This window comes from Leopardus geoffroyi, chromosome D1 (genome assembly GCF_018350155.1).
Source record: "Leopardus geoffroyi isolate Oge1 chromosome D1, O.geoffroyi_Oge1_pat1.0, whole genome shotgun sequence".
NCBI lineage: Eukaryota > Metazoa > Chordata > Mammalia > Carnivora > Felidae > Leopardus > Leopardus geoffroyi.
In genome coordinates, this window is record NC_059329.1 from 4,158,936 (window position 1) to 4,303,114 (window position 144,179).

The 144,179-nt window shown below is 38.2% G+C and overlaps 1 protein-coding gene across 3 annotated transcripts; it reads left to right on the forward strand.

Annotated features, from left to right (window-relative positions):
• The first annotated feature begins 5,401 nt into the window (after positions 1-5,401).
• On the forward strand, positions 5,402-110,309 carry LOC123600589 (guanylate cyclase soluble subunit alpha-2-like). 3 transcript variants are annotated; one of them, XM_045482645.1, is made up of 5 exons: positions 5,402-5,513; positions 72,677-72,831; positions 89,872-90,088; positions 91,467-91,517; positions 95,483-95,511. In XM_045482645.1, exons 1-3 carry the CDS (start codon positions 5,451-5,453, stop codon positions 89,915-89,917), a joined length of 264 nt encoding a protein of 87 aa, XP_045338601.1. In that variant the 5' UTR covers positions 5,402-5,450; the 3' UTR covers positions 89,918-90,088; positions 91,467-91,517; positions 95,483-95,511. The 3 variants fall into 3 exon arrangements, 2 of the variants coding, with proteins under 2 accessions (XP_045338601.1, XP_045338602.1); XR_006713665.1 differs by lacking the exon at positions 91,467-91,517; XM_045482646.1 differs by lacking the exons at positions 91,467-91,517; positions 95,483-95,511 and adding an exon at positions 110,243-110,309.
• The last annotated feature ends 33,870 nt before the right edge of the window (positions 110,310-144,179 follow it).

Here is a 144,179-nt window from a genome sequence, read left to right on the forward strand (position 1 = left end):
AACGTGATCTCTTCAGGGACTTTGTTGAGTGTGGAGTTAGAGACCATGGATGCTCAGGTTGGCAGGGCCTTCTCCACCTGAATTCCAAGTTGGGGTGAATGCAGCGGCACTTGGGTGAGGGCACAAGTTTCATCAACCAAAATATACTCACATTGTGGGACCTCGCCTTTTGAGCCAACCCCCACCTAACACTTAAGAGCTCCAATGCAGATTTGCTAAGGTTTATACCAATTAGGGATGAAAGTGTTCAGACATCCCAGGACAGGCTACAAGTTCAGGGTCTTCTTTTGGACAAATTCTTAACTGCAGAAACAAGGCGATCATTAAAGAGTATGATGAGGTCATATCTTCTGGACAGGTGTCATTTCTTTCCATTTAAAACATAGGATCAGCACTGTTTGCCCCCCCCCCCCACCCCGTCCTTCATCTACAGGAGCAGGACATCACCTATAGCTTCTTCACCTTCATCACTGCCTCAGACCACAGCCTCCCAGAATCTGACAAAACAATTGTTATTACTAATGGGGAACTATAGCCCAGTTCGTACAGGAGTAACTACCCTGTGAAGGGAAATCAGACCACATTCAGCAGGGCAGTCCATGGGGATACTCAAGCTCTTTGGGTACTCATGTGGTTAACGCCTGCCTTTGGAAATTGTTCTCGCCCAAGATTACCTGCCATCAGTTGTCGGACCTCTGTTTGGCCAACTGTGGTGTTGTGCATGTGCTGGTCTCTGTGCTCCATCAGTGCTGTCGTCATCATTAATGTAGCTTTTGTGGACATGGCCATCATCTGTCTAAGCCAAGGAAATGATACTAAAGACAGCACTGCCTTCATCTCCATTGCTTGAATCTTTGTGTCAAGGCCTTCCCTCCTGCTTCTGATGTAGGTACTTAAGAGCCATATTGGAAGAGGATTATTGTATCTTCAAGCCCCACAACCACAAGAACAATGAAAAGCTAGGTTCATGTTTAATGTCTGGCAAGTTTCTCATCTTCCAGTGGATAACGCCATGGCCCCAAGACCTGTGCTTGGCCATCAACACCTGAATTTTCATCTTTGACCAGGAGCCCATGTCACCCACCCTGCTGAGTATCTGGAAAAACAGGGACATAAACAGTGGAGAGCTGCTGAACTTGTATGAGGTAAAGGATAAAAGTAAGGGACCTCTAAATCTACCCAAATCCAAAACTTTCCAGTAGCTTTTTTGCTACTTATAAGTCTTCATGAAGGCCTGTGCCATGCTCTACCTTTTCTAGTCAGTCTTTTGGATAATCTGTGTTCAGAGCACCAGCAACCCCATTTTTTGGTTTCTAGGTGACAGGGACCTTCAGAACCACCTGTGGACTCAGGCTCCCTACCAACCACTGGAAACCTCTTCCACCTCCCTTCCTTTCATTGTCACTCAGGAACCATACCTGATGTCAGAGAGGTGATTAGGCTGGCAGGTGTGGCTCTATCCTCTCAACAAGGGTGAATAGGGTGTCCTTTCTGGGAATCACGTGTTCTTAGCCACAGTCAATGAGCTCATGCAGAGTGTGGCATGTTTCTCAGCCCCCTTTTGCCTACCTGATCATGACCAGGTGACAAAGTGCTCTGTGAGATTCCAGGAGAGAAAAGACATATTCATTTGTAGACTTCATCTGCCTCCAACTCTTTCCAACATCTCTCTTCTCCTTTCTGTGTCTCTCTCAACTTTTCTCTCCTCTTTCTGTTTTTAATGACTTGAGGAACCAAAACCAGAAAGCAAAAAACTAGAAAGCAGACTTTTCAATTTGCTTCTCCTCTCAATCATACCTAGAAAGAGAGAGGGAGGTTGTCCAGTAAAATAGGCTGCCAGAGATCTCTGACCCTCTATTTTTATGCTTCCCTCACCCCGACTCCACAAGCTTTCTTTTACAAGTCCTAGAAAGTTCAAAAGAAGACAGACCAAGGATTGTGGGATTGAAGGTGGGTGTGAGTCCATGGGACAGGGATTATTCATTGCCCTGTTACACATAGTATTCTCTTAGGCTACTCTTAGGCTATTATCACCACCACTACTCTTCCCCATGACACACACAGAATCCTTTGTCCTTACAGTGCCCAAATTTCCAAGAAACCTTGTAGATATTTCTTGAGCTTTAGCCTGGAGGGGATGGAGAAGAATGTTACAGGAATGAGATTCTATTAGGAGCTAAAATAAACTCTTAAATTATTTCTTTAAAACCAAAATAACATAAATAAAAAGTAAGAGTGCACAACTCTGAGGAGTTTATCTATACCTCATTTATTTTTGGGATAATGTGAGGGTTTTTACTATCAAGGGTTGAACAGATGATATACCGAGATGGGTAAATTGTTTTAGTTTGATAAAAGCATCTATAATAATATGTGAGGCAACAGTCATACATAATATTTTTGGTGCAGAAGCCTCTTCTTCTATGTTCACAAAAGGATTTAAGCAGTCTTTTCCATCTCCACGACCAACTTAGCCATCTTTATTCTTATCTAGTATCATTCAAGAACAGGTTGGAGATACCAAAAATAAATGAAATGCACTACTTTAGGTAGTGTTTGTTGTATTTAAAATTGTATGTAAAAAACAGCGAAGCAATTGTAAAGGAATTCAGAACATAGTCAACTTTTCAGGCAGTTTTTTTTTTAGAAAGTTTATAGTTTCCACTTGTTTATCTGGTTTAACTCAAGGAAACATCCTTAGGAGCAAATGTAATTGATATATAATGTTTTCCCTTTTTCTGCTCCCTGTGAAGCAAAATTGACTAATGTTTTTGGAGGGAACCCATTAAAATTTGCATATAGACTTAATTCTGCTAAACTTGCGTAGATCAGAATTAGATGAAGGGAGAGAAGAATAGAACTTCATGGAAAGATGTACGACTAAGGTGGTAGCCTTTCGACCAGGATGTTCAGGTTAAGATGCTGAATATATCTGTGAGGAAAGAAAAAAACATCTTACAGATTTATTACCTGCAGTTTCCAGACATCTAAGTATTTGAAAACTTTAAGCTATTACCTATTCGTTCATGTGCATACAAGTGCTACTCACCAAATATTTCTGACTCATGTCTGGGCAGAAGGGTGGTTGAATTTTCCCATCACCTTTGCACTGATCGTGGTCATGCGACTTGTTTTGGTGGATGAATCTTGAGAAGCTCTATATGTCACATCAGGGACAAAGCTGTAATGGCTAGTGCACAGTTTGTCAGAACCTCTTTATCTCTGCCATGGCAATCAGGACCAGGTGGGGAGGTTCTATTAGCCTTTGTCCTAGAGTAGAGAGACACAGCACATGTTTCTCCCCTCTACTCCAATCCCCTAACCCACATGAATTTGTAACATGAATCAAAAACAAGCCTTTGTTATTTTGGGGCATTCAGATTTTGAAGTTGTATTGTTATTGCAACATAATCTAGCCTAGCATAGATGAAATCTTTTAGATTTTTTCTACATGTTGGGTGTTTATGAATAATTGTGAGAATTGCACATCTTTATACAGACCATTGTTTTTTGATGTCCATTTTTTGCCTAGTTTTTTTCAGTTTATTTATTAATTTATTTTGAGAGAGAGAGCACGAGCAAGAGGGGGCAGGGAGGGAGGGAGAGGGAGAGACAGACAGAATCCCAAGCAGGCTCATTGCCATTAGCTCCAAGCCCAACACAGGGCTCAAACTCATGAATGGTGAGATCATGACCTCAACCAAAATCAAGAGTCAGACACTTAACCAACTGAGCCACCCAGGCGTCCCTTGCCTAATTCTTGATCCTATTGTTTCTGACAGGTAAACTGATTTCAAATATTTGGAAACTAAATACTATAAAAGTTTACATGATCAGGTGTAGATTTTCATGTGAATTTGTTATATTGTGTACACATTTATCTTGCACTTTCTTAGAATTCTGTGTCATAGCTATTGGCAACTGATTGGTCCATATCCATACTACATTACACACTGCTAAAAGAAAAAAGTACAACATATAACTAATCTGTATTCTTACGGTACAAATTCTAGGAATACACATTTAGTGGAACTCAATCAACTTTAGCTGAAAAGATAATGACGATGACGGCTGATGAAGAAGAGGATAGGGATTTCAAGGAGAGATAATGCTTCAGGAACATGCATGTTCACAGTTCACTATAAAGCAATTCAGTTTGTACAAATAATTTACTGCCTATGTGTTCTGATATCTGAAAATCAGAATTTAGTTTCAAAGTTCATGGCTCACAACATGTGGTATATACATAAAATGGAATATTACTCGGCTATAAAAAAGCATGAAATCTTGCCATTTGCAATGATATGGTTGGAGCTAGGGGGTATAATGCTAAGCAAAGTCAGTCAGAGAAAGACAAATACCATATGATTTCACTCATGTGGGATTTAAGAAACAAACAAGTAAGCCAAGGGGAAAAAGAGAGAGAGGCAAACCAAGAAACATACTCTTAACTGCAGAGAATACACTGATGGTTACCAAAGCGGGGGGTGGGTGGGGGGATCGGTGAAATAGGTGACGGGGATGAAGGAGGGCACTTGTGATGAGCACAGGGTGCTGTATGGAAGTGTTGAATGACTATATTGTACACGTGAAACTAATATTACACTGTTTAAGTGAAATTTATATAAAAACTTAAAAAAAGTATATAGAAGTACAAAAGGATGAAATAAATAGGATTAGCAGAGGACATTGTGTTTCCAGGGGGACATGGTAAACTGACACATTTTAGACATTCATTAACTGGATGTCTTTCTCAGTGGGAATTCTTTGGGGAAGTATATTTCAGTCCTTGGAGTAAAACCTCTCCCAACTCACAATGCATTGTCTTTCTTTTCTTACCATATGATTTTATTTCCATATCTCTGGCACAAGAAAACAGGTGAAAATGTTGGACTTCATGATAGGTCAGAGGGTATTGGGAATAATGTTGATGCATATTTTCTGAGAAGATTTTGGTGATCAAGTGATCATTTTGGTGTTCCTCATCTCGTGAGCTTAACTTTTTTCATTATATTCCCTGAATAAGCACCAAAAGAATTTAATGCAGTACATTTTTTAATACTCGATTGTTAGAATGCATTGATGCAGTGAATTTTTTTTGTGGAGGATAATTGTTTTGTGTTCCAGTTGTTCCCAGTTTCAATGATCATCTATGGTGATAACATTGATGAACAGCCCTGGAGTGAGATGTCAGTATTTGACGGTGGCTGTTTACAAACTCTGCTGTGATTACACCCTGTTGTCTAATTTCTTACCTTATTGATATTTTGGTGACATGTTTGCAGCAACATTTGTGATTGCAGATAACTCATCATTTCTCTTCTGGCTCATTATCATATGTTTGCATTTGGTTTGTCTGATTGCTGCAGGTGGAAACAATAGGTGATGCATACTGTGTTGCTGCAGGACTCCATAGAAAGAGCCTCTGCCACGCTAAGCCCATTGCTCTCATGGCCCTGAAGATGATGGAACTTTCAGAAGAGGTGCTGACACCTGATGGAAGACCAATTCAGGTAACCTTCTCTACAATGTGGTTTGAGTAGTAGCATGCCTTTAACTGAAGGGGGCAAGAAATTCCCTTTTGAATTCTACTTACGTGTCCTACAGATTTAGACAAGTAAGGAGGATGAGGCTTAACTAGAAAAAACTCATAGAACACCAGGAAAAGAACAAATGGAATAAGATCCAAAATAGGAAAAGGTGTATGAAAGGCTAATTGCCATGGAGAAAACAAAGAGCTAAAGACGTAGAGGATAGAAACATTCATTGTCAGTTACCAACTCACCAGCACCAAGCAAAGATGATAGTGGGAATCAGGGTCTCAGACATAATCCTCAGAAGAATATGGAGGACCTGAACACTTACTTTGGGTAATGTACAGGTAGGGGTTCCTTATAAAGCCTTAGCACTCAGGGTTACCTGTGCGTGTTTTTATTTATTTTATTATTTTTTTTGTTTTATTTTTAATGTTCATTCATTTTTGAAAGACAGAGACAAAGCACAAGCAGGGGTAGGGTGGAGAGAGAGGGGAACACAGAATCTGAAGCAGGCTCCAGGCTCTGAGCTGTCAGCACAGAGCCCAACACGGGGGCTCAAACTTACAAACTGCGAGATCATGACCTGAGCCGAAGTCGGATGCTCAACCGAATGAGCCACCCAGGCGCCCCCCACCCCGTACGTGTTTTTAATGTGGCACAGCTTGAAGGTTGGAGCCCAATAACTAAGAAAATTTAAAAATGGTAGAAAATGTAGCTCCTGGTATGTTGTACTCTTTTTGGTACTGATGGCTCTCTGCAGTCTAAGGGTTACCTTTAAGAATGGACGAGGTCACCTACCTCTAGTCTTGCCAGGACCCAGTGGATCCCAGAAGTATTGTTATTGTGTCTTCTTAGAAACTAGAAATCATGTATTTGTAGAAGTAACCATGAAGGTAAGACAACCCTTTTATAACAGCTCACCAGCTATGAGTTTAAAATAAATAGAGAGAATGAAAGCCTTAAAATGTACATTCCTAATTCTGGAGTTAGGGCAAATTAGATATTATGAGTGTCCCTTATGACTAAAATTATTAAAATGCTGTGTTAAAAATATTTTTAAAATATTTAACACTCTTTAAGATTTCCAAAAACTATTAAGCACATCACTGAACTATTAGGAAGTCAGCTATGCTCACCACTATACCACCAAAGCGCATCACCGAACTATTAGGAAAGAAAAAATGTGCCAATTATGTTGCATGTGTAGATTGACAAAATTTAAGTGGGGAATTTAAATTAATTGCTTGGTCATGAGAAGCAATAGTAGGAAACTAGGAAACATTACTTCTTTCTGGAGGGAGTCAACTTCAATCCCTCCTTCAAAGAATAGCCATAGTAAAGTACTCTGGGGGCTGAGTGGCTAGTACGGAAAACAAAATAAAACAACTCGTCACTGCCCCCCTGCCAAAAAAAACCCCTAAACCCACAAATTTACACAAGAAATGAAAGTATAATGGGTGAGAACCAGCAGGAGCAATAGATAAGAAAATAGTGAAGTGTTATCTGATAACAAAATTTTCAGAGAGAATCAAAATGACAATGTTTCGTATAATTAAGGAAAGAAAGAAGAAGCTTAAAAATGTGAGGCAGGAACAGTAGGTTTGAAAAAGAACCAGAGAACTCCTAAGTAATCAGCATAATACTTAAGAAAAAAAAAAGGTCAGTGGATGAATTTAAAAGCAGATTAGAGATAGCTGAAGGAAAAATTAGTATACTGAAAGTTAGAACTGAAGAAGTTACCCATAATCAAGTCCAGAGAATTAAAAGATGGAAATATAAATAAGATAATTTAAAATATAAAATATCTGGGAGGAATGGAGGACAGAGTAGGAAAATATATGTTCAGTTGGGGTTTCACATGGAGTTACAGAGGGAATGCAAAACAAGGAATTTTTTTTTCTGGAACAGTAAAAGACATCGATCAGTTCTCAGAGCCAGTAATTCTAAGGGATTCTACGAAGCCAAATCATAGGAATTCAAAACTGAACATGTCTTAATAATTCTGTAGTGTGTCGGAGAAAAGAGGGACTTGATACATGACGGAGGTGAAATTGATCTGTGGGGAAAGAATGGGCTATTCCATCAAAGGTTGGAGGACAACTGTTTATCCATGTGGACAAAAGTATTAAAACTGGATCTCTACTTCACGAAGCTGTACAGAATGTAATTCCACCTGGGTTGAATGTGAAGGGCCCCACTATAAGGTCTTAAATTTATAATTTCGGAGTTTTTAACTCAGCATAAGGAACATTTTTTTTTTTTTTGTAAGCTAGTCAAGTCAAAACTTATCAAATCATACAGGAAAATAAGTGTAAAGTTTTCTACACTGAAGTTAAAACCTTCCTGCTTATCAAATAACACCTAAAAAGAGAAAAAGATAACCACAGACAAGGAGGGTTTTTTGCAACACATTTAACCATTAAAAGTATCTTTGGTTAACCTCACGAGTAACGGGATGACTATATATCGGTAGCACCATCCTGTAGCATTTCTACCTACTAGTTTGGCACAACTTTGAAGCTCTGACACTATCACAGTTGGTGAGGATCTGGAGCAGGGGGAAGTCATACACAGCTGGTGGGAGTACGCCTTCCCAAGTACGGTATATTCTGTGTGCCTTAGTTTGTGCCTTGCCTACATCCCAGCAACCTCGCCCCTAGACGCTTGCTCAGGGAAGAACGTGTTCAGGTGTAGCACAAGTCACAAGATTATTCACAGCAACACCTTGATAAGAGTTTCAAACTGGAAATAACTCAAATAACCATCTAATAGGATTGCCTGTGAAAAAAAATGTATATGTACGTGTGTATGTGTAGACACACACACACACGCGCACACACACACACACGCACACACCATACACTTGGGAAAATGAATGACTTCAGCTACTGACACCAACAAGGGTGAATGTCAAAAACATAATCTTGACCAAAAGAAGCAAGTCAGAAAGGAAGGCTGTAGTCTTATCCCACTTAATTAAGTCTCAAAACTGGGAAAGTGGGAAAAAATATGTTATTTAGAGATAGCTGCATTGCTGGAAAAAGGGTAAAGGAAAAAAAAAGGGAGTGGTTACTACAAATTCAAGATGGTGCTTAACTGCAAGGGAAAGGAAGAAGATGATGGGAAGAGAGAGGAGGCAGGAAGGAAAGTGCGGGTAGGATTGTAGTGCAGAATCACCCATTTTACTACTGTTCTTTGATGTTTACATATATGTTTACATTTGGCATTTTTTTTTTAAATTTTTTTTTCAACGTTTATTTATTTTTGGGACAGAGAGAGACAGAGCATGAACGGGGGAGGGGCAGAGAGAGAGGGAGACACAGAATTGGAAACAGGCTCCAGGCTCTGAGCCATCAGCCCAGAGCCTGACGCGGGGCTCGAACTCACGGAGTGCGAGATCGTGACCTGGCTGAAGTCGGACGCTTAACCGACTGCGCCACCCAGGCGCCCCTACATTTGGCAGTTTTAAAAAGTGGAAAGGGGGCGCCTGGGTGGCGCAGTCGGTTAAGTGTCCGACTTCGGCTCAGGTCACGATCTCGCGGTCCATGAGTTCGAGCCCCGCGTCGGGCTCTGGGCTGATGGCTCAGAGCCTGGGACCTGCTTCCGATTCTGTGTCTCCCTCTCTCTCTGCCTCTCCCCTGTTCATGCTCTGTCTCTCTCTGTCCCAAAAATAAATAAACGTTAAAAAAAAACAGTGGAAAGAGAAAGGGTTTTCTCACCACTCTCATCAGCAATAAAAATAGGAAAGCATGGAGCATTCAAAAAAATAGTTTAAGTCCCCTCAGGACATAATTATCCAGTTATTCAAGTATAGGAATGGCATTTCTACCACGGCCAGGAAAACAAAGTAATGCTGTCTCAGATCTGCTTCAAACTGCAAATATACACAGTCCAGACTGAGTTCCTACAAGTTCTTAAATTTTCAAGACTACTAGCTGGGCAGTCTTATCACTTGGGATTGTTTTTCTATGTTGGATTTTCTTTTATAGGAGATATCATGTTTGTATTGATTCAGCCTTGTCAAAGCAAACTTAAATTACCCTAGAACAAAACCAGGGAATTGTGTTTTACGGTGTGCTCCTCCATATTTTTATTTGTGGTATGTAACATTACTCTGTCTTATGAATCAGATAGTCTTATTAAATCAGAAGAGGAAATGTCTATAAAGATTTAACAAGAATGCAGAAAGAATCATAAAACCACTTAAATAATTTTAGCTTCATTACTTATATTATTTGCGTGGTTTGAGATTGTTTTTGGCATATTAATTTGACTTTGAATTGGCTTCTAAGTTGGTGCCATGGGAACATTTCTAAACTTACTGAAAGAATCTTTTATTAAAAATGCTTGGGTGTGCAGTAGGGTTGATATGTTTTCAGCTGATTGTTTACTTCAAACTATGTAAGTTTAGGATGCTTAAAATTTAAGCTATTAAGTTGCAATAATTGTTCAAAATAAAGTTCCCCCAAACCTCTCATATTTTGAAAAATAAATTGATAATGTTTACATGGTATTATAAGTCAGGTACCTCTCGTTACAGGAAATAGGTACCTGAATTATCAGTTGGAATTGCATGCATGTGACTGGTAGTATCCTTGAATCATTAACTATAAAATTGGCTTGGCGTAAAAAAATTTTAAAGTAACAAAAGAATATAGTATTTCAGTTATTCAGTTCATAATACTCAAGCAAATTATTTTTTATAAATACTCTAATGAGACTGAGAGGCTTGTTCTATACTGTAGCTACAGAGCATTCACAAATATGGTCCATATTTGTGTCCATTTAAATTGGAAATATAGTTCTAAAGTGACTTTATTTAAGCCTGCTTTCATAGAGGGAAGCAAACCATAAAGGACTCTTAACCGTAGACAACAGATTGAGGGTTGATGGAGGGTGGTGGGTGGGGGATGGGCTAGATGGGTGACGGGCACTAAGGAGGGCACTTGTGATAGGTACTGGGTCTTATATGTACGTGACGAATCACTAAATTCTCCTGAAACCAATGCTACACTATATATTAACTAATTAGAATTTAAATAAAAACTTGAAACAAACAAAAGGCTGCTTTTAAAATTAATGATTCTAATTTTTAACATTTTCTCAATATGGTGTTTATTCTCCTGGCTGAACTTGTAGAAATGTCAGCATTATGCTTATTCCACTCCCCCCGTGTAGAGGAAATCTGATTTTCTTACATCTTAAACTTAACTCTTGAAGAAAAGTACTATCAAATTTATATTCTTTGCCCTTTGTTTGAGCTAGCTATATTGTGACTTCACTAGAAAATTGTATGAATTCATGCTGTTCTTTAACCTTGTGACCCTAATCTTACCAAAGTATTTTGAACAGTTTTTAAGGCTGAAAGGCTTTTACTAATAATTTAACCACTGTTTGATTAAAATAGCAAAATATTTATAACTGCTTGTGCTTTATTCCTTAGAAATAAAAATGTGGGTAGGAAAGAGAAGCTGCGTTGATGGACTGGAGAATGTGATTATATAGATTTTAGAAAGACCAGTGGTATTTTCATGATTTCAGGCTTTTGAAGAAGATTGAGTTAGCGTGTCCAAATATCTAAGTTTTACTTCTGGACTTCAGTTTTTAAAAAATATTTGCATTGAATTTCATCATACAGGCACACAAATTCAAATTTGCTTCAATAGTTCAGACAACAGTGCATTTTATATAATGAGGGAATTATACAGAGATTGTGAAAGAGAGTTTAAAAAAAAAACAATGTGTAATCATGTTGTAATACTAACGTGTTTAGCAATCTTAATTGCAAATCAGGGAAATGCCATGAATCTTTTCTAACCGCCTAGTCCAAAGGCAGGAATTTTAACATACAATTTACGTATACTACACCTTGCATGTAATACATTAAATTGTAACTCATGTAAGCTTCGACTGAGTCTTCTAATGAGTTTACAGGATTTTTTGAGATTATGAAATAATTATTCTCCAATTAATTGTTCAATACTTTTTATTTATAAATAATAAATGATGTTGTTACTTTAATATCTGGAGAGATTTGTTCCTTGCAAATATTGTAGTATTAAATTAACCCCATGAGATTACAGCCCAAGATTGTATTTAGGGAAAAGAGGAACTAATTATTTGGTAAATTGATTGTGATTCTTTGGTAAGTGTTTATGTATAAAATTCTAATTTTATTTTTCACCCTGAAGTGTGTATTGTACTTACCAGAAATGTTCTATCTCTAGAACTTAAACCTAAGGACAAAAACCTAAGGGTTCAGAAGAACTACTTGGGCATTATGGGAACTCACTAAGATAGCCCAATTTATTCTCACCTCCTGTGTTTATCCAGTAGACAACGTTCGAAAGTACTTTTAATCTTTTAGGTAATGCAGATAGTTGCAGTTTTGGTAAATTACTGTTTTATTGTAGCAATAATATACAAAGTTACTATTACTGGTGAAATTTATGGCTAAATGTATTTTCTAATACATCACTTTGTATAGTGAATTTATATGGTACTAGAAATGTGTTTCTGTGTCTTTAAAGAATATGTTTAGAGTATATTTTCACTGAGAGTTTACCAGTACAGGAGGTTACAATAGGTTCTCTTTTATACTTTGCTTCTGTTTAATTATTAGAACTTTAAAGTCTGTATATTCTCTTCAGCTCTTCTAACTCACTAATACTCCCCTCAACTGGTTATGAAAATCATTCATTAAACCCGCCCCCTTGATACTTCATGTTGTCAGAGCAGTTTGTAGTTTTTTTAAGTTTCCATTCATCTGACAAAACTTTTCATACTGTTTTTCTTTCCTTGACGGTATCAGCCATCTTTAAACTCTTTGCTCCATAAATACCTTCTCTAGAGCCTCGTGGTCTATGATATTATCTGTGCTTTCACTTAGTTTTTAGTCATGTTACTTGTCTCCTGTGTGCCTAATTCTTGTTACTTTTTGTGTGCTGGAGATTGTGTATGAACAGTTACAGAATCATTCGAGAAGTGGAATGATGTTACCCTCCTGCAGGGAAATTGTATGTGTTCTTCGGGTGGGAGGAATCGCTCGGGGCTCTAGCAATCAGGGTCACATGATTTAATGCCAGGCATCCTTCTCCATGGGGGCCAGTTACTGATTCACCTTGTATTTTTGGTATCACCCTTATACCTGGGGTGTTGGCTCCTAGGGTCTCATCTTAAAAGTATGGAGGGTTTACCAAGGTGTCCCCCTTGGCCATCCTCAGACTTGGGTATTTGTCCCTGTAGTTCTGTAGGTACCGTTAGAGTCCCAAAAGCATTTCTCTAACCTCACTCCCTTCTGAAGTCAGAAGATGCCTGTAGCGGACAAGCACCCTCAGATTTAGTAATGACCTCTCACTGAGCTTCATCTTCGCCCCCTCCCCCCCCCCCCATCTTGGTGTCATACTCTTTTCATTGCCTTGTGAGCTGACCTGCAGAGGGGTATTCAGATTATACAACCTGCTCTTCCTAGAAATAGAAGTTCAAAGTCATGTACATTTTTTATAAGAGTTTTCTTACTAATAATGATTCATCCTCACTAATCTACATTTGTGCCTATTTTCAACCCAAGTCACAGATGATACTATCTGTAAATAGAAAAGGCCAAAACATCCAACTGTGTTTAAACTAGCCACTGCAGAGTAACAATAAATATCTGTTGACGCCCTTGGCAGTGTGCCAGGCAGTCGCCCATCCAAGGACTTGGCATGTGATAGCTCTGCTGAGTCTCACGAACCTAGAAGGGCTCTATTGATATTATTTCAATTTTACAGTTGAAGGCAAGAATAAGAAACATTCGTTAACCTGAGCTCCTAATTGCACTCTATAGGGCTTGTTAAATAGAAGTGTGGTAAATAAACTTCATACTGTCACAATTTTCTTACTGTGTGGTATCTGTTATCTGTTAAGTTAGACTTTTCATGGCTCTAGTCAAGAAAAGTTAAACTACCGTTAGGTGTCCTCTTTAAGAGAATGGAAATAAGTAATCTATTTAAGAATTATTCCATCCAAAACGATTAATTTTTTAAATTATGAAATGAGGGAGATAAGTTCCGTGATGTGTGTGTGGGAGCGAATGGCTGTCATTTCATCCTTATTTTGAAAATCACTTTAGCCACTTTACTTCATTGTTTTTTCTCTGTTGATTGTCTTTTTGGTTATTGTGGATTGTGATGCAGAAGATGTATATTTTAAAATGTTTACATTTTTTCCTAAGATAGTCTTTGGATTTAAACATCGTGTCTTATATTCTAATTCGTTATTTTTGTGTTTTGAGCAAGAAATTTGCTTTAGTCATCGAATTGCACTTCTGGCACGATGCTGCAGTTCTGAGCTGTAATAGAGCACACTTACTACCTTGCAATCCTTCTATAAAATGTTGGCATAATGAATTAATAGACCTTAATATTTATGCTTTGCGCATGTCAATGAGCTAGAATTCCCTTCCTGGTTTGCTTTAGCTTTTGTCTTTAATCATGACTGATTCTCATATAATATAGTTAGACTGATGATCGCCTTTTTCATCTGTGGAAAAAATAGTTTGTCAGGCACACACTTCTGAAAGGGCTGGCCTTATTGAAGAGTTTTGTCATGATATTTGTCAAACAGATTTTCTGAGAAGTCCTTTCGTGAAAGTATTTGCATATTTTTGCTACATGCAAAAAGTAGCAGTAATACGTGTGTGAAAGGAAAAACAAAGCCAAGCAACGAAGGGAAAGTTAAATTGTTTGGGTAGAAACTGTACACGTAAAATACAAAATTGCTTAGCCTGGTTTTGTGTACTGGGTTTTACACTTCCGCATTTTCACAAGAGAAATGCACTTTAGTGGAGACACATTTTAAATGTTTTATAAAGTTATACTGTTAAATCATGTCACGATGGGGTAAACCCTCCTCAAGAAGATATAATCTGTTTCATTTATTTTAGCCTGTCTGAGAGAGGGTCCCTCCCAGGAGTGTTTGTACAATGTCCTAAGAGGAGGCCAGAAATTATATTAGTAAAGGTGCTCCTTTTCGTTTGGTTCTTGGATCATGTGCTTTAGAGTGTGAAGCCTCCAAGCAGTTAGGTAGCTCATATTTTTATCTGAGTTTTATGTAAAGAATAAGAATCTCTGTCTGCCAAGTCTTGCTCCTAAAAAGACATTAAGATGTGATTTTACCAACCTATTGTGAGGGCAGTTAGCCCATTATAGTTTAGAATATGGTCTCTCTGGTGTTGCTGACCAAGAAGGCTTTTCTTTTTTACTGCCAGTTTAACTTGCTCTCTTTTAAAGTTGATTGTGACACGTGCATATGCCAAGGCCGGCAGCTTGAATCTTAGACTACCACCACTGATGTGAAGACAGCCAGATGGAATGATATGCGAGAGAGGAATGTGCTCTCTGCTTGCTAACCGTACTGTTAGGATTCATGTTTTTGATTTGTCGTGCTCTCTTGAAATCTAATATCTAGCGCCAAATAGAAATGTAAAAATCATTTCAAAGTAACTTTATTAGTTTTCCAAAATCACAAAATGTCAAATGACCTCTGAAAAACGACACACGGAAGAAAGTCACATCACCTGTAATTTACCAACCAACCATCACCACATATTAAATTGTGTCGTATATTAGGGCATCTGGGTGGCTCAGTCAGTGAAGTGTCCAACTTGGGCTCAGGTGTTGATCTCACGGTTTGTGAGTTCAAGCCCCACGACGGGCTCTGTGCTGACACCTCACAGCCTGGAGCCCGCTTCAGATTCTGTGTGTCTCTCTCTCTCTCACCCTCCCCCACTCACATCTGTCTCTCTCTCTCAAAAATAAATGTTTAAAAAATTTTTTAAAATAAATAAATTGTGTTTATTATTGAAGGCTTTTTTTCCCTGTGAATATACAAAGACATAGAAATAGAATATACAGACTTGAAGAGTAGATTCTTTTAAAAATTGAGAGGACTTGGGTATTGAGGAGGGCACCTTTTGGGATGAGCACTGGGTGTTGTATGGAAACCAATTTGACAATAAATTTCATATATTAAAAAAAATAAATAAATAAAAAAATAAAAAAAAATTGAGAGGACTTCATTCAATAAAGTGAAATTGTGTGATACTGTGTACTATAGATGTACCTAAATACACTGTGAGGGGCACCTGGGTGGCTCGGTCGGTTAAGCGTCTGACTTCGGCTCAGGTCATGATCTCACGGTCCGTGGGTTCGAGCCCCACATCGGGCTCTGTGCTGACAGCTCGGAGCCTGGAGCCTGTTTCAGATTCTGCGTCTCCCTCTCTCTGTGACCCTCCCCCATACATGCTCTGTCTCTCTCTGTCTCAAAAATAAATGAAGATTAAAAAAAAATAAAAATAAATAAAAAATAAAAAAAATAAATACACTGGTGAGACTTGGTAAGTCCTAGGAGGCATCTCTCATTGTTGAGTTAAGAACAAATGCAACTTTGATTTTGCATTTGAGTTTTCAAGTCACAGAAAGGCAACTCTTTCTGGGTCGCAAATGTGGTAGGAATAATTCAGTGTCATGGGTGCTTTTAAAAGTCTGTTACCCTTTGTGTTGATGTCATGTCAGGCATATGGTAATTGTCTGGGTCACCACTATAATATTCCTTATTTGGAGTGTGGTTTCCTAGCAACTCTTGCTTTTTCCTAATGGCTGAATTGATTTCTGTATATTTGTAATGCTTCTCACAGCATCAGAAATTGTCACCCTGTGTGCAAATGTTACAAGATCAAATTTACATGTAGATTCGCTTCTAAGAAATTATTCTGCTTTCCCACTTGCCTTTAATATGCTCATTCAAAGGTTATACCAACCATAAAAAATAAATTTCATAAAATCTGATGAATGCAGATCACGCTTTTTGGTGAAACATGGTAATTTTGACGACAGTGTCCGAAATAAGTTTGAGTAGTTTCTAGTGGAAGGCCTGCTGAAGTTGAAGAAATTGACTAATTTTGATGGTCAGATGACCAGAGAATCAGCAGGTGGGTACGAATATTGGCCTGGACTCTGCTTTGAATGTGTCAGGGGACAAAAGACTTTCACTCTGGAGGCAATTTGCAGTTTGCTGATTCTGGGTGATCCTTGCTGGAGTATTGCCAGGAGTGACTTTTATTCATGTGTTCAACAAATGGACTTTGAATATTTACCATTTTCTAGACAGGTGGTTAGGCACTCAGGATGTAAGGGTAATTAAACCAGATGTGGCCTTGACCCTCCATGTTGGTCTGGAACCAACACCTATAAGTGACGAACTTAATTATCAAATGGAAAGAGAACAGTGGATTTTTCTCAGTACTGTTTCCATCTTTCTATCAAGTGAGAAATTTGCATTAGGCTTTTGAAAAGACTTGGCAAAGACTTTAAATTCTTCTTGGAATACTCAAGATGTTGCTGTACATTCAGATCTTCATTATTTTGATGTCTTTGTAGATTTTGTCTGTATCTAGGAAAGTGGAGTTGAGAGACATTACAAACCATCTATCCACTGGGCTGGTTTGGTAGTTTATATAGCATCTCATTCAGTCTACACAGCAACCCTATGAAGGGTACAGATGTAGTTTTTATATATTTTAAAGATCAAGAAGTAAAACATCAGGGGTTAAAAAATAAGTGTAAGATCATGGAGAAAATGATATGTATATTGTACGTCTTCTGTATGCCAGACTTTGTGTCGAGTGCTTTATATACTTTATGTCTTTTAATCTTGCTCACTCCTCAAAACCCTGCAGAGTAAATTTAATCTTATTATTTCTATAATCTTATTTTACCTTTAAACAATTGGAGCTTCAGAAGTTTACATAATTTGACCAAGATCATACAGCTAGTCAATTGCAGAACTAAATTTGAACACAGATCTATCTTCTTGAAAAAAAAAAATCTTTGAACTTCTGCTATACCAAACTGGCCAGGACCTCGCCAGAATGTTCAGAGTAGAATTCTATTACCTGATTATTTAATAAGAATTGCCTTTCATTGAACACTTATTATGTGCCCAGCATTATGCTAAAGTGCGTGCATGCTCCCTTTTCCTCTCATCTGTCTGTCCATCTGTCTATACACACATATATGTAATTTATTCACACATATGCTTGTGTCTTATAAGCATGTCTTCATATTGGTGAAATATATGCAGGTATTGAATGTTACCATGTAAGTCCTACAGCAATCATGGACCATGAATAAGGTATCATCCTTATTTACAAATGAAAAAAACAGGACTCAGACAGGTTAAGGGAGTTATTGTCAAATAAGAGTAAGTAGGTAAGTAAGAGTAGATTCCTAATTGGAATTTAAATCTGTTTGACTTCAAAGTCCCTCTCTCTAACCATCTCCCTAACACTGCCTCCACAATATAATTAGAATGTATGATTTCTAATCTTAGGACTAAGCTAATCACTTTAATCTTCCTTGAAAAAGAATGACTGCTTTTCTCTCTTCCTTAAGAAATGTTCAGATGTATCAGCAGTGCAATGACTTGAAGGCATTCTAATTTGAGACAAACCCTAGTGGCTGTAACTGTGCACAAAGATGTGGAAATGAGGATAATTATGTCTGCATTTAATATAGAGAGTTGAAAATTGATGGTTTTCTAAAATTTCACAATCTCTGAAGGAAACGTTAAGTTGGGGATAATACTGAAATATAAACTTCTGTATTATTAGCTTCTTAGGAGAAATAGAAGATGTTATCTCTTCTTTGTGGCAATACAATAATCCCAAACTGGGAAAACAGAGATTTCAAACCACAGCAGAGAATCCAAAAGAAATATTGTTCTTTAAGACATATTGTTTTCCAGAAGGTATCAGTTGATTCTTTTGTATATTAAGTTATCCAAGATCGCTTTTATATTGACAATAAAAAGCCCTGATGGGAAGTAGGAAAATGTAGTAAAGTAGTTTGATCACTCAGCCAGCAAGGGTTTACTGAATCTCTCTCATGGACAAAACTACATAATTGAGTTGCAGACTGAACTGCGGGAGTGCCAAATACTAATCTGCTTCTTTCTTGGCTCTTATTAGGTAATAATTCTGTCTACACAATACCACAACATCTGGTCACTTAAATCCATTCAGTCAAAAATGCAATCAGCCGCCCAGATTTTCAGACTCTAGGATTCCATTCAACTTGTTTGCTTTAATTATTAGTTTATCTGAAAGCTGTGTCAAACAGTCAGTAGCCTATATTTAGTTATTTCAACATGCTTGGCAAGCACCTTACCTAAGAAAAGGTACAGACATGGAAGAGAAAACCCAAGTCCTGCTTCTCACAGGCCCTCAGTCAAGTGTTTGCACACTTGTGTGGCGTTCTCTGTCTCCTGTTCTGTTTACCTTCCCCACCCCCAGCCCACCCTACCCCCCCCCATCCCCCTTCCTGCACTTCTCTGCCAATTTCATAAAACTGCTTGTCATTTTCCTCTGGGCTACCTTAGATTTATTTACACAAAATAATATTGTTATGAATAATGTGCATAAAACAAAAAATTACTTAATGATACTTGTTCCCTTAGGAGAAGGAACTTTATCTGCCTTTAACCCTGAAGTTTTATATTTGTTGAAACTTTCCAAATAATGTGCATGAATTACTTTATATAGTCATTTTTCTTTCTTTAAGTGTATTTATATATTTTGAGAGAGAGAGCATGCATAGGAGAAGCAGAGAAGGAGAGAGAGAATACCAAGCAGGCTTCACATTGTCAGCGCAGAGCCTGATGTTGGGGCTTGAAATCACAAACTGCGAGATCATGACCTGAGCCAAAATCAAGAGAGGCTTAACTGACTGAGTAACCCAGGTACCGCCTGCATGTATCAGTAGGAGTTATACAGGCAGTGCTATCACGGACTGTTATTATTTCCTTCTCTCTATAATTTAAAAAATATAAATACGTTTTTATTTAAAAAAAATTTTTTTTTCAACGTTTATTTATTTTTGGGATAGAGAGAGATAGAGCATGAACGGGGGAGGGTCAGAGAGAGGGAGACACAGAATCGGAAGCAGGCTCCAGGCTCTGAGCCATCAGCCCAGAGCCTGACGCGGGGCTCGAACTCGCGGACCGCGAGATCGTGACCTGGCTGAAGTCGCACGCTTAACCGACTGCGCCACCCAGGCGCCCCAAATATTAAATGTTAAAAATAGGTAACACAAGCTTTCACCTATGTATTCAGTTCATAAGGAGTAATCAGCAGATAATGCCTAAAACTGAACAGGGTCCAAAAAATTTATTGGCTAAAAATTATTAGGAACATCAAATCTTTTTGACAAAAATGGGCACTAAAGCATTTGGCCAGGAAAATGAGGGTTGGTAGAAGTAATGGTCATAAAACTACACTAGCAGAAATTAATATAAACAAATATGTGATTACTGAGTCACAAATCCTGACTGTAAAAATTTAAATGGGAAAGAAATGATGCCATTTAAAATATTTTCAGAGGAACAAAACTAGGGATGTAAAATAATAGAATCAATTTAACTGTGTTATATAGAGAATAGATCAAGGAATTAAATTTACTTAATGGAAGTTCAGAAAATGATTCCTCATGATAAACTTCAGCATTGGTAAATTTCTGCATTCAATTGAATTCCTTTGCCTGGATCCAAATGTCTCAAACTGTAACTCTTTTATTATAGTAATTATATGATGTTCTAGACATGTATGCTCAATAAATTGAATTAAAATTTACCAAGTGGTGGGAGAATGGGAGAGAATTTAGTTGTTATGACATTGATAGCTATCATATCTTTGCCTGTATGTATATAATTTCTTCTCTCTGATCCTTCATTGTACACGTAATATGCTTTTATATTTGCCATATTTTTGCCATGCCATTTACCTGGTCACCAGTAGATACACCGAGTTCTGGAGTCTGTGGAAATTTATAGTGGTCTCCATTTCCTTTATTGTATCTTCTCATGTTCTTCTTTTTTCCCTAAATTTGCATATTCAGAATCACATCTTTTGGAAATTGCTATCCCAGTGCTAAATTTACCACTTAAGGCAGAAATTGTGCTATCAAAAATACAATGAAACTAAGTGGAACTTCTTCATCATGCCGATACCGAGAATACATATTGTGACGTTATGATACAGTGTGATGTCTGCATTGTGTGCAGTGGGGCATCCTGTGCTATATTGAAATCACTTTGCTCTTTAGCTATGCTATTACAGCAAGCTATATCTAAACAGTATTGCCTATAATTTTTCTTTTCTTTTTCTATCTTTTTAACTCTAAATTGTGAAAATGCTTATCTTATGATTAAAAAGGCATGCCCTTGGAAGCAAGAGTAATACCATATTTTTAAAATATGTACTCTATTAGGAGTCTAAGCATAATAGAGCCTTTTGTCTTTACTGAGCTGGGCTAAAATGACCTTCCTTTTTTTTTTTTTTTTTCTTTTTCTCTTATAGTCTAGGTTAGCCAGAATAACCAGAGATGGTAATTATACGGAAACTTAGGAAATTCATTGTATTTAATTAATTTGTATTATAATTAACTATTGGTAATTGTTAACACTTTAAAAAATAGAAAATTTGGACGACAGTTCTCTCATTCCACATACACTAAAACAGGTATAAAACATTAGGTAACTCAGCAATGGAATCTTAACATTTGAGATTTACTGTGAAAGCTAATGAAGAAGATAAGGCCAGACAGAAGTGGGAGAAATAATTTTACAGTTTTTGTTTTTTCCCAGCAGCTGCTAATTATGATAGAAGAAATACCACTTGGAGTCTTTTTGAGGTTTTTATATAAAATAAGTAGAAAACATTGCAAAAAGCTGTGTCAGGAAGTCCAATTATTTTGATCTCTTGAGTGTCATTTCTCTATTAATAGAATATTACCATTTTTACCGTTTAGTTCTTGTAAAGAACTATTTTCTCCCAATTCCTGAGTCTTCCTTCAGTGAGAGACTCTCATGATTTTGGGGGCAACTGTTCATGTAGAACTTGGTCAAAGTTGACAAGTAGATTTCTTCTTTTAACCTTCAGCTTTTCTGTTAGGGTGGGTCACTTATTAGCTTGCAAAAGGGAAAACACCAGTATGTTAGTACCCTTCTGTATTCCCATGCCTCTTCCATCGCATCTCTAACAACATGTTTACTTTTGAAAATAAATATGAAAATATGAACGTTTTTAATATTTCTTATATTTGTTGTCATCTTCACTTGTGTCAAAGGAATTGATGATAGAAAAAATTTTATTTACACTTTGCCTGAGTATCAAGTTATAAATACTATGAATTTAAGAACCTATTCTAAAGAAAAATTTTGACATTAAAAAAATTTATGCTCGCGTGCATGATAGTTGTATGTTAACCCGTTGTCCGTCAGCCATTTTGTATTCTCCCATTCCCACTGATATCACCATGACCTGCAAGCCTAATCCCTTCATAGATTTTCAGTCTTTTATTTGTCTTCTGGCTATTTGCCTTCTGTTTGCTGAAGGCACAAAGTAAGTGTCTTAAACGCTAGAATTTTATTGTCTCACAGTTCTGTGGCTAGAAATCTCAGATCAAGGCATTGGCAGGGCCAGGAGGCCCCTCTGAAGGCACTAGGAAAGGGTCTGTCTGTTAGTTCTTGATCTGGGGACAGCATAACTTCCAGTCTTCACTTGGTGCTCTCCTTGCGCACATGTCTGTCTCTGTCCAAATTTCTCCTTTTTATAAGGGCATCAGTCTTACTGGATTAGAGGGCCCCACGCATACTCCATCCAGTATGACCTCATCTTAACCAGTTCCATGCACAATGATCCTATTTCCTGCATTAGGTTACATTCTGAGGTATTGGAACTTAGAATTTCAACATATGAATTTGGGGCAGCACAATCCAATTCACAACACTTTATCTAGCCTAGATCCCATTGTCTCATATCTGACTCAACACTGTTCCTGACAGCCCTCTAGTTTTATTCTTGTTTATCTCCTGTCACACTGGACTACCTAAGTAGACCATTCTGGGTCTGGAATTAATGAGCATTATTGGAGAACATGATGTAATCATGATAAATTATGTTACAAATGCATGGCTTTGAATGCAACTGGTCCCTAAATTCTCAGGGGTGTCATTTTACTATCCTCTGGCAGTGACCGTTGCTTAATATTTTTCACTCTTTAAAAGGGTTTATCTCCTACCCTTGCTACTTCTATTCTCAACAGACTCTTACTTTCCAAAGAAATAAAATGATAGAAGGTATCAATATGAATGACTGCACCTTTTCTTCCACACCACTCTCCTACATAGTCCTTTTTCAAATGTTTTCTCCTTGGCCTCTTTTGTCTCTCCTACTCAGCTGGTCCCCATGTGTCAACAAAACTTCTTCTGTTATTAATACGAAATTTTCAGAGATTGAAGGCTTTCCTCTCTAACTCATTTTCCTCTCATTTTCCTTTTCTATCCATCCTTCTTGGCCAAACTTCACTCTTGTAAGTTCATCACTGACAATCAGATTCTCTTTAGTGACAATTAATTGCTTCTTCTTAAGGAAATCCATTAATTTTATACCATGTCACTGTTGATATTTAATATTTCCTATCTTGCAAATAAATCCTTTATGTATATTATAGTCACCATTAATGGGTTCTGAAGTAAAATGTTTTGTTATGTAACAAATTTAAAATAATAAATACTGGGATTTACCATTAAAAAGCTTATGTATATTGCTGTGTATTATGCATTACACTGTAAGAACTTTCATATGTGGGATGGTGTCTTCATCTTTGTACATTATAGTGCAAGCAGTTTATGAATAATTTATTGAATTAAATTAAAACCGAAACACTAATGCAAAATATTCATTGTGACAAATAGGGGAAATGATATCCTGGTATATACTTACTCATTCTTTATTCATTTTTTCATACATCACTTTCCATCTAAACTATTTATCAAGATACTCCTGTGTGCTTGATACCAGATCCTCAATAGGTAGAGAAAACTGCAATTTACTGTATAATTTTATTCTATAAATAAGTCCATTATGATTGTATTTGGAGAGCCTGTATGACTTTATATTTTAAATTAAAAGGTTTATTTCTTTGTAGACTTACGTCTAATTGACTATATTTGTGAACTTTTATAAATTTATCTTGAATATTTTAATAATTCTTTTGCACACCTCTCTTCTTCCTCCTCCCTTTTTTCTCTTATTTTTTATTCAAGTGTAATTAACACAGTGTTATATTAGTTTCAGGTATATAATATAATAAAAAGTTCTATACACTACTCAGTGTTCATCACAAGTGTACCCTTAACCCCCTTCACCTATTTCACCTATCCCCCACCCACCCTTCCCTCTGGAAACCATCATTTCTCTACAGTTCAGAGTCTGTTTTTTAGTTTGTCTTTTTTTCCCTTTGTTCATTTGTTTTGTTTTGATTTTTTAGTTTATTTATTTTGAGAGTGGCGGGGATAACACAAGTGAGGGAAGGGCAGAGAGAGAAGGAGAGAGACAATCCCAAGCAGGCTCCACACTGTCAGCACAGAGCCCAATGTGGGGCTCATACTCACGAGCCATGAGATCATGACCTGAGCCAAAATCGAGAGTCAGATGCTTAACCAACCAAGCCACCCAGGTGCCCCTGTTTTGTTTCTTAAATTCCACATATGAGTGAAATCATATGGTATTTGTCTTTATCTTATTTCACTTAGCAGAATACCCTCCAGGTTCATCCATGCTATTGCAAATGGCAAATGTTCATTCTTTTCTTCATGGCTGACTAATAATCCATATATATGTATGTGTGTGTATATATATATATACACACACATACACACACACACCCCATCTTCCTTATCTGTTCATCTCTTGAATGACACTTGGGTTGTTTCCATACCTTGGCTACTGTAAATAATGCTGCAGTAAACATAGGGGTGCATATGTCTTTTCAAAATTTATTTTTTAAAATAAATCAGAAAATTTGTGTCATGTCTGCAAATGGTCTGTTAATAACCGTAGCTCAGGACCTTGGGTTGTAACATCATACTACTCTTGTCAGTAGTCAGATACATTGGAAACCAGGTCCTTATGTCAAGTCTGAGGATGGGAATCCCTATGGGGCTAGGAAAGTGACATATGGAAGTATTGAATCACTGTATCAAACACATAAAACTAATGTAATACTGTATGTTAACTAACTAGACTTAAATAAACATTTTTTTAAAAGAAGAGTGAGGAGCGCTTGGGTGGCTCAATCAGTTAAACATCCAAATCTTGATTTTGGCTCAGGTTATGATCTCACAGTTCATGAGTTTGAGCCGCACGTGTGACTTTGTGCTGACAACAGAAAGCCTGCTTAGGATTCTCTCTCTCTTTCTGTCTGCCTCTCCCCAGCTTTTGCTCTCTCTGTTTCTCTCTCTCTCTCTCTCTCTCTCTCTCTCTCTCTCTCTCTTTCTCTCATACACACACACGCACAGAATAAACTTAAAAAAAATAAAAATTTTAAATTTTTTAAAAAAGAAAAGTGAATAATCTAATGACCAGATGAGTGTCACTAACCAAAGGAGAATAAAACCTCATAATAGGGTTTCATAAACTGGGCTTAATTAAACTGATCATGTCCAATCCTACTGCACATCCTTTTCTGCCCAAGCTGTCGAGACTCTAGAAATAGAGCAGATTCTTCCTTTTGATTTGTGTACATTTTTATGTCTTGAATCTAGAGGCTACTTCTGAGATTCACTGAAGTTACCAAAGATTGAATAATTAGCCCTTTCTCTTATTCACTATTATTAGAGTCATTATCAACCCTTTGCAGTGAAAAGTACAAAATGTACCAATGGTTGGGTTATTCAAACATTTTCCGGGGCAACATTATCCTATCAGGACAGTATCCTTAAAGAGGAGATGTGTGAATTAATATGCAGTGGCACATAGAGCGAATCACCCAGGCATCATCTTTTCATTTAAGGAGCATGCACATGATTAAATTTCACAGTTAAAAATTCATCCTTAAAAGTTAAACTGTAGCAGAATAATGGATTTTATTTTATAGCTGTCAACTTGATTGACAAGTAGGACCCATCAAGTATGTTTCTATTCTTGTAATTCAGGGACACTCCAGAAATATTTCCTAAGAGAACAGAAAGAAATATATGGAGGGGAAGAAAAAAAGAAAAGGAATAGCCTTTCTCATTAAGAACATACTCAAGATAAAATACAGACATTTTCTTACATCCACTATGGTGCTAAAACCACTAGGCTGGAAAATGCCTTAGTTGTGGGGTGATTGGTATAAATCAAATACTTCATTCTTATGTAGCAGCCATTTATAGTACTGAATAATTCATTTAATTTTTGGTAGTGTCGTTCTACATTTTTATGCAATTGGAATTGGTACTACATTTTGTAATTGCAGAAAGGGCTTATCTTTCCTGTACAAGAATTCAGAATTTTAGCTTTGTAATAGCTTATTGAAATATTCATTATTTTATTATGTTGTCATTATGGCACCTTCAGTGCTCAGTGTTTACACGTGGCTGTGCTGTATTGGAGGTCATCTAAGCCATGCGAGTAGATGTGGTTCTCATCTCCCACCTCCACAGTGAGACGGACAGACGGACGGCACTGCAGCCTTGGAGACTGTGTTCTGTGTGGCATTTTACAGCTTCACGACTTCTGTCCTGGTTTAAGAAAGACGGGAACTCCATTACCCTCTTTTTAAAATGAGATTTGGTTAACATACCATAACATTCACCTTTATAAACTGTACAGCTTGGTGGACTTTAGTATATTCAATTAGTATTCAAAGTTGTTTGACCATCACTGTCTAATTCCAGAGCATTTTCTACACTTCAAAAAGAAACACTGTACTCATTAGCAGTCACTCCCCACTTCCCTTTCCTCTCCATGGCCTCTGACGTCTTCCAATCTTTCTCTCTATAGACTGGCCTAATTTGGACATTTCATATACATGGAATCATGTATATGATTCCAGTAAGTGGCCTTTTGTGTCTGGTTTCTTGGGCTTCGCATAAAGATTTAAAAGCTCATCCATGTTGTGGTATGTATCAGCGTTTTTATGGCTGAATGATATTCCATTGTATGGATGTGCATGCCACATTTTGCTTATCAATTCCTCAATTGAGTGCCCTTTTGGTTTCCTTTTTTTTTTTTCTCCGCTATGAATACTGCTGCTCTGAGCATTCATGTACAATTTTTTTTTAACATTTATTTATTTTTGAAACAGGGAGAGACAGAGCATGAACGGGGGAGGGTCAGAGAGAGAGGGAGACACAGAATCTGAAACAGGCTCCAGGCTCTGAGCTGTCAGCACAGAGCCCGACACGGGGCTCGAACTCACGGACTGCGAGATCATGACCTGAGCCGAAGTTGGACGCTTAACCGACTGAGCCACCCAGGCACCCCTCATGTACAAGCTTTGATGTGAACACATCTTTTCAATTCCCTTGAGTACATACCTAGGAAAACTTGCTGGCTCGTATTAACTCTGTAGCTTTTTGAGGAACCACCACACTGTTGCCCAGAGTAGCTGCACCACCTTGCATCTGACCAGTAGTGAGGGTTCCAATATCTATACATCCTCACCAACACTTGTTATTATTTTCCCTCTTGAATGCCACGTATATGTTTTAATGTTTATTTTCAAGAGAGACAGGGCAGGAGTGGGGGAGGGGCAGAGAGAGAGGGAGACAGAATCCGAAGCAGGCTCCAGGCTCTGAGCTGTCAGCACAGAGACCAACGCGGGGCTCGAACTCACGAACTGGGAGATCATGACCTGAGCTAAAGTCGGACGCTTAACTGACTGAGCCACCCAGATGCCCCTTAAATACCATGTCTGAAAGAACCGTGCACAGTATTCATCAAATATTTATCATGCACCTTAATTTTTATGGCAATATTCTAGGATATTCTGCCTTTCTATGTATTATTGTCACTATTAAGTAGAAATAAGAAAAATGTAAAGGAGACTGGAAGATTTGGAAGGGAGCTAATGACGTTCAACCCATACAGGATGCAACTAGTGGCTATATGCTTTTGCCTGCCTTTCCCTAGACAGAGAGCATTCCCTATGCCTTCTAGGAGGAACCCCTGGCAAAGTCCAGTCCGCACGGCTCACAGGAGTGTGATCTTGAGATGTAACCTTACACTCTTCTTTCCTCCTTCTCAGTCTCATTCCCTTTTTCACTCCTGACCCTGGTATTGTCTTCCAAACAAACCACCTCCACCTAAGACCTTGTCTCAGACTCTAGAGAAAGGCAGACAAAAGCATATACCCACTAGCTCCGTCCTATGGGGGCTGAAGGTTACCCCAAGGTTATTAACTGCCTCTCACTTCCAGGCTGCACTAACTCACCCCAGTAAACCCCACAGCGTTAGAGAAACTGCAGGGAAAAAAGTCAAACAAACAAACACACAAACACGGATAGGTGAGAAGATAGCAATGCAGAGTGAGTCCAAGAGCTTCTAGAACTGTCCACAGAGCTATGGCTGAACTCCATCATGGCCCAGAGGCTTCCCAGTGGAGCACTGGAAGGACCTGGTAAGCATGGGGTATGTAACATGGCTCCTTCCACAGCACAAAGGAAAACCTGACACCCAAATATCACCTGAAACAATGGATTTCAAATATTTTTTCCTTACAAACAACAGTAAGAAAAAAAAATATCTATCTATCTATCTATCTATCTATCATGACTCTCGGGCATACAGAGACAAAAATTTATTAAACAATATACCTTAATATGTACAAACCAATGAAATATTTTCTGTACTATGCTGTTACTTTGTGTTTAATTTAAAACATGCCATTCATAACTCTCTAAATTATTTTTGAAATTAACCCATAGTTTGGAAAACACTGGCTGAAAAGATAAAATGATTTACTAAGAAATTAAAAAAATAGCTTACTAGTATAATTAAAATCATGTGGCCTGGAGCCCCCTACAAGGAAATTTTTAGATCTAAAGGTCATACTCTCAAGGTCACTGAAAAGAGTAGACTGAATTCTTAAGAAATTAGAAAACAGGGTTGCCTGGGTTGATGTTCATGGTTCTGAATTTCATCTGTCAGTGTTTCAGAATCTATAAATGGGTAGAGAACATCTAGCTCCATAAGAGAACGAACGGGGTGGGAACACAGAAGGGCCGAATAATGAGGTGCTGTGTCTCCTGTTTTTCCCTTGGCTGTTTTGTTTCCTGCTGTCCCAATTCATGTGTGGACAGTGAGGAGATGTAGTGCACATCTTGTGCATAGGTACATGCATACATTCACAGCCAGCTGTGTGCGGCTTATCCTTAGAGCTGGCTGGTGTAGTATCTCAGGATCCGTTTGCATTTTATGTTTGTTTCAGGGTTATTGTTTTGACAGTTGTCATTTCTAAGCTTCTTTTCTCCTCTCGTAGAGGAAGAGCCTTTTGGTCTCTTAAGAGCAGAGCTCTATTATCGTAATCACCTTTCAGAAAAGAGAAAATTACCTGAAATTTTTATGCTCTGAAGGTGTATCATAATAATTCAACCACCCACCTTACCCTCCAAATCAAATGGTGATTTTTTTTTAAAAGAAACTACTTTGTTCTTTCCTATTTCTTCATGTTCTTCAGAGGAAATGAGAGTTTGAGAATCTGGGAAATCCCACCCAGCTTCTGCGAGCTCTGGCCACCTCTTATTACTGTCAGCTATTGTGTTTAAGATTATGATTGCCACGGGAGTCCACAGCACAGCAGTTGTAACACTCTGATAAAAGGGCACTGTTAGGGGGTAAATGAGCAAGAGAGGGATAGGAACCCTCACATCAGCCACAACCTTTCCACAGGGTCTTTTGCAATTACAAACACCACCTTTGCTAGTGTAGACAGTCCCTTCTAAGAGTTCTGCCCCTATCCCCAAGCACTCCTATGAATCTCTCACGGGAATGAAAACACATGTGTACATGGGCACACACAGACATACATACCGCTGAATCTGCAGGTACGCATTAGTATTAAGATCTCACAGAATCCCAGTTGTAATTGAATGTCGTCCACTTATTGTAGGAAAAAAACACAGGGACTGCTGGGTGGGGGGAAGCTTCTTTTGCCATCTGTCGCTGGATGTCTCTGCACCTGGGTTCACAACTGTTCCCGAGAAGCGCCTTTAGTAGTAACCCGTAGGTAGCAGTTGCCTTCTTCATGTTACAGTAGAGCTTCTATGATAACAGTTCTGAAGCTGATTTCATGTGATGTTACATGAGTGTCCGTTGAAACTTAAGTTTGGTAATGAGGTAACTTTGGGAAGTGCTGTCCTACTGCGTGAGTGCTGGTAAAACAGGTTAGCATTTTCAAGAGTCTGACATGTCTCAAGGTTAAGGAATTTAACTTTTCAAACCCAGTGTGTCCCACGTCTATTCATATATAAGACATCTTTTGATAGCTTGAAAGACAATGATTATTTGCATAGCTCAATATGGAAAACAGTGTTCTAGCCAGAGTGCCATTTTGTTTTTTCATGGATGACTTTGCCATCGCTTTTTCTGTGATGCTTTTTTATTCTTCTAAGTTCTCTAGGAGAACTTTGGCATCCCTTCAAACAACAAACCTTCATCTCCTGGATAATTTCTTTATTGTACCACCATTGTCTCCGTCAGTGATATTAGCTGTAGACTACAGGATCATGGTTATTTGTATATACAAATTTAAGAAGTCCCCATATCAATTCTTAATTCTTGTCCTTTGATTCACTTGGCATATCAGTGTGGCTTTTCATTCTCCAGAGGCGTGAACTCCTTCTCTCCTTTCCTTTGCCCATCTGGCAGTTTTGAATCACCATTAAAGATTTGGAGTTGGGTGCTGGAAGGGTGAGGTGTCTACACTGGTTGGGAGAAGGAAAACAGAGGATATAGATGTGCATTTGGTTGTTATCCTACTTCCCTGATTATAATCTTCATGTCTCCAATCAAATATCATCATCATCATTTTGTTAGTAGGAGTAATAGTAGTTTGTTGAGTGTTCATGCCAAGCATATGTGAGAACACATGTCAATGTTAATTTTCTTTGGTTCTCTCAGCAACCCCATAATGTATGCCTTGCTTTTCTCACTTTACAAATAGGCTTAGGTAAATGAAGTGACTTTCCCACTCACATGGGTAAATGGCAGAGCCAGAAATCATACATAGGTCACTTTAGCACAGAGCTTTTGTCCCTCACTGTAACTGCTGCTCCCCAGTATTGCTCTCCTCTTACAAGCCAGGTGCTGACATGCTTCCAGATTTCAGTAGCTTCCACTCAGGGTTCTGCTTTACCAGGACTGCACCTGAACCTTGAGCCAAAAAGAAAACACTTTTGTTATTGAATCTTAACCGTGGTGCTAAAAATGGAAACTCACCATACATTTCTCTAACAGATGATGATGAGGACTATCAAAATAATTGAAAATATCCAATTTTTAAAATTTTTTTTTCAACGTTTTTATTTATTTTTGGGACAGAGAGAGACAGAGCATGAACGGGGAAGGGGCAGAGAGAGAGGGAGACACAGAATTGGAAACAGGCTCCAGGCTCTGAGCCATCAGCCCAGAGCCTGACGCGGGGCTCGAACTCACGGACCGCGAGATCGTGACCTGGCTGAAGTCGGACGCTTAACCGACTGCGCCACCCAGGCGCCCCGAAAATATCCAATTTTTAAAACAAAGGCCTAAAAAAGGGTAAACCTTGAATTTACATTAGATGGTAAACATATTTTCTGGCCTCAAAATAGATCCCTTTGATTGTCGTTAGTGCAGAATCACGATAGCATTTAAGGAATGCTTGCAGAACTTACTGGCAAAAGACAGAAATAGTTATCCAAATGCAAGACATCACAGAGACCATGAGGGGCAAAACTGCAAATGTAGTTTCTTCTGAGAGCAGCTTTGTTGCATATTAAGACAGTCTTCATGCATGGTTAACTATTATTTATTGAGTATCTGTTGTGTACAAATGGGTGACTCATTAAGAAGGAATTTGCTATGGCATAAACACTGATTAACATTTATGAAATGTCATAAAAAGCATTTTAATATTAAAATCTCAATCCTTTGAAATACTGACACATTGCAACAAGGAGTAATTAAAATAAATATTTGATGGAATTTTATTGTTTAAAATGGGATAAAAATTAATGAGGGATATAATACACAGTGATATAATAAAATGGCTAATATATAACCACATATTTTTTGAAGACGGCAAAAACCAATTAGACAAAACACTTCTCATTTATTTTAATAAACATTGTGTGTGTGTGTGTATACAACTATACTACACATTATGCAAAACTGTTGTAGAGTTTAGTAAGACTCTTTTAAGTACACATGGCATTAAATAAAAATACAAGAGGTAAATAATTTTTAATTTGAATATTGTGCTCTGGTAATTGCTGGTCCCACTTACTGTGAACTATGTAGGATGAGGAAATCTGTGCCAAAGAGGAAAGTGTTTTTAAAATTTACATCCAAATTAGCATATAGTGCAACAATGATTTCAGAAGTAGATTCCTTAGTGCCCCTTAACTATTTAGCCCATCCCCCCTCCCACAATCCCTCCAGTAACCCTCAGATTGTTCTCCATATTTATGAGTACCTTCTGTTTTGTCCCCCTCCCTGTTTTTATAGTATTTTTGTTTCCCTTCCCTTATGTTCATCTGTTTTGCCTCTAAAAGTTCTCATGAATGAAGTCATATGATTTTTGTCTTTCTCTGGCTGAGTAATTTCACTTAGCATAATACCTTCCATTTCCATCCATGTAGTTGCAAATGGCAAAATTTCATGCTTTTTGATTGTCGAGTAATGTTCCATCGTATATATATACCACATCTTTATTCATCCATCCGTGGACATTTGGGCTCTTTCCATACTTTGGCTATTGTTAATAGTATTGCTCTAAACATGGGGTTGCATGTGTCCCTTTGAAACAGCACACCTGTATCCCGTGGATAAATGCCTAGTAGTGCAATTGCTGGGTTGTAGGGTAATTCTATTTTTAGTTTTTTGAGAAACCTCCATACTGTTTTCCACAGTGGCTGCACAAGCTTGCATTGCTGCCAGCAGTGCAAAAGAGATCATCTTTCTCTGCATCCTAGCCAACATCTGTTGTTGCCTGAGTTGTTAATGTTAGCCATTCTGACAGGCGTAAGGTAGTATTTCATTGTGGTTTTGATTTGTATTGCCCTGATGACGAGTGATGTTGAGCATTTTCTCATGTGTCGGTTGGCCATCTGGATGTCTTTTTGGAGAAGTGTCTTTTCATGTCTTTCACCCATTTCTTCACTGGATTGTTTTTTGGGTGTTGAGTTTGGTAAGTTCTTAATAGATTTTGGATACTAACCCTTTATCTAATATGTCATTTGCAAATATCTTCTCCCATTCTGCCAGTTGCCTTTTAGTTTTGCTGATTGTTTCCTTTGCTGTGCACAAGCTTTTTATTTTGATGAGATCCCAATAGTCCATTTTTGCTTTTGTTTCCCTTGCCTCAGGAGACGTGTTGAGTAAGAAGTTGCTGCGGGCAGGATCAAAGAGGTTTTTGCCTGCTTTCTCCTCGAGGATTTTTATGGCCTCATGTCTTACATTGAGGTCTTTCATCTATTTCGAGTTTACTTTTGTGTATGGTGTAAGAAAGTGGTCCAGGTTCATTCTTCTGCATGTCGCTGTCCAGTTTTCCCAGCATCACTTGCTGAAGAGACTGTCATTATTCCATTGGATATTCTTTCCTGCTTTGTCAAAGATTAGTTGCCCATACGTTTGTGGGTCCATTTCTGGGTTCTCTATTCTGTTCCTTTGATCTGAGTGTCTGTTTTTGTGCCAGTACCATACTGTCTTGATGATTACAACTTTGTAGTATAGCTTGAAGTCTGGGATTGTGATGCCTCCTGCTTTGGTTTTCTTTTTCAAGATTGCTTTGGCTATTCGGGGCCTTTTCTGGTTCCATACAAATTATTTGTTTAGGATTATTTGTTCTAGCTCTGTGAAGAATGCTGATGTTATGTTTCTAGGGATTGCATTGAATGTGTAGATTGCTTTGGGTAGTATCGACATTTTAACAATATTTGTTCTTCCTATCCAGGAGCATGGAATCTTTTTCCATTTTTTTGTGTCTTCAATTTCTTTCATAAGCTTTCTATAGTTTTCAGTGTATAGATTTTTCACCTCTTTGGTTAGATTTATTACTAGGTATTTTATGATTTTTTTGTGCAACTGTAAATGGGATCGATTCCTTGATTTCCCTTTATGTCACTTCATTGTTGGCGTATAGGAATACAACCGATTTCTGTGTGTTGATTTTATATCCTGCAACTTTGCTGAATTCATGAATCAATTCTAGCAGTTTTTTGGTTTAATCTTTTGGGTTTTCCATATAGAGTATCTTGTCATCTGCGAAGAGTGAAAGTTTGACCTCCTCCTGGCCAGTCTGGATGCCTTTTATTTCTTTGTGTTGTCTGATTGCTGAGGCTAAGACTTCCAATACTATGTTGAATAACAGTGGTGAAAGTGGACATCCCTGTCTTGTTCCTGACCTTAGGGGCGAAGCTCTCAGTTTTTCCCCATTGAGGATGATATTAACGTTGGGTCATTCATAAATGGCTTTTATGATCTCGAGGTATGATCCTTCTAACCCTACTTTCTTGAGTGTTTTTATCAAGAAAGGATGCTGTATTTTGTCAAATGCTTTCTCAGCATCTATTGAAAGGATCATATGGTTCTTATCCTTTCTTTTATTGATGTGATGAATCACGTTAGTTGTTTTGCAGATATTGAACCAGCCCTGCATCCCTGGTATAAATCCCCCTTGGTTGTGGTGGATCATTCTTTTAATGTATTGCTAGATCCGGTTGGCTAATATCTTGTTGAGGATTTTTGCATCCTTGTTCATCAGGGAAATTGGTTTATAGTGCTCCTTTTTCATGGGGTCTCTGGTTTTGGAATGAAGGTAATGCTGGCTTCAAAGAAAGAGTTTGCAAGTTTTCCTTCCATTTCTATTTTTTGGAACAGCTTCAAGAGAATAGGTATTAACTCTTCCTTAAATATTTGGGAGAATTCCCCTGGAAAGCCATCTGGCCCTGGACTCTTGTTTTTTGGGAGATTTTTGATCACTAATTCAATTTCCTTACTGGTTAAGGGTCTGTGCAAATGTTCTGTATCTTCCTGTTTCAGTTTTGATAGAGTATATGTTTCTAGGAATTTGTCCATTTCTTCCAGATTACCCATTTTATTGGCATATAATTGCTCATAATATTCTCATATTATTGTTGTTATTTCTGCTGTGTTGGTTGTGATCTCTCCTCTTTCATTCTTGATTTTATTTATTTGGGTCCTTTCCTTTTTCTCTTTGATCAAACTGGCTAGTGGTTTATCACTTTTGTTAATTCTTTCAAGGAACCAGCTTCTGGTTTCATTGATCTGTTCTACTTTTTTTGTTGTTGTTGTTTCAATAGCATTAATTTGTGCTCTAATCTGTATTATTTCCTGTCTTCTGCTGGTTTTGGGTTTTATTTGCTGTTCTTTTTCCAGCTCCTTAAGGCATAAGGTTAGGTTGTGTATGTGAGATCTTTCTTCCTTCTTCAGGAAGGCCTGGATTGCTATATACTTTCCTCTTATGAACACCTTTGCTGCATCCCTGAGGTTTTGGGTTGTGGTGTTATCATTTTCATTGACTTCCATATACTTCTTAATTTCTTCTTTAACTTGTTGGTTAGCCCATTCATTCTTTAGTAGGATGTTGTTCGGTCTCCAAGTATTGGTTACCTTTCCAAATTTTTTCTTGTGGTTGATTTCAAGTTTCAGAGCATTGTGGTCTGAAAATATGCCTGGTATGATCTCGATCTTTTTGTACTTACTTAGGGGTGATTTGTGTCCCAGTATTTGGTCTATTCTGGAGAACGTTCCATGTGCACTGGAGAAGAATGTATATTCTGCTGCTTTAGGATGAAATGTTCTGAATATATCTGTTAAGTCCATCTGGTCCATCGTATCATTCAAAGCTATTGTTTTCTTTTTGATTTTTTGATTAGATGATCTGTCCATTGCTGTGAGTGGGGTGTTGAAGTCTCTTATTATGGTATTACTATCAATGAGTTTCTTTGTGATTAATTGATTTATATATTTGAGTGTTTCCACATTTGGCACAAAAGTATTTACAATTGTTAGGTCTTCTTGGTGGATAGATCCCTTAATTATGACATAATGTCCTTCTGTATCTCTTGATACAGTCTCCATTTTAAAGCCTAGATTTTCTGATGTAAGTATGGCTACTCCGGCTTTCTTTTGTTGACCATTAGCATGATACATGGTTCTCCATCCCCTTATTTTCAATTGGAAGGTGTATTTAGGTCTAAATTTGGTCTCTTGTAAACAGCATATTGATGGATCTTGTTTTCTTATCCATTATGTTACCCTATGTCTTTTGATTGGAACATTGAGTCCATTGACGTTTAGAGTGAGTACTGAAAGATATGAATTATTGCCATTATGATGCTTGTAGAGTTTGAGTTTCTGGTGGTGTTCTCTGGTCCTTTCTAATCTTTGTTGCTTTTGGGGTGTGTGTGTGTGTGTGTGTGTGTGTGTGTGTGTGTGTGTGTGTGTATTTTCATCTTTTCTCCCCTCAGCGAGTCCCCCTTAAAATTTCTTGCAAGGCTGGTTTAGTGGTCACAAACTCCTTTAATTTTTGTTTGGGAAACTTTTTATCTCTCCTTCTATTTTGAATGAGAGCCTTGCTGGATAAAGAATTCTTGGCTGCGTATTTTCCTGATTCATCACTGTATATATCCTGCCACTCCTTTCTGGCCTGTCAAGTTTCTGGGGTTAGGTCTGCTGCAAACCTGATCTGTCTTCCCTTGTAGGTTTGGGACTTTTTTTCCTTGCTGCATTCATGTTTCTCTCCCTGCCTATTTTGTAAATTTGACTATGATATGCCTTATTGATGGTCAGTTTTGTTGAATCCAGTGGGGGTCCTCTGTGCTTCCTGGATGTTGATGTCTCTGTCTTTCCCCAGGTTAGGAAAGTTTTCCACTACAATTTGCTCACATAACCCTTCTACCCCTATTTCTCTCTCTTCCTCTTCTGGGACCCCTATGATTCTGATGTTGTCCCTTTTTAATGAGTCACCGATATCTCTAATTCTTAAATTGTCCTTTTGTGCCTTAATCTCCCTCTTTTTTTCTGCTTTGTTATTCTAAGTTTGTCCTCTGTATCGCTGATTCTGTGTTCTGCCTCATCCATCATTGCTGCCGTTGCATCCATTTGTGATTGCAGCTCAGTTATAGCATTTTAAATTTCATTCTATTTTTTACTTCTTTTATCTCTGCAGAAAGGGATTCTAATCTATGTTCGACTCCAGCTAGTATTCTTATTGTCATGATTCTAAATTCTGGTTCAGACATCTTGCTTATATCTGTGTTGGTTAAGTCCCTGGTTGTTGTTTCTTCATGGTCTTTCTTTTGGGGTCAGTTCCTTCATTTTGTCATTTTGAAGGGAGAAAAGGAATTAATAAGGTTGAAAAATAGAAATAAAAAATTAAAATTAAAAAATATTAAATTAATAAATTAAACACACACTCACAAAAATCAAATAATTGATGCTAGATCCTAGGTGTGTTTTGTTCTGGGTGCTGAAAGTGGTTTGACAGATTAGAGCAAAAAACGGGGGGGGGGGGAAGGAAATCGTTTGAGAATTTGAAAAAATGAATATATTGAAGTAGACTAAAATGAGATGGGAGTTAAATAGAATTTGAAAAAATAGGGATAAAAGTAAAGAATATAGAAGAAAAAAAAATTAAAGTATTTAAAAAAATTAAAAATGAATTTTGTCTTTTTCTGTATTCAAGAAAAACAAAAAAGAGAAGAAAGATAAAAAAAGAAAAGGAAGGAAATTGTTTGAAGATTTGAAAAAGTAAATACACTGTAGTAGACTAAAATAAAATGATGGAAGTAAAATAGAATTTTAAAAAATTCACATAAAAGCAAAAAACATAGTAAAAAAATAAAGACAAATATTTTTAATAGAAATTGAAAGTAAAAATGAAGTTTTTTTCTTTCTGCATTCAAGAAAAAGAAACGAGAAAGAGAAAAAGGAAAGGAAAAAAAGGAAATGGTTTGTAAATTTGAAAAGGTGAATACACTGAAGTAGACTGAAGTAAAATGATGGAAGTAAAATAGAATTTGAAAAAATTTACACAAAACTGAAAAATATAGTAACAAAAATTAAACAAAAATATTTTTAATAAAAATTGAAAATGAAAATGAATTTTTTCCCTTTCTGTATTCAAGAAAAAGAAAACAAGTGCAAAGAGAAAGAAAAAAAAAGAAAGAAAATTGAATAGATGGACTTGCTAAGAGATTGAAGTAGGACTGAAATTACTTCCTTTTCCCCCAGAAGTCAGAATATATATATGACTTCCCCCAGAAGTCATATATAGTGCTGTAGAGTCCATAAACTAAGCAGGCGGTGAGACTTGTGTTCTTGAAGAACTAAGTTGGCCCAGTTGGGTGGGGCTCAGTGTAACGGCTCCACTCTCCACTAGATGGCGCTGCTAGCCTACTGGGGTGGAGTGTTGTGGTGCTCGTAGGTTCTTCTGCACATGCACAGGAGTGGTGAAAATGGTGCCATCCAGCTACCCAGTCTCTAGTTTTGGATCTCTGTTCTCCCAGATCAGCAATCGTGCACCTGTCTTCAGCTTTTGTCCGCTCCCCTCCTTTTTATTCTCTGTGACCAGGCCCCAGGCAGTACCTCTCTTCTGAGTGTTGTCTCAGATGCAGCTGTTTTCCCCGGCCCCTTACTTCTGAGGGTCTGTGGCTTTGACCCTTTCCGCCCCTCTGTGGGAGGGTCTCACTGAGCAATGGCCAAATGTCAGCTTCACCCAGGAATGCTTGCTGGACCCTGCTGCTGCCAGTGCCCTGAGACTGCGGCCAGGTGCCAGCCCACCTCAGAAAAAGTTCGTGAGATAGTGTAGCAGCAGTGTTTCAGAAATTATGGAAAATCACAACACACATCTTGTGCCAGGCTTCACCCTTAATAACCTTGTTCCACCTGTGCATGTGAGCGTTATCTGGAGTCTGCTGGGACCAAGTGGCCTCAACAGTCCCTACCAAATGTCTTTCCAGCAGTGGAACCACTTTTCCACATGTGGCCCAAGAACCTCCCGGACCCCACTCTGTTCCTGGGGATTTGCCCTTCCCACTAGAGTGCCGCCAGGTATCCAGCTGCAGAGTTGCAGACTCTGCGCTCCCCTTGTTTAAGGTCTTAATGGAATTTAAACCCTCTCCTTTCTCCTTTCTCCCTTTTTAGTTTAGTCCCTTCAGCTGTTTCCAGTTTTCCATTTTCTCTCCAGCTGCTTTTGGGGAGGGGTGCTTTTTCCGCATTCTCCCCCCTACTCCAGTCTCCATCCTCTCTCCGCTCGCAAAAGTACCTCCCTTCCTCCTCCTCCTCGCTCCCCAAGTTCACCTCTCCATGCCACATACCTGCTGAATTCTGTGGTTCAGGTTGTGCAGATTGTTGTGTTAATCCTCCACTCAGTTTTCTAGGTGTGTAGGATGGTTTAGTGTTGTTCTGGTTCTATTTCATGAGGGCAAGACACACAAAAAACTTCCATGCTGTTCCACCATCTTGGTTCCTCCCAACACGTGTGAATGTAACTTATTTTTTTTTCTCTCCTAAACCTACTCGTTTTTATTCTCTTTTATGGAACAGTGTTATAGCATTTTAAGTAATTTTAGACCAAGTGGTTTACACTCAGGAGCTTAACAAAAACAACAAAATATTTGGTTAGGCAATCTTTTTGGAAGTGTCAAAGTGGAAAAATCATTTAAAATGTGGAGGTATAAGGACAAAGAAAAGTCCATCATTATCCACTTTTGACAACATAAGTACTCACTAAAATATGGCTTTTGATGAAGTATGTAATTAGCCTCTTTTCCATGGACTGTAAAATGAACTGTGCCTCCAATCCCCACCTTCCATTCTGTGATGACAAGTTACAATCTTCAAACTTTGGGGAAGTCCTAATAGTCTTTGTGTTCACTCAGTGATACAGATTCTTACTTGCTCTTCCAAGAGCTCATAAAACAAGCTCATTATATGATGTGACAAGGAAAACTCTTCTACTTGATGCCCTTTGTAAGCATGTCTTTGGGAAAAGCCTAAGAAAATGTAAGGGTTGAAAAGATAAGGGTGGGGAAAGTGTATACAAAATAAAGTTAAAATTTTCAAGAAGGATAACAGATCTGATAATTAAAAAATATATATTCATTTTTATGAACACAAGGAAGACATTTGCTAAACAAAAGTTTCCAAAGGTTTTTATACCCTCCTCAGATACCTTGTTTTCAGTGCCCTTCTCAGTTCTGAGTGAAAGCAAACTGTATTCCCTCCACTTAATGCAGTAATGGATGATGGCTAGGTATACCCATAATTTAATAACAGTGTATAGTGTACATGCAAAGTTTTATTGGTAGTTCATTTCTGTTCTAGTTTCTAAATTAGAACATGATTTGTCTAAGATTAGGGTGGATTCTTAAACTATGGACTTTTAAAAAGGTAACCTTTTAGTTTTCAGAATATTATATTACACTGTGGATTTTGTATCCAACTCTGGGCATGTTGTTAGATTTAATCCATTTTGACAAACATCTACTTAGTGCCTCTTATGTGTGAAACACTCTTCTGAGGAGTTAGGTTCTTGAATGGAGAAGATCCTGGCATAAATGATATGATGTGAAAAACTAAAACTTTAAATCTTTGTGATCTCAGTGAGCTCACAAAATAGTGGGAGAGACAGAGAAAAATTAGTATGAGGATAATGTATGAAAGATCAGAAGGACCCAAACCCTAGCTAGAGTCAGCTAGGTTCAGTGTGAACGCTGAGTGAATGGAGGGTAATCAAGGACATGAAGTGAGACAGACTGGGTATTACTTTGGGCTTTGTGATCGGGCTAAGGAGTGTGACTTTTTCCAAGCAGGGGAAGGACCCCTCTGGTAGCTCCGTGGCTTGTGAATAGGAAGAGACAAACTGGAGAACAGAGAGATTAATTAGGTTATTGTAGTAGTCCTGTGAGAGACAATGTGAATCTGAACTAAGGAAACAGTATTGGAGGAGATGAAAAAGAGTTCAAAATGACTTATGAATCTGAATTGACAGCAATCGCTATTTGATTAGACAGGGCACACTCGGGAACAGAAGATTGCTCCCAGGATCCTGGTTGGAGGGCAGCACCTTAGCGGGAACCTATCAAAGGTCGAAAGACCATTTTTATTTTCATTATTATTAAAAACTAAATGTTAGGTTAGCAGACAAATACCAAAGGAAACCATAATTGGTTCTTCATGGAAAGGGTACTTCTGAAGTGCAGAACGTCTTCAACATCTCTTTCCCTATTGAGACATCAGCTTTCTGAAATTTGGGTGCCTGGTGTTTTTTCTCCACTTATTACTTGATTTTGTTGAATGTATTTTTTTTTTTATTAAATTTTTTTTTCAACGTTTATTTATTTTTGGGACAGAGAGAGACAGAGCATGAACGGGGGAGGGGCAGAGAGACAGGGAGACACAGAATCGGAAACAGGCTCCAGGCTCTGAGCCATCAGCCCAGAGCCTGACGCGGGGCTCGAACTCACAGACCGAGAGATTGTGACCTGGATGAAGTCGGATGCTTAACCGACTGCGCCACCCAGGCGCCCCAATGTTGAATGTATTTTGATAACATCATAAACTGTGATAAAACAGCTCAAACGACACTCAATTGGAAGGCTGCAATTGCTAACTAAGTAAGACTAAGCAGATGTAGTGGGGTCATTTCTTCTTATCAAATAATAAATCTGTTAGCCTGAGGAATGAAACATGAGCAGGCTTCTTACATAGTCAGAGGTCATAACTGTATTCAGGCTTGTCTGTTTAGCCATATGCACTATATAGAAATGAATGCTAGTCAAATTCATGAAGCGCCTATCTAGATTAAGAACTAAAAGGATTCGGTGCACTTGTGACATTTCATTTAATGGTAAAATCCATCATGTTTGCTGTAATTGCTGGTATTTGCACAATGAGAGGTCATGTGCATTTGTTGTCATTACCGTTGTAAAATTTTCTCTCAATGCCTGTATGTGGGTGGTGCTGGAAGGGATACCACATTTTTGCTTAAAAGCATTACATTTCTTCCCTTCAGAATAATTAGCCAATGGTACAAAACTTTCCACTTTTTATTTTGATCCCCAAATCCTCCTATTTCCAGTAATTTCTCTGTTTCTACTAATGAAACACTAGATCTCATTGTTGAGAGCTTAGTTTCTATGATTACTTTCTGTTTTTCCTTCTTCCTTCTCCCATGAGTCACAATGCCAGCACACCTTGCTGATTGTTTCATCGCACGGCCCTTTTCATTTGGTAGAAATATGACATCTGTTTCCTCCTGTTCAAGCTTCAGTAGGTAGGTTGGAGCTGCCCTGTCCAGTATCCTGGTCCTGAGCCACAATGGCCAGTGGGCACTTGGCACATAGCTAGTCTGAACTGAGACATGATGAAAAAAAAAATACTAGATTTCAAATATTTCCTATAAAATTAAAGGGATATAAAAATATTAATTTTTAGTTTGATTACACTTTGAAATGGTTGCATTTTGGACATATTAGGTTAAATAAAATCTGTGATCTTATTTTTATTTTTATTATTTATTATTATTCTTATTTTTAACACTATTACTAGAAAATTCTGTATTTAATATGTGGCCTGTATTGTATTTCTGTTGCATGGCATGGCAATAAATGGCCCTAAAGAAGTCATGCTTCCCGCAACTAGACGTGAGAGGAACTATGATATCATAAGATGGTGAGACCCTCAGAAGGGTGTGAAGAGGAGAGTGAGTCATCCTTTCTGACGAGCACCTGAGGAGGGGTCCACAGGAGAAGTGATATTGGACCGTCCTCAGAAGACGAGGACATTAGCAGTTCAGTAGAGGAAACCACACTGGTAAAGTTTTGGTGACAAGAAAGAGGTTGCCGACGTCATCTCCTCAGATGTTATTTAATCACATCACCCTAGAAGCTAAACGCCTGTCAGGAAAGTATTTCAAGGCCTTACCAGTGGCACTCGGCAGCCTGTGTGTCCCCTGCCCTGCCTTCCTCTGGCAAGGACTAGCCCCGTCAGTGAGGATGGGGAGGCAGTGCCCCTCTGGGACTATCAGATTGGTGGGGGACCATGTGGGGCTGGCCTCAGGTTGTGGCTCTTGAGGGAGGAAAGCAAGATGTAGCCACCTGACACCTATGAGAAACCCCAATGGGGAATGGGAAGGGAAGAGGAGGATTCCTGGGGGTGTGTCTAGTGAGAATCAGGACATCTTACTGTTCACCACAAAGTATTCAGGAGTGAGGAGAGTGAACAAAACGAATGGAGAACGGAATGAAGGAATTGGGGGTGGGACCAGTTTCCAAAAGGAATGTTTTGTACATGGAGAGAAGTCCATAAGGAGAGTAGAGAGAAGTGGGGGTTATACACGAGGTGGTGAAGGATCTTTCGAGGGTTGTAATTAAGGCTCTGGCATACACTGCCTCTTCACTGTGGGCTAGCTGCTTAATCTCCGTGAGTTTCAGTTTCCTGGTCTGTAAAATGTATAACAAAGACTTCCATGCAGGCTAGTAAGAATTAGAGACAACATGAAACACAGCATCCGGTACCTTGTAGTATTCAATAAGTGTCAGCTAGTATGTTTGACCACTCTTGGTTACTGATGTTGAATATTTGGTCTTATTTTGTCTGACTCCCTGGAAGGAATTGGGCGGTTAAGTGTCTTATCCAAATCTGTTCATAATTTTTTTTAAGTTTATTTATTTTGAGAGAGCGCGAGAGCGCGAGAGTGTGAACAGGGGAGGGGCAAATACAGAGGGAGAGAGAGAGAGAATTCCAAGCAGGCTCTGAACTGACAGCGTGGAGCCTGGCATGGGGCTCCAACTCGCAAACCGCAAGATCGTGACCTGAGCTGAAATCAAGAATCGGATGCTTAACCGACTGAGCCACCCAGGCACCCCTGTGACCTATTATTTTTAAAGGGAAAAGTTAAAAGACAATTCAAGGAAAACATACTTTATTTAAAGAACTTTAAAACACATAGTTTCCCCCACTCCCACCCCATTTAATGTCACTGAACCCAGGGGCTGGGTCATTACAAAGTCAGCCAGACTGAAGTAGTTGTTCCTGACTGTGCATCTGGAGACTCGTTACTTCTGGTGGCTTGTGTACACAAATGCAACCCTAGATATTTCAATCCACAAAACCTCTAAAGATTATTTGAAGAGAGACTATGAGACATAGTGATTGTTTGAAACATTCCTTTGTTCATACTTTGGTGAACTCCAGACGTCTCATCATTCAGACTGGTTGAATCATGAACCTGTGGTCACAGGGGATGGTGTAGGTGGAAAGCCATGGACGACAGTAACGGAAGTTTGAAAAATGGGTCATGAGAGTTAGAGTCGGGACACGAGGAACTGTTAGGAATTGCTTCAGCAAATTATTTCGCTCATACTGGCTTTTACGGGTTCCCAGAGTGAATGTGATAAAAAATTTATCTCTGAATAAGTCTAAAGAAATATTTCAGTATTTGTCAAAGGAAATTCAAAGAGATGTGAAAGCACCATGTTATGGTTTAACTGCTTATGTATTTGTTTACTTTCTTGGCGGTACATAAAATAATCATGGATCTTACAATTTATGGAGTCTTAGAGTTTATGAAATGCAGTATTTTTTCAACCTATTGTGAAGGAGAATATAAATGAACACATGAAGCCCCGAATCATCTCCGATTTACCAGATATTCTTAATGTGACCAAACACCGCGGCAGGCCAAGGGCAAAGCCAGGGAGTAAGGAAAATATATCATTATTTTGGTTCCTTTTGTTCCTTCTCAAATGGCAAAACAGTCGGTACAAAGGGCAAAGGATTTGGAGTGCAGACTCAGGGCTTTAGTTCTTCACTAATTGCTGGATTTGTGAACTTGTGTGGGTCATGGCAGCTCTGGGTTTTCTCTGGCGATAATAATATGCTTGCTTTGTGTTCTTCAGAAGGTGGTTAGTTAAAAAGCACATTGGAAAAGCACTCCAAAGTATTAGTTCTCCTCCTTTTTCTCGTTTTACAGATAAACGAAGGGAACTCAGATTTATTTGTGTGGGGGACATGGAGTGGAGGGAGGTTCATATACTGGGATCTCACACCCACAGTCATACCCCGTGACTGACCAGTTACAGTCTAGAGTGTACATGTAGCCACGTGCTTCAGTCCCCAGGAGCTGGAGGAATAAGCCTGTGGGAGGCATTGGTGAAGGCATCCTCAGGAAAAGAGTTACGGTGTTTCTAAGAGATACTTCCTGATGTCCTCTGCTACTCGGGTTAGGGCATCCCGAGGTCCCTCCTCCTCCTGGCCCAGCATCCGCACTCTTCGCTTCCGGCTGTTGAGGAGTCCTGGTTCCCTGCCCCAGCTCCCCTTCTTCTACAGTGAGTGCCCAGGGCTGGTCTGCCACTTCTCGTCTCTCTCTCATTAGGAAAACATAGTATTTGTGCTCAGCATCTTATTCCCTCAGAGCCAGTCTTTCTGCGGCTTCTGGCTGTTAAATAACTAAAACTAGACTTTAAAGATCATCTCATTTTAATAAAAACCATTAAGAAATGATCTTGAAGCAGATTTCTTTTTTCAGTCTTTTTTGAAAAACTTTTTAATGTTTGTTTATCTTTGAGAGACAGAGACAGAGCATGAGCAGGGGAGGGGCAGAGAGAGAGGGAGAGACAGAATCCGAAGCAGGCTGCAGGCTCTGAGCTGTCAGCACAGAGCCTGATGTGGGGCTCGAACCCATGGGCTGCGAGATCATGACCTGAGCTGAAGTCGGACGTCCAACAAACTGAGTCACCCAGGTGCCCCCCCCCCCAACTTTTTTTAGTCTTAAAGGAGGAGCTACAGTTCAAAGGGTATAAACTTTCAGTTGTAAGACTGGTGAATTTGGGGATCTAATGCACAGTATGGGGGTTACAGCTAACTGTCCTGCATCACATACTTGAGTTGTTGCTAACAGAGTGGGTCTTCAATGTTCTTAGCACAGAAAAGAAATGGCAACGATGTCTCAGGGGGAGAGAGATGGTAGTTAATACTGTGGTAGTAAATCAAATCGAGGTGTCATAACATCTTAAACTTGCAGTGTTCTGTCAGTTGTATCTCAGTAAAACTCCAGGGGGCGCTAATGGTGGGGCTTTAAGGTGAGGTGGAGAGAGAAAGGCACCTTGACCAATGTTGGGAAATTAACTTGACCAATGTTGGGAAATTAACTTAGTGAGTGCTTAGGGTCCTCCACGGACGTATTATAGGCATTTATTTACTTCATTTATATCTTGAGTTAATCTTTACTGAGGCAATTCAGACATTTCCATTAAACATTGTTAAGGTCTTTAAAATGACAGCTTTGAAATGGTCTGACTTTAACTCATAATAAATACATTTTACGCCCTGAGCCACAGCACACATATATGTGCATGTGTGTATATAAGGTACACATAATTAAAAAAAAACAAGAATAATAAAACAACTCTTATCCTTACAACTCAAAGATTGGAACCAGCGTTTAACAAGCACTGATTTAGAAAAATAAGTTCCTTTGGCAAGCTTGACCGGAAAAATGTTCAGTGGCCTATAAGTTACTTTGTTCGAAAATAAGTATTTCAGAAAGCATTTCAGTGCTAAAATGTAACAAATAATCTTACATTACAGCCATCTGTGACTATTCCAATTCTGAATTTTCCATTACTACCTTATTTTTTTCTCAGGGACTACATTTTTACACATAATTTTATAGCAGGTAAATGACGCAGCGTGAGGACATTGTTTTTTTATCAAATATGGTCTGTGTTTTCTACTCTCTTTTTACCCTATCTTGGGCTTCCTTCTTACTTAGCTTTGGTTAAGAAATGATTTCTGTATACATTAGCCTTGTTCACAAATGAGTACACTGTCTCTTACTTTCTGTAAGAGAAAAACTGCCCATCCTTAAGTCAGAGCCTAAAGAATTTTCCTCTCCCAATATTAGTTTTTCACTAACTCTAATCCCATTAAACATTTCTTTGTTTGGAATAACATGTCTTTTGCCTTTTAAGGAAGTGCTTCATCATCATTCTTGCCTAAATATGTTGTTGGCAGTATGGAAAGGCAATTATAATATTTGATATTTAACATTTTTAGGCTAAAGATTCATTAAGTAATCCATTTTGTCATCATGAACAAATTCAGCAAAGGTAGATAAGAGTCTTTTGAAGCTAACTGTGTGTATGTAAAGTTGAAGAATGTGAATATAAAAATATATCATTTTAATTAAAGGAAGTTGCTTAGCCATTGAAGGAGTGACTTTTCTTCCTTATCACTATAGAATAATATGCTTGGTGAATCCATTGTAGAAAATAAACTATAATTATTCATTCATTCCATCCATTCCAGAAATATGACTTCTGGGGATTAAAGATGTACGTGGGAACAAGATTATTATCTAGCATAGGAAGCAGGCTTATAAAAATAATTAGAGTACAATGTCATCAGTGAACTAGTTGAAATATATAGAGCACAGTGGTACTAAATGTCATGAGGGAGAAGGGTTCAAAAGATGGGTTCCTTAAGCTGGATACTGGAGGAATGTGGAGGGAAGCTTATTCCAAAGGACAGAATAGTTGTGAGAAGCCATCAAGATGTTTTCAATCTTCCAAGCCCTGCCTTAATTAATTGTTGTGATTCTGGCAGGTATGATATCCTCCAAATTTACAAAAAGAGCTAGTTCATCATTGAAGGAGTCATTTTTCCCCCTGCTGAGTTTACAATGATTGGCTGACTTGTGTCATTGTAGAAAATGGTCTCTACTTAAATTATACTGAATTTCTAAAGGGCAGTTACCACTACAAGACTGCGTATTTTTGCCCCCTTTGTTTTTCTCAGCTAAGTCTCTCCCTATGACAAAAGTAAGACTTTTTTACCACTCAGTTTCCTGGCAAAGTTGCTTGTTTGCAAAGTCACACACCCAGCCCAGAGAAATGAAAAATTATTTTAGTCAGTCAGTTGGCAATGCTATTTATACAAATAGGTTAGGAACACTACAAGGATTTGAAAGATAGCCAAAATCTGAAATTGCAAAGCTCAGAGTTTGCATTGTGTAGTGGCAACAGTAGACAACAGACCCACCAATTCTTTCCTCCTAACTTCAGCTCCCATATCTTTTTACCAGGAATTGAAAAGAACAGAGGTTGGGCGCTTGGGTGGCTCAGTCGGTTAAGCATCCCACTTCAGCTTAGGTCATGATTTCACAGTTCATGAGTTCAAGCCCTGTGTTGGGCTCTGTGCTGACAGCTCAGAGCCTGGAGCCTGCTTCGGATTCTGTGTCTCCCTCTCTCCTGCTTGCACTCTGTCTGTCTCTATCTCTCCCCAAAATAAACAAACACTAAAAAAATCTTAAAGAACAGAGTCATTTTTAAAAATATGAATTTGTGGTAGTATGGAGATTTTCATTTATTTGCTTATTGTATTTCCATTAGAATACAGATGTCATAAAAGCAGAGACCTCGTCTTATTGTATTTATTCCTGTATCTTCAATACCTAGAACAGTGTGAAGCGTATAGTAAGAACTCAACAAATATTTGGTTGGTGAATGAATATGTACTGAAATAAATCAGTACTGAATGAAGTAAATCTTTTCTTCTAGCAATATTACTTTTTATAAACAGGAAGATGTGGTTGCGTTCTTCTCAAAACCAGGGAAGCAGGGAATGAGCATTCTGTGATTTTTTTTTAAACATTGCAATTTCAGGTATGTGGTTCATTTATTCATCTAAAATCTACTGAACATTTACTATTTCTTTTTTAAAATTTTTTTTTCAACGTTTATTTATTTTTGGGACAGAGAGAGACAGAGCATGAACGGGGGAGGGGCAGAGAGAGAGGGAGACACAGAATCGGAAACAGGCTCCAGGCTCTGAGCCATCAGCCCAGAGCCTGACGCGGGGCTCGAACTCACGGACTGTGAGATCGTGACCTGGCTGAAGTCGGACACTTAACCGACTGCGCCACCCAGGCGCCCCCATTTACTATTTCTTACACAAAAATAAATAGACATGGTCTGTCCTTTCATAGAATGTAGATTGAGATGGAGTGGCAAATGTTTAAACAAGTAAGTGCTATAATATTGATCCTTAGTATTTATACAATTTACATTCTTAGTTTGAATAGTTCACTAGTAAGTACAGAGTAGTTATACACCATAAATAGTAATTTCACTTAGACATATATTTAAATTGTCCATGAGATAGGAGTTGGGCAGGGAGCTAGTCAGTGAGCTGAGACTGTTTTTCATCATCTGCACATTCATATACACATATGTTTTGTCTCCTTCTTAAGAAACATTTTTGGGAGAAATTTATGATGCTCTGGCTTTGTGAATTTAGGGATTTCCGAAGATTAGTCTGGATTGCCAAAGAAATGACCTCTTCATCTCTTCAGTAAGATTTTAAGAGTCTACTATTATTTATGCATGCTAAAGTAGAGTGTACAAGAAACCAAGATAGCAGAGGGGATGGGATGATGACAATGGCTGGTGAAGGGTGGGAAGAGGGAGGTCAAGAAAGCAGGGAAGTCTTCATTAAGAGGGAATGTGAGATGAGTGTTGAAGGTTAATAGATTGAGTAGGAATTTCTCAGGTAATTAAAGTGGGAGGACAGTACAAGCAGAAGAAATAGCATATCCAAAGCGCAGAAGTGTGAAATTATTCTTTGAATTTAGAAAATGAGAAGGCACATGGTGTTTTAAGAGGAGAAATTATAAGGAGTGTCTGATGAAGCAGGGCCACTGGCAAGGAGCCAGGCCATTAAAAAATATGAATTCCTTGCAAAGCAGTCTGGATATTAATCAGGAGGAAGTCAGGAACCACTGAGAGATTTTAGTTGGGGAGAAACTTTTTCAGAAGAATGTCCTAGAACATTTTAGAAAGTACCACCTGGCAGCTATGTATTGGAATATTGAAGAGGAACCAAGCTAGACACAGGTAGACAAGTTGGTACATCAGGGTGGTACTCGGTAAGAGAGTGACAGCCCCAGCTAAGGTGGGAACAACAGGAAAGGAGAGAAGAGAAGCCAGTTAAAGATTTCTAAGTGATTTCAGTTACTAAACAAAACTAAGTCTAGTTTCTGAACGTGCGTTGTCTTCCTTTTTAAGAGATCTGTGATTTTCTTTTTTCAGAAGTGTTACAGTGTTTTTCTTCTGTTGAATTCTTTCTAAACGACTGGGGCAAAGGAGCAATTAAAAAATGTGACCTTAGTGCTGTGTTTAGGAGATTGAAAATTCTTCTGAGGCTTAAGAAATTAAGAGTGTCTGTGGTTTCCTTCCCAGATCAAGAGACTAAAGTCATCTAATTGAGAAGCTCATGTCCTCATTATATGTTCTCATCTTGCAGTTGTGGGAAAATTCCAGTTTCTGGATTCTGTTTGCCAGATTCTGTGAGTCAGGTTCAGGGGACTCTCAGTGGGAAACTCTCCAGATGGGCTGCCTCTCTCAGGACATCTCTCAAATTTGGTCTCCCATTGTCAGGATGGGCCTCTGAGTCTCTGCTTACCGCAACATGGATGTCCTTTTTGCCTACTTTCTTCTTTCTCCAGAACTTAGGCTTTGTTAAGGGACTGACTCTTGTCCTGATGGGTTTTCTTTATGTTTAAGGTCCCCTTTTTTTGATTGCCTCAAGCTTTATCACTTGCCTCCTTATGCATCACCTACTTCTTGGTTTTGTCCTGCCGTTTTGCCCTGCTCTATAACTCCTACGTGTGTCTGCTCCACAATTTCAGACTGTTGACTTGGCTATACTTTGATCATGAATCTTTTAAATATTTTGTTCCCCAAAATTATTCACCCAGATGTTTTTTTTTCTTCCTCCGTGTTTCACTGGTCAATCTGCCAAAGACACGGCATGTGGAACCACTTCAGAGCTGATTTTTCTCATTCCAATCTAACTCATATTTAACACTCCCGTTCAAATGTTCATCTCACCCAAAGGAATGTATTCTTTCTTCTTTAGCCTTTATTTCAATCCATGACACCTAGCACACTAATCCAGAGTTTTGGGCACCCTCATAATTCTTTTAACCTTACCTGCATTTGGTCACCAAGTCCAATCAATTTGCCACCTAAATCTCTAAGACGGCTCCTCCTCTCCATCAGCATTACCACTCATATTTCAGTAAGAACTCCTTTAACCTGCCATCTTTGTTCCTCAGCCAAAAGTCTAAAGTCATTTTCCGTCCTGTAGCCCACATCAATACTCTGGATCAAAAATATAATCTGCTAATATACAACTTAAGTTTTGCTTTTTTACCTAATAAAATTGTGTCAATCACCTATTTACAAGATAGACACGACTGAGTCTCAGCCTCTTGATAGCTTTCTTAATCACATCAAAAGTCCTTAAAATGCTTAAAACTCACAGTCTGTTCTTGCCTGCCTATTGGGGGAAAAAGGGGGAATGATACTGTGTAAGATTTGCTTTTATTTTCTTCTCCCCCCCCAAAAAAAGTAATGCATAGTCCATGCATGGCTATATAAAAGGGACAGAAACAATCTGGTGTAAGAAGCTGGAATCCACTGTGGACTGTCACTGTGAAAGTCACTGGAGATTCCAGCACTTAATTAGACAGGCATATGTCTGTTACCGACTACCCTTAAGTTCATAATAAAAATTGGTATCTTACCATTTCTGATATTTGATTCACGGTACTCTGAAATATTTCTAACTCCTTTCAGTGAGAATATACTCTTTTTGAATATTGTGACAGAAACAAATTACATATTAAAATGTGTTACTTTATACTATAGAATGGTAATCTGCCATGGCTTGATTTTTGTTCTGATGATACCCTTCCCTATTTACATTTAAAGTATTTGATATCATTTTGGTAATTGTAGGATATATATGTTCTGTTCCATATGCCAAATGGATATCACAGCTCGATGTTTTAGTGGCTAGTGTCAATAAAAAGTGGGAACCGGCTTCATTTTGCCACGTGCCTGGCTCCTGATTACAGCCCTCACAGGTAACCCTTAGAGAGTTGGTTCCACTGGGCAGGTGCCATTGCTCCAACACAGTCACTTAACCTGACTCAGTTTCTTCTGTTTGTTCATCTTGTTGTTTTTCACTTGGTGGTAGGAGTAAAATTAAAACACGTGGAGGAGTATCTTAGGCAAGTTTCTGGCAAATTACTCTTTAGTTAAATCTGCATTTTAGGGTATTTCTTGTATGAAGAGGAACAGTTGAAGAAAACAAAACACGTTTCAGATATCTAATTCAAAAGGCATAGTCATATTCTGAGGTGTTGAAAGAAATGACTTATTCATATTTCACTTCAGTATTTATTGAGCCACTACTATCTGCAGGAATGTTCTGGTAGGTGCTGAGATATAACAGTGAGCAAGACATACGCTACCCTTGTTTTTCAGAGATTAGCACCACGCTGAGGAGATAATGAAAACAACTGAACAAAACGTAGTGCCTGTTAGGGGAAATGCAGTGACTACAATTCATGCCAGGACACCTATATTCCTGATGAAAGGCCACATGGAAGAAACGATTTCTAAGCTGTGGTGTGAAAGGTGAGAGGCCATCCAGATAGGTCAAGGACTGGGGAGAGCAGAGAGAGAAGCTTATGCGTGGATACGGAGCACTGATGATGGCCAAGCTGGGTGTCTGAAAATGTCTTCCACGCAAGTGGTGGAAGGGAGTCAAATCAGGTAAAAAGCGACAATAAAGGCCCAGGGCAGTAAAGCAGTGTGGTGGTTTTAGGAATATATAGGTGACTTGGTACCAAAGTATATGTCGAAATATCTGTGTAGATTTTGATAGTCTTATAAGGTCACATATTATTTATTTTTTTTTTAATTTTTTTTTCAACGTTTATTTATTTTTGGGACAGAGAGAGACACAGCATGAACGGGGGAGGGGCAGAGAGAGAGGGAGACACAGAATCGGAAACAGGCTCCAGGCTCTGAGCCATCAGCCCAGAGCCCGACCCGGGGCTCGAACTCACGGACCTCGAGATCGTGACTTGGCTGAAGTCGGACGCTTAACCGACTGCGCCACCCAGGCGCCCCTAAGGTCACATATTAATAAACACAAAGTAAGAATCAGAAATCCTTTTTTAAATTAAAAAAAAAAGGTTTGGTTGAGTTCTTATCCCACATTTCACGTGCTTAGAAAATGGGGTCAAAACAAATCCGTACACATGAACTGTTCTTGGAGTTCTTTGCATGAAGAGATTCCTTAAAATTAACATTGTGTGTTTTACACACACACACACACACACACACACACACACACACACACACAGAATTTGTCTTTGATGACTGCTCTGTATACATTCTTCATTTATCATGTTACCTTTTTGAAGAAAAAGGTTTCCTACTCTTTTTCCCTTTGCTTGCTTAGATGGCATCATCAAGTGTTGTGTTATTAGAAATAAATATTACAAAGCCTTTCATTTCAAACTTCAGAGCTTTCTCTCAAAGCCCATGTTAAAAGCCCTGGTTAAATCAGATGACTTCTTCTAGTCCTTGGACTCATTGATTCCTGAGAATCTATTAGCCTTGTATTCAGTGCTAGAGAATGCCATCAAAAATAAAAACATCACAGCTGGACTGAAGCAGCACTAAAAGAACAATTTTGAGATCTGAGTTGTAATTTTATCCCCAGTTGCTAAAGTTTTTATTTTCTTTTTACAGCCATTAACTAGTTTCTTTTAATTTTTACCCAGATTTGGGATGATCGAAAGCTACAACTTTATAAAGTTCTGGGATGATGTTCCTTTATCAATTACCGGACTAATATGATAAGCAGTGTCAGGACTGGGTATAAAAACACCAATTCAACATCCCTTGTTTAAAAAGTGCTTTTCAATCTTAGTTTGCAAATATTGATGAGAGATACATAGATAAATAAGTATCCAATAACTTGACTTGTAAAAAATAAAATGTTGTAAGTATTTAGAGGAAGGGAAGGGGTAACAGTTGTGTTCAGCATAGAATTTCCTTTTGTTCGTTATTCAGTAAATAAACTTTTTAAGATTGTGTAATGCAAAATTTAATGGTAAATGGTGAATAGGGACATGGTTTGAAACTGAAAAGTATATTAAAATAATGGTTCTCAAATATTGAGGTATCTATGGCTCTTTTGAAAATCTGATAAAAATGATGGATCCAACATATATGAACATCTTCAGGAAATCTGTAGATGGCTTGAAGTTTGCCTTTGGAGCCCTTGAGATTTATGAATCCTACTTAATGATTTATTAATTTCTAGTTTTGTTCATTGTTTGAATTTTGCCTCCCAACGTAAGGTTTCTTTAAACTTTCTTATGGGGTTAACTTTGTTTTCAAACAGTTTAACTTTAAAATGAATATTGGGCTAAATCTTCCAGAAATGTCGCCAGGTGAGACACCTATTGGAGATACTGAGAAGCCAACCTGGTCAGTAAAATGAACATGAGCGCCATCTAATGCCCAAATGGAATAAATGTTGGTAACAACAGTAATAACACAACATGACTAGGATATGTAACACTAGTAAACATAAAAAAAACTGTGAAAATGTGTCCTTTTATTGGTGGAGGATCATATGATTTACATTTTGAAATAAACTTTTTATTTTATAATAGTTTTAGATTTTCAGAATAATTGCAAAGTTAGTACAAGGAGTTCCCAAACAGTCTACATGCAGTTTTCACCGAACAATAGCATGACACTGTTGTTATAATAATAAACACAGATGGATGCACTATTATTTTCTTTTAATTTTTATTTTTTTAATTTACATCCAAATTAGCATATAGTGCAACAGTGATTTCAGGAGTAGATTCCTTAATGCCCCTTACCCATTTAGCCCACCCCCCCCGCCACAATCCCTCCAGTAACCCTCAGTTCTTCATATTTAAGAATCTCTTATGTTTTGTCCGCCTCCCTGTTTTTATATTATTTTTGCTTCCCTTCCCTTATGTTAATCTGTTCTGGGTTTAAAGCGTCATATGAGGGAAGTCATAGGATTTTTGTCTTTCTCTGACTAATTTCGCTTAGCATAATACGCTCTAATTCCATCCACGTAGTTGCAAATGGCAAGACTTCATTCTTTTTGATTGCCAAGTAATACTCCATTGTGTATATATACCACTTCTTCTTTATCCATTCGTCCATCGGTGGATATTTGAGCTCTTTCCATAATTTGGCTATTGTTGATAATGCTGCTAGAAACATTGGGGTGCATGTGCACCTTCGAAACAGCACACCTGTATCCTGTGGATAAATATCTACTAGTGCAATTGCTATATTGTAGGGTAGTTCTCTTTTTAATTTTTTGAGGAACCTCCATGCTGTTTTCCAGAGTGGCCTCACCAGCTTGCATTCCCACCAGCAGTACAAAGGAGATCCTCTTTTTCCACATCCTTGCCAACATCTGTTGTTGCCTGAGTTGTTAATGTTAGCCATTCTGACAGGTGTGAGGTGGAATCTCGTTGTGGTTTTGATTTGTATTGCCCTGACGAAGAGTGAAGTTGAACATTTTTTCATGTGTCGGCCACCTGGATGTCTTCTTTGGAGAAGTGTCTATTCATGTCTTTGGCCCATTTCTTCACTGGATTATTTGTCTTTTGGGTGTTGAGTTTGATAAGTTCTTAATAGATTTTGGATACCAACCCTTTATCTGATATGTCATTTGCAAACATCTTCTCCCATTCTGTTAGTTGCTTTTTAGTTTTTCCGATTGTTTCCTTTGCTGTGCGAAAGCTTTTTATTTTGATGAGATCCCAATAGTTCAATTTTGTTTTTGTTTCCCTTGCCTCTGGAGATGTGTTGAGTAAGAAGTTGCTGCGGCCAAGATCAAAGAGGTTTTTGCCTGCCTTCTCCTCAAAGATTTTGATGGCTTCTTGTCTTACGTTGAGGTCTTTCATCCATTTTGAGTTTATTTTTGTGTATGGTGTAAGAAAGTGGTCCAGGTTCATTCTGCATGTCACTGTCCACTTTTCCCAGCACCACTTGCTGAAGAGACCATCTTTATTCTATTGGATATTCTTTCCTGCTTTGTCAAAGATTAGTTGGCCATACATTTGTGGGTCCATTTCTCGGTTCTCTATTCTGTTCCATTGATCTGAGTGTCTGTTCTTGTGCCAGCACCATACTGTCTTGATGATTACAACTTTGTAGTACAGTTTGAAGTCCAGGATTGTGATGCCTCCTGATTTGGTTTTCTTTTTCAAGATTGCTTTGATTATTTGGGGTCTTTTCTGGTTCCATACAAATTTTAGGATTATTTGTTCTAGCTCTGTGAAGAATGCTGGTGTTATTTTGATAGGGATTGCATTGACTATGTAGATTACTTTGGGTAGTATTGACATTTTAACAATATTTGTTCTTCCTATCCAGGTGTGTGGAATATTTTTATATTTTTTAGTGTTGTCTTCAATTTATTTCATAAACTGTCTATAGTTTTCAGTGTATCAATTTTTTACCTCTTTGGTTAGATTTATTCCTAGGTACTTTATGGTCTTTGGTGAAATTATAAATGGGATCGATGCCTTGATTTCTCTTTCTGTTACTTCATTGTTGGTGTATAGGAATGCAACCGATTTCTGTGCTTTGCTTTTATATCCTGAAACTTTGCTGAATTCATGAATCAGTTCTAGCAGTTTTTTGGTTTAATCTTTTGGGTTTTCCATATAGAGTATCTTGTCATCTGCGAAGAGTGAAAGTTTGACCTCCTCCTGGCCAGTCTGGATGCCTTTTATTTCTTTGTGTTGTCTGATTGCACAGGCTAAGACTTCCAATACTATGTTGAATAACAGTGGTGAAAGTGGACATCCCTATCTTGTCCCTGACCTTAGGGGGAAAGCTCTCAGTTTTCCCCATTGAGGATGGTATTAGCATTGGGTCATTCATATATGGCTTTTATGATCTCGAGGTATGATCCTTCTATCCCTACTTTCTTGAGGGTTTTTATCAAGAAAGGATGCTGTATTTTGTCAAATGCTTTCTCTGTATCTATTGAGAGGATTATGTGGTTCTTGTCCTTTGTTTTATTGATGTGATGAATCACATTGATTTTTTTGCAGATATTGAACCAGCCCTGCATCCCAGGTATAAATCCCACTTGGTCATGGTGAATAATTTTTTTAATGTATTGTTGGATCCGGTTGGCTAATAATCTTGTTGAGGATTTTTGCATCCATGTTCATCAGGGAAATTGGTCTATAGTTCTCCTTTTTCGTGGGGTCTCTGTCTGGTTTTGGAAGGAAGGTAATGCTGGTTTCAAAGAAAGAGTTTGGAAGTTTTCCTTCCATTTCTAGTTTTTGGAGCAGTTTCAAGAGAATAGGTGTAAGTCTTCCTTAAATGTTTGGTAGAATTCCGCTGGAAAGCCATTTGGCCCTGGACTCTTGTTTTTTGGCAGATTTTTGATTACTAACTCAATTTCCTTACAGGTTATGGGTCTGTTCAAATGTTCTATATCTTCCTGTTTCAGTTATGGTAGTGTATATGTTTCTAGGAATTTGTTCATTTCTTCCAGGTTACCCTTTTTATTGGCATATAATTGCTCATAATATTCTCATATTATTGTTGTTATTTCTGCTGTGTTGGTTGTGATCTCTCTACTCTTTCATTCTTGATTTTATTTATTTGGGCCCTTTCCTTTTTCTTTTTGATCCAACCAGCTAGGGGTTTATCGCTTTTATTAATTCTTTCAAGGGACCAGCTTCTGGTTTCATTGATCTCTTCCACTTTTTTTTTTCTTTTTTTTCTTTTTGGTTTCGATAGCATTAATTTGTGCTCTAATCTGTATTATTTCCTGTCTTCTGCTGGTTTTGGGTTTTATTTGCTGTTATTTTTCCAGGTTTTTAAGGTGTAATGTTAGGTTGTGTATCTGAGACCTTTCTTCCTTCTTTAGGAAGGTGTGGATTGCTATATACTTTCCTCTTATGACCATCTTTGCTGCATCTCAGAGGTTTTGGGCTGTGGTGTTATCATTTTCATTGGCTTCCCTGTACTTTTTAATATCCTCTTTAACTTGTTTAGCCCATTCATTCTTCAGTAGGATGTTCTTTAGTCTCCAAGTATTTGTTATCTTTGCAAATTTTTTCTTGTGGTTTATTTCGAGTTTCATAGCGTTGTGGTCTGAAAATATGCATGGTATTATATTGATCTTTTTGTACTTGTTGAGGTCTGATTTGTGTCCCAGTGTGTGGTATATTCTGGAGAACATTCCATGTGCACTGGAGAAGAATGTATATTCTGCTGCTTTAGGATGAAATGTTTTGAATATGTCTGTTAAGTCCATCTGGTCAAGCATGTCAGTCAAAGCCATTGTTTCCTTTTTGATTTTTTGATTAGATCATCTCTCCATTGCTGTAAGTGTGGTGTTGAAATCCCTTACTATGATGGTATTACTATCAATTAGTTTCTTTATATTTGTGATTAATTGATTTATATATTTGGGTGCTCTCACATTTGGTGCATAAATGTTTACAACTGTTAGGTCTTCTTGGTGTATTTTTCCCTTCATTATGATATAATGCCCTTCTGCCTCTCTTGATACACTCCTTATTTTAAAGTCTAGATGGTCTTATATAAGTATGGCTACTCTGGCTTTCTTTTCTTGAACATTAGCATGATAGATGGTTCTCCATCCCCTTACTTTCAGTCTGAAGATGTCTTTAGATCTAAAGTGGGTCTCTTGTAAACAGCATACAGATGGATCTTGTTTTCTTATCCATTCTGTTACCCTATGTCTTTTGATTGTAGCATTTAGTCCTTTGAAGTTTAGAGTGACTACTGAAAGATAGGAATTTATTGCCATTATGTTGCTTGTAGAGTTGGAGTTTCTGGTGGTGGTTTCTGGTTCTTTCTAGTATTTGTTGCTTTTGGTCTTTGTTTTTTTCATCTTTTTTCCCTCAGAGAGTCCTTAAAATTTCTTGCAGGGATGGTTTAGTGGTCATAATCTCCTTTAAGGTTTGTTTATCTGGGGAACTTTTTGTCTCTCCTGCTATTTAGAATGACAGCCTTGCCTGATAAAAAATTCTTGGCTGCATATTTTTCTGATTCAGCACATTGAACATATCCTGCCATACCTTTCTGGCCTGCCAAGTTTCTGTGGATAGGTCTGCTGCAAACCTGATCTGTCTTCCCTTGTAGGTTAAGGACTTTTTTTTTTTTTTTTTGCTGCTTTCATGATTCTTTCCTTGCCTGAGTATCTTGTGAATTCGACTGTGATATGCCTTATTGATGGTTGGTTTTTGTTGACTCTATTTGGAGTCCTCTGTGCTTCCTGGATTTTGATGTCTGTGTCTTTCCCCAGGTTAGGAAGGTTATCTGCTATGATTTGCTCACATAACACTTCTACCCCTTTTTCTCTCTCTTCATCATCTAGGACCCCTGTGATTCTGATGTTGTTCCTTCTTAAGGAGTCACTGATTTCTCTAATTCTTACCTCATGCTCTTTTGCCTTAGTCTCCCTCTTTTTTTTTTTCTGCTTCATTGTTCTCCATAAATTTGTCTTCTCTGTTACTGATTCTCTGTTCTGACTCATCCATTCTTGCTGCCATGGCATTCATTCTAGATTGCAGTTCACTTACACATTTTTTATTTCATCCTGACTAGCTTTTACTTCTTTTATCTCCACAGAGAGGGATTCTAATCTATTTTCAACTCCAGCTACTATTCTTATTATTGTGATTATAAATTCTGGTTCAGGCATCTTGCTTGTATCTGTGTTGGTTAAGTCCCTAGCTGTCATTTCTTCCTGCTCTTTATTTTGGGGTGAATTTCTTTGTTTCGTCATTTTGAAGGGTACAAAGGAATTAGGTAAAAAAATTAAAATTAACAAAATTAAAATTAAAAAATTAAAAACAAACACACAGAAAAAATCAAATAAATGATGCTAGATCCTAGGTGTTTTTTGGTCTGGGTGTTGAAAGGGGCTTGATAGATTAGACAAAAAAGGCAAAAGGAAAAAAAAGGGAAATTGTTTGAAAATTTGAAAAAATGAATACAGTAAAGTAGAATAAAATGAAATGATGGAAGTAAAATAGAATTTGAAAAATTTACACAAAAGTAATATGAAGTAGAAAAACTAAAAATATTTTTAATAAAAATTGAAAATAAACATAATTTTTTTCTTTTTCTGTATTCAAGAAAAAAGAAAAAGATGAAAAGACAAAGAAAAATAAATTGAATAGATGGACTGGCGAACAAACTGAAATACGACTGAAATACAACTGAAATTACTTCATTTTCCCCTCGAAGTCAAACTATGAAGTGCTTTATGGTTCATAAACTAAGCAGGCAGAGAGTCTTTTGTTCCTGAAGAGCGAGGTTCACCCAGTTGGATGGGGTTTAGTGCAGTGGCTCTGTTCTCCACTAGGTGGCATTGCTTAGCTTACTGGGGTGGATTGTTGTGGCGCTTGTAGGTGTGTGTGCACATGCACGGGAGTGGTGATAATGGCTTCACCCAGCTACCCCCGTCTCTAGTATCAGAATTCTGTGCTCTCCCCTTTCAGCAGTCACACACCTGTCCTTTGTCTTCAGCTTCCATCCACTCTCCACTTCCACACTGTCCTTTGTCTTCAACTTCCATCAACTCCCTGCCCCAGGCAGAGCCTCCCTCCTGACTTTTATCTCAGATGTGGCTCTTTTTCCCCACCCCTTATTTCTGAGGAACTGTGGCTTTGACACGTCCTGCCCATCTATGGGAGGGTCTCCCCAAGCAATGGCCAGGTGCTGGTCACACCCAGGAACGTTTGCGGGACCATGCTGCTGCTGAGGCCCAGAAACAGTGGCTGCATGCCAGACCGCCCCCCACCCCGAAAAAGTCTGCACGATCGTGTAGCAGCAGTGTTTCAGGAATTATGACAAATCACAACACATACCTCGCGCCAGGCTTCCCTGTTAACATCCTTGTTCCAGCCCTAGTGAATGTGGTTGTTCTCCCAGGTCCCCTGAGGCCTTTCCCTTTGGGGAGTCACATAGCCTCTATTAGGTGTCCTCCCAGCAGGGGAACCGCCTTTCCCTGTGTGGCCCGAAGACACCTGGACCCCACTCTGCTCCTGGGGATTAGCCCTTCCCACCAGAGCACTGCCAGGTATTGAGCTGTGGAGTTTCAGACTCTGCACTCCCCCTGTTTATAGTCTTAATGGTATTTAAACCCTCTCCTTTCTCCTTTCTCCCTTTTTAGTTTAGTCCCTGTGGCTGTTTCCACTTTTCCACTTTCTATAGCTGCTTTTGGGGGGGGTGCTTTTCCCATACTCTCCCCCATCCCCATCTCTGTCCTCTCTCTGCATGCAAAAACAGCTCCCAGCCCTCCATGGCTCCTCTCCCCCCTAGTTCACCTCTCCATGCTGCGTACCTGCTGATTTCTGTGGTTCAGGTTGTGCAGATTGTTGTGTTATCTTCAAATAAGTTTTCTAGGTGTGCAGGATGGTTTAGTGTTGATCTGGCTGTCTTTCATGGATGCAAGATGCCAAAAAAAAAACAAAACCAAAACACTTACATGCTGTTCTGCCATCTTGGCTCCTCCTGGTGCATTACTATTAAGTAAAATCTATAATTTATTCAGATTTCCTTAATTTTCTCCTACTGTCCTTTTCCCCCAAGATGCCATCAAGGATAGCATATTGCATTTAATAGTCATGTCTCCTTAGGCTTATTTATGATGATGGTTTTTGTATTTGAATTTTATTGTAGGTGTTAGTTTGCAGAATATTTTTAAGAATTTTTCAGAAAATAATTTCCCTAGTTTTATTCCTTTGATATTGCTATATAACTAAGCAGATTTTATGGAGGTTTGTAGAAATATAAATTATCATTGTGCATTTTCGTCTATAGTAATGAAAAAAAAAAAGAATTGAGAAAGAAATACCAAGATGTTAGGATGCAGGGGCCAGTTTGGTAGAAAGCATAAGAATTATGTTTTCATTTGGACTCTCATCCTTACAAGCTGCATTCTTTAGTAGGCCATTTACCCTTTTGTTTCTGTATCTGTGGAATAAGGTCTGTGAACCTGGAAATTCCCCAGCCCTTGCACTATGAGAAGATTTAAAAAATATTTTCCCAGTACAAGTTAATAATCTAATGTTTCATGTTGGATATGAGCCAACACTTAGTATGTACCTAAGCTGGTACAGTATCTCTGCATTATAGATGACAAGATGTTAGAGAAGTAATTTGTCCAGGATCATTGAGCAAGTAAGTGATGGGTCAGATTCCGGTCTATGACAACTTCCAAAGAGACAACACTGCTTTCAGCATCCATAGCCTATAGCACTCTGCATCCCAGCCACCATGCTTGTCCTAGGTTTGCTCTAATGACCAACACTCCCAGATGAGTTTGTTTCTCTTGACAGTTCTACTGGTCCTAGCCATGTAGACTCTATAAAACACTATATATGAGCCTGGGTTGCCACCCACCCAAAAACAGACGTGCTGAGGTCTCAAAGAAACCTCTGTCTCTAACCAACTGAAATGCCTGAAGTCTGAAGGGTATTCACAGTTCTACACGATTTGCTAATATTTTAATTAAACATATATTCTTATTGTTTTCAAAAGTCTTCAACATACAGGAATGTTGTCTTCTGGGAGCAAGAGAGAATATTGTGTTTCCTTCTCAAAACTGAAAGGTGTTATGTATGTGTGAATGCATATGAAAGTATTTACACAGTGCTGGCTAAAACCATTTGCCAGGAAAGGGTCGGGCTGTTTAAACTACTTGGCTCCGGCAGAAACCAAAATGATGTCCTACACTTGGTGGTTCTCAACTTTGGATGCACGTTAGAAACCCTAGAGGGAGTTAAAAGCCCCATGTCTCATTCCAGACTCATTAAATCAAAACCTCTGGAAGTGAGAACCAAAACAGCAATTCTAAATCTCCCCAGTTGGTTCTTATGTGTGGCCAAGAGTTCTACATTGTAACTCAAGAATTTAATTTTGTTACCTTACTTTCATTTGGGGGATAAACTTGTCCATGCTATCAATTCTTAAAAAGAAAAAAAAAAGATAATGGCTTATAAAAGTGGGTAATTATTAATGTTTAGTAATTAAACTCAACATTTTTTTTTTACTTACACATCTATCAAGTGCATTTTCTGAGATATAGAACTCTTTCGAGATATAAAATAAACTAAATTTTCCCTGAAGAAATTCAGTTATCAACAGTAATCATGGACATCATAATATATGCCATTTTATCATAGAGGAACTTTATTTGTTTTAAGTACTTTATTTGTTTTAAGTAGTATCTAAGTGGAAGATCGTATATTTTCAAATTTAATTTCAGTTTTTGTAAAGTAGTAATGTTAACATCTCAAATCTTGAAGGTGATATTTGTTGACCACATGTACATTTTTCTTAAGAAATAAGGTTTCTTTTTTTTTTTTTTCAATTTATTTATTTATTTATTTATTTATTTATTTTTTTATACTATATGAAATTTATTGTCCAAATTGGTTTCCATAAAACACCCAGTGCTCATCCCAAAAGGGCACAGGAGCACTGATGCATAGGGGCACTTGTACCCCAATGTTCATAGCAGCACTCTCAACAATAGCCAAATTATAGAAATAAGGTTTCTACCTTCCCTTAATTTTGTAAGATTTCGGGTTCCTTGAAGGAAGTGAAGAGTCTTTCTGTCCTTCCTGTCTTCCACAATGCCTAGCAAGTTCTTGAGATTGAATTGTTACCTAATAACCTTTAGAAGGAAAGGAAGGGAAAGGAGCTGAAGGGAAGGAATGGGCAAAGGGCAAAGGAGTTCTCACATTTTGCATTTTACATTTCTTTTGAGGGATTTTCTGTTCTTTCAAATTGTGCATCTTCCAGATTATTATTAAAAGGGCTCAACTTTCAGGCTATTTCTGTTGAAAGGAAAGTTATTCTGTTGGTTGACTTTGGTGCTTGGTCTTGAGAATAAGTTACAATTACATAGATTAAAATATTAAAAATATAAAAAAAATAATATAAATTTTTTAGTTTAGATGGATTAATTTATAAATTGATGAATACCCACTCCTTACTATTAGAATTCTTTGTAAATCCCTTTATGCCATTTCTACATATTTCAGCTTTTTTTAAATCACTTTTTTGAATCCACAATACTATAAAGATTCTTTTAGACTAGAAATTTGCTCCAGATTATCTCTTGTTAAGATTCGCATTTTGACAGATGATTTTCATCAGTTAACAGAATTGGTCAGTAGCAATATTTTTTAGTGGTAGTCTCAAAACAGAAACTTCTAAGGGCTTTGAAGTTTTAGCAATTAACATACTTTGTCATTAAAAAAATGAGCCATTGGGGCGCCTGGGTGGCACAGTCGGTTAAGCGTCCGACTTCAGCCAGGTCGCGATCTCGCGGTCCGTGAGTTCGAGCCCCGCGTCAGGCTCTGGGCTGATGGCTCAGAGCCTGGAGCCTGTTTCCGATTCTGTGTCTGCCTCTCTCTCTGCCCCTCCCCCGTTCATGCTCTGTCTCTCTCTGTCCCAAAAATAAATAAACGTTGAAAAAAAAAATTAAAAAATAAATAAATAAATAAATGAGCCACTAATGAGGAATGCCTTTGTGATATCAGAAGGAGATTTCAACCTGTGCAGTTAAACAATATAAACAATATAGATGTATTTAATAGAACGATTTGATAAATGTTATAGATGTGACTTGTAAAGTAAGTATTCCCTTAGCATCATGGGTTAGATAGCCAAAGACTGGATGTTTCTTGAGAAAAAGGTTTCTAGAGCACTGGGTGTGGTGTGGAAACCTGTTTGACAATAAATTTAATATTAAAAAAAAAAGAGAGAAAAAGGTTTCTAGTTCTTCTCTGCATATCAGAATGAAAAATCAAATGCTCTTAGGAGATGGTATCAATCACCTTCTTAAATTAAAAAAATTCTTAACTTTTAATTCTGCTATTAATCTTTAGTATAATGAGCAGTTCTGTATGTGTTTAAAGCATAGCACTTTGTTAATGATTTACCAGCATCCTTATTTCTGGCACAAAATGCCGTGTTTTTCAGCTGCTAAATTATATGCTGGTTATTCCTAAATACACACATATTTAACTCAAGTAGGTCAACTGCCTTAAATCAGTTTCTTCCTTTCAAAAATAATTCTAAAAGTATTTTTTTCTGAATTTACAAAGGTAAATTTCAGATTCCACCTAGAGGCCTTAGTAATAATACTCCTACAAGTTCAGTCATATTTAAGTCTTTTATTAGCAGCGAATGTATTTAAATACATGGTTATCAGTGCCCTGTGAGAAGGTGACAGTGAAGTTGAACCATAGTGCCCTCCCCTTCCCCTGCAGTATCTGATAACATTGCCAGTGGTACCCTTTGTAGGATTCCAGGCATGCCCTCCTAATCATCTTTTGTAAGGTCCTATCCTTCCCCACCAAAACACCATAAACAAGATTACCAACTCACTTTCTCCCCTAACTCTAAAGTACCAGTTATTTAAAATGTCACCATTTTATTTTATAAAAGTCACCATGTATCTTGTGTCTGAAATTATATGTTACCATACCAGTGATGAGAACCTTTTTTTTTTGGTCAAGTATTTTCTGTAAATTGAAATTTATCTATGAGTGGTACTTCTGTAATGTTTAGAGTAAACACAGACATTTTGCCAAAGTGGTATTTGTCCAGGCATATTACTTGAGACTATGACATTTTGACACCATCAGTTGGAGTCTGAGTCCCGTTGTAGAAGGAAAAATGCCATGTATCTACTGAGATGATTTCTCCCTGCTTTCCTGCACATGGAGAAATTAGGAGAAATTGTAAAAACCTACAGAGGTTATATGAGTTGATTGTATTCAGCCTAAGAATCTTGACCTTTTAAAATCAGAATTTAAAACATTAAGTGATATTTTCTTCTCAGGGAAATATTGGTTATTAATAAAATAAGACAAAAATGTGGAAATCAATTTCATTTATTTCCTTTTATTAGTGAAAAATTTTATGATGAAACTTATGCATGTTAATACTGGTAGAAGAATAAAGTACTTGTTTTCTTCCCTGTTTCTTAACAATGTGACTAATGGTTTTGGTCTCCTGGCTATTAAAACAGTTAATTAACTATTTTTAAAATAATTTTTAATGTTTGTTTATTTTTGAGAGAGAGAGACAGCACAAGTGGGGGAGGGGCAGAGAGAGACACACACACACAGAATCTGAAGCAGGCTTCATACTCTGAGCTGTCAGCACAGAACATGACCTAGGGCTCCAACTCATGAACCTGAGATAATGACCTGAGCTGAAGTCGGATGCTTAACCAACTGAGCCACCCAGGCGCCCCAATTAACTATTTTTAAAAGTTTAAAATCTTAATTACATGAATCTAAGAATGATACTTAAATGCAAACATGATTACACAGATAACTGGCTCTTTCTACAGAAGTCTTTCTTCTTTTTCCTACTATAGACCTATTTTAATTTGGAAATTCTGTCTTGCTCCAGCAGGACTATTTCAACACAAATTAGTATTTGATTTTCATAACTTGCTAGCTCCTAACTCCTCTTACTCATGGTTTCAGTCTGATTCGGACATTCGGGAATTAGTCCATCTATTTACTGAACTATAAAGGGGTCCTTGCCACATAAACACCACCATGGGCGCCATGAGGTATGGGAAGGGAACTTGCACGAGCGCCCCCTGTGGGCTAATTGCTCTTTTTCATTGTGCTCCTCGACTTGAGTTTATTTGTAAAATGAAGGGCTCAAGTAATGAATCTGTGCTGCTCTCCCAACCCGAAGATTCCTTCTTCACGAAACCAGTTTTGGCTGAGGTCTAACCCTATAAGCCTTCTATTTTTAGGCACCGTGGGAGAAATATTATCTTAAAATGCACTTGTTTATGTGCCTCAGCAGATGAGTAATCAGTGAAGTATTAGGAGAATAACTGCATCTTTTGATGAGTGGGGACTCTGATGTTTCCCAGAGCTTTGCAGTATTTCACACATTTCAGGTAGATAGAGGAGATTGGGTAACAGGTATCCTAACCTCAGGATAGATCCAAAAGTTACTGTGTTTTTCAATAAATCCCTAGGGCAAACACTATTTTTTTTTTTTCATAAATGTCCTCTAAAAAGTGAAGTCTAGTGTTAGGCATCAAGGCTTTGGTCTGATTAAAGCATTTATTATTTCGTGTGTGTGCTGGTCTACTAAGTACCTATAGGATGCCAGAAGCCTGTGTAGGGCAGATTCTGCACCATTTCTCAGATTCTGCACCATTTCTCAGATTCTGCACCATTGCTACTTTGGACGGGAAAATTCTCTGTTGTGGGGAGGCTGTCCTAGGCATCTCTAGCTCAACTGAATAGATGAAAAGAATAGAAGCAGCTCCCCATCCCAGTTGTGAAAATAAAAAAATGTCTCAAGACATTGTCAGATGTTCACTGAAGGGCACAAATGTCCCTAGTTAACACCACTGGTTTAGTGCAAAATGACCTTCTTTAGTGAGGACATCCTGGGCAGATGGATGCCAATGTTTCTGAGTGGTTAAATTATTTAAATGATGTTAAATCTTGCTGAAAGGAATCTAAATTCATCATTGAGAGTTGAATGTATCTGTTTTGTCTAACTGCTTGATGTTCCTGACATATTCTGAGTGAGGCAATCATTCCCTTCTTTACATAGGCAACACTTCTTGCTATCCTTCCCAATTTTGGGGAAATCTCAGTAAGTTGTCAAAAGAAATGCAGAAGATGGGCGCCTGAGTGGCTCAGTTGGTTAAGCATCTGACTTTGGCTCAGGTCATGATTTCATGAGTTCAAGCCCTGCATCAGGATTCAGTGCTGACAGTACAGAGCTTGCTTGGGATTCTTTTTCTCTTTCTCTCTCAAAATAAATAAATAAACTTAAAAAAAAAAAAGAAATGAAAAGAAAAGAGAGGCTGATGATTCAGTTTATAATTTCTCAATAGTATCTCCTTCTAAAATTAAATAATTCTCTGAGTTTTGTTTCATTGTATGATAGACACAATGACAGCAAGTTTGTGCTATTTGTGTGGTTATTGATATTTTTGTGCATGTTTGGTGATATTTTGTGCATGATGTTTTGTGCCTTCTAAGAGATAATCGTTTGTTTAAATGACCATTTCTCCATCCACCCTGCCCAAGGATATCAGGGTTTTTATTGCTAGCATTTTTTACGTTATAATAATTCTAATTCTGATAATTTCATTAAAAAAACCCTCAGGTCTTTTGACAGGAGGCAGCAGTGGAACTATACAAGCCTTCTGTGTAGTGTGTGGTGGGTATAGAGTCTTTTTCTCAAACAAAACACACAGAGTAAAGAGGCTGTGAGATGTATCTTGCCTCCTGCATAAACAGATCAATACAGTGATCACAGGTCCAAACTGACAATCTTAGCATCTGAGGTGTTTTTTAGGCAAGCCTTCATTACACAAAGTAATTTAATATAAATAGGCCTCATAAAAGCAAACCCAAAGAAATATAATAATATTGCAAAATGCTTTCTAACTTTAGAGAAGGTGCTTTATAATTATCTTGTTTAAAAGGACTATTGCCATTCAGCAGTTTTCTTTCTCTTTTTCTTTTTCTTCTTTTTCTTTCTTTCTTCTTTTTCTTTTTCTTCTTTTTCTTTCTTTCTTCTTTTTCTTCTTTCTTCTTTCTTCTTTCTTCTTCTTTCTTCTTCTTTACCTTTTTAAATCCAAATAGATCATCACTCATCAGAACCAGGCCTATGGGGCACCTGGGTAGGGTAGTTCAGTTAGTTACGCGTCTGACTCTTGATTTTGGTTCAGGTCAAGATCTCATGGTTGTGAGATGGAGCCCAATGTCAGACTCCATGCTGACAGCACAGAGCTTGCTTGGGATTCTCTCTTCATCTTCCTCTGCCCTTCCCCTACTTGTGTGAGCACCTCTCTCTGTCTCTCAAAAAAAAAAGAAAAGAAAAAGAAAAAAATAGGCTTACATTTTTCAGATAGGTTTCTTAAAAAAAAAAAAAAAAGTATGGGGCACCTGGGTGGCTCAGTCGGTTAAGTGTCTGACTTTGGCTCAGGTCATGGTCTTGCCATCTGTGAGTTTGAGCCCCGCATTGGGCTCTGTGTTGACAACTCATAGCCTGGAACCTGCTTCAGATTCTGTCTCCTTCTGTCTCTGCCCTTCCCCACTCATACTCTGTCTCTGTGTCTGTCTCTATCTCTCAGAAATGAACAAACGTTGACAGTTTTTTTAAAGTACTATCTATTTCTGCTTCCACTTAAAATGGAATAACAGACTGGATTTATACTTCTACCTTAAACAATTAAAAATCTGGAGGAAAAGGTACGATAGAACAGTTTTTATGACACTGGCCACTAGGCAATAGAAAACAGTGATCCCTGAGAGATAGGAAACAAATAAGATGAGACACAGGATTTGCCTGGTATGTTGCTTTGGGAACATCCAGACTGTGGTGCAAGGAGAAGCAAATCAGGAGGCATCGAACAAATTCCTGCAGTCAGAGAGGTGGAGCTCAATCTGGGGAGACCAAGGAAGCTGGAGGTCACAGACAGGGAACCAGTAAGGAGAGAGTTGCACAAAGACCACCAGCATTCTTCCAAGGAGCTCCCTATATGTTCTGCACAACATTGATTATTATTTCTATGTGAGAAGATTCCCTTGGCTCAACAGGGAAAAACACCTGGAAGGACTAGAGGAAAAAGTTCCTGGCCCTCACAAAGGACCTGGAAAAAATTGCCTGTTCCCATCGGGAAGACCTGAGAACCTCATAAATCATGGCCACTGGGTACAGTACTCTGGGTGTTCTTGCCTCAGTAGTGGAGAATAATTAGCCCTACATGAAATACTGTTCAAGACTTGCCTAACAAATCCTAAAAAGAAAGACTTGAAAAGACTGAATTGTTTCCAAGGAACTTGACTACATCCATAGACAGAACTCAAGAATATGTACAAGGATCTAAAAAATATCCCCACTCAACAAAGTCAAATTTGTGATACTGAACATCCAATCAAAAATTACTAGCTTGCAGCAAAGCTGAAAAATATTACCCATAATGATGAAAAAGACCGATCAAAACTGAAATAGACTAATAGATGTTAGTATTAGCAGACAAGAGTTTTAAAATAGTTATTTTAACTAAATTCCATATGTTCAAAAGTTAATTTGATGCCTGGAAAAGAAAAATCCCAAATTGAACTTCTAGAGAGGAAAATCACAATGTCTGAGATTAAACATGCAGTGGATGGGGTTAGCAAAAGATTAGACATTACAAAGGAAGAGATTAATAAATCTGAAGACGTTATAATAGAAGTTATCCAAAATAAACAGAAAAAGTAATTTAAATGATTAAATTATCTGTCTTCCATGGAAATACTTCAAGTATCCCAATATGCATATAATTGGAGTTACTGGGATAGAGGGGTGTATAGAAAACATATCTGAAGAAGAAATAGCTGAAGTTTTTCCTAATCTGAAGAAAACTACAAACTCACAGATTCAAGAAACTCAACAAATCCCAAACACAAGAAGCATGAAGAAAACATCAAGGAAAATCATAACTAAATTCTTCAGGGGGTGCCTGGGTGGCTTACTTGGTTATGCACCTGACTTTGGCTTAGGTCATGATCTCACAGTTCATGAGTTTGAGCCCTACATTGGGTGATCTTGAGCCCTGCTTCAGATGAGCTTGGGCTCTACACTCTCTGTCCCTCTCTCTCTCCCTCTCATTCTGCACATTGTGGGATTCTCTCTTTCTGCCCCTCACTCACTTGTGCAGTCTCTGTCTCTCTCTCAAAAAAAAAATAAATATGTTTATTAATTAAAAAATTATTTAGGGGCGCCTGGGTGGCGCAGTCGGTTAAGCGTCCGACTTCAGCCAGGTCACGATCTCGCGGTCCGTGAGTTCGAGCCCCGCGTTGGGCTCTGGGCTGATGGCTCGGAGCCTGGAGCCTGTTTCCGATTCTGTGTCTCCCTCTCTCTCTGCCCCTCCCCCGTTCATGCTCTGTCTCTCTCTGTCCCAAAAATAAATAAATGTTGAAAAAAAAATTTTTTTTTAAATAAAAAAAAATTAAAAAAAATTATTTAAATAAATTTTGCAAAACTAGAAAAAGACAGAAAGAGATCTAGTACATATGAAGGAGTTAATATAAGCAGACAGCATTGTTCTCATAGGAAACAATATACAGGAGGAGATGATGGAACATCATCACTAAAGCACTAAAAGGAAAGAAAAAGCTGTCAACCTAGAATTCCATACTCAACAAAAATATCTGGATAGGAAGACAAAATAAAAACCTTTCCAAACATACAAAAGCTAAAGAATTCATCATCAGTGGACCTACAGTTAAAAACATGTTTGAAGAAATCTTTTAGGCCGAAGGAAATTGATAGAAAATGTAAGTCCGGATCTACCCAAAGGAATGAAGAGCACCTTAAATGGCAACATCATGACCCTTCCCTTGAGCTTGCACTATCTATCTTGCCCCATCATGACTTGGAACATGGGAGTGCTCCTGACTCAGCTTCAGGTTTTCCAACAAGGAATATATGATGATGCATGAGGAGGAACACAATGATAAGACCTGTCCCTGACCAAACAGATCTTCCTGACAATCTGGGCCACTCACCTGGGAACTGTTACTGAGAGACTAATAAAAATCTATACTTTTTAGGATTTCTGTATTTTAGAGTATTACTTATACTGCACATTGACCTTTACCTTAATTAAAACAATTATTTTTAAAGCTGTAAAGTTGTGCCTTTTAAATTAAGATCTTTACTTGGAATTTTTTTTCAACATGAAGACGCAGTTGATCTGTAGCATCCTAATGGAAATGCCGTCTTTTTTCACTAATTTGAAATGCCAACTCTATTATATATCAATCACCTGTATATACATGGAAGTCTTCCTCGACTTCCTCTTCTGTTAGTCTGTTTATATATATACTGGTGTATGTTCACACTAATAGGGAAAATTTTTATTCTTTATAAATATAAAGTTATTTAGATATATAAAGTTATTCTTTATAAATATATATAAATATAAAAAAGAATAAAGAAAAATCTTTATTCTTTCACTAGTATTGGATTTCAAAATAAATGTCAGAATCACTTTTTAAAAATTAGATGAAGAGGTTATTAAGAGATGCAGCTACATCACAGTGATTTCAGCCTGTCTTACCAATAGTTGATGTATGCAGGAGTCTCCAGTTCTATGACAAAGGCTAGTCTCAGAATGACTTTTTGTCCTCACAACTATAGGGACAGAAGGAGACATGGTAGTGAAGGAGTGACACTTTACTTACATAGTAGCTCCTAGGGGTCAGATTGCTTCCCTCTCTTCCACATTCCCCTGGGACTAAGGATCCCATTCCCCACTTGGTCAACATTAGCTTCACCTATTTTGGTGTAGACCATGTACATGCAACTTCATTGCTGTAATCACACTGAAGTTTATATTGACTTCACATTGAGGACTCCTCCAAGGCATGGGACAGACTAACAGTTATCAGATTCACAGAGTGTAAAATATACAGCCCTTAATTTATTTTTCAGGGTTTTCAATAGATACTTCTTGACTGGTGCAAGGGTTAAATTCTCTATAACTCCATTTTGATACAATGTTGAAGAGTTTTGACAACTTATTCAACATTTATCACTTACCATTGAGGACCTACTTTGTTCTAGGTATAGTATTAAGTACTGAATATTCAGCAATAAGAAAAAAGATATGGATACTTCTCTCATAGGACAATCCAACATTTAAACAAAATAAACAGAAATGTACATATTTAATTTATAATTGTGCTTAATTTTATGAAGGAAAAAATAGGGTTGTATGTGAGAGTAAATGGAGGGCAAATAATAAATTTTTTATGTGTTAGAACATGTGTACAAATGAAAGGTGATCTGACCTGTAGTATAACCAGATTTCTGTAGCTAATTAAATACTATTTTTTCCTATAATTTATTTTTTATTCCACAGTATTCATGTTCACTGCCACTATAATGGTCCAGATATCAGGTTCACAAAGATGACCAAGACCAACTTTCTGTCTTTGAGGAGATCCTAGTTCGGTGGCTTACATAATTAGCAGTAGTACCTCTCCTTAAAAGAATTGCATACCAAAAGAAAAACATAAATATATCCTTTTCATTTTTCTTTCTTTTTCTTTTAGATGAGGATAGGCATTCACTCAGGTTCTGTGCTCGCTGGAGTTGTTGGGGTAAGAATGCCACGATATTGCCTGTTTGGAAATAATGTCACTCTGGCAAGCAAATTCGAATCAGGAAGTCACCCTCGGCGCATCAACGTCAGCCCTACCACTTACCAGTAAGTGTTCTCTGGCCTCCACCTCCTCCTGTCGTTGACATTGCCTTGAGCTGATATCCTGTCATTTGTGAGACCCTGTATTTTTTGTTTTTGATCCTTTCATTCTCTGAGGTAATATGAATAGATGCACCCAGTCTGAAAGATAGCAACTGCGACACAAACGTTTATTTGCATCATGAGTAAGCATGAAGAGCCTGACTTGGCTGAGAGAAAACACAGGTTTGTCATTTTCCATAGTCATTGTCCTTCTGACAAGAGAACAAATGTTAAGTGGCTGCATCACACAAGGAGTCTTCACATTTCCAAAATGTTCCTCAGTATTTATAAAAGCCAAAGGAATGAGATAGAAAAGACATTTTGTCTACATTTTTTCTTTGGAATAATTAAGATAAATAATAATTCTCTAAAGATAAATATATACTGGGCACAGAGTAAAACTGCAAACTCTATTTATTCTTAAAGGTCATATTTGTTAACTTGATACATACAGCTGACAGCTGAACGTATCTGTATTTTGTGCCTGGTAGATGTCCCCTCACCCACTAGATACTAAACTCCACAGGGACAGGGATGATCTCTGCTTCAGCTCATCATTATCTTCCCAGAACTTACAAAACATGTTTGGCATATAATCTCTGTATAAATATTTATTGAATTATTGAAAAATGCATTGATAGGGTGGGCTTCTCTGGAATAAGAAAACATGACTATCTCCTACATGTTATACTTTGGATTTACACTAGGCATCTGTGTGCAAACTAATTTAGTGCCATGATTTGGATAACTAAGAAATCGTATTGTAAAACTGTAGAGTGGAAATAGTGGCCATTGATTCTCCTTTATTTTATTATTTATTGTTTACTGAAGTATAATTAATATACTTCAGTTTCAAATGTGTAACATACTGCTTTGACAATTCTATACATTCCTCAGTGTTCACGTGATAAGTGTAGTCAACATAAGTCTTCATAAAATGTTTTTATAGTATTATTGACTATATTCCCTCTGCTGTAGTTTTCATCCCTGTGACTTATTTATTTCACATTGGAAGTTTAATCCTTCTTAATCCTCTTTATTTTACCCATTCCCCCACCCACCTTCCTTCTGGCAACCACCAGTTTGGTCTCTGTATTTAAACATCAGTTTGTTTGTCTCTTTTTTTTGTTTGTTTGCTTTTTAGATTCCACATACAAGTGAAATCCTACGGCATTTGTCCTTCCCTGTCTGACTTGTTTCATTTAGTGTCATACACTCTAGGTCCATTAATGTTATTGCAAATGGCAAAAGCACATTGTTTTTTAATGGCTGAATAATATTCCACTGTATATGTATACCACATACTTATCCATTCATCGCTTGATGGACACTTTAGGTTGCTTCCATATGTTAGCTGTTGTAAATAATGCTGCAGTAAACATAGGGGTGCATGTCTTTTTGAATTAGTCTTTTCTTTTTCTTTGGGTAAATACCCAGTAGTGGAATTACTGGATCATATGGTACTTCTGTTTTTAATATTTTTAGGAAACTCCACACTATCTTCGAGTGGCTGCACCGTTTTACATTCCCACCAGCAGTGCACAAGGGTTCCCTTTTCTCCACATCTTTTCCAACATGTGTTTTTTCTTGTCCTTTTGATACTAGCCATTCTGACTGGTGTGAAGTGATGTCTCATTATTTGTTTTGTTGTTGTTTGGGGGGGGTGTTGGTTTTTGTTGTTGTTGTTGTCTTTTTCCTGATGACTAGTGATGTTGAGCATCTTTGCATGTATCTGTTGGCCATCTGCATGTCTATTCAGATCCTCTGCCCATTTTTAATCAGATTGTTATTTGATGTTGAGTTGTATAAGTTCTTTATCTATTTTGGATATTAACCCTTTATCAGATAGATCATTTGCAAATATTTTCTTCTATTCAGTAAGTTGCCTTTGCCTTTTTATTTTGCTTTCATTTTGCCACTTCATTGTTTCCTTTGCTGTACAAAAGCTTTTTATTTTGGTGTAGTCCAAAGTTTATTTTCACTTTTGTTTTCCTTGCTTCAGGAGACATACTTAGAGAAACATTGCTAAGGCTGATGTCAAAGAGATTACTGCCTATGTTTTCTTGTAGGAGTTTCAGTTCTCATAAGTAGGCCTTTAATCCATTTTGAGATTACTTTTGTATTTGGTGTAAGAAATTGTCCAGTTTCATCCTTTTGCATGTAGCTACCAGATTCCTCAAAAACATTTTTTGACAATACTGTCTTTTCCCCATTATATATTCTTGCTCCTCTATTGTAGATTAATCAACCATATATGAGTAGGCTTATTTCTGGGCTCTTTATCCTGTTCCATTGATCTGTGTGTCTCTTTTGATGCCAGTACATCCTGTTTTTATTGCTATTGGTCTGCAATATACCTTGAAATCCGAGACGGTGATACCTCTAGTTTTGTTCTCTCTCAAGATGGCGTTGGCTATTCGAGAACTTTTGTGGTTCTTGAAAAATTTTATTTGTTCTAGTTCTGTGATAAATGCTGTTGGTATTTAGAAAGAGATTGCATTTAATCTATATATTGCTTTGGGTAATATGGACATTTTACCAATACTAATTCTTCAAATCCATGAGCATGCTATACTTTTACATTTGTTGTTTCATCTTCAATTTCTTTCATCAATGTTTTATAGTTTTCAGAGATTAGGTCTTTCACCTCCTTGATTAATTATTATATCCTTTTGGCGCAACTGTAAATTGGATTGTGTCCTTAAATTTTCTTTCTGCTACTTTTACATTTCGGTATAGAAATGCAACACATACTTTATATTGATTTTGTATCCTGCAACTTGACTGAATTCATTTATCACTTGTAATAGTTTTTTGGTGGTTCCTTTAGGGTTTTCTATATATAGCAACATGTCATCTATAAAGAGTGACAGTTTTACTGCTTCCTTAGCAATTTGGATGCTTTTCATTTCTTTTTGTTGTCTTATTACGATGGCTGACTTCCAGAACTCCAGTGTATGAAAGTGGGAGGAGTGGAACCCTTATTTTGTTCCTGATGTTAGAGGAAAGTCTCCCAGTTTTTCACCATTGAATATGATGTTAGCTATGGATTTGCTGTGTACAGTCTTTATTATGTTGAGATACTTCACTGAGTTTTTATCAGAAAAGGATGTTGAAAATATCAAATGTTGTATCTGTATATCTTTACATATGGTTTTTACCCTTTCTCTTGTTAATGTGATTTGTCACGCTGATTGACTTGCACATACTGAAACACCCTTACATCCCTAGAATAAAACCCACTTGATCATGGTCACTGATCATTTTAATATATTGTTGAATTAGGCTTGCCAATCTTTTGAGGATTTTTACAGCTACGTTCATCATATATGTTGGCCTGTAGTTAGTTGTTTGTTTGTTTTGCATTTCTGCTATTGTTAGGTTTTTGGTCTGGTTTTGGTATCACAGTAATACTGGCCTTGTATGATGGATTAGGAAGTTGGTTGATTACTGAGTCAATTTCATTACTAGTAATTACTCAGTTCACATTTTCTATTTCTTCCTGATACAGTTTTGGAAGATTATATGTTTCTGTAATTTATCCATTTGAGTAAATTGTCCACTATGTTGGCATATCATTTTTCATAATATGCTCTTATAATCCTTTGTATTTCTCTGGTGTCAGTTGCTATTTCTTCTCCTTCATTTATGATTTTATTTGAAACCTCTCTCATTTTTTCTTGATGAATTTGGCTAAAGTGTTATCAATTTTATTTTTTTAGAAAATTGACTCTTGGTTTCATTGATCTTTTCAATTATTCTTTTAGTCTCTATTTTGTTATTTTCTGCTCTGGTGTTTATTATTTATTTTCTTCTTCTAACCTTGGGTTTGTTTGTCCTTTCTTTTCTTCTTAGTTTCTTTAGGTGTAAGGTTAGGTTCTTTATTTGAAAATTTTCTTATTTCTTGAAGTAGGCCTGGTTACTATAAAATTCCCTCTTACTGCTTTTGCTGTATGCCAAGGTGTTGGACTGTTGTGTTTTCATTTTCATTTGTCTCCAGGTGTTTGTTGATTTCTTCTTTGATTTCTTGGTTGACCCATTCATTGTTGAGTAGCATTTTGTTTCTCCTCCACCACATATTGGTGTGCTTCTTCCAGATTTTTTTTCTTATAATTGATTTCTAGTATCATATTTTTGTGGTTGGAAAACATACTTGATATGAGCTCAATATTTTTATATTTACTGAGACTTACTTTATGTCCTATCATCTGTTGTATCCTGGAGAGTCCATGTGCACCTAAAAAGAATTTGTATTCTGCTCTTGGGGGATGGAATGTTCTGTATATTTGTCAGCTTCATCTGATATAATGTGTGTTTCAAAGCCACTCTTGTTGATACTATATCTGGATGATCTATCCATTGATGTAAGTGGGGTGTTAAAGCCCTCTACTACTATTGTATTACTGTCAGTTTCTGCTTATATCTGTTAATATTTGCTTTATGTATTTTGGTGTTTCTATGTTGTGTGCATAGATATTTACAATTGTTACATCTGCTTGATGTATTGTTCTATTTATCATTATATAGTGCGCTTCATTGTCTCTTGCTACACTGTTTGTTTTAAAGCCTATTTTGATATAAGAATTGCTACACTGGCCTTTTGTGCACTTTCATTTGCATATGTTTTTTTTTTTATCTCTTCACCTTTAGTCTGTATGTGTTTCCAGGTTTGAAGTGAGATAGTTGTAGGCTGCACATTGATGGGTCTTGTTTTCTAATCCATTCAGTAATCCTATATGTTTTGATTGGAGTATGAAAACCATTTACATTTAAAGTAGTGATTAGTAGGTATATACTTATTTTCTGGTTTTTTTTTTTTTTTATAGTTCTTCTCTGTTTCTTCAATGGATCTTTTCCCTTGTGGTTTGATGGCTTTGCTTAGTGTTATGCTTGGCTTTCTATTTTTTTGTGTATAACTATTATAGGTTTTTGATCTGTTGTTACCCATTGTGTTCATATATAACTTCTTTTTTGAATGTTTTTTAATGTTAATTTTTGAGACAGAGAAAGAGACAGAGTGCAAGTGGGGGAGGGGAAGAGAGAGGGAGACCCAGAATCTAAGACAGGCCCCAGGCTCTGAGCTGTCAGCACAGAGCCTGACAGAAGGCTCAAACCCATGAACTATGAGATCATGACTTGAGCCGAAGTCAGATGTTTAACCAACTGAGCCACCCAGGCACTGCTGTGTTCATTATAACTTCTTCAGTATCTAGCAGTCTAAATTAAGTTGATAGTTTCTTAAGTTCAAACACATTGTAAGCACTAAATTTTTACTCACCCTCCATGTTTTATGTATATGATGTCACATTTTACATCTTTTCGTTTTGTGTATTTGGCTAATTTTTGTAGATACAATTGATTTTTACCACTTTTGTGTTTTAACCTCCATACTGACTTTATTAAGTGATTAATCTATTTTTTTACCATATGTTTGCTTTACCTGTGTAAATTTTCCCTTTCATAATTTTCTTATTTCTAATTATATCCTTTCCTTTACACTTAAGGAATTCTCTTTAAAACTTTACATAAGGGGCGCCTGGGTGGCGCAGTCGGTTGAGCGTCCGACTTCAGCCAGGTCACGATCTCGTGGTCCGTGAGTTCGAGCCCCGCGTCGGGCTCTGGGCTGATGGCTCAGAGCCTGGAGCCTGTTTCCGATTCTGTGTCTCCCTCTCTCTCTGCCCCTCCCCCGTTCATGCTCTGTCTCTCTCTGTCCCAAAAATAAATAAACGTTGAAAAAAAAAATTAAAAAAAAAATGCTAAAAAAAAAAAAAAAACTTTACATAAGGCTGGTTTAAAGGTGATGAATCCTTTCACTTTTGTTTGGGAAACTATCTTTCCTTCTGTTCTGAATGATAGCCTTGCTGGATCAAGTATTCTTAGTGTAGTTTTGTTTTGTTTCTTTTCTTTTAGCACTTTGAGTATATCATGCCACTCGGTTCTGGCCTGCAAAGTTTCTGCTGACAAGTCAGCTGATGGCCTTGTGGAATTTCACTTGTATAGAACCTTTTTTTTTTTTTTTATTGCATCTGTTAAGATTTTCTCTTTATCATTACTTATTACTCTTTTAATCATTATTTGTCATTTTGTGGGCCTCCTGGGATCTTTCTGCTCCCTGGACCTGGATGTCTGTTTCCTTCGCCAGGTTCAGGAAGTTTTCAGCTATTATTTCTTCCAATAATTTTTTTTTTCCTTCTTTATCTCTTCTCCTTCTGAGATCCCTATACCGTGAATGTTATTACACTTGATGTTGTTGAGTTCCCTTAACCTTTTCTCATTTATTGTTATTTCTTTTTCTTTTTGCTGTTTGTTCAGCTTGGATGCTTCCCATTACATTGTCTTACAGTTTGCTGATCCATTTTTCTGCATCCTCTCGTCTGCTATTGATTCTCTGTAGTATATTTTTTATTTTATTAATTGAATTCCTTATCTCTGAGAGGTTATGTTTTCTATTTTCTTCTTGTTGAAATTCTCACTTATTTCATCCACTCTTTTCCAAAATCCTCTGAATATCTTTATGACCATTGCTTTGAATTCTTTTTCAGGCATATTGCTTATCTCTGTTTCATCTAGTTTTTTTCAGTGGTAGTATCTTGTTCTTTCATCTGGTACCTATTCTTTCATCTCATTTTGCACGACTCTTTGTGTTTGTTTCTATGTATTATGTCAGCCGTGTCTCCTGGTCTTTAAAGTAGCGGCCTTGTGTAGAAGAGGGCATGTGGTGTCTTATAGTAATGTCCCCCTGGTCACCAGAGCCATTTGCTCCAGGAATGTCCCCTCTGTGGGCTGCATGCACGTCCCATTTTGGCTGAGCCATGATTGTCTGTATCCAGGCCTGTTGCAATGACTAGGTTTGCTTGCTGTTGGTGTACTATTGGGTGGTGAATGTGGGGGGGTGGTTAGTTTCCTCAATGTTGAGAGGCCCGAGGCCGCTGTGGGCTCATTAGTGGGCAGGGTTAAAAGTCCAGCTGACTGTCTGCAGCTGGGATTTGTGCCAGAACTGCAGGTACATCAAAGGGCAGGGCTTTCTCCCTGCAAGTCTCCGAGACTGTTATTGGTGAATGGGGCCAGTGGTCTACAGTTAGCATCTCTGCCACAGCTATTGGAACACCGAATGGCAGGGCTTACTCCCCCAGCAGACAGCTAAGAGGCCAGGATGCTGGAACTGAGGGCACTGGGGTGTGTGGTTATCTTATCCCTTCCCCAGGGCAGGAGTCACTTTGGAGTGGTACTTGTCCCTGCTGGAGCTGCTTACAGGGTGTTGCAATGCAGGAGCTGCTTTGGAGTGATGTCTGCTAAGTTGAGTGGGTTGGATCAGTGTAGCCAGAAAGGAATGTGAAAGCTGGGTGCATAGGGCTAGCAAGGTAGATGGAGAGTGTTATCATTGGCTCCTGCAAGTTTCCAGCTACCTAGGCTGGGGGAGGAGAAGAAAAATGATGCCCACCAGCACTCTTCTTCCTCAAGAAATCTCTTGAAGATCTCTGCCCCTCCAGAACACATTCCAAGATTAGTAAATAAATCTCCTTCACATATATCCAAGCTCTTTTAAACTGTTGCTTCTGTGGTGTTTCTCAGGGTTGAGTTACCACGCTGAGTTTCCTACTGCCCTCTATGCTTGTGACATACCTTCCATTTATAGTTAGTCTCACTGGAAGTTTGGTTCCCAACTGTAGCTCCACCGCTCCTACCCTTTTCATTCCTCTCTGGGATTAGTTGTGCAGGGTCTGCTCTGCCAGTCTTCAGGCTGTTTCCAGAGTCAGTTGTGCAGATGTAGCCATTGTCTTAGCATGTCCTTGGGCTGAGGGGAGCTCAGGGTCCTCTTACTTTGCTATCTTCTCTAAATTTCCTTAGGGGCGCCTGGGTGGCGCAGTCGGTTAGGCGTCCGACTTCAGCCAGGTCACGATCTCGCGGTCCGTGGGTTCGAGCCCCGCATCAGGCTCTGGGCTGATGGCTCAGAGCCTGGAGCCTGTTTCCGATTCTGTGTCTCCCTCTCTCTCTGCCCCTCCCCCGTTCATGCTCTGTCTCTCTCTGTCCCAAAAATGAATAAACGTTGAAAAAAAAAAAATTTAAATTTCCCTTGGGTTTTAAATTGTATCTAAAACAAACACCCTGAGACAGAAAATGTGAATATATAGATAATGATAAACAAAATGGTGATATTTTGAACCTTTTGATATATCTGTAGAGAGAGAGGTTAGTCTTTTAGATGAAAGATATATATGCAGATTTCTGAGGTGATGAGAAAGGGAACTGAAATTTCAAATATAAACTCAAAAGTTGCATAAGAACTACCTGTCATTTAAAGGGTATTTATATAAGGGTTTTGCCTCTTTTAAATTTCTTCCATTTTTTTTTTTCTAACACAATTCTGGGCATACTACAGATGATTTGACAGTTTCCATCTTAAAATTTTTCTATTTTAAAAAATGACATGTAAAGAATGGATTAACTGTTTGAGGAGTTCGTGCCCTGAGCTGAGACAGGATAGATCTAGCTGGCTTTGTTTACACATAAGCGGTAAGGAAACCTTGCAAGCCACACAGGATCTGTGCCTTTGGGTGCTGTTTCTATCATAATCTTTTTCACATTGAGTTTGTGATGATCCTCGGTGGTCAATAAGGTCTTCAGGCTTGAATCATTTCAACCAAAACATTTTATTCTGTTACTGTCTACCTCCATCCCCCCACCAAAGAAAACAAGTGGAGCCATGGTCAGACACATTGAGCTGCCACATGGATAGATTCTAAAAGGTATTTTTTCTGATTGGGCCCAAATCCTGTCATTCCTACTAATACTTTATGCAAATATTTTACTTTTATTCTATTTTACAAAAAAAAAAAACCCTTTCCTTCCTCTTTCCCTGCGTTTCCTCCTCCTTCCCTTCTTTCAACAAACATTTGTTGAGAACCTCCTACATTCCAAGCAGTATGATAGGCACTAACATTATAAGGATAAACAGCATAAAAACCATCTCTACCCTCAGGGACAAGATCAGAGACTAGATGATAAATGTACCTGAACAAAACAAATTAATTTAAACAGACTAGTGCTGAGGTGAAGAAACCCCAATTACAGTATTGGAGCAAGAGGAGGAGTGGGCTAAAATGAAGCTGGTACATCATGTTAAGAGGTTTCAGCCTAATGCCAAGTGCGAGGAAGTATATTGAAGTCTTTTAAGCAGAAGAGTGACTTGACCAGATTTGTGCTTTAAAAATGACGAAGATGGTGGAAAGGAGAACAGATCAGGTGGTACATAGGGGCAGCACTCCATTGATTGAAAGTGGGTAATCCTACCCCCATTGCATTGCTGGGAGCACAGCTTAGTTATACTGTGGACTCCTAACCTTTGGCTATTTCACCTTGCCTTCCCAAGCTTCAGAAGAGCAGGTGGTCTTACTGACCTTTGACATCCATGTAAATCTGGGATACCATTAAAAACACTGTACCTGGGGTCCTGGCAATGATCTCAGTATGACTGGGTTTTCAGAGTCTGGATCAGTTGGTTTGGCCTGTGCTACTCTGCACAGTTGACTCATGTCTGATTGTTGTGTTCTACACTGCACAAGGTGATTTATGAACCCACAAGTGTGGAGTGTACCTCCCCTTTCCTAGGACACTGAAAGTGAAACACCAGGATTGAATTCTCAGGAACGTTCCCTACAAGGAGGCAAAACTGCACTTGTTAGAGCAAATAGGAACTTGTGATATAAAACTCAAAGTTTAGCTCACGAGAGCTTGAAGTTTCCAGTTTTCTTTCCTGAATTATATCCTGTAGAGTGCTCCCTATTGTCTGGTTATCTGGAAATCTTCAGAGAGGTTTATGTTCACTTTATTTTTAGTAAGACTATATGATCATCATAAATACGTGTGAATCATTTGCATATTATGATGAACTGAAATAATTTTCTCAATTATTCATTCCAAACACATTTTGCCCAAAAGAGTAGTTTTATGAAATCACTGAACTTTTACAAATATTTTGAAGTACTAAAAATTAAAAGAAATAATACTCATGACCCCACCACTTGTTTAATACTTTATTTGCCTCAGATGTTAATAAAATAAAACTTTTCCTTTGGAATTTTTACTCCCTTTCATTGTGACAAACACCACCATGAACTTGATATATTTCAAAGTTCACTGTTTTATACATTAACTTTCTCAAAAATATCCATAAAAAACAGAATTTTATATATTTTTATTTGCATGAGTGATAACACAGTGTATGAAAATTTCTCAAACATTTGTTTTTATTTAAAAAATGTCATGTATCTAAGATCGATACATGATGGAACATAAGCGCTAGTTCATCTGCAACATTCCATTTTATGACTACACTATATTTTAATACTTATTCATCTGCTCCTCTATTGATCAACACCTAATTGTTTTTTCCTAGTTGTTAACTATGACAAAGTGTGTTCCTATGAACATTATGTACCTGTAATTACTTAACTCACTTGACATTTCATGTCATATAAATTGAGTGTCTTATACGTATAAATGTTGGAATTAGAGTACTTCACAATTTTGTAGACATAAGGAATAACACTTTAAAAATCAGAGCTACAAGGTCTATATGGTAATGTTCACTTTTTTAGACTCTTAGTGTGTGAGTCATCTTGTTGCATACAGTAATGGCCAAGAACCATTCCTTCTTCACCTAGAGCAGTTCATTGCTTGTTTTAGTTCTGGAAAAAAAGGTAGCCAAAGAGTTTTTAAGTTTTGCATATTTGAGGTTTTTCCCTTTTTCTCTAATAAATGTGAAGCTTATACTCATCTTTATTCCCACTCATCCCGGTTTTGAAATAATGCACACATGATAAACACTTGTCTTTTACCATTATGTTACTGATCTTTGGAACTAAAATAATTGATTATATTTAGGATAGTGGAAGCAAATTTTGAGATGGCTTGAATTAGCAAATGATTTGCCTGAGCAAAATCCATTTCCTTGCTAATTGCAAACTAAAAATGTGCAAAGACTCTTTAATTCCTGCGATAGAAGTTTTCCTTAACCTTCAAACATTTTTCTTTTCTTATTTTACAGTTGATCTACTTCTGGGATTTTCAAAATACCTATTTTTCATTCACTGTCAAAGTCCCCTTCTGCTAAAACCCAGTTACCTACTAACTCCGGCTCATCATGTTAGGGGATCTACAGTGGACAAGATGAGGTAGTGGTTGAGTGTACAAATTCCACTATCAGAGTGCCTATGTTGGAATCCAGGCTGTAAATATCTGTGTACAGTTTAGCAACTTAATTGCTTTGGATCCAGTTTTCTCATCTTAAAAATGGGTACCTATTCCTGATGATTATCATTGGGATTAAACGTGTTGTTTATAAATCTCCCAATACTTGGAACACAGCTGGAATTCATTTATTGCTTCATCCCATTCTTTTTTTAAATTATTGCTGACACACAATGCTAGATTAGTTTCAGGTGTACAGCTTAGTGACTCAGCAAGTCTGTACCTTGTTATGTTCAACACAAGTGTAACTACCATCCATCACCATGCAACATGTTACAATACCACCTACAATATCCTCTATGCTCTATTTTTTATTCCCATGACTTCCTCATTCAATAACCGGAAGCCTGTATCTATCTCCCACTGCCCTTCACCCATCCCCTCCATCCCTAACTCCTTCCCCTCTGGCAATTACTAGTTTGTTCTCCGTATTTATGGGCTATTTTTGCTTTTTTTTATTCGCTTGTTTTACTTCTTAGATTCTACGTTTAAGTGAAATCATATGGTATTTGTCTTTCTCTGTCTTATTTCCCTCAGCATCATACCCTCCAAGTCTATCCATGTTGCAAATGGCACGAGCTTATTATTATTCTTGTTATTATTACTTTGGTGGCAGAATACTATTCAGTTGTATATATACCACATCCTCTTTATCCATTCACCTATGGACACTTGAGTTGGTGCCATACATTAGCTATTGTGAATATTGCTGCCATAAACATGGGGGTGCGTATATCTTCTGGAATTAGTATTTTTATTTTCTTTGGATAAACACCCAGTAGTGGAATTACTGGATTCATATGGTTTTTCTAGTTTTAATTTTTGAGGGACCTCCATACTGTTGACCACAGCAGTTACACCGACTTACATTCCCACCAATAGTGCATGAGGGTTCTCTTTTTCTTAACACGCTCACAAACACTTGCTATTATTTTGTCTTTTTGATAGTAGCCATTATGACAGGTGTAAGGTGATATTTCATTGTGGTTTTGATTTACATCTGCCTGATGATGAGTGACCTTGAGCATCTTTTCATGCGTCTGTTGGCCATACCTGTGTATCTTCTTGGAAGAATGTCCAGTCAGGTCCTCTGCCCAGTTTTTAAATCAGATTTTTTGTTTTTGTTCTGTGTTTATTTGTATAAGTTCTTTATTTTGGCTATTAACCCCTTATCAGATATATCATTTGCAAATACATTCTCCCAGGGAGTAGGCTACCTTTGTTACTGTGCAAAATCTTATTTTGGTGTAGTCCCAATACTTTATTTTTGATTTTTGTCTTCCTTGCCTGAGGAAACATATCTAGAAAACTGTTGCTAAGGTTGATGTCAAAGAGATTAATACCTGCATTTTCTTCTAAAAGTTTTATGGATTTGGGCCTCACATTTAAGTCTTCAGTCAACTGTGAGTTTATTTTTATGTATGGTGTAAGAAAGTGGTCCAGTTTTCCCAGCACTATTTATTGAAGAAACTGTCTTTACCCCATTGTGTATACTTGACTTCTTTGTTGTAGATCATTTAACCACTTATGTATGGGTGTGTTCCTGGAGTCTATCCTGTTCCGTCTGATCTGATTTTCGTGCCAGTACCATCCTGTTTTGATTACTATAGCTTTGTAGTATATCTTAAAATCTGTGATTGTGATACCTCTACCTTTGTTCCTTTTCAGCATATTTTGGGTTATTCAAGGTCTTTTGTGGTTCCATACACATTTTAGGATAATTTGTTGTAGTTTTGTGAAACATGCTATTGGTATTTTGATAGGAGTTACATTGAATGTTTAGATTGCTTTGGGTAGTGTGGACATTTTAACATTAATTCTTCCACTCCATGAGCATTTAATTTTTTTGTGCTTTCTTGAATTTCTTTCATCATTTTTTAAAATAATTTTCAGAATATAGGTTTTTAACCTCCTTAGTTCAGTTTATCCCTAGGTATTTTATTCTTTTTGTGCAAATGTAAAGGTAATTGTCTTCTTAATTTCTCTTTCTACTACTTTGTTTTTAGTGTATAGAAATGCAGCTGATTTCTGTGTTAATTTTATATCTTGCCTCTGTATTGATTTCACTTGTCAGTTCTAATAGTATTTGGTGCTGTCTTTAGGGTTTTCTACATAGGATCATGTCATTTACAATAGTGACATCTGGATGAGTTTTATTTCTTTTTCTTGTCTGATTGTTTCACTAGGACTTCCATTACTACACTGAGTAAAACTGGCAGGACTGGACATCCTTGTGTTGTTCCTGATCTTAGAGGAAAAGCTGTCAGTTTTTCACCATTGAGTGTGATATTAGCTGTGGGTTTTTCATATATGACCTTTATTATGTTGAAGTATGTTCCCTCTAAACCTACTTTGTTGAGTTTTATCATGAAAGGATGTAGAATTTTATTAAATGTTTTTTCTATATCTACTAAAATGGGAATTCACTTTGTTACTGTGGTGTATTGATTGATTTGTGGATATTGAACCAACCGTGCATCCCTAGAATAAATCCCACTTGATTGTGGTGAATGATCCTTTTAATGTATTGTTGAATGAGGCTTGCTAATACTTTGTCGAGGAGTTTTACATCTACATTCATTAGAGATATTGGCCTGTAATTTTTTTTTTTTTGTGGTGTCCTTGTCTGGTTTTAGTATTAGGGTAATGCTGCCCTTGTACAATGTAGGTGGAAGTTTTCCTTCCTCTTCTATTTTCTTTTTAAAGAGGGAGTGAGCAAGAGAGAGAGGGTATACATGTGAAACTAGGGAAGGGGCAGAGGGAGAGGGAGAGAGAGAATCTTAAGCAGGCTCCATGCCCAGCACGGAACACATTGCAGGGTTCCATCTAATGATTGTGAGATCATGACCTGAGCCAAAATCAAGAGTCAGATGCTTAACCAACTGAATCACCCAGGTACCCCCATAGTCTTCTACTGTTTGGAATAGTTTGAGAAGAGTAGGTATTAACCCTTCTTCAAGTGTTAGGTAGAATTCATCTGTGAATCTATCTGGTCCTGGGCTGTGTCTTTTGTTTGTTTTGATTGGTAAGAAAATTGAATTGGTAATCAGTCTGTTCAGATTTTCTATTTTTTTCTGATTCAGTTTTTGGAGATTGTATGTATCTAGGATGTAAGTTGTCCCAATTTGTTGGCATATATTTTTTTGTGTTTAGGATCTTATAATCCTTTGTGTTTCTGTGGTGTAGGTTGTTATTTTTCCTCTTTTATTTCTGAGTTTCATTATTTTGGCCCTCTGTTTTACTTGATGAGTCTGGTTAAAGGCTTATCAATTTTGTTTATCTTTTCCAAGAATTAGCTCTTGGTTTTATTGATCTTTACTATTATACTATTATTCTCCATGTATTTGTAAATTTTCTCTTGGCTTTCCTACTGGCCTATCAGTTGTTAAACAGCATGTTGTTTAATCTCTGTGTATTTGTGTTTTTTTCCTATTTTTTTCTTGTAATTGTTTTCTAGTTTTATATCCTTGCAGTCAGAAAAGAAACTTGATATGATTTCAGTCTTCTTAAATTTATTGAGACTTGGATTGTGGATTAACATGCTGTCTATCCTGGAGAATGGCCCATGTGAACTTGAAAATAATTTATGTTCTGCTCTTTGTGGATAGAATGTTCCGTATATATCTGTCAAATCCATCTGGTCTAATGTGTCATTTAATGGCACTGTCTTCTTATTTATTTGCTGCATAGATGATGTATCCATTGATGTAAATGTGGTGTTAAAGTCCCCTACCATTTCTGGATTATGGTCAGTTTTTGTGTTTATATTTAGGTGCTGTCATGTTGGATGCATAGTTATCTACTTATTTTTAATTTTTTTAATGTTTGTTTATTTTTGAGAGAGACAGTGTGTGCATGGGGGGAGGGGCAGAGAGAGAGGGAGACACAGAGTCCCAAGCAGGCTCCAGGCTCTGAGCTGGCAGCACAGAGCCTGATACAAGGCTTGAACCCATGAACCATGAGACCATGACCTGAGCTGATGGGAGTGGGGGGCGGGGGTGATACTTAACCAACTGAGCCACCCAGGTGCACCCTGGAGGCATAGATATTTACATTTGTTATAGCCTCTCGTTGGACTGATCCTCTTATCATAATGTAGTACCTTTGTGTCTCGATACAGTTTTTGTTTTGAAGCCTATTTTGTTTGATATAAGTATTGCAATCCTGGGTATCTTGTTTTCTGTTCTTTTGTGTGTGTGCGTGTGTGTGTTATTTTGTTTTGTTTTGCTCCCACTTGCATGGTATGTATTTTTCCTTGTCTTCAAATTCAGTCTGTGTGTAGTTTAGGTCTGAAGTGAGTCTGCTGTAGGTAGTATATAGATGGGTCTTGTTTCTTCATCCATTTTCTCATACTATGTGTTTTACTGGAGCATTTCAACCATTTACATTTAAAGTACTAATTGATAGGTATATACTTATTGGCATTTTGCTAATTGTTTTGTGGTTGTTTTGTAGTTCTTCTCTGTTCCTTTTTTCTTCTGTTGCTCTCTTTCCTTGTGATTGGTGAATTCTTTAGTGTTGTGCTTGGCTTTATTTTGTCTACTTTAGGTTTTTGTTTCCTGGTAACTATGAAACTTATATTATAACAGCCCAAGTATATAGGGTTCTACATTAAATATTGACGGTCACTTAAACTTGAACACATTCTAAGAGAACTTCCATTTTTACTACCAGCCTCCACATTTCATATATATGTTGTTCTATTTTAACCTAATTTTGTGAGTCCCTTTAATTTTTGATACAATTTATTTTACTACTTTTATTTTTCAACTTCATACTAGCTTTACAAATGATTGTTCTACTACCTTTACTGTGTTCACTTGTACTCATGAAATATTACCCTTTCATAATTTTCTTCTAATTATGGCCTTTTCTTTTAACATTGCTGCTAATGCGGGCTTAGTGATGAAGTCCTTAATTTCTGTTTGCCTAGGAAACTATTTCTTCTTCTGTTCCAAATGATAATCTTACTGTGTTGGGTGTAGGGGTGTTTGTTTTTTATTATTCAGCACTTGGAATATGTCATACCTCTCCCTTCTGACCTGCAAAGTCTCCAGAATAATGAGGAGATTGCCGTATAGAGCATCTGTAGTACATAAGTAGTTGCCTTTCACCTGATGCCTTTAAATTCTCTCTTAATGTTTCATGGTGTGGTTCTCCTTGGGTTCATCTTGTTTGGAACTCTTTGTGCTTCCTGGACCTGGTAGTCTGTACTAACCTTTTCCAGGTTAGGGAGGCTTTCAGTCTTTCTCTCTCTCTCTCTTTTCATGTTGGGACCTTCATAATGTGAATGTTTGTTTTATTGCTGCCTAGAGAGCCTTTAACCTATTCTCACTTCTCCTTATTCCTCTTTCTTATTAGGTGTTTAGGTGCTTTCCATTAGCCTGTCTTCCAGATCACTGATCCATTCTTCTGCCTCTTCTAATATACAGTTGACCCCTGTATTTTTCATTTCAGTTACTGTATTTTTCCACTTTAGTTCTTTTTTCTACCTCTTGAAGTTCTCACTGAGTTCATCCATTCTTTCCAGTCTGGTGAACAACTTTATGACATCAGTTTCAACTCATATCAGCTAGATTACTTATCTCCAATATTAATTCTTTTTCTTAGGTTTTGTCTTGTTCTTTCATTTGGAATATTTTCCCCCTTTCCTTATTTTGCTTGATTTTCTGTGTTTGTATTTATGAATTAGAAGAAAAATTACTTCTGCCAAACATAAAGGAATGGTCTTGTGTATTGTTATGCTCTTTGTAGACTGCGTGTTCCTGGTGACTATGCCAGCTTGGAGATTTGGATGTGATGGACTGGGGATCCTGGAGCACTCCTTGCTGAGGCTTCCCTGGTGGGATGTCCGCAACTACACTGGGTGCAGTCCAGGCTGTCTGTGCAGAGGGTGCCCTGGCAGGACAACTGCAGTGGAAGTGGATGCAAGATGAGGGATCCTGGGGATCTCTGCACCAAGGATGGCCAGGTAAGGGTGCTGAACTGTCTGCAAGCTGGGGGATCCTCCAGATTTCTACACCAAGGACACCCAGGTAGGGAGGCTGAAGTGGCTGTAAGTTAGGGGATCTCTGCACCAAGGCAAGGGGTGCAAGTGGCTGCAAGCTGGGAGATCCTGGGGATCTATGCACCAAGGACACCTAGGTCGGGGGACTGAAGTGGATGTAAGCAGGGGGATCTTGGGTATCTCTGCAAAAAGGACACCCAGGCGGACTGAAAGGGGATCTCTGCACCAAGGATGCCCAGGTAAGGGGGCTGAAGCATCTCCAAGCTAGGGGACTCTGGGGATCTCTGCACAAAGGACACACAGGTGGGGGGGGCAGTTTGCTGCAAGGTGGGAGATCCTGAGGATCTCTGCGCCAAGGATGCCCAGGTAGGGGGGCTGAAGTGGCTACAGGCTGGGGGATCCTGGGGATCTCTGCACCAAGGATACTGAGGTAGGGGTTGAAGTGCCTGCAAGTTGGGGCATCCTGGGGATCTTGGCACCAAGGACACCCAGGTAGCGGGGAGCTCAAATGGCTGCAAGGTGGGGAATCCCAGGTATCCGTGGACCAAGGAAACCTAGATAGGGGTGCTGAAGTGGCTATAACCTAGAGCATCTCTGCACCAAGGACACCCAGGTAAGGGGGCTGAAGTGGTTGCAAGCTGGGGTATCCTTGGGATCTCTGCACAGTTATACCCAGGTGGGTGGGCTGAAGTGGCTGCAAGCTGGGGGACCCTGCACAAAGGACACCCAGTGGGGGCGGGGCTGAAGTGGCTGCAAGCTTGGGGATCCTGGAATCTCTTCACCAACAACACTCAGGGAGGGGGGCTGAAGTGACTGCATGCCAGAATGTCTGTGGGATCTCCATACAGGGGGTGCACTAACAAGGCAGCTGGATCTGAGGTAGACACAGTGATATCGGCAGGGTGCTCTCTGGAGTGAGACACCCTGTTAAGTTGACTGGAGCCTAAGTGAGGGTGGGTTGTCTTGTGGTACCTTGTGTTGGAGGTGCCCTGGTATGTCCTTTGGAATCTAAGTGGTATCGACCCTGAGCTGTGGTGAGCACTGACAAGGGCCGCTCTCAAGGATAGTGATGCTCTTCAGCCCTTCTAAACCAGAGTCCCAGCAGCTGCCCCACCCCATGACCCCGCCATTTGCCAAGCTTCTAGGACTGGTTCATTTATATTCTAGTTGCCCTTTTAAATTCAGACTTTTTTTGTCTGTGGCCCAGGACAGACACATCTGCTCAGGGTCCCCCAGGGGTATCCATCTCCGCTGTGGTTTAAAGTGTTGGGGTGGGGTTCCCATCCTTACCATGCTCTGTTTCTCTTGCCGTTCTCTCTGTGGCCGACCTTTTGGTGTGCAGAAGCCATTCAGTCAGCCCTCAGTCCTGCAGGAGGAATTGCTCTGTAAGTAGGTGTAGATTTGGTGTGTTTGTGGATAAGGTGAGTTCACGGTCTTCCCACATCTCTGTCTTGGACCAGGACTCTATGCTGTTATTTCCATGAAGGAATAGATCATCTTATTTCTGGACTTGATCCTCATATTTTGTAAGTTTAGCCATATTGAATGATGTGTGATAGTTGGATTATAGGCCTTATCTGGCAATCCCAAAGAAACAATGTGTTTGGTAATTTGGCCAAAGCCATTTTAAGCCATGACTCAGAACTGAGCTAGCAACCAGCTTATTCCTACAAGTTTCTATTAGCAAAGGCCTCTTCCTAATGACTAAGTCATATAATGTGATTTTAAAAAACCCACTTATTTCCTTTGTAAATGCCCATATTTAACAGAGATACATAATTATATACATGTTAATTAGGTTACTACACACTTTCTGGCTTAAAAGACACAAAGTTTATTATCTTCCCATTTTGTAGAATAGAATTCTAACATGGGTATCACTGGGCTAACATTGTCATTATGACTGCATTCTTTTCTGGAGGTTCTAATTGATTATCTGTTTTCTTCTCAGCTTCTAGAGGCCACTTGTATTCCTCGGTTCGTTGCTTCCCTCCTCCATTATCAACTCAGGAATATTGCATCTTTATTATGCTGTTTCTATTCATCACATCTCTTGCTCCCTCTTCCACTTTTGAGGACCCTTGTGATTACATTGGGTCCACTGGATAATCCAACCACCTGAATTCATCTTTGCCAGGTGTCCTAACATACTGTTTCCAGACATTAGGACACAGGCGTTTTTTTGTTTGTTTGTTTGTTTTAGTGAGGGAACTGCTTATTCTGCCTGTAACAAGGGGAAAAAATCTCAGGACTAAATCAGCCTAGAACTATAGCCCTGTCATTTTGTGCTGCTATAACAAAGTTCCATTGTTGGGGCAGCTTATAAACAACATGAATGTATTTCTCATAGTTGTGGATGCCTGAAGTCCAAGATCACATTGTTGGGTTCTGGTGAGAGCTTCCTTATGGCTTTTGGATAGCTGCTCTCTCCCTTTATCCTCACATAGCAGAAATAGAGGGGAAGCAAGCTCCCATAGGACTCTTACAAGGGTTGATGCCCTTACAAGAGTCTCAGCCCTCACCTGACCTAATCCCAACTCCATCCCAAAGGTCCCACCTCCTAATACCATCACACAGCGTGTTGAATTTAAACAAATTAATTCAGTCTATAACAAGGAATGAATTAAAATTTTGTATTTAAGAAGAAGTGGAGTCCTTTGCTTGAGGAGGAGATTAAGGAACAGTTCTAAGAAACATGGAATTTTTATAAAGATGACTACTGTCTCCTCACTCCACAATCTGCCTGCAGACATACTTACCCCCTATATATCTCTTAAAAATCTGGGCACTCATGAGGTTGTAATCCTTAACATCAATAGAAAACCAGTACCAAGCCAGCAGGTTCCACAAACCACGTTGTGCAGGCTTGAGCTTGTTACAGTTATAGACCCAGTTCTCCTGAGTTCTGCACTAGGAGTCTCCTCTTGGTTCAGGGATTAATTTGCTGTGTAATTTTTGCAAACAAGATAATGACACTGGGTTTGGTTTCTTAATCTCTACAATGAGGGTGGTGGTGACCAAGATGGTCTCTAAAATGAGTCCATTTTTCAGGTAAGAGGAAAGTGAGCCTTTGAGTAAATAAGTCAACAAGAATGCATGGCTAGATAAGTGTGGAGTAAGAATTCAATTCATACTCTAGAGCCTTACACTGGGCTGCCTGCATTCTTCTCCTTGGGTAAACCATCTCCGCTGGTCAGTAATGAATGATACGGAATGATAATCTCTGAATAGGACTTACCTTGATGAGTGGATTTTCTCTGCGAAAGAGTGGTGCAGAGAGCAAAAGGGAGCAAACCAGAATCAGGAAGGGGATCTTGTTCTTGTTCCTTTCCCATCTCTTGGTACCCTGGAGTTTTCTTCATACTCAGGCTGGTGAAGAACAGGTATGTTCTTCTTAAAATATTTACTTGGTGTCTCCATACTTCTACCCACAGCAGTTTCACTAACTCTGGATCTGAACCCAAGTGTATATGACAACGATGTGTCAAATACAGTTCTCCATGTTAAACAGCACACTGTTTTTTGTTCATGGGACTTTGTCTCTAATGCATGTAATAACCCTGGCAATCTTCCTGGAAGCACATTGCCAGTGTACTAAGATAGGTGTGGAATAAAAGAAGAAAGATGGTTACTTGTGTATATTTTTCTGTGCATGTAAAAGTTAGTAGTTACTAACACTAGTTCAAAACACTAGGTGGAAAATCTTCTTCTATGCCTTTTGTTGGTATAATTATTATACAAGAGGTTGGTATAATTACTATACAAGAGGTAGGTACTATATTTTAAATACTCTTTTTATAGATACTTAATATAGGGGAAGATTCCCAAAGAGCTTCAGAAAATTCCTAGATCTAGTAGTTTACCTGTAACTTTCTGTTTTTAAAATATCAAAATGCTCATCTGCACTAGTCATGTGATGTTTAAAGAAAATAAGAAGTATTTGGCCTATTATTTTACACTGTTCTGTTAGTCTTAAGTGAATTTATTGATCGTGTTAATCCTTTATAGAAGCACCGAGACAGTAAACACTGTATTTTACCAAAAAAAAAAGTAATAATAATCAGTGAAGACAAATGACTTAAAACTTGAGTTGTGCCTCAAGAATTATATTTCTACTTTTCTAATTATAGATAGTAGCATTAATATTACCCTCTTAAATGTGCCAATAAAAGTCTCATCTAGCAAAATTGAATGATATGTGAATTCTCAACCTGTACTAAATGTTAGAGCCATAAATAAGCTTGGAAATAAATTAGATAGAAATCTTTCTTTTTCCACAAGGAAATTGAGAACCAGAGAATGTAAGTGATTTAACCAAGGCTATTAGCTAATTTGCTTCAATGTCCCCTGTATGGGGGGTGGGGACTAAATTTAAGAGGTCAGATTTATATACTTCATCAGCCTCTTCTCCTGTCTCATCTCTATTACTGCCTTAACATACTTTTTCCCCACAAAAATTAGTATTTTTAGAAGCATCATTTTAGGGGAAGTTGCAAGGAATGTTTGCTATAAAATATTATCCAAAAAGAGATAGGTTAAACTTTTGAAAAAAAAGGAAGATTTTCTCCTTTCCTTCTCAGGCTGCCTTGCCTTCTGTGGGACTGAAGTCATGAAAACTCTGTATATATCTCCTTACAATTTAAGCTAATTCTACAGGTGATTGGTTCAAGAATATAAAATATAGAGAACGTAGAATTCCTTAAAATTAATTGTGATCCTAATTTTTAAATAATGAAATCAACGGAATTGTCCATTTTTCAAAATAAATGTGCATATTTTCTTTTTTTCTACTCTGTCCCTTATAAGAAAGGCAAGTGTGATGATGGACTTGTTTTTAAGAAATGATTTTGATCAGAGAAATGAAAAAAATATGAGGCAATTATTTGACACAAGCTGACTACAGTTATCTTTTCTAATCCCTCATTTGTCATATCTTTTTAAAGTTCCATCATTAGACATGGAAAACTTTTGAGTATTTTGAATCTTTTGGTATTTAGTCTGTTAGAAGGAGTTTTTAGGCTGTTAAAAAGGTCATAATTGAAAATGGTCACAGAATCCAGTGGGGGAGAATCATCTTTTGGCTTTAGGAGTAGAACCCAGTGATTAATCTCTTACATAGAACACAGAGTGCTTATCACAGGTGCCCTCCTTAACGCCCATCACCCATTTAGCCCATCCTCCCACCCACCTCTTCTTCAGCAACCCTCAGTTCTCTATAATTAAGAGTCTCTGATGCTTTGCCTCCCTCTGTTTTTATCTTATTTTTCCTTCCCTTCCTGTAGGGGTGAAATCATCTTTAGCTATTTAGCATCCTGAAATTCATGAATTTAACAGACATTTGTTTTGCCATTCAAATAGGAAATGCATGCCAGAATGTACCCTCTCGCCAAACACCAGGCATGCAGACTATGGAATACATAGTAAGCACACTTGGCTGTCAACATTTAACTCAGGATGCTTGCAGAAAAAAAATGAGTCACAGCATCAGCATAGGGCTCTCTGCCCTGTGTTTTTCAGGACATGCAGGAAGACTATCCCTTTCTGAGGATTAACTTGAATTAAAAACCCATAAATTCGTATTTCTACAGAATTGCCACAAAATCTGCAAGTTCGAGTGTTTGTGACCTTAAAAGGCATATATATGTGGTGAGATCCTTCTTGCTGTATTTCATAGTGAGCTGGATTCTTACTGTCCTTATTTGGGCAAGAGTGTTATTTCCAGAGCATGAATTATTGAGTTTCAAGGGATTTTAGGCTCTCTAGCTGACTCAATAACTATAGTTGCATTGGGCCTGTCTTCAAACCACATCAGATCTCAGAGCAAAGAGCAATGAAACACAAAGCAAAAATACAGAGACTTCCATTTCTTCCGCTGAGTTGGAAAGATGAATAGGAAAAATTCAGGACCTACACAACTCTTTAAAAAAACATAAAGAATCTTCATCATTTTTTATTTTCATTTTTCAGAACTGTCATCCTTCTCCAGCACTCAAACGCATAGTGTCTAATGCCATCATAATAGGGTCCAGATACATTCCTTATCAAAAAGATATTCAGATAGGGGCGCCTGGCTGGCTCAGTCGGTTAAGCGGCCGACTTCGGCTCAGGTCATGATCTCTCGGTCCGTGGGTTCGAGCCCTGCGTTGGGCTCTGTGCTGACAGCTCGGAGCCCGGAGCCTGTTTCAGATTCTGTGTCTCCCTCTCTCTGACCCTCCCCTGTTCATGCTCTGTCTCTCCCTGTCTCAAAAATAAATAAAACATTAAAAAAAATTTAAAATAAAAAAATTCAGATGGGTAATTAGCAACAACAGACACTTCTAATGTAACACAGCAGATGAACGCCTGACTTCATCATTACTATCATTTTACTATTGTTTCAGAAAAAATTAAAGGTGTAAAACAAGTACAGTCATCTCCCAACATACAAAGAATGGATGAGAACAAGATGGAAAGTATATATGTGAGCGGTATTTCGCTTTGTACAGAGGACAAAGCTGAAGTCTAGGGTTCTGATGAAAAGGTACAGATAAGAAGCAACCATATGCACTCTAAACCTAGGTACTGGCCAATTCACTCACATACACAAACACAGAATGAGAGAAGGGAACTAACGAGAGGATTAATCTCCCAAGTACAACATATAATGGAGAGGATTTCCAGAATGAGTACAGGAAGTAGAAACCACCCCAAGTATTTTAAGCAGGAAGAGATTTCATACCATGAATGATGTGTTTACAGAATCAGTAAAAGGGGGGAAAAGCGGATTCTGAACTGGGTATTTCAAAATGATGCCCCTAAAATGTAGAACTGGCTAGTTAGGCCAGCCCCTACCCCTGAGGTCACCATGAGAGCCACGGCCACCACCATAGCTGCCTGTGAACATCAGGAAACTGAAAAGTGGACACATCCCAGTGATTAGGAAATTATGTGAGAAAGTCACCAATAGGTGAGAAAAGCCCACTTTAAGAGACTCAGGGAACTAGGAAATGGAGATATAATCTATAAGATTCTAATCTTGACAGTGTTAATAGTTGCCAAAGGAAAGTGGAGTCTACTTCACTTCTTCCACTCAAAATGGGCAAATACATCTAACTGTAATAACTTAATAATCACACATAAACAGCTGTAAGGAATTTGGGGAAATCTAGTTTTCTACCTGGGTAAGTGATGCGCTTACCTGAACTCCACTACTAAGAAAGAATAGAGTTGAGGGGACAAGTAACCTGAGGAGGATATCAGAGGTTTGCATTCCTTGAGATTTTGAACCAAAATTGTTCTAAATTTAGGCAGATAAATATAGAGGGGTTAAGTAAAAGTCTACATACTGAACAGTGTTATTTCTAGCCCAATTCCTCCATTCAGCTTTCAAAATGCTGGAAGCTAGGTGTAATGCAAGGGGCATATTTGCAACATTAGTACTTGGACAAATCAGCCCAAGGGAAAGCCACTAAATATATTTATATCTGGGGAGCTTAATGACATGGTCAGGGGAAACCCACAATTCCACAGTCTCACTATATTTATGATAAAGCCTCCAATCAGATTTTAATGGCTCACAGTTAAATAGAAGGAGACTTTGAGGAATATTAGTCATTTCTTGAATGCCTTTAATATGAAAGGGAAATACCAAAACAAACAAGAAAACAACAGTTATTTATTTGATGTCTGGAGAAGCAGAAACAATACAGAGAACCACCACCGAAACCAAAAATCAATAAAAGGTTGATTAATATTGTCATAGGTTTCAGATGATAATTAAGAACACAACACAGTAAAAAAGAAACAATCCTATAGCATGAATGAAATTTGGAAATTAAAAATGTGGTATGTGAACTTTTAAAACTCTATAGAAGAACGAGAAGGTAATACTGAAAACAATCTCGTAGAAAGTGGAAGAGAAAAATGAGCAAGCAGATCAGATAAGAAGGAAAACAAATTTAAGGATCAATTTAAAAAGTCCAATATCTGACTAAGCATAAATCCAGAAAAAGAACACATACAGAAAAACCCTAAGAAATTATCAAAGAATTAACAAAAATCCCAGAACTAAATTATTCTGTATTTAGTTCAATATTCAATATTATTCAATATTAAAAGGTTCCACTAGGGGTCATTTTAATGATGAAAAAAGATGCATTGATGGAGTTGTGGTCCAAGATGGTGACTCAGGAAGACCCTAAACTCCCCTCCTCCATGGATGCACCAAACCTACACCTATTTATAGAGCAATTCCTCCTGAAGAACTGAGGGATAACTGAACAGCTTCTGCACAAGAGATAAACCACTTAATAAGATAACAGCAAGAGAAACAGACATAGTAATAAAGGAATTGCCCACCCTCAACACTACCATTCACAGTGGGGAGGGATAGTACTGAAGAAACTGTGAGCAGACTTGTCTGCTTTGGGGAAAATAAGAAAAGCTATAGCTTAAAACTAGAATATGTTTATTCATTTTTGTGTGAGAGAGAGACAGAGACAGAGTGAGAGCAAGGAAGGGGCAAAGAGAGAGGGAGACACAGAACGAAGCAGGCTCCAGGCTCTGAGCTGTCAGCACAGAGCCTGACATGGGGCTCGAACCCACAAACTGTGAGATCATGACCTGAGCTGAAGTTGATGTTCAACTGACTGAGCCACCCAGGTGCCCCAACGTAAACTATAATATAAAGGAAGCAGAACCCAACCCAGACTCTTGCCCTGTGGTGGAAGAGTTACTGGGACTCTCTTTAAGTCAGAGGGGCTGATGAAGGCCAATGTTTGCATTCGCACTCCAACTTGATGGTGTGGACAAGAAACAGTCTGGGTGTCATAGCCAACCTTCTGCTTCAGTGAGCCCTGGATCCCTAGCCCACAACAGCCCCAGATATCCTGGGACACAGAAAAAAAAAAAAAAAAAGCCGTGATTTCAAAGAACAACTAGAATATAAAGGTCCTTGAGAATGGCCAGGGGATCTCCTGAAACCTTCTCCAAGTGGAAAGGGCTGGCAAATACTATGGTTTACATCTCCACCCCTTCACACAGCTTAAGAGCAAAGACAAGAACACTGTCCTGGCCTCCTTACCAGCCTACCACCTCAGTGACTCCTAGGCTCCAAGCCCACACCAGCCTTACCTGTTCTACCTAGGCAACCCCCACATGGCATACAATAGGACACCCCTGGTCCGTGATCACTACAGCTCCAGCCATCTCACCAAGGTGACAAAGATGCAAAGCACCCCGTAACATTCTAGGTGCATACGATGTTGGTTCCAGACAACTTCCAGAGTGCTGCTGGTGCAGAGTGCCCCAGAACCTCCTTTTCCATGTCTGTTTTGCCTCCAGCCAGAGGCCCTTGAATGGAGTGCTCCAGGATCCCCTCCCACACACACATGCCTCTGATCCCAAGGTTCTACTAGGGCACCCCCTGTGCAAAGCACTCAGGAAACCACCAGGGTACCCCTAGTTCAAGGCACTCCAAGACCCTTGGCTTATACTCACTTCAGCTTCACGTGTTCTCCCAGGGGCCCTCTGCATAGAAAGCCCCAGGACCTCCCTGGGCAATGCCCACTCTAGCTCCACTCATTCCTCCAGGGTAGCCCTAACTCAGAAAGCCTTGGTACCCCCAGACCATGATAGGCCATTTCAACCAGCCAGCCAAAGTCAGCAGGCACACACAGTGTTTGCAGGAGATGACCACAGAAAGATCATTCCTTCAAGTTTAGAAGTACCAGTTCAGCCTAATTCATGGAACCAAACACAGAAAGTCAAGGAAATTGAAGAGACGGAGGAATATGCTTCACACGAAAGAATAAGTACCAAGCACACTACAGGAGAGGCCACTTAATGTGGGGAACTCACTCCTTTTATCTGTGTCTTGCTGGAGGTGGACCAACTTCCAACAACTCCCAAAGCTGCCTTTGATAGCTGAGCTGTGTACTTCTTTACTGGCATTACCGTCCAGGAATCAACTCCGAACAGAACCAGCAGGAGTGTTCACAACTCTCTAACGGCTGCACCAGGTAGCGGAGACATGGCTCAAGCACCCTCTGAGCAGTTGGAGTGTTAGGACAACAGAATGGCAGCAGCTGCTTAACTCCACGTGTCATCATGAGAAATGAGTTCCATGTTTCTGCTGCACAAGAACCTCTCAGCTGTGACACTTCCTCAACAGCCTGCTCAGTACACACGTGATCCCAGCATTCAATCGTGGACTACAAATCTAGCCGTTTATTTCATGAATTCATCTTCAGAAAAATGCCATACCTTTTCGCACGTGAAAGGATCTAGTATGTTTTCCAGAAATGCCTACATCCCTACTTCCTGTTGGGACTTTTTTTTTTAATGTTTATTTATTTATTTTTGAGAGAGGGGATGAGAGAGAGGGAGGGACGGGGAAGGGCACAGAGAGGGAGACAGAATCTCAAGCAGGCTCCACCCTGTCAGCACAGAGCCCTGTGTGAGCCTCATTAACCACAAGATCATGACCTGAGCCAAAACCAAGAATCAGATGCTCAACTGCCTGAGCCATCCAGGCACCTCTGGTCCTTCCTTTAAACCTTCTCACTTATATTTTTCCTCACCTCAAAGAAATCGATATAAAGTAAAAGATTGTAACGCCTTTTTTCATTCCATGTTGGGCTCCCGCAACATGGTTTTCCACCTGATGGGATTAATAATCACAAGTATTTATGTAGCAAGTACTCTATGTGAAGCACTGTGCTAAAAGCTCTACAAATACTGTCTTATTTAAACTTCACAGAAGCCCATACACCCAAAATACAAAAACACGAATTCGAAGGGTTATGTGCACCTGACATTTATTACAGCATCATTTAGGGTAGACAAATTATGGAAGCATCCGAAGTATCCATCAACTGATGAATGGACAAAGAAGAGGTGGTGTATATATATACAATGGATTATTACTTAGCCATAAAAAAGAATGAGATCCTGCCATTTGCAATGACATGGATGAAGCTAGACGGTATAATGCTAAGTGAAATAAGTCAGTCAGAGGAAGACAAATACCACATGATTTCACTTGTATGTGGGGTTTAAGAAACTAAACGACTGAGCAAAGGGAATCGAGAGAGAAATAAAGAGACACACCAAGAAGCAGACTCTTAACTACAGAGAACAAACTGATGGTCCCCAGAGGAGAGGTAGGTGGGGAGATGGGTGAAATAGGTGAAGGGGATTAAGAACACACTTATGATGATCACTGACTGATGTTATTGAAATGTTCAATCATTATGTTGTACACCTGACACTAATATAACACTGTACGTTAAATATACTGGATTGTTTATAAAAATTAATAAAAAATAAACTTCATAGAAAAGGAGGATCTCTCTATTCTACAGCTGAGGAAGCTGAGATTTTAATAAAATTCAGTAAGTTGCCCAAGTTCTCACAGGTGGTGAGTGAAAGGATAAGGACGTGAATCTAAAAGTTCTCCCAAGCCACTTGTTACCACACCACCAATAATTTTCCAAGTATGTTCCTGGATCTGCAGCATCAGCATTAAATGGGAACATGTTAGAAATGCAAAGCCTCCATTTCTATCCCAGACCTTCTGAATCCAAAACTCTGGGAGTGGCAGTTGGTTTTTGAAAACACTCAAGATGATGCTGGTGCATGCTAAAATTTGACAACCACTGATAAACTGGGGTCTGAAGACTGAGGCCAGACAGACAAATCTAGCCAGCCATCTCACTGTGGGGCCCTGAGCCAATAAGGGTTTTTATGTTTTTTGAAAGTGGTCAAAAATAAAGCAAGTGTATATTATGGAGAATGTATGTGGCCAACAAATCCTAAAATATTTACCACCTGGCCTTTAAAGAAAAAGTCCGCTAACACCTGACTTAGATTATACTTTTCAGGGGACTGTACTCAATTTGTTCCAGATACTTATTTTCCCGTAATTGATAACAAGCAATTCCCGACATTGCCTTCCTCACTTTCTCTCTCTTGACCCTACTATTTGTCACCCTAATACTTTTAGCAAAGTACAAGCAGTCTGTTCTATAGATTACTGTCCCTTTATATTGACCTATCTTTACAGATTTGAATTTGCAGCAAGCGTTCTAGAATGTGTTCACTTTCTGGGGCACTGTGCTTTCAAGCACTCCCTGGTGGCTTGGGATACTTTTTTATGGTTTTCTCCTTCATACATCTAAGCTCTCAGAGTACTTATTATATAGAGATGGCTGTATTTTTCTCATGTGAAGATATACTTTCATTAAGTAAAGTACTCTTTTCATTGATTCTAAAACATAACTTTTGGTTTTTAAATCTCTGAAACAAGGATACATCTTTTTAAGTTTATTTTGAGAGGGACAGAGTGAGAGTGGGGGTGAGGCAGGGAGAGAATCTAAAGCAGGCTCCGTGCTATCAGTGCAGAACCCCATATGGGTTTCGAACTCACAAACCATGAGATCATGACCTGAGCTGAAGACAGATGTGTAACCTACTGAGCCACCCAGATGCTCGTAGGATCCATCTTAAAATCCATGATGCTTACAGCTCTTTTGGACCAGGAAGCAGTCATGCCATTGTTTTATTTTCCTACAAGGATGGACTAGGTCACAGCTACTCACATTTCTAGAGTTATGAACATAGTCAACTACCCATGTGGAGTTTTATTTAAAATGTATTAAAAGATCACATGGTATTTCTTCATAGAAATATAAAAGCTTCTCCTTATTCAAAATAACATGGGAAGTGAGTGAAGCCAATATCTTGGGATAATAACCACAATTCCACATTTTATTTCAAAACAATGAAAAATGCTTTATAGGATTGAACAAAGGAAGACACCTGTGTGTAGATGAAGCTGTGATACATTCTGTTGATGAGAAACATGAAAAATTGCCTCAAACATGGTAGGCACCACGGTGAAAGTTGGGGGAAACCACCCAGATCCTTAGAGCAGAGGAAAGTAATTTCTAAGCAGTAAGAGCCTGTGCCAATAATTCATGCAGCATGCAAAATTATCTTTGTGTGATATTTTATTTGGCAGACGTTTGGTTTTACTTAGTCGTTCATAAAATAGAGGATCTTGAAATTGATGTCATCTTAAATTATATAAAACAGAGTCTTAAAAGTGATATGAGTGAATGTTGCTAAATATTATGTGATTATATGCTAATTACAGCAATCTGAATTTAATAACGCCTATTTTTTAAATGCCAATATTTGGATGCTACTTAGCCAACATTCAAACAGCTACAATCAAGGTTGCCACAAACACACAAGTGTTGCTCAATTAATGGGTCTCAGTCTACTTAGATATTTTTTTCTAACTTATTCTAAATCTATTAAACTCTATTTTTTTCCTGAGGTGAAAGAGGCCAGGATGTACTTGATTAACTGTGTCAAACTCTTGCAGATTACATCCCGTTTCTATTTTATATTGTTTTACACCTCTTTTTCACTCAAGACTTTTAACTACCTGTCTAAAATCAACCTGAAGAAAGGCTTAGGGTAGCTTTTCCAGAGTAACCATTTTCAACTTCAGCTTCATCACAGAGAGCAGAAACAAAGAAAAAAGATCATTCACTTTCATGAAAGCACTGGTTCTTTTTTTTAATTGTATTTTTTTTTACTTACATCCAAATTAGTTAGCATGTAGTGCAACAATGATTTCAGGAGCAGATTCCTTAATGCCCCTTCCCCATTTAGCCCATCCCCACTCCCACAACCCCTCCAGTAACCCTCTGTTTGCTTGCCATATTTAAGAGTCTCTTATGCTTCGTCCCCGTGTTTTTATATTATTTTTGCTTCCTTTACCTTATGTTCATCTGTTTTGTCTCTTAAAGTCCTCATATGAGTGAAGTCATATGATATTTGTCTTTCTCTAATTTCGCTTAGCATAATACCCTCCAGTTCCATCCACGTAGTTGCAAATAGCAAGATTTCATGCTTTTTGACTGCCCAGTAATACTCCACTGTATACATATATATACACCACTTCTTTATCCATTCATCCATCAGTGGACATTTGGGCTCTTTCCATAACTTGGCTATTGTTGATAGTGCTGCTGTAAACATTGGGGTGCATATGTCCCTTCAAAACAGCATACCTGTATCCCTTGGATAAATACCTAGTAGTGCAATTGCTAGGTCATAGGATAGTGCTATTTTTAATTTTTTGAGAAACTTCCATACTGTTTTCCAGAGTGGCTGTACCAGTTTGCATTCCTACCCACAATGCAAAAGAGATCCTCTTTCTCTGCATCCTTGCCAACATCTGTTGTTGCCTGAGTTGTTTATGTTAGCCATTCTGACAGGTGTAAGGTGGAGTCTCATTGTGGTTTTGATTTGTATTTCCCTGATGATGAGTGATGTTGAGCAGTTTTCATGTGTCAGTTGCCCATCTGGATGTCTTCTTTGGAGAAGTGTCTATTCATATCTTTTTCCCATTTCTTCACTGGATTATTTGTCTTTTGGGTGTTGAGTTTCATAAGTTCTTTACAGATTTTGGATACTAACCTTTTATCTGATATGTCATTTGCGAATATCTTCTCCTAATCCATCAGTTGCCTTTTAGTTTTGATGATTGTTTCCTTCACTGTGCAAAAGTTTTCATTTTGATAAGGTCCCAGTAGTTCATTTTTGCTTTTGTTTCCCTTGCCCCCAGAGACGTGTTGAGTAAGAAATCGCTGCAGCTGAAGTCAGAGAGGTTTTTTCCTGCTTTCTCATTGATGATTTTGATGGCCTCCTGTCTTACATTGAGGTCTTTCATCCACTTTGAGTTTATTTTTGTGTCTGGTGTAAGAAAGTGGTCCAGGTTCATTCTTCTGCATGTTGCTGTCCAGTTTTCCCAGCACCACTTGCTGAAGAGACTGTCTTTATTCCATTGGATATTCCTTCATGCTTTGTCAAAGATTAGTTGGCCATATGTTTGTGCGTCCATTTCTGGGTTCTCTATTCTGTTCCACTGATCTCAGTGTCTGTTTTTGTCCATGTACCATACTGTCTTGATGATTACAGCTTTGCAATATAGCTTGAAGTCTGGGATTGTGATGATACTGCTTTGGTTTTCTTTTTTAAGACTCTTTTGGCTATTCGGGGTCTTTTCTGGTTCCATACAAATTTTAGGATTATTTGTTCTAGCTCTGTGAAGAATTCTGGTGTTATTTTGATGGGATTTCATTGAATATGTAGATTGTTTTGGATAATACTGACTTTTTAACAATATTTGTTCTTCCTATCCAGAAGCATGGAATCTTTTCCATTTTTTTATGTCTTCATCAATTTCTTTCATAAGCTTTCTATAGTTTTCAGTGCATAGATTTTTCACCTCTTTGGTTTTGATGCAATTGTAAATGCAATTGATTCCCTGATTTCACTTACTGTTGCTTTATTGTTGGTGAATAGGAATACAAATGACTTCTGTGCATTGATTTTATATCCTGCCACTTTGCTGAATTCATGAATCAGTTCTAGCAGTTTTTTGGTGGAATCTTTTGGGTTTTCCATATACAGTATCATGTCACATGTGAAGAGTGAAGGCCAGACCTCCTCCTGGCCAATCTGGATGCCTTTTATTTCTTTGTGTTGTCTGATTGCACAGGCTAAGACTTCCAATACTATGTTGAATAACAGTGGCTAGAGTAGACATCCCTGCAAAAGTGGCTCCCTGCGCTTCTCTCTCTCCAAGTTCACCTCTCTGCACCACATACCTGCTGGATTCTGTGGTTCACGTTGTGCAGATTGTTGTGTTAATCCTCAGATCAGTTTTCTAGGTGTGCAGGATAGTTTAGGGTTGGTCTGGCTGTATTTCATGGACGCAAGACACACAAAAAACTTCCATGCTGTTCTGCCATCTTGGCTCCTCCCTGAGCACTGGCACTTGTAAAACTCACGATTATATATTTCACATTAAACATAAAGGGGGTGGCTCCCATGGTCCCTATCAGCCTGTGTTTACTGAGATGTCAATGCTTCATCCTTCTACTTGACATTTGTCCCCTTGCCAATCATAACATGACCACCTCTGAAAACTGCTTAGCACTAGGGGGAAAAAACCCAAACCAATGATCAAAATCTATGAATTTATTCATATTTAAATGGAGTATCAATTTTAAAAATTAAAAGATATTGATACCTGCAAAAAGAACACTGACATTTGAATCCTCTTTAGCCTTACTTGAATCAAGAGAAATCCAAGATTTATTTCCTACTTGACCCTCCAAATCACTACAGAGCAAATTGCACAGTGAGCGTCCATCTGTGGTAACTTAAGATTCATATGCTGTCTTGCCTGATAATGATCTAGTACTACGTGAGTGTTTCTAAGTGAGGAAAGATGTGTCCCTACACTGGCAGTTACAAAGACAAGTAGCTCTTGAATTTTGGGAGAAGATCAGCCTTGGTAAATCAACAGCATCCTGGCTTTAGCTCATTTGCCCTGACTTTCATGTAAGAGTGTACTTTGAAATATCACCTGTGGGACTAGTGGTGCAGAAAGGAGATGAACAGTGCTTCAAGCACAGTGTCAATGGAGAAAACTATGTACAGAATTTCAATGTTAGCTTCTCCATGATGAAAATAATAGGGAAATAACAGTCTCTTCCTGTCTGTCTCACACAAACTTTGTAGGCAAGGTCATTTTATCTGCTTAGTTTCCTTAACAAAATCTTATACTCTGAAGAAAATCGTGAATCTCAAGATGTCCTGCTTTCTGAAGTATGGCCACAAATCTACATTAGAATGGAAAAAAAACACATGACATATTTTCATTTTCTTCAGTATATGGTCAAACTACACCAAAGATTTCTCTAGTATTTTAAAAATATCATTTTGGGGTGCCTGGGTGGCTCAGTCGGGTGAGCGTCTGACCTTGGCTCAGGTCATGATCTCGTGGTTCGTGGGTTCAAGCCCCACATGGGGCTCTGTGCTGACAGCTCAGAGCCTGGAGCCTGCTTCAGATTCTGTGTCTCCCCCTCCCTCTGCCCCTTCCCCGCTCATGCTCTGTCTCTCTCTCTCAAAAATAAACAAACATTAAAAAATATCATTTTAAGGTTTCCTTGATTAGCTTTTCCTGAGTAGGCTAAATGGCCAGTTGGTCAGCTGCATTAAGAGTCCTTTGATAAGATCTTGCCTGATCATTTAGTGTAAAATAACTAGTATAATCTTTTAGTATAAAACACCACACTATATAATAAAATGCTGATAGGAAGACAGGAAGGCAGAAAGGGTAAAAAGGAAGAAATAGAAGGAAAGAGAATGGGGAAAGCAGTAAAAGAGAAGAAGGGAGGAAAAACTGAAGGAAGGGAGGGAAGAAGGGGAGAAAATGCTAACTTAGAATATGTTAGACAAATACTTAACATTTTAGCTGATTTTCCAAAATACGTAGACATATATAAAAACAATCTAAATCTGAATTAAAAAAGAGCTTACTTTGGCTATTTCAGTTATTAATTATAGATTGCAAATAAGCTGGGGTGTTGATTTCTGGCAGAGGTGGGGAGTACGAGATAAAGCACACTTTGAAAATTCCAACATATCTACACTTTTGGATGGTGAGCACGTCCTCTGGCTTAACCCTAATCAGATGTCCTAACTGCATATTCACCTACTGGGGGCATGTTAAGGGGCAATCACTGATTGCTGGGGGGACACTAAATCCAAAATTATACATGAGCTGAGACTGGGCTTATTTTTCCTCCTTGGGCAATACCGAACATTTGTTTTTTTCTTTGGGCTCTTTGGGAAATCTGTGGGAGGCCCAGGCTGTGGTGGGGTGTGGTTACACGGACAGTATTCTAAATATATGGGCAGGGGAAGACCACCTCAGAGGGATTGGGAGCAGAACCTGTCACTGTCCCACCTCTCGTCTCTGTTAGTCTGGATAATTTAGTGTTGATTGAACCTAAGGACTTAACAGGGATGGGGGAAAGATCACTATCAGTTCTTTGAATTGTTTTGGTGTAAAGTAAAATCTATCGTTATGGCTATTTTCCTATTTCTGAAGGTGAACAAACACAGCAATGCTAATAGTTAAGTGCCATTTAAAATATGTGTGGCAGGGGTGCCTGGTGGTTCAGTGGGTTGATTGATGGACTCTTAATTTAGGCTCAGGTCATGATCTCAGGGTTCATGAATTTGAGCTCCACTTAGGGCTCTGCGCTGAAGGCATGGAGCCTGCTCGGGATTCTCTCTCTCCTTCTTCTCTACCCCTTTCCCATCTGTGCTCTTTCTCTCTTTCAAAATAAATAAATAAACTTGAAAAAAATAATAAATATTAAAGAATAAAATGTTTGGCAAACTGCCATCTTATTTGGCATGATCTGACATATTTGCAAAAGGTGTTGGTTTTTCACTCTCATGTAAAGTACTCATTAAGTTTTATCCGAAGTTGAAATGGTAAGGACAGGGTGGAAAACCTGAAGAATAAAATGTCTAGTATGAGGGGAGGGAAAGTAGAGAAGAAAACAGTGTGAACATACTTTTCTTTTCTTGAATAAGAAAGGCATGAGGATGCACAGAAACTCCTTGTGATTAAACTCCAGCTGATTAAAAATTCCAAGAGAACTGTTCCTTCTTCCTCATTTCACACAAAATGAGCAGTGGGTAAAATGTGCCATCAGACAGAAATTTAAACATGGACTCTACTCACTCTCTGTCAATACCGAAGAGAGCGCTGACCTATTTTTCTTCATTAAAAGTTTGATGCTTTAAGTATATAGGACATTCTCAGGACTGAGTCTGAGCACTTTATGCAATTTATTGTCAGGTATATTTGGAAACCTAGGAGTATTTTATGAATTCCAACATACTAGTTTTTTCGTTGTTGTTGTTTGTTTTGGTTTTTTGGTCCATTTCAGATTACTGTGATTCTCAGAAATGAGAATTTAAAAATTGTTAACATTTACAGTTTACTCTGTGAAATGCATTATCACTAGTGTAAAAAAGAAAACTACAGATTAGGGCTCCTGGGTGGCTCAGATTCTCCCTTCCCTTTTCTCTATCACTGTCTTGTGCTTGCTCACTCACTCTCTCTCTCAAAATAAATAAACTTACAAAAAAAAAAAAAACAACTCAGCCACAAAATGGAATCACTCATGTTAGAGCCCCACATCAGCAAACCAAGACTTAGCACCCAACTTCCCTGTGGTTTCAACCCCCTGGGAACGTGACCTTTAACCAGCCAGCCTAGAACTTCCTGCTCAGCACTAGGAAGAAATCCCATGAAAGACCCTTTGGGTTCCCCTTAGGAGGGCAACCTTGCCTCAAACAGTGCTTTCTGTGCTAATACTTTCCTAGTCTCCTTTCCCTCTCTGAACTTAAAAACCTTTTCTTTCCTGGAAGCTGGAAGTTGCTCCTCATTCTTTGCTGGGTGGGATGCTGCCTGATTCATGAACCGTTCGATAAAGCCAATTAGATCTTCGGATTTACTTGGTTGAATTTTTGTTATTTAACACCAATGTTCATAATAACTGTGCAAAGTGAGTTTCTTTAACCTTATTTTACTGACAGTGCATAGTACAAATGGTAAAGAGTGTTCACAGACCTGGATTCAAATCCTAGCTCTACTCCCTACTTGTGATGTTTAACAATTGATGTAATGCCTCTCTCATAGTCTTCATTCATGAAATGGGATTAATAGTACTTATTTCAAGCATGTATTGTAGGAATCAAATTGGACATGCACTGGCATATAGTGATGACTCAATGTTCCTCAGCTTGAATTTAAAATACCTTGGGTGAGGCCAGAGAAGTAGTCAGTAATGCTTCTGGGAATCAGATCTGGACTTATCTACCCTCAAAACGAAAATCACATTTTCTACTATAACGCACTACTCAAATCACTACAACAGGATATTTCACGTACATTTAAGGTGTGAGACAGGTAATACATTAATTCACTACACTTTAAGGACAGAGTCACAAAAAATAGATTCCTATACACGGTCGGTGCTTTATTATCAGATTTTTAAAAAACAGCAGGTCTCAAGAGCCCAGAGGATTTCAGACGGCTTACCATGAGTAATGTGTATTAAAACCTGAGATGGCCTTTAACTACACACTTGAAAATAAATTACATTGAGTCCATTTGCAAGCAAAACTTGTCAGATAAAATTATGAAGTGACGGATTCTTAAAATAATAATGAGGTACAGCTCTTTTACAGGTTCTTATTTTCTGCATGATGGTATGCTAAGGCCTTTCAATGCCCTATCTCAGCTGAACGTCCAAATAAAATTCATGAGGTAGGTCACACATTCTTCCCAATTTGTGGCAGAGCAGTGGAGGCTTGAAGTCCTATAATCTAGCCAAGTGGAAAAGCCAACATTTGAGTCCAAGTGGGCCTGATGCCTAACACTACTCTTTTGGGTTTATCGTTTGGTATTTTCTGACAACTTTTATTTTGCTGACATATTTTGGTATCATCACAGTGTCTCTTTAGCAAGGAATTTTTGTGTACATTAAGTAAGGGTATGGAACAATGAAAGCCTAGTTTCTAACCTTAAAGCAGAAGTGCATTCAGTGGGACATGTTAATTAAGGCACAAGTAGTTATTTATGGGGAACAATAGATCTGGGTAGAACCAGATGGGAATATGTTGCGATGTCCATCCCCAGAAATCTCACAGGAAAGAAGTTCTAAGCTATCTATAAAACTCTCAAAAGAGAACTATTTCATTCAGTGGCTGTTTGACCCAGGCTGCTGCTTCTGGCCTCCCTCAGCCATCTGGTTCCTCTGCCCCAGATTCTCCAGGCCTATCTGATTAAACATCATGAAGCTGTGGAAGACCCAGCCACCATGGGCTTTTGGAGGTTCCAGATGAAGGTCAGTGTCCTTCCCTATCACTTCCTCTCGACAATTTTCTTCACTGGCTGATAATGGACACTAAGCAATTTCCAGTCTACATGTGAGGCAAAGGCCATCTCACCTTGTGTGAGCTTGTGTCTCAAGCTACAGGAGACCTGAGCTCCCAAGGTAATCAAATGCTTGGCAACCATGTCATTTACTACCATTGGCCAGAATGAGTGTCACTCTTCAACTCATGAAACACTGTAAGAGAGGTCACCAGTGACCTCATAATTGTTGAAGCAGAGAACTCTGCCCAGGCCTGTTAGGACTGATCCTTGATGTACTATTTGGTGTTGTTGCCCACTCAGCCTTTACCCAAAGTTTGTCTCAACTTCCTCACTGCCCTCCATGAAGACAAAGCTCTTAGGACAATATTTACCTCTCAACATTGTTTATTAACTCTTAGTGCCGATTATCACCTCCCTCATCAATCTTATCCACAGCCATATCTCCCTGCACTGCCCCCCATATATCCAGCTGGCTGGAGCGGACTTAGAGGACCACATGGAGATTCTTAAATGTTCAGTGATGTTTCCTAGCTCGGGTTCTCTCTCCACATGATGCAGATTCCTCGCTCCCTTTTTTAATTTCCCCCTTTTCAAAACTTAGCTCATGCATCCCTTCCCCTGGAAAAGTCATTTCTGACCATTCCATATAAAAGTGAACACTCCCCTCTTCATAGCCTTGCTTAACCCTATGCATATTTCTGTTTTAGCACTTAGAGTGCTTTACTGCACTTATTTTTACTCATCTGTTCTGTAACTAGACTGCAAATTCATTAACTTCTTCTGGACCAACTATAATCTGTAGTTACTGAAATTAACTCTCTCCTTCCCCCTTATGTCTAGCCCTAAGTCTGCTCTCCAGATATAATCAGTTACTAGATTCATGTGTATGCTACCCGAAATCTTCCATGCATATGCATTTATAATATTGAGATTTTGATAGATGCTTCCATACTTAAGACAGGATACAAACTGGTCTGAGGCTTACTTTTTAAATACATTTAACACCACCATGGACATCTGCCCATATCAGGCCATCATTTTAAATAACTCTATGAGATTCTATCATAAACATTTATCCCACTTAACTAGAGGGAAGAGATCTCACTCATTTTGTGTGCCTTCCACTTAATAGGGTGCTTAGTACACCCAGCACACATGACACATGTGAGGGGCATTACAAATCCCATTATCCAAACAGAAACACATGCCTTTTCCACTTCCAAATAGGTGGCCTTCTGCTTGAACAAAGTCACAGCTCTACCCCTGGCTCCTTCTAGACTCAGCCTTCTGATTCCTGACTTTTTCTGGAACACGTTTTGGACTGAATAACCCTGACTTCATCCTTGGAATATCTGATTAAACCTGGCTTTTTTCTTTTCTTTACTTTTGTTTGCTTTCTTTTTTTTTTTCAAAGAAGAAGACCAGCTGGACAAATGACAGATGATTTAGAAACTCATCTCCAGAGCCAGAAGCACTTCAGCGCTGTCCCCCTAAAATGCGGACATGCCAGGCAGTCGCCAGCAACACTGGCCTTATCATCTCTTCTACCTGGTTTGTGACTCTGGTCAAGGAAATGAAGATTTGACTTGGTGGTGGAATTAGTCATCTCAGGTTGCCATGACTGAAGGCCACAGAACAAAGGGGGTGGCTTTAAATTATAGAAATGCATGTTGTCACAGTTCTGGAGGCCAGAAGTCCAACACCCAGTTGTTCACAGAGTTGCCTTCTGGTGAGGCTTCAGGGCCTTACCTTTATGACCTCATTCCACCTTTAATTGCCTCCTTAAAGATCCTACGTTCAAATGCAGTTACTTTGGAGGTTAAGGCTTCAATATGTGCATTTTGGGGAGACACAATTCAGACTGCAAGTGGTAACACATCCACGGTAATTGTATGTCCTTGTCGCCTGAGACAATTCCCAGTTTTGTCTGTTATCTGGTGTTTCGTTCAGTTGGCCACCCCTTGCACTCTCAATAAATATGGTCACCCTGAGCATCCTCTCTCTCCCTCCAAGGCCTTGTCCTCTATGTCCCTGGTTGGATAAGACATAAATTCAACCACAGGAGAAGCATTATTGTGAGCCATACACAGATACCTCTTTGGTATGAACTGTGTTGTTCAAGTCTATAAAAATGGATTTTAAAGCACAGGTTTAATGCTGTTTTTTTATGCATGGCCTGTTACTTCTGTTCATTTCAGTCACACTGCCAATCAATTTTTGTCCCTCAGGTCCTTTGGTCTTGAGGTCTAATATGGCTTTGGGTGTAACCATGTATTTCAGGAGGGGACTCTGTGATCCCCTAGAGGAATAAGAAATCTACCTCTGTTCCAGATACTTTCAGCACATGATCCTCAACATCCCTTTAAAATTCATGCTTTTGACTTGGACTACTCATCTGTGAAAACTGTCTTCTGAAGGCTTTGTATTTTCCTCCTTCCTTTCTTTCCTTCCCTCCTCTCCCTTTCTCCTTCTCCTCCTCCTCCTCCTTCTTCAGTGGCATACTTATTTTGTGATTTGGAGCAGTGTTTCCCTCTTCTTCAGCCCCAGCCCTCTCTCAGCTTGCTCTTTGATGAATATTGGCTTGATCCCCAGGCCTTCTGCACTGTGCTCTTCTTAGATCTTCACTTTACAGGGACTACGCTACCTCTTTCCTCTGCTTCCACCACTGAGCCTGAACCCCAACGGGATTTGGTAGAGACACAGCTCCTGTTCTCAAATGACAGGAAAGAACACCTCTGAGGTTGATCCATGCTTTCACTCAGAACGTTTCCTTATCTGGACAACAAACTGATTCTATGAGCTGGATGCACCTGCTCGAAATAGAGTTTCTCTAGCATTGTTAAAATTCAATGGGGGGGACTTCTAGGAAGATGGCGGCGTAGGAGGACGCTAGGCTCACCGCGCATCCTGCTGATCACTTAGATTCCACCTACACCTGCCTAAATAACCCAGAAAACCGCCAGAGGATTAGCAGAACGGAGTCGCCGGAGCCAAGCGCAGACGAGAGGCCCACGGAAGAGGGTAGGAAGGGCGGCAAGGCGGTGCGTGCTCCACGGACTGGCGGGAGGGAGCCGGGGCGGAGGGGCGGCTCCCCGGCCAAGCAGAGCCTCCTAGTCTGGCGGGCAAAAGCGGAGGGGCCTGACGGACTGTGTTCCCATAGCAAGCGCGACTTAGCGTCTGGGAGGTCATAAGTTAACAGCTCTGCTCGGAAAGTGGGAAGGCTGGAGGACAAAGGGAGGGAGAGCTGCTTAGCCCCCGGACGACAGAGCTCAGTTTGGTGGGGAACAAAGGCGCTCGCCAGCGCCATCTCCCCCGCCCATCCCCCAGCCAAAATCCCAAGGAGAACCAGTTCCTGCCAGGGAACGTGCTAGCTCCTCGCAAACACCCAACTCTGTGCTTCTGCGGAGCCAAACCTCCGGCAGCGGATCTGACTCCCTCCCGCTGCCACAGGGCCCCTCCTGAAGTGGATCACCTAAGGAGAAGCGAGCTAAGCCTGCCCCTCCAGCCCCTGTGCACCTTGCCTACCCACCCCAGTTAATACGCCAGATCCCCAGCATCACAAGCCTGGCAGTGTGCAAGTAGCCCAGACGGGCCACGCCACCCCACAGTGAATCCCGCCCCTAGGAGAGGGGAAGAGAAGGCACACACCAGTCTGACTGTGGCCCCAGCGGTGGGCCGGGCGCAGACATCAGGTCTGACTGCAACTCCGCCCACCAACTCCAGTTATACACCACAGCACAGGGGAAGTGCCCTGCAGGTCCTCACCACGCCAGGGACTATCCAAAATGACCAAGCGGAAGAATTCCCCTCAGAAGAATCTCCAGAAAATAACAACAGTTAATGAGCTGATCAAAAAGGATTTAAATAATATAACAGAAAGTGAATTTAGAATAATAGTCATAAAATTAATCGCTGGGCTTGAAAACAGTATAGAGGACAGCAGAGAATCTCTTGCTACAGAGATCAAGGGACTAAGGAACAGTCACGAGGAGCTGAAAAACGCTTTAAATGAAATGCACAACAAAATGGAAACCACCACAGCTAGGATTGAAGAGGCAGAGGAGAGAATAGGTGAACTAGAAGATAAAGTTATGGAAAAAGAGGAAGCTGAGAAAAAGAGAGATAAAAAAATCCAGGAGTATGAGGGGAAAATTAGAGAACTAAGTGATACACTAAAAAGAAATAATATACGCATAATTGGTATCCCAGAGGAGGAAGAGAGAGGGAAAGGTGCTGAAGGGGTACTTGAAGAAATAATAGCTGAGAACTTCCCTATACTGGGGAAAGAAAAAGGCATTGAAATCCAAGAGGCACAGAGAATTCCCTTCAGACGTAACTTGAATCGATCTTCTGCACGACATATCATAGTGAAACTGGCAAAATACAAGGATAAAGAGAAAATTCTGAAAGCAGCAAGGGGTAAACGTGCCCTCACATATAAAGGGAGACCTATAAGACTCGTGACTGATCTCTCTTTTGAAACTTGGCAGGCCAGAAAGAGTTGGCACGAGATTTTCAGTGTGCTAGACAGAAAAATATGCAGCCGAGAATCCTTTATCCAGCAAGTCTGTCATTTAGAATAGAAGGAGAGATAAAGGTCTTCCCAAACAAACAAAAACTGAAGGAATTTGTCACCACTAAACCAGCCCTACAAGAGATCCTAAGGGGGACCCTGTGAGACAAAGTACCAGAGACAACACTACAAGCATAAAACATACAGACATCACAATGACTCTAAACCCATATCTTTCTATAATAACACTGAATGTAAATGGATTAAATGCGCCAACCAAAAGACATAGGGTATCAGAATGGATAAAAAAACAAGACCCATCTATTTGCTGTCTACAAGAGACTCATTTTAGACCTGAGGACACCTTTAGATTGAGAGTGAGGGGATGGAGAACTATTTATCATGCTACTGGAAGCCAAAAGAAAGCTGGAGTAGCCATACTTATATCAGACAAACTAGACTTTAAATTAAAGGCTGTAACAAGAGATGAAGAAGGACATTATATAATAGTTACAGGGTCTATTCATCAGGAAGAGCTAACAATTATAAATGTCTATGCACCGAATACCGGAGCCCCCAAATATATAAAACAACTACTCATAAACATAAGCAACCTTATTGATAAGAATGTGGTAATTGCAGGGGACTTTAACACCCCACTTACAGAAATGGATAGATCATCTAGACACACGGTCAGTAAAGAAACAAGGGCCCTGAATGAGACATTGGATCAGATGGACTTGACAGATATATTTAGAACTCTGCATCCCAAAGCAACAGAATACACTTTCTTCTCGAGTGCACATGGAACATTCTCCAAGATAGATCATATACTGGGTCACAAAACAGCCCTTCATAAGTTTACCAGAATTGAAATTATACCATGCATACTTTCAGACCACAATGCTATGAAGCTTGAAATCAACCACAGAAAAAAGTCTGGAAAACCTCCAAAAGCATGGAGGTTAAAGAACACCCTACTAACGAATGAGTGGGTCAACCAGGCAATTAGAGAAGACATTAAAAAATATATGGAAACAAACGAAAATGAAAATACAACAATCCAAATGCTTTGGGACACAGCGAAGGCAGTCCTGAGAGGAAAATACATTGCAATCCAGGCCTATCTCAAGAAACAAGAAAAATCCCAAATACAAAATCTAACAGCACACCTAAAGGAAATAGAAGCAGAACAGCAAAGACACCCCAAACCCAGCAGAAGAAGAGAAATAATAAAGATCAGAGCAGAAATAAACAATATAGAATCTAAAAAAACTGTAGAGCAGATCAACGAAACCAAGAGTTGGTTTTTTGAAAAAATAAACAAAATTGACAAACCTCTAGCCAGGCTTCTCAAAAAGAAAAGGGAGATGACCCAAATAGATAAAATCATGACTGAAAATGGAATTATTACAACCAATCCATCAGAGATACAAACAATTATCAGGGAATACTATGAAAAATTATATGCCAACAAATTGGACAACCTGGAAGAAATGGACAAATTCCTGAACACCCACACTCTTCCAAAACTCAATCAGGAGGAAATAGAAAGCTTGAACAGACCCATAACCAGCGAAGAAATTGAATCGGTTATCAAAAATCTCCCAACAAATAAGAGTCCAGGACCAGATGGCTTCCCAGGGGAGTTCTACCAGACGTTTAAAGCAGAGATAATACCTATCCTTCTCAAGCTATTCCAAGAAATAGAAAGGGAAGGAAAACTTCCAGACTCATTCTATGAAGCCAGTATTACTTTGATTCCTCAACCAGACAGAGACCCAGTAAAAAAAGAGAACTACCGGCCAATATCCCTGATGAATATGGATGCAAAAATTCTCAATAAGATACTAGCAAATCGAATTCAACGGCATATAAAAAGAATTATTCACCATGATCAAGTGGGATTCATTCCTGGGATGCAGGGCTGGTTCAACATTCGCAAATCAATCAACGTGATACATCACATTAACAAAAAAAAAGAGAAGAACCATATGATCCTGTCAATCGATGCAGAAAAGGCCTTTGACAAAATCCAGCACCCTTTCTTAATAAAAACCCTTGAGAAAGTCGGGATAGAAGGAACATACTTAAAGATCATAAAAGCCAAAAGCCCACAACTAACATCACCCTCAACGGGGAAAAACTGAGAGCTTTTTCCCTGAGATCAGGAACACGACAGGGATGCCCACTCTCACCGCTGTTGTTTAACATAGTGATGGAAGTTCTAGCATCAGCAATCAGACAACAAAAGGAAATCAAAGGCATCAAAATTGGCAAAGATGAAATCAAGCTTTCCCTTTTTGCAGATGACATGATATTATACATGGAAAATCCGATAGACTCCACCAAAAGTCTGCTAGAATTGATACATGAATTCAGCAAAGTTGCAGGATACAAAATCAATGTACAGAAATCAGTTGCATTCTTATACACTAACAATGAAGCAACAGAAAGACAAATAAAGAAACTGATCCCATTCACAATTGCACCAAGAAGCATAAAATACCTAGGAATAAATCTAACCAAAGATGTAAAGGATCTGTATGCTGAAAACTATAGAAAGCTTATGAAGGAAATTGAAGAAGATTTAAAGAAATGGAAAGACATTCCCTGCTCATGGATTGGAAAAATAAATATTGTCAAAATGTCAATACTACCCAAAGCTATCTACACATTCAATGCAATCCCAATCAAAATTGCACCAGCATTCTTCACTAAACTAGAACAAGCAATCCTAAAATTCATATGGAACCACAAAAGGCCCCGAATAGCCAAAGGAATTTTGAAGAAGAAGACCAAAGCAGGAGGCATCACAATCCCAGACTTTAGCCTCTACTACAAAGCTGTCATCATCAAGACAGCATGGTATTGGCACAAAAACAGACACATAGACCAATGGAATAGAATAGAAACCCCAGAACTAGACCCACAAACGTATGGCCAACTCATCTTTGACAAAGCAGGAAAGAACATCCAATGGAAAAAAGACAGCCTCTTTAACAAATGGTGCTGGGAGAACTGGACAGCAACATGCAGAAGGTTGAAACTAGACCACTTTCTCACACCATTCACAAAAATAAACTCAAAATGGATAAAGGACCTGAATGTGAGACAGGAAACCATCAAAACCTTAGAGGAGAAAGCAGGAAAAGACCTCTCTGACCTCAGCCGTAGCAATCTCTTCCTCGACACAAAGGCAAGGGAATTAAAAGCAAAAGTGAACTACTGGGACCTTATGAAGATAAAAAGCTTCTGCACAGCAAAGGAAACAACCAACAAAACTAAAAGGCAACCAACGGAATGGGAAAAGATATTTGCAAATGACATATCGGACAAAGGGCTAGTATCCAAAATCTATAAAGAGCTCACCAAACTCCACACCCGAAAAACAAATAACCCAGTGAAGAAATGGGCAGAAAACATGAATAGACACTTCTCTAAAGAAGACATCCGGATGGCCAACAGGCACATGAAAAGATGTTCAGCGTCGCTCCTTATCAGGGAAATACAAATCAAAACCACACTCAGGTATCACCTCACGCCAGTCAGAGTGGCCAAAATGAACAAATCAGGAGACTATAGATGCTGGAGAGGATGTGGAGAAACGGGAACCCTCATGCACTGTTGGTGGGAATGCAAATTGGTGCAGCCGCTCTGGAAAGCAGTGTGGAGGTTCCTCAGAAAATTAAAAATAGACCTACCCTATGACCCAGCAATAGCACTGCTAGGAATTTATCCAAGGGATACAGGAGTACTGATGCATAGGGGCACTTGTACCCCAATGTTCATAGCAGCACTCTCAACAATAGCCAAATTATGGAAAGAGCCTAAATGTCCATCAACTGATGAATGGATAAAGAAATTGTGGTTTATATACACAATGGAATACAACGTGGCAATGAGAAAAAATGAAATATGGCCTTTTGTAGCAACGTGGATGGAACTGGAGAGTGTGATGCTAAGTGAAATAAGCCATACAGAGAAAGACAGATACCATATGGTTTCACTCTTATGTGGATCCTGAGAAACTTAACAGGAACCCATGGGGGAGGGGGAGGAAAAAAAAAAAAAAAAAAAAGAAGTTAGAGTGGGAGAGAGCCAAAGCATAAGAGACTGTTAAAAACTGAGAACAAACTGAGGGTTGATGGGGGGTGGGAGGGAGGAGAGGGTGGGTGATGGGTATTGAGGAGGGCACCTTTTGGGATGAGCACTGGGTGTTGTATGGAAACCAATTTGACAATAAATTTCATAAAAAAAAAAAGATACAAGTACAGTATAACTATGCTTGAATGATAAAAGATTGAAATGAAGAGATCTGCTTTATAACCTATTTGATTTTTAAATATAATACTTTAAGGTGCTAATTTATGATGAAGTTTATAATAATAAATGAGTGATAAGAGGAAAAATTAAATGACACAAGGAGAAATATACAACATCTGTACTGGAAGACTAGTACATTTCTCTTGATAACTAATAAACCAAGAAAACAAAAAAAAGCCATCAAGACTACAGAACAATGGAACACTATATTTATAAAATTGGCCTAATTTACTATATACAACTGTATATAAGTCTCTAGAACACTCACTCTTTTTAAGTACACATTTACTACATTGACAATATAAAAGGTGGTTAGTCTCAACAGATTTAGGAAAATTCAAAACATACCAGATATATTCTCGACCACTTTAGAATGGAATGATGTTAGAAATAATTTAAAAATCTAGAAAATTCCATCATATTTGGAAATTTTAAAATACACTTTTAAATAACTCATGGTCCAATGAAGAAATTACAAATGACAATCAAAAAATCTTTGGAACTGAATCATAATGAAAACAACACATCTGAAAACATGTGATATATATCTAAATCCATGCTCAGAGAGATATTTATAGATGTTAATGTATATGCTATAAATGACAATCAATTATTTAAGCATCCATTTCAAAAAATTGGGAAAACAACAGAAAATTAACTTGGAAAAATAATAAAATAAGAAGTAGAGGAATTAACAATAATACTGTAAGGATAAAGTGAAAAACTTTCTGGCTATATATGGATGGAATGGACAAAATCCTAGAAAATCACAAATCACCAAATGTGTCCCCCAAGAAAAACATACCAGTCCTATATCTATGAAATAAATTGTATTCATCACTCAAAACCTTCCCCAAAAGAAAACTACATGCTCAGATGCTTTCTTATAAATGTTTCATGATTTATAACTAACGGTTAAAGAAATGATAACATCACTGTTATAAAACTTTTCTAGAGAGTAAGATTGGAACACTTACCAAAATGTATGTCATCTGTGTGATCTTGATATCAAAACCTAGAAAAAAAGAAAAAAATAAGAGACTATGTTTTTTTTTCAAAATTCCGTGTGTGTGTGTGTGTGTTTAAATTGGCAAGCTATTTCTATAATGTATACATAAACCAAAAGTTCCCCAATAACTAAGACAGTCTTGATGAAGATGAGCACATATGGAAGACATATGATGCCATATATGAAAACGTATTATAAACTACATTAAGTCAGTCCTCGGTTCGGCAGCACATATACTGAACTACATTAAGTCATATGCTATTTATCTAAAGGTAAACAATAAGCCAATGATTTAGAATGGAGATTCTAGAAATAGGTCCACACACATGTAGACATTTGGATTATAAAAATTAGGATTGTAAGTAAAGATTGTTCAGAAAATAGTGCTGGAATAATGAGGTATCAGTGAGGAAGTGGAAATCTGAATTCTAGCTCATAATGAAACACATTCCATGTGAAATTAAACATAAAGGGTAAAGTATAAAATATAATTTTTATATTTTGAATTTTTAATCTTGACAAAAAAGCATTAATTTGACTATATTAAAAATTTTTTAATATTTATTCATTTTTGAGAGAGAGAGACAGAGTGTGAACAGAGGATGGGCAGAGAGGGAGACACAGAATCCAATGCAAGCTCCAGGCTCTGAGCTATCAGCACAGAGACCAACGCGGAGTTTGAACTGAACTCACGAACCGTGAAATCATGACGTGAGCTGAAGTTGAGTGCTTAACTGACTGAGACACTCAGGAGCCCCTAATTTGACTATATTAAAACTGAAATATTTCAATAGATTCCATTAATATTGGAATATACTTAATGGAATTAAGTATAGATTCCATTAACAGAAAAAGGCAAATCCACAAATTAGAACACACTCAACAATTACATCTGATAAAGGGCTCATTTCTAAAATGTATAGAGAACTAACACAAATCAAGAGAAAAAGTCAAATAATTTGAAAAATTTTCAAAAAAAAAAAACTTGAAGAGGAACTTCAAAAATTAGCATATCCAAATGACAAATGAGCACTGAAAAGATGTACTTCTTCCTTGATAATCAAAGAAATGCAGATTACAACCACAATGACAATCCGCTATGCATCCACCAATATGACTAAAACTAAAAAGACTGGCAGTGCCAAGTGTATACGAGAATATACAGTAAGTCAACTCTCATACATTGCTGAACAGGGATATAAATCGCTAAAGTCCTTTGGAAAAGTCTTTAGCAGTATTTACTAAAGTTGAAACATACACATATTCTTTGCCTCATATGTTTTAGTCGTAACTCTATCCAACAAAAATACATATGAATGAACAGTTGTAATAGCACCAAACAGGATATATAATTCAAATGTATACCAAGAGTAATTGGGGGGAAACGTTGTACATTACAGGGTGTGTTATACAGCAATGAAAATGAATAAATTCTAGTTTAATTCAACAGTATGGGTTAGTATTAGTAGCATAACATTGAACAAAAGACTCCAGACATGGAGGAAGAGAGGCAGGAAGATTGTGGAGTAGGAGGATCCTAAGCTCCACTTGCTCCATGGACACTGAGATAACACCTGGACCTGTGCAAGTAACTCTGAAAACAACATTAAGATTCAAAGAATAGACCTGTACAGTTAATCCTAAAGAGGAGGCCACATCATTCAGGCTAGGAGGGACAGAGATAGGCAAGGAACCAAATCCCTGGTGAGACAGCACAGCTAAGAGGGACACTACAAGCAGGAAGAAGCAAGACACTCAGATCTCACACAAGATTCCTCTGGCACAGGAGACCTACACTGGGGGAAATAAATCCCCATAACATCTGGCTTTGAAAATCAGCAGGGCTTAACTTCAGGAGCTTTGAAAATCAGCAGAGCTTGGGGTGCCTTGGTGATTCAGTTGAGCATCTGATTCTTGATTTTAGCTCAGGTCATTATCCCAGAGTTATGGGATTGAGCCCCATGTCAGACTCCTCCCTGAGCATGGAGCCTGCTTAAGATTCCCACCCCCTCCCCTCTCTCTCCCTCTGCTCCTCTTCCCAACTCATGCCCACCCGCCCTCCTAAATAAATAAATAAATAAATAAATAAATAAATAAATAAAATTAGCAGAGCTTAATTGTGGGAGAGCTGGAGGGTGAAAGGAAATTGGAGTATATGCTCTTAAAGAGTCAACATAATAAATACCTCAAAGCCCAAGACCTAGCCAGAAGCAGCAGTTTGTAAAGTATCTGCAATAAAGTGAAGGAGATCTACTGACTCATCTCCGAATGTGTGCTGTAGAACAGGGACCTTCAGGAAATTTCTCTAGAGACAATAGCGTTGTGGGTGCCATTTCTCTCACCCTCCCCAGCCTAGATAACCAGACATTTCCAGGGGGCAGTTCTGCCCTGCCACAGTGCTCCTGCACTGCAGACCTGCCCAACATGCTTGTGTTGGCATGCATCCCTCTAAAAGGGCTCCTGCCCCACCATACCCTCAAGGCAGCCCCAGCAGGGATAAGCACCATTGCAAAGTGACTCCTGACCTGGGAAGGTAGACAGTTAACCCCACACACCAGTGCACTCATAGTTCCAGCAGCGTGGCTATTAGCTGGTGGCACAGGGAGCAGCTACTGCCCTTCAATGCCCAGCATCTGTGGCAGAAGCTAATTGTGGACAGCTACTCTGAATACTGGCCCCACTCACCAAGGAGAGCCTCTCATTTGACCATGCATGAAACAAGCCCTACCCTTTGGTGTTCCAGCAACTGTGGCAGACAGGCTAATTATACAAGCTAGGCTAACTGCTGGTTCTACCTACCAACTAGAGTCTTACTTGGTGATCTCATACAGATCTTCCAACAAATCTTGTCTAATCTGCTCACAGAAGGCAAAGCAGATCACTGCAGCAGGCTGGGCTGAAGGCAATTATGGCTCAGCCACAACAGTAGAGTGCATGCAGGCCACACAATGGGCATTCCTTGGGTGCCTCGTTCTGATGACCAGGGTAGATTGCACTACAGGGCACTGCAAGACCTCTTTTACGGGAGACCACTATTCTCTAGAGCAGGAGACACATCTGACCTACCTAATAGAAAGAAACACACACAGAGAATTAGATAAAATTGTAAGAGTAATATGTCACACATCAAAGAACAAGACAAAATCACAGTAAAAGAACTACGTGATATGAAGAAAAGCAAAATGTCCTGATAATTTAAAGTAATGATTATTAAGATCTCACTGGGTTTGAGAAAAGAGTGGATAAACTCAATGAACTTCAACAAAGAGATAAAAAATACAAAAAAGATCTAGGCAGAAGTGAAGAATTTAATAAATGAAATAAAAAATTTACTAGAGGGAATCAACAGCAGATTAGAGGATGGAGAAGAACAGATCAGCAATCTGGAAGACAGGGTAATGGAAAGTAACTAAGTTAAACAGCAAAAAGAAAAAACAATAATGAAAAATGAGGATAGGTAAGGGAACTCAGCAACATCACCAAGCATAGTAACATTTGCATTACAGGCATCCTAGAAGAAGAGAAAGAGAAGGGGGCAGGAAATTTATCTGAGGAGATAACAGTTGAAAAACTCCCTAATCTTGGGGAAAATAACACAGACATCCCTATCCAGGAGAGCCCCTAAGCAGTAGTACCCAAGGAGGGTCACACTGAAACACATTTCAGTTAAAATGGCAAAAAAGTAATGATGAAGAGATAATTTTAAAAGGAACAAGACAAAAAAGTTACATATCAGGGAAACCCCATGAGTCTATCAGCTGAATTTTCATCAGAAATTTGCATTCCAGAAGAGTGCAGCATATGTTCAAAGTGCTGAAAGGAAAATCCTACAACCACAAACAGTCTACCTGGCAAATTTGTCATTTACATGGGAAAGAGAGATGAAGAGTTTCCCAGGCATAAAATTTAAAGGAGTTCATCAACACTAAACCAGTCACACAAGGATGTTAAAGGGAATTCCTTGAGTGGAAAGAAGAGGTAAGAAATTATGAAGAAAATTGTGAAAGGTAAAAAATTTCAGTTAAAAACATATATATATTAAAGGTAGTAGATTAAATCAATTATAAAGTCAATAAGAAGGTTAGAACACAAAAGTAGTAAAGTCAGTTTTATCTACAAAAATTAGTTAAGGGATACACAAAATAAAAAGATGTAATATATGCAATCATATGCATAAAATGTTTGTGGGGGGGACTAAAGATTTAGTGCTTTTGGAATGTATTCAAACTTAAGCAACCATCAGCTTAATATAGACTACTACAAACATAAAATGCTATATATGAACTCCATGATAATGTCAAATCAAAAACATATACAAGTTATACTAAATATAAAGGGAAAGGAATCCAAAAACAACAGTAAAGAAAGGCATCAAACCATCAGGGAACAGAACAAAAGACACAGAAAGGAACAGTGATGAACTAAAACCAAAAACAACCAGAAAGCAATTAACAACATGGCAGTAAGTACACACCTATGAAGAATTACTTTCAATGTAATGGACTAAATGCTCCAAGAAAAGAAAGGGTGACTGCATGAATAAAACAAAACAAAACAAAACAAAACAAAACAAAACAAGACCCATCTATATGCTGCCTACAAGAGACTCACTTCAGAGCTAAAGACACATATAGACAGTGAAAGTTCAGAAAAACACATAGCACGAAAATCAGGGGAAAAAAAAAACTCGGTGTGGTAATACTTATCTCAGACAAGATAGACTTTAAAACAAAGTCTCTAGTTAGAGACAATGAAGGGACCTGCATAATTATAAAGGGGTCAATCCAACAAGAGGATGTAACATTACAAATAACTATGCAACCAACATTGAAGGACTTAAATACATAAAACAAACATTAACAGACATAAAGGGAGAAGTTGACCATAACAGTAATAATAGAGGACTTTAACACCTTACTTAACATCTACGGATAGACCATCCAGATAGAAAATTAATAAGGAAACAGTGGCTTTGAACAACACCTTAGACTAGATGGACCTAAGGGTTATGTACAGAACATTCCATTCCAAACCAAAAGAATGCACATTCTTTTTTAGTGCACATGAAACATTCTCCTGGATAAATCACATGTTAGTCCACAAAACAAGTCTCAGTAAATTTAAACCACAATAAGCACCTTTCTAACCATATGGGATGAAATTAGAAATCAATTTCAAGAAAAAAAATGGAAAAAACACAAACATACGGAGGACAATCAACATGCCACTAAACAATGAGTAGGTTAACCAAGATATTAGTCAAAAATTACATGGAGACAAATGAAAATGAGACCATAAAGGTACAAAATCTTTGGGATATAGCAAAATAAATCCAACTGGGTATATATATTTTTTTAGCAATATAGAGCTTTCTCATGAAACAAGAAAATTTTCAACTAAACCACCTAACCGTATACCTAAAGGATCAAGGAAGGAAAAACAGAGCCCAAAGCCAGTAGAAGGAAGGAAATATAAAGTATTAGAATAGAAATAAAGGAAATAACGACTATAAAAAGAATAGGAAATATAATGAAACCAAGAACCCATTCTTTGAAAAGATAAACAAAATTGATCATTAACAAGACTCATCAAGAAAATAAGAGATCCTAAATTAAAATCACAAATAAAGGAGAAATAACAACCCACACCACAGTACTATCAAGGATTATAAGAGATTATGAAAAACTATATGCAAATAAAGTGAACAACCAAGTAGTGGATAAATTCCTAGAAATATACATTTTTCGGGGCGCCTGGGTGGCGCAGTCGGTTAAGCGTCCGACTTCAGCCAGGTCACGATCTCGCGGTCCGTGAGTTTGAGCCCCGCGTCGGGCTCTGGGCTGATGGCTCAGAGCCTGGAGCCTGTTTCCGATTCTGTGTCTCCCTCTCTCTCTGCCCCTCCCCCGTTCATGCTCTGTCTCTCTCTGTCCCAAAAATAAATAAACGTTGAAAAAAAAATTAAAAAAAAAAAAAAAGAAATATACATTTTTCAAAACTGAATCACCAGTATATAATTTGAACAGACCAACTAGTAGTAACAAAATTGAATTGGTAATCCAAAAACCCTTGGCAAACAGAAGTCCAGGACCAGATGGCTTCAAAGAGGAATACTACCAATGATTTAAAGAAGAGTTAATGCCTATACTTTTCAATATATTCCAAATAACAGAAGTGGAAGAACAACTTCTAAATTCACTCTACAAGGCCAGTATTACCCTAATATTAAAACCAGACAATGACATTACAAAACAAGAAAAGTATAGGCCACTATCTTTGATGAACATAGATGCAAAAATCCTCAACAAAATATTAGCAAACGAAATTCAACAATATATTTAAAAAATCATTCACCACAATTAAATAGGATATATTGTAGAAATGCAAGTGTGGTTCATCATTTGCAGATAAATCAATGTGAAATATTATTAATAAGAGAAAGAACAGGGGCACCTGGTTAAGTGTCTGACTCTTGATTTCGGTTCAGGTCATGATCTCTTGATTCATGAGATCAAGCCCTGCACCAGGCTCTGTGCTGACAGCACGAAGACTTCTTGGGATTCTCTTTCTCAATCTCAATCTCAATCTCTCTCTCTCTCTCTCTCTCTCTCTCTCTCTTTCTCTCTGCCCCTCCCCCACTTGCTCACGTGTACGTGCTCTCTTTTTCAAAATAAACTTTAAAAAAAGTTTCTTTCATAAAAAAATAAGAAAATGGAAACAAATCACATGATCCTCTCACAAGGCACAGAAAAACTGACAAAATGCAACATACACTTATGATAAATACTCTCAACAAAGTGGGTTTTCAGGGAACATACCTCAACATAATAAGGGCCATATAGAAAAACCCAGAGCAAACATCATCTTAATTGGTGAAAAACTGAGATCTTTTCCTCTAAGTTCAGGAACAAGACAGGGATGTCCATTTTTACCATATTCAACATAGTACTAAAAGTTCTGCCTGCACTGATAAGAAAAAGATTGATAAAAGACATCTAATTGGTAGCAAAGAAGTAAAATGGTCACTATCTGCAGATGGCATGATACTGTATATAGAAAACTCAAAACAACAAAAATCTACTGTATCTGACTATTGAATTTAATAATGTTGCAGGTACAAAATTATAATAATGAAGTCTGGTGCATTTCTGACACTAATGACAAAGTAGCAGAAAGAGAAATTAAGAAAACAATTCCATATGCAATTGCAGAAAAAATAAAAAACCTAGGAATAAATTTAACTAAGGAGGTGAAAGATCTATACTTTTAAAGCTATAAGACACTGATAAAAGAAATTGAAGACAACACAAATAGAAAGATATCCAACGCTCAAAAAATGAAGAATATTATTAAAATGTCCACACTACCCAAAGAAATCTAAAGTTTCACTGAAATCCCTACCAAACCCCAACACTAGTTTTGACAGAGTTACAACAAATAACTCTAAAAAATTTCTATGGAACCACAAAAGACCTCGATTAGCCAAAACAATCTTGAGAAAAAAGAACAAACCTGGAGTTATTGCATTCCCAGATTTCAAGATATTCTACAAAGATATAGTAATCAAAACAGTTTGTTACTGGCACAAAGATCTACACAGAGATCAATGGAACAGGATAGTCTAGAAATAAACCCACATCAATATTGTCAATTAATCTATGATGAAGGAGGCATGAATATCAATGGGGAAAAGACAGAATCTTCAATAAATGGAGCAGGGAATATTGGACAGATACATGAAAAAGAATGAATCTGGATTATTTTCTTACACTATACACAAAAATAAACTCAAAATGGATTAAAGACTTAAATATAACACCTGAAACCATAAAATCCCTAAAAGAAAACATAGGCAGTAATCTCTTGGACATCAACCTTAGCAACATTTTTCTAGATTATGTCTCCTGAGGCAAGGGGGGGAGAAGTGAAAATAAACTACTGGAAATAAACCTAAATAAAAAGCTTCTGCACAGCAAAGGAAACCAACAACAAAATGAAAAGGCAACCTATCATATGGGAGAAGATATTTGCTAATGAAATGTCCAATAAAGGGTTAATATGAAAAGTAATTAAAGAACTTCTACAACTCAAAGAAAAAAACCAGCAAATTCTATTAGAAGTGGGCAGAAGAGCTGAAGAGACATTTTTCCAAAGGAGCCATTACAGATGGTCCAAAGGCACATGAAAAGATGCTTATCACCACCAGTCATCAGGGAAATGCAAATAAAAACCACAATGACGTATTACCTTACACCTATCAGAATGGCTGGTACCACAAAGACAAGAAATAGCTTGTGTTGGAAAGGATGTGGAAAAAAAGGAAACTTCATGCGCTTTTGGTGGGAATATAATCTCATATGGCCACTGTGGAAAACAGTATGGAGGTTTCTCAAAAAATTAAAAATAGCACTACCCTACGACCCAGAGATTGCTACCAGGTATTTATCCATGGGATACAGGTGTGCTGTTTTGAAGGGACACATGCACCCCCATGTTTATAGCAGCACTATCAACAATAGCCAAAGTATGGAAAGAGCCCAAATGTCCATCGATGGATGAATGGATAAAGAAGATGTGATATATATATATATATATATATATATATATATATATATATACACACATACATACAATGGAGTATTACTCGGCAATCAAAAAGAATGAAATCTTGCCATTTACAACTACATGGATGGAACTGGAGGGTATTTTATGCTAAGTGAAATTAGTCAAAGAAAGACAAGTATCATATGACTTAACTCATATGAGGACTTTAAAAGACAAAACAGATGAACACAAGGGAAGGGAAACAAAAATAATACAAAAACAGGGAGGAGGACAAAACATAAGAGACTCAGATATGGAGAACAAACAGAGGGTTACTGGAAGGGTTGTGGGAGGGTGGATGGGCTAATGGGTAAGGGGGCATTAAGGAATCTACTCCTGAAATCATTGTTGCACTATATGCTAACTAATTTGGATATAAATTATTTTTTTAAATTTTAAAAAAGATTAAAAAATAAAGTAAAATAAAAAATTAAAAATTAAAAGCACTGACTCATGTTGCCAAGGTTTTAAATTTGGCGTCAGTGATCAGATTTGCAAGTTCTGCTTAAAAACCATTAGGCATGTCATCATTTATACGAGACTTAAGAGATAATTGATTTACGCTGTGGGTTTTCGAATAGTATGGTAAAGTTATGTGCAGAAAGAAATCATAATAAGAAAAACATTTTGAAATGTAGGCCAATTAACAAGACAAAATTTTCAGCTAAAATTTTAAATAAATCAAAGTAGACATAGCAACACACAAAAAAAGAGGGAAAGAAATATGTTGTTTGTGAACTTTGTAAAAATATAACAAGTTGTAGATAAGATGTCGTCGATGCAGTAAAGCCTGGAAGAAGTTTGGTCTAGTTCAAATCATTGCTTTAAGTACTTAAAGACAAATAATTAGAAAAAAAAACTGGTAGCTATACACAAACATCTAATAGGAAGACTTAGAATTCAGTGGTAGATTTTATGTATATAAACATATATAATGTATACATATAATCCTATATAACTAATATAAGAGAAAGCTAAGAAAATGATATTTTAGTGTTTTTATTATGTCTTCCTGTGCTTTATATTTAAAAATATACTCTGAATGCTATAAGAGAGGTGGTAGAAGAGGCCAGATGAATGTGCTGGGCTTAAAATATATATTGAGAGTCACAACAAAACATTTTTAATATAATGAGCATAGTAAGAATAATGATCCAAAGACCAAGACTTCTGAACCTTGAGGTTGAGCCCAGAGAGGCTGGGAGAGAGAAGACCCTGATGATGCAAACTAAAAAAGACCACCTAGAGTGATAAGCGTAGAGAACTGTGTTTCAGCAGGCAAAGGCAGCTTTTTTGGTTGGCTGTTTGTGTTTTTCTTGAGATTAGAAATCAACTGTATGCAATATTGTTTTTAGTTCGTGGAAGATGAGAACTAAGAACTTATACTTGTATTTAGCAAAACAGAGATAATTTCATAACTTTCTTAATAGCAAATCAGATAAACCCAGATTAGAATGGGCCTCAAGAGAATACCAAGGAAAGATACTGGAGATAGTAAGGAGTTTGACTGCATGAGGAAGGAGAGACATGGCATTGTAGATGAACAAGAAGTGACTACCAAGAAATATTTTTTTTTAAGTGGGAGTATTAAAAGCAGGTTTGTAAATTGGTGAAAAAGATAAAAATATGAATAAAAAATTCTTGATCCAGAAGATTAGAAGAATTTCTGAGGCAATGTTTATGAATAGAAAAGAAAGTGATGCACAGAGTTTGGAATGTGCTTTCATTCCCTAAGGATCATCCAAGATAACAGAAGAGAAGGCAGAGCCCCTGGGAATAGAAGCAGACAGTTGAGTAGATGTAATGGTGGGAATTTGTGGAAGTTTTCTGAATGGTTTTCTTGATTCTCCTTCAAGAAGATATAGTTTGTCAGAGCTTAAGAAACCCATTACTTGACTTTTAAAACTTTATGATGATGAATCCTGTCATAGTTATGTGCCTTTATATGTGCTTTTGTATTTTGTCTAATAGTATAAAGATACCTTCATCATGGAGTATTTTTAATTCATCATTTTTTCTTTCTCTTTACTTACTAGGATCAGAGAGCTTAAAACACAGAATGTGATCTTCTGAATTACATTACATGTGCAATTCCACTGCAGAATGTAAGTAATACATCTTTCAAAATCCCTCTTGCGGGGGGGGGGGGGGGGGGAGGGGAGGGAGCATCAAACATCACTTTCTAAAAGACTATTATTTAAGGAATATGGCACAGAAAGCAAAATGGACTGCTTAGCTATCTCGCCTAAAATAGACCTAAATCTAAGAAGGCAAAATAATCAATTTCCAAAAACAGTGACTTCACTTCTGGTTGAGATAAAGTAACCACGACTGGATTTACCCTTCCATCTGAAACAACTAAATAAACTGGAAAATGAGGAGAATCAATGGCTTTCAATACACTAGATGTCAGACAAAAAAAAAAGGCAGTTATACTGAGAGAGGAAAAATAAATGCTATAAATTTTATAATTGTTCCATTATATATAGAATTTTATAAATGCTATAAATTTTATAATGTCTTGAGTGAGCTTTTTTTCGTGGTTGCAGGAAGACATGGGGGGGAAACCAAGGTAGACTGGGACACACTGCCAGAGTTATGGACACAGAAGTCTGAAGAAGCCAATGCAGCTAGCTCACAGGGCAGAGTACTGGAATTGGTGAAGTCACAGAGAGCGATCACTCCATAGATAGCCACAGGGTTCTCCTAATGACGTCAGTGAGAACTTACAAGTACAACCTTGTGAAGAAACTTTCCAAGGCCAAGGAAAGACGTATCTGGCGGAAATATTAGAAAAGGACATTTAAACATTACACACGTTCAAGAAACTAGAGGAAACACTGAGTAGAAACTGGAAGTATATTTTAAAAGGAAGAAAGTCAAACTTTTAGGGATAAAAACTATCATGTCTAAATTGAAAAATTTACTGGATGAAATCAATGGATGAGTTGACATTGCAGAAAAAGTAGCGGATTTGAGGACAAAGCAATAGAAAATATCCAAAATGAAACACAGAGAAAAAACACTGAAGAGAATTAAAAGAGAAGCAGTGAGTCGTGGAGAAAGTCTAAGCAGCCTAATATATGTGTAACTGAAAACAAAATTATATGAAGTATTTAAATAAGACTAAAGAGTTTCCAAATTTGAAGCCCACAGATCCATGAATTACCACAAACTTTCCAGAATGGCTGAAAATATAAAAGTAACCATTCCAAGAGTGAGGATATGGAGAAACTGGAACTCTTTCACAATACTGGCGGGAACATAAAGGAGTCCAATCACTGTGGAAAATAATTTAGGAGTTTCTTTTTTCTTTTTAAGAAAAAATTTCTAAAGTTTATTTATTTTGAAAAAGAGAAAGCACAAGCAGGGTAGGTAGGGAAAGGGGGGTGGGGAGAGTCCAAAGCAGGCTCTGCACTGTCAGCACAGAGCCTGATGTGGGGCTTGAACTCATAAATCATGACATCAAGACCTGATCCGAAACCAAGAGTCAGACGCTCAAGTGACCGAGCCACTCAGGTGCCCCCGGCCCCAGGTGTTTCTTAACATTAATGAGAAACAAACACCTATTATATATGCCACGTATCCTAGTATTTATCCTAGGTATTTATCCAAAAGAAAAGAAAGCTTAGATGCTCAAACAAAAGACCAGGAGCACACACAGCAATCTATTTGTGATAGCCCAAGTGTCCATTATGCGTGAATGAATAAACAAAGTTTGGTATATCTGTAAAACGCTATACTACTTGGCAACAACAAGCAATGAGGTATTAATACATGCAACAACCATGTTGTTTCTCAAAATATTTTTACCACATGAAAGTAAGTAGGCAAGATAGGGTATGTACTTTGTGATTCCATTATATAGAATTACAACAAGTGAAAACCAATTCACAGTGACAGAAAGGAGATCTGTCTTGGAACCAGAAATGAGGAGCGAGTAACTACAAAACATCATGAGTAACCTTTTGGTGGTGATGGATATCTTCATTATTGTAACTTTTATAACATTTTCATGGGCATAGACACATCAAAATTTATCGAATGGTATAGTATACTGTATGTTCACTGTACCTCAATAAAGCTATTAAAAGACATCAAAGGCACATATTCTTTCACATGCAAACACATACATGCATACTCATATATGCATACTTAAATAACATACAGAGCAAAAACAAGAAGGCTTGTATCACCTCTTCTATTACTCAACACATGTTCACTGTCTATCTTGGGCTAAAAGTTGTGCCACATGTTTAATATAATATGAATCAGACATAATTATATTTACAGCCATGTTGCTACTCTTGTAACTTTTTCCTTTTAAGGGTTACTCTAAGCTGACCCCAAGTTCACTGTGAGTAGGGACCATCTGGGAATAGGGATTATCTCCAATTAATTTGTTGCTCTAGCTCAAGACTTCTCCACTTCAACACTATTAATATTTGGAGCTGAATGATTCTTTGCTATAAGGAAAAGTGCTATTCATTGTATGATGTTTAACAGCATCCTTGGCTTTTACACACTAGATGCCACTAGCACTCCTCCCTGTCCCCCAGTTAAGACACACCAAAACCGATCTAGATACTGTCCAATGTCCCCTGAGGCAAAACTGCTCCCAAGTGAAAACTACTGCTCTCGTCCCTAAGCACAGTGATGGAAACATAAGTGCTTGATATATTGTTTTTTGAATGGATAAATGAAAAGATATCATTTGTACAAAATTCATACGTCTCATTAGTGATGAAACAAATGTATGTTTATTTTTTTAATTTTTTAATGTTAATTTTTCAGAGAGAGAGACAGAGACAGAGTACGAGAGGGGAGGGGCAGAGCAAGAGAGGGAGGAAGATAAAGAATCCAAAGCAGGCTCCAGGCTCTGAGCAAGCAGTCAGCACAGAGTACAATGCAGGGCTCCAACCCATGAACCTTGAGATCATGACCTGAGCCAAAGTTGGATGCTTAACCAACTGAGCCACCCAGATGCCCCCAAAAATGTATGTTTAAACAAAATTTTTATAAAAAAAAATAAATAAAAAAAATAAACAAAATTTTTATTAAATATTTTTTAAAAAAGAGATGAAGTAAAAGAAAACACACAGGGTGCGTGGGTGGCTCAGTTGGTTAAGTGTCCGTATTGGGCTCAGGTCAAGATCTTGTGGTTCACGAGTTTGAGCCCTGCGTCTGGCTCTGTGCTGACAGCTTGGAGCATGGAGCCTTCTTCAGATTCTGTGTATCCCTCTCTCTCTGCCCCTCCCCCACCCATACTCTGTCTCTCTCTCTCTCTCACACACAAATAAAAAACATTAAAAATTTAAAACAATGAAAACACAATGTTAGAAATGACTAATGCATAAATATTTGAAATGTCAATTGGTGCAATCCACATGGGAAGTAATTTGGCAATTCAATTTGACCCATTTACATGTATCTTAGGAAAATTAAAATCTTCAAAGCTTTATATGTATGTATTTATTAGAGTACTACAAATTTCATCAAAAACTTATAAACTGAGAACTCCCACAGTAAAAAGAAATCACTAAATAAAGCTTTCTTCACAGGAAAACATTATGTAACGTTTCGCATTTAGGTTAATATGGTTTTTAATAATATGGAGAAATAATTTTGATATGAGATTAAATTAAAATTTTAAGTACACTTGTAACTAATGTAAATTGTGGGGAGCAGAGAAAATCTGCAGTACAAAAGGTTTCAAATATCTAACTATTTTGCCTTGGAGGAAACACTTTAGCTATAGGTGCTTTAATTAACTGGTTAGATTATTCTTAAAATATTATCAGTAAATAAATTTTAGGAACCTATTATGTTAGGAATTTAGTTTTTCTTATTTAAAATAGATATGTAACTGAGTTAAAGAAGATTTTGTATTTATGCAGGTAACTCTACAGGAGACCATATTTTGCTCTAAAATTCTACTGCAAATATTAACAGACATCATTTCTGACAACAGCAAAAAACAGAGCATAGGAAAAGGGAAAATAGTGATAGATTCATTTCCCTGGATCTTAAATAAATTTTAGATTTTTAAATGTTACTGAAAATATTGGCAAGAAGCCATGAAATGTATAAAAATAAATTTAAAAGCTCCAGAGTATTTCTAAAATATTCAAAGTTTCTGAAAAGTTAATTATTCACTAGGCTGAAGTATGAGGCATTAAAAGGTTGAATTAAAACTGGCTATTCAATAGCTGTAGTATGGACTCCTATCAATTTTAAAGGTCAAATTATTCCCTGTAATCATCATGACTCATAGTGAAGACTGTTTTAACATAGTATATGCTAGCAAATGTGTACTTTTAACTCTGTGCAAAGGTAAGAATTATAGGCAATATAACACAGAAATATAATTCTGAACTTTATTCCTAAACTAAGTGTATCTTTAATTTTATATTCAACAATCTTATTATGTGCATACTCTGTGCCAAGGCTGTCTGAGGATTTCAAAGGGAATGTCAAAGATTCCAAACCTGGGAGAAAGACAAAGATATAAATGACTTAATTGTGGAATCTACCACAAATGTACACACATGGGTTGATTGGAGCATACAAGAGAGATGTAGTCAAGGCTGCAAGTTAAAAGGAAGGGAGAGTTCAGGAAAAACACATTTCCAGAGCTGAAGATCTCTGATCTGAGTTTATAAGGAATAATATTTAGCCAGGTCAAGATGGTGGAAGGTCAGCAGACACAGGAAGAGAAAACAGTCTGAGCCAAGGAAGCGAGAGTGGAGGCTGGAGAATCGTGCCACCACATGTGGGGCTCTGAAAAGGGTCATGGGAGAAAGGTCTTTATTAAGTGGTAGCAGTATTAGGATTCATTTTAGAGTTTAAAGGCTGGGGCAAGAACTGGCTTCAGGAGCATGCAATCTGTGCAATCACATAAACGGCACATTTAGAAAGTCCCTATGTTTGCTTTAATGCTTTTCTGTCACCGTCTTGAAATTCTTAAGTATTTAAACAAGGCACCTGTATTTTCATTTTGTGGTAGGCCCCTCAAATGATGTGCCAGTTCTGACTGGAACACAAGTGAGCAGGAATAGAAGCAACCAGTCAGCTCATAACATGGCTTCAGTGGCATGGTTCAGAGTTCGAGTCTTCCTTGAAAACTAACAGCAGCCCGTATAAAGAGGAATTTAAACTGTGGGTGTACATAATCAGTTGTGCATTTTGTAACAATAACACTGAATCAGATGTGAGTGTGGCTGCAGGGAGGGAGGTAAGAGGAAGCTACCACAGTGATTCAGAAAGGAATGATGACCATACGGAATCACACAGTGACAATGGAAATAAAAAGAGATTTAAAAATTTCCAGAAATATTTAGGAGGTATAGCTAAAAGCCTTGGTGACCAAAAATATAAATGAGAGAAAAGAAAAATTATTCTAGACCATTCCATTCACCCAAACAAAGCATTCACAAAGAGGCAGGCAGGCTTTGGGAAGAGACAACTTTGTTTATATGGCTGTATTCTAGATGTACTCACAGCACGTAAGTGAGAGAGTCCTGCCTACGTGATGTGGTCTCAGAGGCTCTGAATGTTCCAACTCCAGTCTACCCCCACCGGGTTGGGTGATTGCAGGTGACACCATTAATGACTACCCTTTGGGTGAAGGCATCGGGAAAAGAAGACCTCTGGCAAATTGCAGGTATGTTACCTGACAATGATCATCATCAACTTCCAAATACTTATGGAAGTAGGGTGTTTGTGTGCATCTTAATGTGGGAACAGTAACAAGCATCATTTTGTTGTATGATGGTATGGGTGGTTAGAGGTGTAGAAAGAATCTAAAAGAGAAAGAAATGAATGACTAATTTTACCTCCTTATTTGTGTGACAAGGTGGCTCTTCACAAAACAGGTTTTGGGAGAACATGGTACAAAGGGCCATTTTAATTAGCTTACTAAATTACCCACTCGACTAAGAAACATGAATGAAGAAATCTTTACTGTAGATGGAACTGAATTAGGAAAGTGGAAGAGTTAGAAAATTTATAGAGGCATTGTGTTGGCAACAATATTTACAGTCAATGCATTAGGAATCTTACACACACAAACACACCCACGTTCATCACGAATCCCTTTCTTTAAGATACTGTTATGGAGAAATCCCCAAGAAAATAGAATTAAAAAAAAAATCAAGATTGAAAGAAGTTGAGAAAAACTATAAGATCAATTTTACAGTTTCTAAAACTAAAAATAGGACTTCCTGAAACATAGAGCTGTATCTAAAAGGAGAAAATTATCAAATTAATTAATTGGGAGAAGTTTCTGAAACTGAAGGATGAGTTTCCAGTTCAATTGTCTGGCCAAATAGATGAGAAAAGGCACACAGCAACATACATCATCATGAAATTTGAGAACACTGTGGACAATGGGAAGGTCCTAAAATCTGAAACAAATAGAAATATATGTGAGAAGGGGTGAGAGAAGGAGGAAGGGGAGGGATGGGGGGACTATGTCCAAAGTGTCTATAATTATAATGTCATCAAGTTTATTATGGTAAATGTGGAACCTACATTAATATGGTTCAGTGCTTTCAAACTTCTGAGGAAAAATTATTTCAACACACGATTCTATATAGGCCAAGTGGTCAAGGGTAGAGGTAAAATAAAGATAGTTTTGGGACACCAGAGGGGCTCAGTCAGTTAAGCATCTGATTTTGGCTCAAGTCATGATCTCTCAGTTCATGGGTTCGAGCCCCATGTAGGGTTCTGTGCTGATAGCTCAGAGTTTGGAGCCTGGTTTGGATTGTCTCCCTCTCCCTGCTCCTCCTCCACCCACGCTCTATCTCTGTCTCTCTCTCTCTCCAAAATAAATAAACTTAAAAAAAATTTAAAGATAGTTTCTATCATAAAAGCTTTTTGCATATTACCATCCATGCACTTGGGGGGAGTTCTGGGAGTACAGAAAGAGGAAGGAAGATATCGGAATTAACACTAGAGAGAAGGAAAGAGAAGCCTCAAGAAGATGGTAAAGAGATGTCCAAGGATAACAGAGTTGCCACAGTTCTAGGAAATGGCCTATCTAGATTCTACTTGGAAAAAGGAAGACTCCAAAAGGAATGTTTCAAAGAAAAAACAAAGTGAGTTGGATACCTTTAAACATATCAGTAAGATTTATTCTAATGGTAGACAAACTGTGGATGAGTTTGTGGATTAATAATGACTATTTAGAAACTACAGCAACTAAGAATCAACCAATTATTAGCTCCTTGGAAAAGACTGTACAAGAAAATAATGTACACTATGTCGTTTAGTTTTAAATAACATTTACATTATTATAAACAGTAAACTATCTTGGAAGCATAGAGATGAGACGTCTAGGTGGATAGAGAAGGAAGTTTCCACAGTGGGAAGCCAGTAATTAGGTACAAAAATAAAAAGGAACACCTGGGTGGCTCAGTTGGTGGAGTGTCTAACTCTTGATTTTGGCTCAGGTTATGATCTCATGATTCATGACATGGAGCCCTGCATTGGTTTCCATGCTGAGCATGGAGCCTGCTTGGGATTCTCTCTCTCTCTCCCTCTGCTCCTCCCTACTCTTGTGCATTCTTCCTCCCTCCCTCTCCCCCCCCCCCCCACAACAAAGTAAAATGAAAGCACAGAAATTTTATTTGGTAACATGGATGTAAAAAAGCGGTTGAAAGTAGTTGCCTCTGGAAGCAGAAAGAAGTCTGAGGAGAGATAAGCACAATCTGTTCTTTAAAACTATACTATTAAACTAACTGATAGAAATTTTTAAATGAGGAGTTGATTGGACAGTTATGGATGTGGCTTCCCTGCAGAGGAAACTATGAACAGAAGCAAAAAGTGTGATGGTGAATGGTGTCATCTGTCATCATGTCATACAGTATGACCCAAAGAGAAAGCTAAAAAGGGACAATAAGTAGGAAAACATGATGCTGAAAACAGAGGTTGAGATCTTAGTACTGACATATTTGAATACTATCTGATAGAGTTTAATTTATGCCTTTGGTGGCCGTTTACCGTGTTCTGCAAAGCCCTTCTTTCAGAAGGGCTGCCCACCACCAAGAAGCATGTTCCTGCCAGCTGACACTGTAGCCGTAGCTAACTACTGAAGGGTGGATTGCTCACCTTTTTCTGGTCAAATGATTCTTCTTAATAATTCAGAATTTTAAATTTGGAAACACAGGGGGAAGAGCTATTGGTAACTGAGTAATATTACGCGCAGTATTTAGGGAAAAGATCCACAAACTCATTGAAGTCTCAGAGATGCTCTGTTTCCTGTTTTCCCCAAGCCTGCTCTGAAGTTTTTGATACAAATACTCCATCAATATATTTATTTTTTGCTTTAGCTCTCAGAGTCTGTTTCTGCTATTTACATCTTAACTGATGCACAGTCAACCGAGAACACTGTTGTTCTTTATAATGAAACATGTACATTGAACACAACTGAAGATAGTCTTCTGTTAAGGGCTAGCAGCTCTTTAGAAGGCTCACAGCCTCTTTAAATGGGCTCCCTATCACAAGAGGTATTCAAGTTGAAACAGGATGACCCCTTTTCAGGAATCGTAGAGAGTGGTTATTCAGAAGGAAATGCCTTCAAAGAATCCTCAGGCATCCTTAGTGTCTGAACATAGTGTCTGAACAGAGAAACTATGACAGATCCAGAGCCTGACTCACATCCCTAAAAAGTCAGCAAACTGTTTCAGTTTTTCCTAAGACTAACCCTGAGCTAAGAATATCTTCTTCTCATGGTGGATACAAAGTCCAGCTGTTTCATATTTATAATGGGTCCATTTCTCAGGGATTGTGACGCATCTTTATTTAAAACGTTTAGGGCTTTCCAAGGGAGTCTGGGTGGCTCAATCAGTTAAGTGTCTGATTCTGGATTTCAGCTCAGGTCATGATCTCATTGGTTGTGAGATCAAGCCCCTTGTCAGGCTCCAAACTGAGCATAGAGGCTGCTTGGCATTCTCTCTCCCCCTCTTTCTCTGCCTCTCTCTTTTTCTCTGTTTCAAGATAAATAAACTTAAAAAAAAAAAAAGGTTTATGGCTTCCCATGTCTACTTCAAAGAGAAATAGCTCCACCTAGGGCACTGGTGAGGGGAAAGTGACCAAATTTTGTACCAAAATATCCTGGCCCTTTAGTCATAGACTGTCAAAGTTGGACACTTGACCCGAGTACAATGAGCCAGTTGGCAAGCCAACAAACATTGTATAATCTATAAGTTTAAATCCATGGGTTGGTGTGAAATGATACACTGGGCAACCCATTTCCTCTCTAAGAATTATTCAACTGAAAATATTAGAAGACAAAATTTTTGTAGAGGGATCCGATGAGGGGGAATCCAGGCTGGAATAGGAATGGTAAGAAATTTTGAAGAATCAGAATTTTTACAAGTGTACCAAATGCTGACTGATACAGAGGGTTGCCTCAGGTAGATACACAGTGATGGACAGAAGTTAAAAGAGGAGATACCCCATTGGTAACTGAGAGAAAGTGAGCTGCCTTAGTCCCTGTTAATGTTTTTTCCCCCTAGTTCACTGGTATTTGTAGAATAATTTATCCTTTCTTTAACCTAGTGTGAGAAAATGTTTGTTCAGTGCAGGCAAATGAGCAATCAACTTTAAGCAACCGAAGACCCTTTTAGGTTTTAATGTAACCTACAGTCATTTGCTTAGATCCAGGGAGTGGGAAAGGTTGGTAGTATTAGTGAGGCAGGAATGATAAATGGTACTTTGCTTGGTAAGGATGCGTTTAGTGGAAAAGTTAATGGAAAGTTTAATGGAAAAGCTAACAATGTTTTGCATAATAGTAGATTGTTAAAAGCAATTAGCTAAAAACAACCAGAGCTGGGATTCTTAAATCAGCCAATTTCAGGAAAAATACTCAAGCAGGTAAACTCCTGAATTAAAATAAATGAGAAAATGGGATTCCACTGGAAAGAGTAAAACATAAAGAGCAATGAGAAACATTACATAAGGCTAAAAGAAGAAAAGGGACAGTGAATTAATGAAATTAATCAATATCTTACTTTGGAAATGGTAAAGTCACACTAAAATTAGAAGTTTGAAGTCTGGATTTGTGTAAATAAAACAAATGTATTCAACCTATAGTCTTGAATACTTAACATTTGAGTTTTATAAGGAATTGGACTTGTTTTGGACATTTTATGAATGATTTGTTTCTGGAACACCAAGAGGAAAAGACTAAGGCAAGGCCTAGTTCAACAATTATTAAGTTTTAGGAGGGGAGAACAAGAAACTCTCCAGAACAAAGTCCTGGGTGTTGAGCCACAGGAATTACTCACTACTTTGCTGGTAAGCCAGTGAGCCCTGTGATTTAGTACACACACAGGAGAGGACAGGATCTGAATGCTTAGGTGTTAGGTAAGGGAACCCAAGACAATATTATCAACATATCTTTTCATTTTTATTTCCCATTGATTCCCTACTATAGAGTTCATCAGTCTGTGAACCGTTGAATTTCACTGTTCAGTGCTTTTCATCTATTCTTCCTACTGTTTGGAATTCTCCCTCCTTTCCATCTTTTTCTCCCCAAATCCAAGGTCAAGACACATCTTTGCTAGAATGCCTCTCTGGTCTCCTTGCATAAAAAGCAATCTGCCCACTTCTTTTTCAGAACTCAATGTTCTTACTTCTGTCTCAAAAACCGTATTAATTTTCAAAGCATTTCTTCTTTTATTACTTTTAAAAGCAGCTTGGCTATTGACTTTTCATGTTTGACTTTTTCATATGATCAGGCTTGTTTTATCCATGTAACATAATTTTAAGTCCCCGTCATGTTATGAGGTCCTAAACATAAGACTAGCCCAATGCCTACTATCAGGTTACTAGTGTGGATTCAGAAGGCACTGCTATGAAAGAAGGTTACACACCACGTATTACACTCCATTCTAACTCCAACACGTCTTTCAGTCTGATTCCAAGCCCACTAAGTTCTGAGGTTATAGAAAATGTGCCCAAATCTGTGATCCTGTGGGGTATGGTTCAATGTCAGCTTTTGTTACTCAAGTAAGCAGTCCTTAGCTTACAGCTTTTGTTTCCAGGGCTTCTAATTTTTTTGTTGAAAAAGAATCGGTACTATCTAGAGTCTAATTCCCTGAAGTAACTGAAGTAGTACTTGTCCCAATTTTGGTAATTTTGACGCTACTTTCTCTGGAATATATTTTATCACTCAAATCTCAAACTTCACATGACAACATGACTTTCAGAGCTGCCAGATCAATTTAACTTGATTTAATTTGATTAAAATTAACGTAACTGGGAGGCTGGAACCCATCTCCCTAATTCCATAGCAGATGGGGAAAAGGATAGTACCTGGTATGGAGACAGAGTTGGGTCTTTATACAAATTACAATTTTAAAGCCATGACATAAACTATTTATAGCTAAGGGATATGTCATTAAAGGATACGTGGCTCACAGAGTCTTTTTATTTTTTCAAGTACGTTCAAGAATACTTATTTTGGACCAAGGTGCCACTGAAGAGAAGGACTTACCACCACTCTGCATAATAATATAAAAGACCAATTGACCAAGTGTACAAGCTGAGCTGCAGTTATGAAGCAGCCAGGGATAGTTTTTTTTTTTTCCTCAGTAGGCCATAAAATGGTAGAGTATTAATGATAATTCTTGGGAAAAGTGGTGTGTGTGTGTGTGTGTGTGTGTGTGTGTGTGTGTGTGTGTGTGTGTATTTGTACTTATGTTGTGTGAAATTCAATCATTTTACTCAGATTGACAGAAATGTACTACTATAGTTATAATTTACCATCAGCTTCCCAGAATATGCCATTCCAGAATGTGCCACTGTGGCAGGTGAATTATTTCAAGCTGAAGACAATAAAGCCCCAGCAGATTCAGGGAGAGCTTTTAACCTCCCCTTTAACTGACTAAAAGAATTGAGATAGCGGGCCTATGCCAGGAAGAAAGCTACTGCCAGGGATAACTTTTTTTATATCAGAAAGATATTTGCATTGCATAACAAACAGTTGTTTAGGAAATATTTGCTCTTCTCATTTTCCTGTGAATTCCCTTCCACCCTTTTGTAGCCCTAGACCCCTACCCTATCCTCCTTGGCTCAGGATGGTATATAAGCCTCAATTACCTGACTTCAGGGGAGTCTTAGATTTTAATGGGGCTACCATACATTCAAAATTTGTTTCTTCTGCTCATCTATCTTATGTCAATTGAATTAGACCAGCCAAAGAACCTAGAAGGGAGGAGGAACGTTTTCCACCCCTACAAGTGGAATTTTACAAAATACATGTCAGAATAAAGCCTAAAGAGGCATTCTTTCCTGTATTGTCATTCCATTTAGTTTCTTCTCCTTCTAGCTGTTCATGAAGTTTGATTAACAGTACAAATTTGTGTGGTGGTAGGTGGTAGGTTGAGAAAAATAACAAGTGGGTCAAAAAGAGATTTAAGGACTGTTATAGTAACTCCCAGTCCACAGCCAGCAAGCAGCAAGGAGGCAGTGGTGACCTGTGGCACGGTGCAGAGGATTGGGAGACATGGAGAAACAGGGTAGAGGGTCCACCAACCCTAACCCACATGCATCCCCTTCAACAATCATCAATATTTTGCCAGAGTTGTTTCATCTACCTTCCTTTTCAGTTGCAGTAATTTAAAACAACCTCCAGTTATCATGTTGTTTACTCCCAGATAATCCAACATATTTCTTAAAAAAACAGAGTGAGGGGGACAAGAAACTTCTTACAGTATCATGAGGTCATTGTCTCACCTCTACACTAATCAACAACTCCTTAATATCATCTAATGCAAAATTTATATTAAAA

Coding starts and splice junctions, on each gene's coding strand:
- LOC123600589 (XM_045482646.1), top strand. CDS start 5,451: ATGGCCCTGAAGATGATGGAACTTTCAGAAGAGGTGCTGACACCTGAT. Junction 5,514..72,676: donor CTGATGGAAGACCAATTCAG/GTAACCTTCTCT, acceptor TTTTTCTTTTAG/ATGAGGATAGGCATTCACTC. Junction 72,832..89,871: donor GTCAGCCCTACCACTTACCA/GTAAGTGTTCTC, acceptor TGCTCTTTGTAG/ACTGCGTGTTCCTGGTGACT.